The sequence below is a fragment of the Bos mutus genome, chromosome 26 (assembly GCF_027580195.1).
Source record: "Bos mutus isolate GX-2022 chromosome 26, NWIPB_WYAK_1.1, whole genome shotgun sequence".
Classification (NCBI taxonomy): Eukaryota; Metazoa; Chordata; class Mammalia; order Artiodactyla; family Bovidae; genus Bos; species Bos mutus.
The window spans coordinates 8,251,148-8,393,114 of NC_091642.1; the positions used below are offsets into that span (position 1 = coordinate 8,251,148).

Genomic DNA, 141,967 nt, shown 5'->3' on the forward strand with positions numbered 1-141,967 from the left:
CCTGCGGCAGACGGAGAAGTGGCTGGTCCCGTGCTCCAGAAGGGACCCTGGGTGCCCGAGCTGGCTACGATGCTCATCCCGACCAGGGCTCCGAGGAGACAGGCTCCATGCAGGGATCCGGGAGGCCAAGGAGGACCGGCCCTGCCCTGGGGGCTGCGCTGCTGCTGGCACACGGCTTCTCCTCTCTCCCTGCCCCGCCTCCTCGCCCCCTCCCGACCCCAGCCGCACCCACCCCCTTCCCTTCAGGCAAAGTGGGTGGGGTGCCCTGTGAGGCTGCGTCCCTCTGTGTCTGGGACAAGCTGAGATGGGAATCTGTTTCCTCAGGAGCAGAAAATTGCTGATTTTACAATGCAGCATCGAGAAAGTCACCTTTCTCCATTTTGCAGGGCCCCGTCTTGATCATACTCTCCCCTGGGGAAGGGAGATGGCTCTATGCTGCCCTTGGAGCAGCTGTACGCCAGGGTGGTCTCGCCCCACTGATGGGAAAGGATGAGGACACAGGAGGACAGGACCCCCATCTTGAGCCGCAGCTCAGTCACCAGGAGGCAGGATGTCAACCCTCTCCGGGCACTGCACGCTGGTCCCTGCGTCTGAGGCCACCAGCCCGGCATCAAAGCCTGCCTGGTCCCGTGCAGCCTGGGGAGCTGTGCTTCAGCTCAGACTCTGAGATGAACCCTCAGTGTGCCCTGGACCAATTGCTCTGCTCCCTCCTCCTGACCTCGGTGTCTCTATCTGTTCAGCGGGGCTGGGGGACAAGACAGCAACCAAACATTACCCCTGACCTGGGATCGAAACTACCCCCTTGGCGGAGAGCGCGCGGAGTCCTAACCACTGTATGCCAGGGAATTCCCTACCAGATCAGATCAGATCAGTCGCTCAGTAATGTCCGACTCTTTGCGACCCCATGAATTGCAGCACGCCAGGCCTCCCTGTCCATCAACCAACTCCCGGAGTTCACTCAGACTCACGTCCATCGAGTCAGTGATGCCATCCAGCCATCTCATCCTCTGTCATCCCCTTCTCGTCTTGCCCCCAATCCCTCCCAGCATCAGAGTCTTTTCCAATGAGTCAACTCTTCCCATGAGGTAGCCAAAGTACTGGAGTTTCAGCTTTAGCATCATTCCTTCCAAAGAAATCCCAGGGCTGATCTCCTTCAGAATGGACTGGTTGGATCTCCTTGCAGTCCAAGGGACTCTCAAGAGTCTTCTCCAACACCACAGTTCAAAAGCATCAATTCTTCGGCGCTCAGCCTTCTTCACAGTCCAACTCTCACATCCAAGGCCCAGCCCCAGGCCCTGAGATTCTGATGTAATTTGTTTGAATGACTCGATTATTCCTGCCTTGAAAAATCTCTGCCAGCGAATCTGAAGTCACAAGCGAGCTGGATAACCGAGACCTAGCTGAGTGCGGGGGTTCTCTTCTGGGTTTCCCCTGGGGGTCGGGGCTTGGCCTTAGGAAGGAGAAACAAGGTATTTGAAAGCCAGAACTGTTTTCACCTCAGATTCTCCTATTTATTTGTCCTTCAAATCAACGAATTTATAGGTAACTTTATTGAGGTACCGGCTGAAGCTTTCATAAAATTACAGATGAGAGTAAGAGCAGTGAGAATTATGCTACCCCACACAGCAGCCCCTAGACACACGTGGTGATTTAAATGGTTAAAAATGAAATAAAATCAAAATTTCACTTCTTCAGCGTTCAATACCCCCGTGAAACCAGTGACAACAGGGGGTGGGGCGGTGGGGGGACGGCCCGGGTACAGGCCGAATCTCTCATCACAGAGAATTCTGCTGGATGGGCTGACCTAGCAGAGACCAGACCATAGTTGGGCCTTGCCATCCTACAGAGGGGGAAACTGAGGCCAGGGCCTGCTGCGGTGACGTGTCTTGCCGAGGGCCTCGGGGCCGAGTGAGGCTCAGGGCCTGGGATGCTAACATCCTGTCCCGTATCCTCCACTCGAGGAGGACTGAGGAAAGAGTTCAGACTTTGGAGACTGGAACTTTCCTGAGTCACATGTTTTCTTTCTCACTATTTGCCTTTCCACCCCAGCCCCACCCCCTCCACCAACTCCCTGAAAATGCCATGCTGGTGTTGGGTCTCCTCTGCCAGTGCATGGCACACACCAGGTGCCCAGATAATTACTGTCTGCATAAAAGAAGATCAGGAAGGTGGCTGGAACCCTGCAGAGAGCAAAGAAGGGGCTGCAGGAGAAATCTTTTAAGAAGCAGGTTGGGGGCGGGCAGGATGATGGGGAAGGGCCGGGGCTGTTGGGGGAGGACCAGGCCAAGAGGGGGACAGCCAACCCCTCAGGAGGAAGGTGACCACGGGCTCCTAATGCCGCTGAAAGGCCAAAATAGGGACAAAGGGTAGGGGGATATCGGGGCACATGCAGTGGCCGGGAGCTGGTGGGGTCAAGGCTATTGGCTGCCTCCTTGCAGCCATGTTTGCTTGGACCTTGGTCAGCGCCTAGCTGCATCCTGTCTTCCAGGACCTTCTGTGTCCAGAGGACTTCCGAGTTCACAGATGCTGGCACAGGCCGGCTGCTGAAGGACCCTCATCCCCACCATGCAGGTTACTGGACGAGGTGCCTCCACTGCAGCCTCTTTCTCTGCAGGCCTGGGTCTGAGACAGGCGAGGGCGAGGCCTTGTTCCCAAGCCGGAGCCTCGCCAGTCAGTGCCCCCCGGCTGATGTTACATCCCAGGGGTTCCTTCTGAAGCCGCCAGTGCAGAGCAGAGTGGAAAAATGGATCTTCCTCTTTCCCATCCCCCAGCTCTCAGTCCTGAAGCATCTTTACAGAAGAGTGTTGATTTTATCAAGCGTGGATGGGAACCAAGTCTGTTAACCGAAGGCAAGCCTGAACTGGGCTTTCAGGAACCAGAGGCCCCTCCATCCCGCTTCCCGAAGCCTCCACATCCTAGACTTCAGGCTGAAAGGAAATTCAAATGCAAGGTGTCTTTAGGATAACATCGAGCGGTTTTTAAAAAATGCTATTTCATTTTCTATTCTTTTTTCAAATTCTCTGTGGAACATATGACTAATAAGTTTTTTTCTTTCTTTCTTTTTTTTTTTAGCATTCAGGGGGCCGAGCTAAGGGCAATTAAAGCAGTCACTTAAAATACTTCACCCCAGTACTCTGAAAGTGATGTGCTAATGGTGATCAAATTAGCGATGGGAGCAGGGTTCCCACCAGAAGGAGAGAGAAAGGTGCAGCCTCTGCCTCGCTGTGCTCCAGTCTGTGAGTTGGGGTTCAAGGAACAATGTGGGCAGGAAGGTGCCCCTCCCTGCAACACGGCTGAGGTGTTGCAAAACATGCGGTATCTTTTACATCCCTAGGGTAGCTGGGGGAGAAGGAAATAGCAACCCACTCCAGTGTTCTTGCCTGGTGCATCCCAGGGACGGGGGAGCCTGGTGGGCTGCCGTCTCTGGGGTCGCACAGAGTCAGACACGACTGGAGCGACTTAGCAGCAGCAGCAGCAGCAGCAGCAGGGTAGCTGGGAAGGGAGGCAGGATCGCTGTCTGAGAGGCACACCCTTTCCACCCCTAGGAAAATCACGGAGGTGCTCAGCGCATGGACTGGGGGACAGACCGCCACCCCATCGCCTGTCTCCGTGGACGGCCTTGCACCTGCTTCAAGCAGAGAATCGGAGCAACCCAGGAGGCTGTCCACAAGCTCCCCGCCCACCTGCCTGTTTGCTGTCACAGTCTTCATCTTCTCTCCTCGCACGCTGGACCGACCACCCACATCCAGCCCTTGGGTACCGGATCCCGTCTCATCTCCTGCTCTGAAGACTCTACTCTAGCAAGTTCCCATCCTCCTCGCCCACGTCAGGTCTTCCTTTCTCTATGGGTTCACCCCCATCCACATTCTTCCATGCTCTGCTTCTCTCTCCTCTTGTGACCCCACTTTCCCTCCACCTGCCACCCCCTTCTCCTCCTTCCTTTCATAGCCTAGGTCCTGGAGAACACCGCCTACTCGCACTGTCTCCAACTTCTCTCTGCCAAACCCCTCCTTTTCCCCTCCCTGCCTTATTTTTTCTCCTTATACCTGTCTTGCTACAGAACCTTACTCGTTTCTCTGGTGCCGGCTTCCTCCCTGGAATTAATCTCCCTGAAGGTAGGGATTGGGTCTACTTTATTCATGGGTGTCACCTGACCATCTAGAGCAGTGCTGGTCTAGAGCAGGGGCTAGATAAATATTTTTTAAAATAAATGAATGGAGGAATTCACAGATGACAAAGCATGTCCATATACATTGGTGAGTTATCGTCATGGATTTTCATAAATCCCCTGAGGCTGGTCTCGGTCTGCCTCATTTTGCAGAAGAGGAGACAGAAACGTAAGTGTTGGCTAGCTATCCCCAGGATGTGGGGTCAGGACGGAGCTGAGTCCAGCTCAGGTCTCCAACACCTAGTTAAGTGCTCTCTGCTCTACCCCATGGGGTTTCCACAGTGGCTCAGTGGTAAAGAATCTACCTGCAGTGCACAGGAGTTGCAGGAGATGCAGGTTCGATCCCTGGGTTGGGAAGATCACCTAGAGGAGGGCATGGCAACTCACTCCAGGCAAGAGCCTGGAGAATCCCATGGACAGAGGAGCCTGGTGGGCTACAGCCCGTAGGGTTGCAAAGAATCGGACATGACTGAAGCAACTTAACACTCACACATGCGTGCTTTACCCAACAGCTGCCTCTGGCAAAGGGCCCCCCTTCTGTGTCTCTAGGGCCCTGATGAGAGCCACAAGCTCTGCAGATGGAAGCCAAGCTGCAGAGGACCTGCATTAACCCCATTGCCTCCTGCCTCAGAGCTTCCCTCCCTTTGTCTAGGACTGACCTCCCACTGCCTCCCAAACCTCCTTAGTTAAGCAAAACATTGACTGCGTTATGCATTGGTTAAGATATTACATTTGGGGGTGTAATTATTTCAAAGGCAATTAGGTACTCGATATTTCTTATTCTGGCTGCCAGGAGGAATTAATAGGAAACCTTTCAATCAGGAACAACTGCAAAATAATTTCTGGCCCCAAAGATAATCAATATTACCCAGCAGAACATTCTTCGAGCTTCAAAGGAGGCTATTCATTTCTGGTACTTTCAAAACCGGAGGGCAAAGTGTTATTTCCATCTTCATCAGAAGGCTCCTTCATGTAGAGTGTTTAAGAAGACACTGACATCTATATGGCTTTTTCTGACCATCCATCTCCACGTCACCCTCCAGGGTACAGGCATAAAACCCTCTGCGGCGGACGGTGAATGATGTTCACGTTATTAGGAACACGAGTTGCTATCTTGCCCTGAGCCTTCCCACCAAACTTTCTAGGGTGTGTAATGGGATATGAGACTCTCAACCATCCGCCAGGTGGTATGTCCTAGAAGCCCCCCTGAGCCCATGGACCTGGCATCTTCCCAGAAGCGCCTCTGGAGGGGCCGATGGCATCTTCCCTCCCCATGCTGCGATGCAGGCAATTCCAGGGCTGCCCTCTCTCTCAGTCTCCCTGCTGTCACAAGGGATGGTGTCCTGCCTGCTTGGCGAGGTCCCTGACGTTCTGTCCAGCTCAGGCCTGGCCTTCTCCAGGGTGGAGGGTCTATGCGTGTGGAGGAGGGGAGACGTGGAATAAAGGTTTATAGTTGGTTCTTGCTCTCTATTCCCCTGCTCCTTTTTCTGGATTCACTTCAAGTTCTGCTCTGAAGTCTGCAGGACTTCAGGTGGGAGGGAGGTCACCAACAGGGACGATCAATGGAATGGGAAGAGTTTTCCTACACTAACAGAAAAAGTGATCTCAGAGCACCATTCATGTGCAGTAGGGAAGGAAAACTATAGGGCAATCAAGTCAGAGGGAGAAAGGTAGAGAATGTTCTAGAACAAAGACATCTGTTGCATTGACTTCTTGGATAGGAGGATTCTGTTTCCACTGGAACCGATGTAATTTCTGCAGTTGTAGGCTTTCCCATCCATGAGCATGGGAAAGTCCTGCTCCTTGGATTCATCTATAGTCTGTAATGCTGGCCTCACAGGCTGAGGTCTTGAAGATGCTGTGGGAGATTTGAAAGATGATGGGAAAATGACCACATGGGGCCTTTTCTAGAAAGGAGAAGAGGGAACTATGAGCCTTAAAGGATTGAAGTCAGAGGTAAACCGCCAGGCTGTCTCTGTGGCCAGCGGAGCATGACGATGCTGGAGATATCCAGGAAGCCTGGGTTCCACTGGAGCACTCCTGTTTCCCAGTGGTGATAATGTGGAATCAAGAGGGCCAACATGGAAAGCACCTTCCAGGCAATTGACTTAAGCTCAGCTCAAAGGTGTAAGAGTGAATATACGTGGGGTGCTGTGCTTAGTCACTCAGTCATGTCCGACTCTTTGTGATCCCATGGACTGTAGCCCACCAGGCTCCTCTGTCCATGGGGATTCTCCAGGCCAGAATACTGGAGTGGGTTGCCATGCCCTCCTCCAGGGGATCTTCCCAACCCAGGGATCGAACCCAGGTCTCCGGCATTGCAGGCGGATTCTTTACCATCTGAGCTACCCATGGAAGAGAATAAAACTGTAGGTGGTTGAAGATGGGAAAAAGTTTACTTCTGATTAGAAGCCATAGAATCCCCTTCCTCCAGCCTTGCTCCTCCCCTTGTTCCCCCTCCCTCCACTCCCCCTTAATTCTCTGCCTTCAATCTCCGCTGAAGAAGATCTAACACACACACACACACACACACACACACACACGAAGTTTGGGGAAACTGAGGCGCAGAGATGTGAAAGGGCAGCTCTGTGGCCACCCTGTCAAGAAATGGCAGAGTTGAGATGTCATCCCAGGCGTGTGTGATCGCACGTGCCTCCCAACCGAGACTCCTAGGAGAGATTGGGGGTGAACTCCGCGCAAACATCTGGTGAGTGCTTGAGCATCCTGTGGTCCACTTATCAAACACTGAATGAATACCAGGATCCAGCAGGTGACGGTCTCAGGCTGCGTGACTCATGGGAGTAGCACATCATGCAAGATAAATATCCTAATCTGATCCCTTCTGCTCTCTGAAGACCATACACTGGCATTTCCTGGGCTTCTGACCTGAAATTTCTCCCACTGTTTACTGGTAAAGGGAATCAGGAGGTGACGGCAGGATTACATGGTTGTGTTTTCGATTGACGGTGCCCTCCAATGACCGTGGGTTGACAAGTCAGGCACAGAGCTGTCTCCGAGGGTGGAGAGGTGATGGGCACTGCCCCTCTGGTGGGCACCCTGTCACACTGGAGGTCTGATGTCCTTCTAGGCTGTAGCTTATTCCCAGTGGCGGGATGGGTGAACTCCCCATGCCTGGTGATGGACCAGTGGCTCTCCTGCCCCTACCGGATGCCAATCTTTTCTGCTCTAAACTCCCAAAGACACCCTCTGGAAGATCTGGTCTTCTTTATGGCAGACTCATGCTTTTAGACCAGGCAGGGCTATCTGCCCATCTGTTAACACATCTCTCTACCCACCCACCCACCCATCCGTCCATCCACCACCACATTTTCCATCTGATCTCCGTTGCCTCCAGGATAAGGCCCAGACTCTTGGTGCATCGATTTAGGATGATTTTGCTCTAAGGAATAAGAGGCCTCGATTCAAAGTGGTTTCGACTGTCACCCAGACATCTCATAACCAGAAGACCAGAGCAGGGCAGGCTCCAGATGGGGTGTCAAGGTTCTGACCTTGTTCTCACGATCTCATTGGTTCTGCAAGACGGCTTTGTCCTCCGGCTCAAGACCATACGGCCATGGCTGCTCTGGGCATCTACACGGTCCCGGGGAAGAAGAGAGACCCTCTCTTCTTCTGTCTCTCTTAATAGCCTTTCGTTATGGATTTTCTCGTCTCCTGAAGAGGCCACAAACCAATCCGGAGAGTGAATTCACACCTGGTCTCAGACAAAAGGCCAAGAAGCGATTGGGGCAGGGAGGTAGTGAATTCAAACCCAACTGACTGTCTCAGTGGGTCTCAAATAAGGCCTAACTGGTGGAAAAAAATCAAACAATGACCTTCTGCTCGTCCCTGGAGGCCAAGCGACTGGGCAGCTGAGCAGAGTGGTTGCAAGGTGGCACGGCCCGCTGGGCAGCACTGAGTCTCTCTCTTGTCCCAGAGCCTGGCATCTCACAGCCAGCCAGGAAAACACAACATCCAGACTGTCTGCTCACCTGGCAACTCTCCTCCACGCCCCTTCCCGGAAGGGGTCTCCCCAAGGTCTTTCAAACAGTCTTCTCACTTGTTACCTTGGGTTCGGTTTTCTTTTTGCCCAGGAAGGAAGACAATCAGCATAATGGCTCTGTTGTGCTAAATGTGACACCAGAGACAAGCTCCTCTTGCTCCCTCCCCACAGTGCTCACGGGCAGCGGGTCTCAGGGCCCAGCCCAGGGAGAATCTTCTACTTGCCCCCCCGGCCCCTCCCACCCCAGAGCAGAGGCAACATGAGGCCGGGAGGTCACGTGACCTCTGATACCCAGAGGACCTGGGCTCACGCCACAGCCGAGCTTCTCGGGAGCTGGCTGAGTAGGGGTGACTGCCCACCATCTCTGGGCCTCAGTGTTCTCATCTAGGAAATGGGGGTAATAACTTCACAATTGAGAATCAAACAAGATAAGATGCTTAAAAAGTGCTCTGCACACAGCAGAGCACTATGCAAATTTGGGGGCTATTCTAGAACTGGGGGGCCAAGGCCTCTGAATCTCAGTGTCAAGGTAGAAGCACATGACGAGGATCATGTCCATCCTGTTCCTTTCAGAGTTTCCTTTCAAAAACAAAACAAAACAAAACCCCAGGCTCCATCACACACACATGAGTCTCCTGCAAACTGAGTTGAGAGAAAATGTCTGGCGTGAGCTGCCCTGGAGAGAGGGCGTAATAGAGATTTTTCTGGGCAACACTCGCCACTTTGCCCCAGCACCCGGAGCAGCCCCACCTGCCCCTGAAAGGAGAGGAAAGGAAAGTGAAGTCGCTCAGTAGTGTCCGACTCTTTGAGACCCCATGGACTGTATTTTCCAAACAAGAGTACTGGAGTGGGTTGCCATTTCCTTCTCCAGAGGATCTTCCCGACCCAGAGATCGAACCCAGGTCTCCCTCGTTGCAGGCAGACACTTTACTGTCTGAGCCACCAGGGAAGCTCCTGTCCCCTGAGGTCTCCTACAATAAAATGAAGGCCAGAAAGTCAGCATCATTTAGGGATTCAGTCGACAGACTTCACCGAGGATCCACTGTGTGCTGGGTGTGGGGATAGAGACGTGGATACGGAAGGGATCCAGCAGCGCTGGGGCACATCAGCTGTGGGCTTGGATGGACCATCCCTTGGAACCTGGGCAACTGAACAAGCCACATAACCTCTCAGAGCCTCAGTTTCCTGGTCTGAAAAATGGGAGGAAGAAACAGTATATACCTGATCATGAGGGTTGGATGAGATGGGGTATGTGTGTAAAGCATTCAGACAGTCAGCATGATGATAGTGACAGGGACCGCAAGGATGGTGATGACCAAGTTCCTTCCCTTCTAGACGGGTGGCTCTTCAATGGGTGGAAGAGAGAAGGGAGTTCCCCAGGCCATCAGTCTGGGTGGGTGCGGCCTCTGCTACAGTCACTGCAAGGCTCACATCTTAGGGGGTTGACACGTGATTTTGTGTTCACACAGGCCATGTATGTTGAAAGACTGGCCATGAGGTGTCCGCCTTGCGGTGACTCAGTGCTGAAGTCTGCTTTGGCCTGGGGTGGGGGGGTCCACCCCTCCCCAGACAGCACAGGGAAAGCGCCCATCTCCTCTTCTGTGCTTCAGCCAGAAATGACACGCACCATCCTACTGGCAATCCCCTGACCAGTATCTGCCACATGGTCCCATTGAACCACAGAGAGGGCTGGGAAATGCAGAGGGCAGAGGTGGGGAGAGCCTCCCAGGTGAAGGGAGGGCCCAGGCGTGTTGAAACCTCAAGCAGATAACTGCTCTCCCTGCAGTTAGGAGAGCAAGGAAGGTGCGGGCTGGGGGCTGGGTGGTGGCGAGGCTGAGATTGTGGGTCACACTGGAGGGTTTTGGTTACTACAGATTGTGTGGCTGGTGGCAAAGAGACTCATTGGGAGGCAGGAATCTGGGCAACAGGAGTGGATGCCTGAGTTGGGGCCACAGCAATGGGGTGGGAGGAGAGGGCAAGCCTCAAGCTGTCAACAAACAGAATCAAGAGACCATTTGGAAGTTGGACAGAAGGGAGGAGAGCAAAGCAATTCCCAGACTCCTCACTGGGTCCTCTGGTCTGAGATGGGATCAGGGAGGTTGGGGTAGCTTTGAGGGAAAATGAACTTCCCTGCCTCTGCCCTGGCCATGGAATGTAACAGGGCTTGGGAGAGAGGCCTGGGCCAAAGAGTCATCAGTCCACAGAGCCCAGACCTCCTGTCTGCCTCCCCTGTCCCACGCCGGGCACCGTTTGTCAGTCACCCTCCATGTGCAGACCCCTGCTGGGCACACTTGGGGAAGACAAGGAAACCAGCCAGTCCTGGATGAACAAAGGGGAGGTTGATGGATTAAAAGCACAAGCACCCACTCCCCAACTCCGTCATCTCAGCTGCAGAAGTTCTGAAGTGTGAAAGCGAAAGTGTTATTCACTCAGTCTCATCTGACTCTTTGTGACCCCATGGACTGTAGCCCACCAGGCTCCTCTGTCCAAGGGATTTCCAAGGGAAGAATACTGCAGTGGGTTGCCAGTCCCTTCTCCAGGAGATCTTCCCAACCCAGGGATGGAACCTGGGTCTCCCACATTGCAGGCAGATTCTTTACCATCTGAGCCACCAGTGAAGTTCTGAAGCTGGTGATCAATTCCCAGTCTGAACATATCCAATCCTGGGGCAAGCCAGGAGGGCTTAAGGGACAAGAATCAAGGTGCTAATTATGGCATGTGGAAGTACACCTCTTCCACAAAGCATCATGCTGACATCATACTTTGCAACCGTTGAGGTAATAGAAACATGATGAATCCCCCTGGTCTCTGGTCTCTGGGATTTGGAATCTAATATACTGTAAAGGACTCCTTTCTGAAACTAGCTCTCTCACCCCGTTCTTCGCAGACAGGAGTTGTTCCCATCAGATCAGATCAGATCAGTCGCTCAGTCATGTCCGACTCTTTGCGACCCCATGAATCGCAGCATGCCAGGCCTTACTGTCCATCACCAACTCCCGGAGTTCACTCAGACTCACGTCCATCGAGTCAGTGATGCCATCCAGCCATCTCATCCTCTGTCGTCCCCTTCTCCTCTTGCCCCCAATCCTTCCCAGCATCAGAGTCTTTTCCAATGAGTCATCTCTTCGCATGAGGTGGCCAAAGTACTGGAGTTTCAGCTTTAGCATCGTTCCTTCCAAAGAAATCCCAGGACTGGTCTCCTTCAGAATGGACTGGTTGGATCTCCTTGCAGTCCAAGAGACTCTCAAGAGTCTTCTCCAACACCACAGTTCAAAAGCATCAATTCTTCGCCGCTCAGCCTTCTTCACAGTCCAACTCTCACATCCATATATGACCACTGGAAAAACCATAGCCTTGACTAGATGGACCTTTGTTGGCAAAGTAATGTCTCTGCTTTTGAATATGCTATCTAGGTTGGTCATAACTTTCCTTCCAAGGAGTAAGCATCTTTTAATTTCATGGCTGCAGTCACCATCTGTAGTGATTTTGGAGCCCAGAAAAATAAAGTCTGACACTGTTTCCTCTGTTTCCCCATCTATTTCCCATGAAGTGATGAGACCAGATGCCATGGTCTTCGTTTTCTGAATGTTGAGCTTTAAGCCAACCTTTTCACTCTCCACTTTCACTTTCATCAAGAGGCTTTTTAGTTCCTCTTCACTTTCTGCCATAAGGGTGGTGTCATCTGCATATCTGAGGTTATTGAGATTTCTCCCGGCAATCTTCATTCCAGCTTGTGTTTCTTCCAGTCCAGCGTTTCTCATGATGTACTCTGCATATAAGTTAAATAAACAGGGTGACAATATACAGCCTTGACGAACTCCTTTTCCTATTTGGAACTAGTCTGTTGTTCCCTGTCCAGTTCTAACTGTTGCTTCCTGACCTGCATACAAATTTCTCAAGAGGCAGATCAGGTGGTCTGGTATTCCCATCTGTTGAAGAATTTTCCACAGTTTCTTGTGATCCACACAGTCAAAGGCTTTGGCATAGTCAATAAAGCAGAAATAGATGCTTTTCTGGAACTCTCTTGCTTTTTCCATGATCCAGCGGATGTTGGCAATTTGATCTCTGGTTCCTCTGCCTTTTCTAAAACCAGCTTGAACATCAGGAAGTTCACGGTTCACATATTGCTGAAGCCTGGCTTGGAGAATTTTGAGCATTACTTTACTAGCATGTGAGATGAGTGCAATTGTGCGGTAGTTTGAGCCTTCTTTGGCATTGCCTTTCTTTGGGATTGGAATGAAAGCTGACCTTTTCCAGTCCCGTGGCCACTGCTGAGTTTTCCAAATGTGCTGGCATATTGAGTGCAGCACTTTCACAGCATCATTTTCAGGATTTGAAATAGCTCCACTGGAATTCCATCACCTCCACTAACATCATTAGTTGTTCCCATAAGCATCATCAAAAGTCTCGCACACAACTGAACAGGAGAGGTGGTCTTCATGAGCCCCAGAGTCCTTTGCCGTTTTCTCTGCTACGCTCAGGCATTTCAAAAGCTCTTTTCGAGTCTACGGAGAGCCACGGTTTGGCCTCCAGGGAGGAGCACCCTGGTCCTGATCAGAAGCAGGCTCTTTACATGTCAGTCAACACCTGCATTGTATTCTAGCCATTTCACAGATGGGTACACAGAGGTGCCGAGGGGTCAAGACCTTGGCCAGGCTCATCGAGGAAAAGCGCCTCAGGGTGAAAACAGGAACCAGAAGTTCTGCTCCAGCCTTTGTAAATCGTGGCTGCACCCAGCCTCTGCAGAGAGAAGACGAAAGCCCTGCTAGACCCAGAGAGAAGGCAGCACTCCCCCGCCAAATCATCCGGCATGAAAGGGACAGGCTTGGGATGACAGCCACACTTGTGGGATCTTCTCTGCCCAGCAGAGAGGTCTGAGCGCATTTTATTAAACAGAGGACCATTCAACAATAAATATTTCTCTCACACGGCCGGAGAAGTTACCACAGTTGGCCCTTTCCCAGGCTGGCTGAGTCAGCAGGAAGTTAGCCAAGGTGCAGAAGACCTTGTGTTCTGTGGTGCCGGTGTGTTGATATTTTTGAACTACGGAGCTGGAAAGCAATGAGGACTGGAAAACACCCTCGAACACCACGATCCTCGTGTGCCCCTGATCCTGGAGAAATGAGTCAGGGTCCTAGGGTGCCAGGAGCCTCCCGAGGGTAGAAGGATGGGTGGGTGAATGTTACAGGGTGTTTGGGAAGAAGGGGCCCAGCTGTAGCCCTCTCAGCTACAGTTCCCTTATCTGTAAAACGCAGGTAGGAATGCATTTCCTCAGGGCTGCAATAAGGCTGAGATCTTCTGCCGAGTGAAGAGGGTTTAGTAGGGAAAGCACTGGCCTTGGACTGGATCCTTCCTTTACAGTTAGGACTGCTTAGCTGAGTCCTTGGGCAAGACCCTTTCTCTTTCTGAGCCTGTGTGTGCTCAGTCTTGTCTGACTCTTTGCGACCCCCTGGACTGCAGCCTGCTAGGCTCCTCTGTCCATGGAATTTTCCAGGCAAGAGTACTGAAGTGGGTTGTCATTCCCTCCTCTAGGGGATCTTCCTGACTCAGGGATCAAACTAGAGTCTTCTGTATTGGCAGACGAGTTCTTTACCACTGTGCCACCTGGGGAGCCCTTTTCTGAGCCTATTGCTTCTTCATATAAAGGTGTCTTAACACAGCCAATATGGACCTTTAAGAGGTAGGTGTGGCAACCCACTCCAGCAGTATTCTTGCCTGGAAAACCCCATGGATAGAGGAGCCTGGCAGGCTGTAATCCATAGGGTCGCACAGAGTCGGACATGACTGAAGTGACATAGCAACAACAATAGCAACAGCAGGGACCCAAGCGACTCATTGGAAAAGGCCCTGATACTGGGACACACTGAAAGCAGAAGACGACGGCAACGGAGGGTGCGATGGTTGGATGGAATCACCGATTCAAAGAACATGCACTTGGGCAAACTCTGGGCGATGGTGCGAGACAGGGAAGCCTGGTGTGCTGCAGTCCGTGGGATTGCCAAGAGTCAGACACGACTTGGCGACCGAACAACAACAGGAACCCAAAGGACTGAATGAATGTGGAAGTGTCTGTGAATTGTAAAGCCCTAGAGAGACCAGGTATAACCTTTTCTTAGGTCCAGTTGTTATCGTGGCCTCTGCCTGGGGCACATCCTCACTGAGGTCAGGCAGCCGCATGTGGGATCTTGTTTATTTGTGTTAGGCTTTTAGTAGTCTGGGGGACAGCTCCTTCATCAGGGCTTAATAGAAACAACAACAACAACAACAACTGATTCTGTTGTTCCCTTCCCATAATTAATATTCCAAATAAGAATTATGTATTCACTTTATGAATATTTTATACCTCCACTCTTCAAATATCAACTCAGCTCTCAGGCTGAATTGAAAGAAGAAGTAATTGTTTTTGCAAGAACTCCAATGGACCCTGATCACACCCTGAGAAGGGATGACTTAGTTTGGTTGACAAGACGTGTCATACAAACGTCTGAGTCATGGTCCCTGAAGCACCACTCAGCCCTTTTGAGGTGAACATTGAAGGGATGGACTTCCTGGTCCCGGGCCCTGTGAGGCAGGAGGGAAGCCCTGCATGAGGCTGGTTTCAGGGGAACCCCACGGCAGGGCATCCGGGACTCACAGAGACCCAGTCTCTGGAGGATATCAGTGGCAGTGGGTGAAGTGGGCGACTCATCTCCAACTCAGCCCCCGGTGGGCACCTGGGGAAAAATAGGTCCTCCTTCACCTTGGCACAAAGGCAGTGGATCCCCCAGGCTGAGGAAAGAGAGGACAGAAGGCTCCTTCTCCAGGGGATCTTCCTGACCCAGGGACTGAACCCTGGTCTCTTGCATTGCAAGCAGAGTCTTTATTGTCTGAGGAAACAGGGAAGGCCCAAAGGAAACTGTTACGTCTTCTTAAACCCATCTCAGTGAGAAAGCCCCTCTGGGTGCTAGTCCTTAAAACTCTGACACTTGCTAATTTTCCTAACAGGGAGTATTAACAGGGAGAAAACACCCATCAGTAACCTTGCTGAAATGTGACCACTTTGCTGTCTTTTAATTATATGTACTTTTGGACAAATTTTTATGAATGATAGTGGTTTTCCCATTTACGATGAAACACATGATCTTTTATAAATACATTTTCCCAATCTCTTTTTGCTGTTCAGTTCAGTTGCTCAGTTGTGTCTGACTCTTTGCGACCCCATGGACTGCAGCATGCCAGCCTTCCCTGTCCATCACCAATTCTCAGAGCCTACTCAAACTCATGTCCATCGAGTCAGTGATACCATCCAGCCATCTCATCCTCTGTCGTCCTCTTCTCCTCCTGCCTTCAATCTTCCCTAGCATCAGACTCTTTTCAAATGAGTCAGTTCTTCGTATCAGGTGGCCAAAGTATTGGAGTTGCAGCTTCAGGATCAGTCCTTCCAATGAATATTCAGGACTGATTTCCTTTAGGATGGACTGGTTGGATCTCCTTGCAGTCCAAGGGACTCTCAAGAGTCTTCCAACACCACAGTTCAAAAGCATCAGTTCTTCGGCACTCAGCTTTATTCTGTAGACACGTCCAAATGCAGCCCAGAAATAGAGATGGGTGCCTGACATCCCACTCTCTAGCTCCAACCATCATCAGCCCACTCTTCCCACACTCCATTATCGAAGCAACTTCCAGCCACCTTACACTTTATCTGGATATATTTCAGTATGTAAATTGCTTCTATGTAAGCATAGTGAAAGAACGTGGCAAATGAATCACTGTACAGAAGGTTCCAGATAAAACAAAACCTGCGAGCAGCCTGGATGACTGGGGGTTGGGGACCCTTGTGCAGACCAGCTTCTTACTGAGTGCATGAAAAGCCTGCCCCCGCCAGGCCCCTGCTCTAGCCCTGGCATAGGCTTGGCACTTGGTTCTCCCTGTCCATGTCCTTTCAGATGGTGTGCCTCTAGAGGGCAAGGCTGCTGTTCTGAGAGCTCTTGCATGGTATCTCTGGACCTGCTCAGGAAATGTTCCCTGAAGAACTGATGCGGGCAAGAGGAGCTAACCTTTCAGATTTCCTAACAATGAAGTGTGGTAGGCTGAATTTTAAATGAACCCCATCACCTTTGTCCCTGGGGTCACGTCTATGAATGTGTAGGTTACATGGCAAAAGGAACCTTTGAGATGCAGTGAAGGTTACTAATCGGTCAACCTTATCAAGATAAGGAGATTATCCTGCATTATTAAAATCTTGGACTCTCCTTGGTGGGCTCTGTGTCATCACAGGAGCCCAGAAAGAAAAAGCACAGGGGTCCCAAGCATAAGGAGGACTTGACATGCTGTTGCTGCTTGGCAAATAGAAGGAGCCATGTGAGGAGAGGTGTCGGTGGCCTCTGAGAGTAGAGACCAAACCCAAACCAGCACCCAATGAGGATGTGGAGTCTCAGTAACCTCAAAGAAATGAATCCTGCCAACAACCTGAAAGGGGCTTGGGAGGGCTTTCACCCCAGGACCTGCAGGTAAGAGCCCAGCCCTGCTGTCCCCTTGGTTTTATTCTTGTGAGACCTAGAGCAGAGAATCTACCAGACTTCTGACCCACATTACCGTGTGGTAGTTAGAAGATGCTGTTTGAAGTCACTGGGCTTGGGGTCATTTGTTACGCAGCTGCAGGAGACTAATACAGATAGAGAGTGAACCACCTTCCATCACTCCTTGTGATGGGTAATCAAGATGCTGATGACACCTTGGCTCAGTCCCAAGAGAGAATCCAGTTCCACCCTCATGTCATGGGCAGGGATGTGAATCCGGGGGAAAGGAAGGGGCCATACTCACACTGGATTGTAACGTCATTGAAGAAAATTGTAAGGAAGCGACTTTTCTCTAGTTAACCCTTCATCCGAGAGCAGATAGTCCCTGGGAACACCTGGTGATGCCACTGACCTAGAACTCATCTCAGCATGACCATGTCTGTTGTCCCTGGGCCACTTTGGGAGGCAGTGTGAGCAGCGCTGATGGGCACGTTGGAGCTGGGAAGGGAGACAGCACAGAGAGGGGCCTTGGACCCTACCTGGCACTGTGGGCTGACTCACCTTTGGGTGCAAGGGAGGCATTGTAGGTGTTTAGCTGTGGGGCCGACATGCTCAGATTTGTGTGCTGGAAAAGATGCTGACTGTGTGTGTAGAAAGAACCAGTTAGTGGAAGGCAAGGAAAGGAGGCAGAGAGTGTAGATAGTTAGAAGCTGCTGAAAGAGGCCCAAGGAAAGAGCGGGAAGAGGGTTGTTTAATATACAGATCCCCACACACCACTCCCAGAGTTTCAGATCCTCGAGTCTTACCCTAGACCTACTGAAGTGGAGTCTCTGGTTCTGGAGCCTAGGAATCTGCATTAAAAAAAAAAAAAAAAGCAACCCAGGCTTCTAAAATCAGCAGGCTTGAGAAGAAGATGATGTCTAATGGGAGATGGCGGGGCGGGGGGGGAGGGTAGTGGTATAAGGGCCAAGAGTTAAGGATGACACTGGGGTGCCTGCCTCAAGCCTCTGGGCAGGGGTGTGGTGGGGAATTCAGAGAACTGGGGTAGTGAGGGGTGAAGCAGGTCTGGTCTGGGTTGGACCCAGCAGCAAAGGTGGGCAGGGAAGGGGGTGCAAATTACCACGACCTGCTAGGAGCCTCTGAGTGTGGCTGTGTCACTCCCCTGCATTAAATGCTCAACCGGGAAAGTGGAATATATTTAGAAGGCTCAGGTATTTCACAACTAGGGCAGGCAGTGCTGCTCTAAATTTACCAAATCAACAGCTAATTTTTGTGTTGGGTGGGTTGGAGATCTTATGACAGAAACAAGTAAGTGAAAATGCTATCGGCTGTAAACTTTATTGGCTAAGTGTCTATTATGCAGCTAAAAACATCCAGTTAATAGGCGATGCCCGTCAACAGCTGGTAGCGACAGAGTCTTAGACAGTGATAACAATGACATTATGTCTCTCTCATCACCCGTAGGTTCTTCGTATCGCCAATTACTGGCCATACGCTGACTCGTGGAGGATAAAGAGGTGATGACATTGTCATCACTAAAACTGCTTGGAGTCCTCTTCCGATTTTCCTTCAGAGGTTTCTGCCTATGCTTGCAGGATCCCCAGGCTTCATTGGTGGGGAAAGCATTTGATTTTAGAAAATAGTTTGGTGGATAAGTTGCTAATCAAGCCAGGAAATTCCAACTGGGGCATTCACCGGAAATTGACTGAGCGTGTCCCCTGCCTCAGGCTCTGAGCTAGGGGTTGGGAGACTTACATGACCCTGTTCTCACCCTCAAAGGGCTTACGGTCTCTCAGATTTCCCTGGAGGGATCTCCAAAGTAGAGTTCTAAAGCCTTCAGCTATGGGAGCATCTTGAGAGCAAGTGAACTGACCCCCTGGGCCACCCCGTTAGAATAGGCAGCTCTTATGTAAATACACCTGTTCCGGTGTTTGTTTAAAACTGGCCTGTTGCTTTCTTCACTGAAGTTTTGAAACAGAGTTCAAGTCCACAGCTTTAAGGTATTTGCTATTATCCTAAATCTGGTTGAGGTTTTGGATCGAGTGTAGGAAATTTTCACAAGAACCTAAATTTCACGTCGATTTGTGATGGATTAGCATACCAAAATTGGCTTAAAGTGCACTTAATGGATGCATTACTGCAGAAGGGATCTGTCTAACCGGAGTATTTTTAAATTTATGAAATTGAAATGCACTTCAGGTTACCGAGCAGTCTAAATTCGTCAAAGTCAAAGGGCTGGAGGCAGGTCGTTGCCGGTGGCAGAAAGCTGAAGCCACGTCCACCGAAACAAATTTGAGAGCTGGTGCACTGAGGCCCAGGGACCCCCATCGTCCCCGGGGTGGCCCTCCCCAGCGCAGGAACTCTGACTCCAGTAGCTTTCCGCCCCACCCCCACTCTCCCCCACTCCAGGCTGTCCCTGTGGAAAGAGCCTCACATTTGGGAATAAAGTATCCCAGGCTCTGCTAAAGCGTTAACTGAAAATTAAGGGGTTAGGTGATAAGTAAGTCCTCTGACATGTAAAAGGGGACATTCCTGGGACTTCCCTGGTGGTCCAGTGGCTAAGACTCTGCGCTCCCAATGCAGGGGGCTGGGTTCGATCCCTGTTCAGGGAACCAGATCCCTTGTGCCAAGACTAAGATCCTCATGCTCCAGCGAAGAGCAAAGATCCCACATGCCGCAACTAAGACCCGCTGCAGCCAAATTTAAAATTGAATAAATATTTAAAAATAAAAGGAGCATTCCATTCTGATAGGAGGATCTGGGGAGACCCCAAACGCTCTGGTCTCAATGCTCCTATCGTGCAGTGACCGAAAGCAACGTTGTGGCTGTTGAGTTGGGGCTTGTAATGAGCAGTGCCCATGGCCTGACCTTGTCTCCCTTCCCCCCAGGTGGTCTGTTCTTTCCGTTTTCAAGTTGTTGGGCCAGTTCCTGGAACTGTGATTCCCATCTCTTCATTCCTTTAAAATGAACTTCCAACAGCCATGCCTCTTGTATCAGCAGCGTTATAAGATCCCAGAGCTGCAGCTTTCAAGGTCCTTCCTCCCTCCAGGTGGGGAAAGAGAGTGAGAGAGGGGCTCAAGGTCTTACAGACAGCTGATGGCAGAAGTAGAACCTGGGTCTCCGAGCCTCAGTATTTCCTGAGCAACTCACACGCACGAGGCCAGGAGACTGACACAGCTGTGTCCACCTCTTTCCTCTGCTCTCACTGCGCTTACATGATGGGTGTGCCCGCCGTGAGCTTGAATTCACGGACACTAGTGCACACTGAAGGTGTAGAGAGGCCTTTGGTCTTTGCCTGTGTGGCTTTGTTTCTGAGCCCCAGTCTCCTCACCTGAAAAATGGGGATTCAATAATAGTGGCTCACGAGGCTGTTGTGAAGGTCAAATGATATAGCACAGGGCCAGTGCTTCGTGGGGTATGTCACATGGTAGGGTGCTGTAGGTCCGCATTCTTAGGAGGGCGTGGAGACTTAACCGTCTTAGTAGCTCCCACCTTGACGCCAATGTGTGGCCCACAGCAAAGGTTCAGGGAATGTCTGCCAGATGAATGAATGAGTGAGTGAACGAATGTAACTTGGGGATCATGGCAGGTCCTCGGTCTTCCAGTTTTCTGATGTGCGTGCACTGTCTCATAGAATCTTTACTCAGTTCATGAATTTGTTCACGAATTCAATTAACCAATTGAATAACAGTTCTCATGTGACTGTTACATGCAAAGCCACTTTCCATAGCACTGATTACTGATAATAGCTAACGTCCCTGAGCTCTAACTAGGGTCTAAGAATTGTGTTTGGTGTTTCTCAGTCACTGAGTCATGAATCTTCACACCAGCCCACTGAGGGCATGCATCAGTCAGCTACTGCCACGATAAGGCTGTGTAACAAAACTCCAACATACACCTTGCAACACGCGTTTCCCCCTTGTTCATGTGTTTGTAGGTCAGCTGAGGCAGTGCAAATTCCAGCTGTGTGGGGGAATCACTTGGCTCCAGGCTGCAAGTTGAGCTGGGTCTGCTCCACGTGTGTTTAGTTTAGAGCCTTGCTGGAAGCAGTAGCGGCTTCTCAGGATGTGTTGGTGTTGTTCTCATTAAGGAGTCAAAGCACAAGAGAGACAGCCCAGGCCTGCAACACACGTCGAGCCTCTGATTCAGCCACATTCTTCACAATCTCATTGTCTAAAGCAAATCATGTGGCTAAGTCCAAGCTCAAGGGATAGGGAAGCATGTTCCATGAACTATGACGCTGTGACAGGATATCGAAGTGTAAGAACCTGCATGCGGTCAATAATTCAACTTACTGCATGTAGGGGCTATTATAGGCCCCAGACGGAGGCGAAGAAAGAGGTGACTTGTCCAGTGTCCCTCAGCTAGTCAGTGTCAGCAGTAGGGGTTGAACTCAGACAATTTAATTCCAGAATTATGGAGGCCTAAGTGTGCATCTGGGGAAGAGACATTTGTTTTCTTAAATTACATTTTTTTTTCATTCACTAGTTGCCAATGTGATGCACCAGCCTCTCGCACAGACACGTATCCGTCTGTCCATCCATCCACTCATGCACACCCATCTGGTATTTGGGTGTTCTCTCAGCTCTCCAGAGTAACAGACTCAAGGGCAATTCTTGATTGATTTTTTTTTTTTTTTGAAATTAAAGTTGAGAGGAAAAACTGCCCTCCAGTTAATCTCAGGCACGTGTATAAATACCTTTAGAAAGTCCCTGGTGGAATCTGTATCAAAGCAGCAGCATGACTATACTTAGAAACAATTTGCTCCATGTCAACTGTGATTTCTGACACCTGAATTTGAAAGTGACCTGGGTGGGCCCTGAGCCATCTACGCAACAGAGAGATGTGTTTAGTTGGAAGGAGGAGAGGAAAGACAGAGGTATGTGTGGCCGTGGAATAATGTTCCACACACCCTTACAGGAGGGGATTTCCTTCTGGGTGTTTCCACAGAACCTTCCCTGTGTTTGTTTAAACCCATTGCACACTCTGGTCTGACAGCTGCCTGGCCCAGGGCCTTCCTTGCAGACGCATGCACAACCAACCTTCTTTAACAGCACCCTGCTCTGTGTCCCCCCACCCCCTACAATTACTTGAGTATATAAACCTCACTGAAAGGCAGGCTTTTCTTGGGAGCTAATAAATAAGCCCCAAAGCCACAACGTGTGTAAGACCTTGAAAAATGGCATCATCATCTATTGGGAATTGTGAACCCTGCAAAAAGCAGCTCATTGTATTTTCAGAAAAAGCTTTTTGTTTAAAAAAATAATAATAATGAACAAAACCCACCAAGTGGAGTCTATATGGAAAAAGCAATCTAGTCTGAGATTCTAAGGCTGGTCTCTTTGCTGCATTAATCTCTCCGTAGATTTTATGTAAGAGGCATTATTTGCAGGAAAACAAGATACCGTTTTGAAGAATTCCCCTCTCATCCCAGCTTCACATCTGCAGTTATAATCCTCTGATTGTGACCCCCGCGTTAGTTGCCATGGATGCTGAGCAGAAGTTTATGACCTCAGGGTGGGCTACAGTTTCTGGGGGTGAGAGGAGCCTCAGGCAATAAAAATCATGTTTTTCCAGAAAGAGAGGAAAGGATGGGGGTGGGAGGTACCCTCAGGACGCATCCCTCAGCGGTGTGTCAGCACTTGACACGGAGAATTTTCAGCCCCACTTCTGGTCGCTCCTAGGACAAGATGCTGGACTGTGGTCAAGGGGACTCGGCCAGCAAAAGGCTATGTGACTGAAGACAAGGATTTTTTTTTTTTTTTCCTGCCCCTTAGACCTGTTTTCTGAGAGGCTGGGCTTGTGTCTTTCCGAATTCAAAGTGTTTTCTTCAACTGGTTTATCTTCGGTGGAGAGTCTCCAGGTCGACCGCGGCACTTCCTTGACCTCAGGCAGCCCGGTGGTTTCCTGGAGCAGCCGCGCCGGGGCCACTGCTGGGGGGGTGGGGGTGGGGGTGGGCTCGGGGTCCCGCTGAACCTTCCTTCTCCGTGAAAGCAAGCAGGCTGGGCCGAAGAGCCTGAGAGAGCCGTCTCCAGATGCAAAACCACAACAGAGGGCTTAGAACCCACCAGCGCCGTGGCCTTGAATATCAATGCACGGGCTGGCTCCAGACCACCAAGTTCGTTAAAAAAATGTCTCTGGCAGGGTGTCACTGGCAGACTTGAGGGGTTTCGGTTTGCTCTCTATTCGGAATCACCGCCGCGCACATGCCGTGTTGACTTGGAACGGGAGGGGGCGGGAACCAAACCCACCGCTCGGCGCGCACGCCTTGGTCTCACATTCCAGACCCAAGCTGATGTGTGTCCGCGCGACATGGGGCGGGGGGGCGGGTTCTCTTCGGATGTTTCATTCGCCATCTGCACGTCACTCCCAAAACTTTTCCTCCCTGCGCTCGGGGAGTCAGGTTGACGCGCCCCGCATGCCGGGCTCCGGGCGCGGGGCTAGGCGCGCTCCCGCGGAGCCGGAGCCGCAGAGGCTGGGCTGCCCCCGCCGCCCCCAGGCTGGATTCCTGCTTCTCAGGTACAAGTTGGGTGCCAGGCGCGGCGCGGGGGCGGCCACAGGCGGCGGGTGGGTGTCTGGCCCCGAGCTCCGGCGCCCCTCCGCGTTCCGGCCGGGCAGCGCCGGGGTCGGCCGGGGCTGGGCGTAGGGAGTCCGGGCCGGCCGAGGCTGCGCGCAGCCTCACTCCCCACGGCGCTCTCCGCGCGGTGGCGGCGGCGGCGGAGGCGGCGGCGGAGGCGACGACGGCCCAGGCAGACAATGAACTTGCGAGCGCGCGCAGAGCCCAGGCAGGTTTGGGCCCCGCGACCCTCGGCCCAGCCTCACCGAGGCAATCGGCGTCTCCAGCGGAGGGCGTCCCCTCGCCGCCGATCCCGGCCGCGCTCTGGGCGCCCCGCGCGCCGGGGACCCCGCGGGAAGGGATGCTCGGCGGCGGCGGCGGCGCCAATGGCTCGCACGCCCCCCTCTCCCGCTAGGGAGAATGCGATCGGAGCTCCGGGACCGGGGACTCGGCGGCGGGGTGGTGGCGCTGCGGACAGCTGCCTCTGGGCACGCACAGGCCGGCTGTCCAGGAGAACGGCCCCAGGAGTCGGAATGGGGGTGAGGGGGGCGCGCTCTGCAGGCGGAGGACCGACTGACCGACCGATCGGTGCTTTCTCCCTAGGAGCGCGCGTGGGGTGAAGGTGGGGGTAGGGATTCCCCAGCCAGGCGCTCCGCTCCGCGGCGCACTTCGGGGAAGTTTCCAGGCGCGGCCCGGGGCAGGTTGGTGTGTTTGCTATCCGCCACTCTCTCCCTGACACGGGTTCGGGGCCACCTTCCTGCCCAGGCTCCAATCCCGCGGCCGCCCCGGGCGGGGAGGCGTGGGGTGGGGGATCCCAGGCGCGGAAGCCCGTGGGACCGGGTTCCGGGAGGGGGACCGCGTGGGCGGGCCTGGGAGGAGACCCGGGCGCGGCGAGGCCCGGAGCGGCCTGAACTTTTGCTCCCCGCCTTCTTCCTCCGGGCCCTCCGCCCCCTGTCCCCTCCCAGCGCCCCGCCGCAGCTCCGGAGGCGGTGTGACTCGGGAGGAGCCGGCGCTTCCCGGCGGTGGCGGAGGCGGCGGCGGCGTCCCCAGCCGGCCTGGGCGCGGCGAGCCGAACGCTGCAGGTCTGAGCCGAGCGGCGCTGAGGGGCGGCGGGGGCTGCGGGGCGACGGAGCTGCGGGGAGCCGGGGTGGCATCAGCCCCTGCGAGGGGGCGACGCCGCCGATTGGGATGGAGCGCGAGTCTGTTGGGCTATAGGTGCGGGTGTAGAGGACTCGGCGGCCGTGGGCTGATGGGGGACGGGTCGTGGCGCAGGTGGCCCCCTTGGAATCCTCCTAAGATCACGGGATGGAGGCGCCCGGGAGAAGCGAACCTCGCCTTTGGGAGAATGAATGAAGCGCTGTGAAAGCGCCTTCCGACTCCTCCGGGCGAACGGATTGGCCGGCGTGCGCGCGTGTGTGTGCGTGTGTGTTTAGGATTCGGAGCCGCCAGGGTCCTGGGCGAGGCTGCTTGACCGCCCCGTCGCGGTCCTGGCCCCACGTTGCCCGTCCGCCCCGCAGCCCGGGTCGGCCCGCGGGGGCTGGAGCGGCGGGTACAGACTGAAGGCTGGGGCTCGGGGGCTGGCTGTTGGCAGCTGGAAGTCCGCGCCTGGAGTAGGGAGGTTCGAGAAGGAGGCGATAAAGCCTGGGGCTGAGCCCAGCTTCCCCGCCCCCGGTCCGTTTTCCCATTCCCCGAGGCCCTTGCTACATTCATGTTGGGTGAGTTGATGGCACGGAGTTTGGGGGAATGAAGTTACATCTCTAGGAAGCCCCAGGACGCCCCGCGAAGGGATGTGGCGCGCCGTCTTGTGAGGCTGAGCCAAGGGGTTTGCAGGGCCCCAGATCTTATCAGCTGCGGTTCTAGAAGGACATCCACCAGGTGACGGAGCAGAAAAGCAGTCGGGGGGGCGCACCTCCTGAGGCGCCCGGGGGGAAACTGAGGCCTGGAGATTTGCCCCAATTTCCTCTAGAACTGCCCCCCTCCCGTTCCTCCCCCACACAGCATTTTCCATGTCCAACTTTCCTACTCCCCTTCCCCCAGTGGCAAAATCAGGAGCCCTCCCTTCCAGAACATGGTTCTTGTTAATTTTACCAACAGCATGTTGAATCCGGATGTCTTAGCATACAAATCATATATGATTTTGTTTAAAATAGCATGGGAATAAAATGCCTTTTAACTGCTGCTGCTAGGTAGTTTTTAATCAAATAGGTTTTTCAAATGGGTTTAATCAAATAGGTTTTTGTCTCTAACGCTCCTGAAAGATTTCCAGGAGAATGTCCTGCCTCCTGCTGGCTGGGGGAACTGAGCCAGCAGGTGAAGCAGCTTGCCAGGCTCTCTCAGTGCATAGGTGCGCAAGTGAGCCAGAAGTGGAGCTGCAGGGGGCTCTTCTCCCCCTTCCAGGTCCAGCTCCCTGGCCCTCCGAAGGGAATTCAGCAGTGTTTTTGTGTTCTTTCTCGGGTGTTGCATGACTGCAGTGAGCAGCATTAATTCATCCAGGACCTTGTGTTTGGAGGCAGGATGGAGAGGCTGATTTGTCCAGAGTGGATCCCCTGCCTGCCTTGCTGTTCTTTGATGATCAGATGGCCAGAGGTTCCAGCACTGTCACGGTGGTTGCTGTGAGGCCTCTGTGTCTGCACCTTTCTTCTTTTCTGTTGCTGTTGCCTGTGGCCAGGAGAAGGGAGGTGTTTGGTTTTCCCACGGGCCCGAAGAAGAGAAGATTAATCCCAGTGTGTGGAAGACGCAGTGTTTGCAGGAAAGTTTGGGAGAGGTTGGGAAGTGGACTTTGCTTATTTGGTGTCTGGAGAAGGCGCAGAAGAGAAGCCCCAAGTTAACCATCTAGTCCACAGGAATCTCAGGCTCTTGGAACCTGCTCTAGTGGGTGCTTCAGGTTAGAGCTGGGCTGTGATTAGACCGTGGGTGTCCAAGGCCGCCTATGACCTGGCTGGAGGTTGCCTGGCGCACTGGCTTCCAGTTGAATCCCTGCTAGCTCCAGGGGATGGGGAGAGGTGGGGAGACTCCGGGGCTGCCCTGAGCAGGTGAGCACATGCCCTACCCAAGAGGGCAGCTTTGATTCAGCTTTACCCAGCTGGGAGAAAAGTTGACTTGACAAGTCTTGTTAATTTTCAAGGAAATTCTCAAGCCTGAACATTTAAGTGTGGGCTCAAATTCTACAGGGAAAGGAGACGGTTGGGAGTGGGTGCTCTGCCAAGAAGTCTGAAGCTTGACATCTGGTCCTGAGTTTGCATATTGGGAAGGGTGTCCCACCATCAGAGAGGTGTAACACATGATAAGGATATGGAGACCACAGCCCCAGGCCAAGGGACTAGAATGACGGACGCCTCTGTGCCTGTGGCCAAGTGCCAGCCTTCATGTGCTGTGTGTCACGCATCCATTCAGTAGCTGTCTGATGAACTCCTGTCTCAGTTGGTAAAGAATTTGCCTGCAATGTAGGAGACCCGGGTTTGATCCATGGGTCAGGAAGATGCCTTGGAAAATGAAATGGCAACCCACTCCAGTATTCTTGTGTGGAGAATTCCATGGACAGAGGAGCTTGGTGGACTACAGACCATGGGGTCACAAAGAGTTAGACACGACTGAGGGACTAACACTCTCACTTGCCATATGGAAAGAGGCACTCTGCATAAAACTTTTCATATTATTTCATTATTCAATAGTATACACCGATACCGGGAGAAGACAGAGTTCCTGCCTTTCTAGGAAGGGAGCAGGCAAAAATGTCTGTGCCAGGTAGATAGTTGAGCAGTGAGCTGCATTAACAGCTGGGAGAGTAAGGCCAGGAAAAAGGCCAGTGAGGGATGGGTGGCCTGGGAGGAGTCTTTTCTTACCATTGTGAGAATTGAGGCTTGGAGCAGTGAGTCTCAAGTCACAGAGCCCAGAAGTGAAACATCAGCCCAGATCTCCAATGCTCTGGCTTCTGGGCCGGCTCTTACATCCCACCCTGCCAGGCTGGAGCCTCTTGGAATCTCCCAGATGAGTGGACATCCCCTTTGCTGGGCAGCTCTTGCTTCCTGCCCCCCAGATCCAGACCCTGTCCTGATCCCCAGGCGTCAGCAGTTCCAGGATTACAGAGGTACTGTTTGGAACCTGTTCATATGGGAGACGAGTTTCCTTGATCTATGAGTAAAAGCAGAAAGTACTTAGAAACCTAGCTGGCCTGGGAGCGTTGTTGTGTGAGCATTCCCTCACCAGGCGTCTCTTGAGCGGCAAGTGATGTGGAAGTGATGCTTTCAGTCATCAGCTGGTGAGGATGGTGCACCACCTGAAAGCCGGGCTGCTCGGGACGGTGGCTGACTTCCACCCTAACTGTGCCGCTTCGCTGCGATTCAGAGCCTGTCTTCTCACTTAGCTGACAGCATATCGGGGGACTGTTCTGACTTGCACAGGGTGTTTCTTTATTGTTCTCAGGTGCTGGGGTCTGATTTCCTTCCTGAGAGGCTCCTCCGTTAAAACGAAGTGCTAGGATGGGAAGATTTGTGTGTAGACCTGGGTCTTCACGGCGTGAAATGAAGCGCAGAGGTGGTTGTTATCTAGTGTGTGTATCCAGTGTCCACATCTAGGAAGAAAAGTAAAGGGTCTGTGTTCATTCGGGCCAATACATAATATTTTTAAGTACGGGCATTGGGAGGAAGACATTTGGTCCTAACAGCTGTCCTTTGCTGGGTCCCTACGGGTTCCCAGCTTGCCCTATGCCAGCCTGGTCAGACAGGTCTCCCTTTGTCTCAATCAGAGGGCGGGGAGGCTGTTGGAGACCACAGGGCCCAATCATTTAGCCCTCCGGATGTGCAAGAGGTCGGATCACAGAATGGCAGTGGAGGAAGGAGGGACTCAGGGTGGGGGTGGGGAAAAGCAGTCATAGCTCTCAAAGGGGAAGGCGGTGATGAATCAGCAAGTGGGGTGGGGGGGGGTGGCAAAGGAAAGCAGGTTCTCGGTCTCTGTTGATTTCGAAAGGGATGTGGAGGAAATGCGAGCAGCCTGTTTCATCAGCACCAGCCAAACGCGGCATTTATGTCTTCCTCCAGGTGCAAGCCCAGGGCCAGGTGCATGGGGGCCACGAGGCAGAGCTTAGAGTAGTGGGCCAGGCAGAACTTGCACGAGTCAGACTACGTAACACTGCCCAGAGCGCAGCAGTTGCTAGGTTAGCGAGGCTCTGAGATTGGAGTGGCCTGAGAGCTGGGGCCTGAGAGCTGAGCCAGGTGTTATTCGCTCTGTTGTGTCCTGCTCTTTGCAACCCCATGGACTGTAGCCCGCCAGGCTCCCCTGTCCAAGAGATTCTCCGGGCGAGAATCTGGAGTGGGTTGCCATTCCCTTCTCCAGGGGATCCTCCCCACCCAGGGATCGAACCCAGGTCTCCTGAGTCTTCTGCATTGCAGGTGGATTCTTTACCATCTGAGCCGCCAGGGAAGTCCTACATAGGACACTTAATACCTGCTTGGAGTGGTGCCTAGCATACAGTAAGTGCTTAATATACATCAGCTCTAGAGCTCATTACTGGGGATGGGAGAATGTTTCTGAGCTCCCTGAAATTGCTTGCCCAGCTTTCTTTTTTTTTAAATGTAGCTGTGTATATTTCATGGTGGAGGAGGGGAGCATGACTTTTAGCATATTCTACCTCAGAGAGCTTCTCTGACACCCCAGGACGCCTTAGCTTCTAGTCAGGCTGATTGCTTCATCTCTCCCGGCAAAGAGAGGGCTACATCCACAGCCGCCCTCTGAGATGTTTCCAGCGGACGCCGTGGACAGGTGGCCGGGCGGTTTGGCTGTGCTCCTGTGTAGTGGTGATTAAGCCGGGGGCAGATCAGGGGATGTTCTGGGGAGGCCAGCTTTCGAATGTTGCATTCCTGAGCCCCACTCCAAGCTTCAAAGAGTTCTGAGCGGGTGTGCCGGGGCGTTCTTGCCCGGGCAGGCTCATCCTAACACCTATGCTATGTTTCTAGAATTTGTCCGGGTCCAGGCCTTCTGGGTCTCTGAAGCAAGAAAGGCTGGCAGATCCTCAAAAGCAGAGAGTGTCATTATAATGGAAACCTGGACCCTTTCCAGAACTGTGCTTGTGATAAAAATATTGAGACAGGCCGCCTCATCATCCAGGTGCCTGGAAAATACCCCAACATGGGCACATAATTAGATTACAGGGCTGTGCTATGCTCAATCACCTCGGTTGTGTCTGACTCTTTGCGACCCCACGGACTGTAGCCCATCAGGCTCCTCCGTCCACGGGGTTCTCCAGGCAAGAGTACTGGAGTGGGTTGCCATGCCCTCCTCCAGCGGATCTTCCTGACCCAGGGATTGAACCCACGTCTCTTACGTCTCCTGTGTTGGCAGGCTGGTTCTTTACCCACTAGCGCCACCTTTCTGTTCAGATGCTCAGTCGTGTCCCACTCTTTTCAACCCCATGGACTGCAGCACGCCAGGCTTCCCCGTCCTTCACCACCTGGGCAGGCACAGTTATTTTTTCCTATGACGGGTGGTTTCACATCTTCTCTTGAAATGGAATATGTGCCTGCTGACCCTTTTTGCTCCCTGTGATCGAGATGATATTGGTGTGACCTCAGAGGGGAAGAGGCCTCGGGAGATGGTGGGTCCCTTCCTCCAGGGTAGCCCTGGATCTCGGGGAAGTTCTGACCTGCTCTGCTTGCCCTTGTAGGGAGCTGCCCTGAGGGGGCCGGGGGCCCATAGCGCATTTGCTGTGAGGTTGGAAGGTGCATTTCAGAGTCTGAGAGGCCTGTAAAGCTGTGTTATTGTCTCACTCCTTGTTGAAAGGGGTCTGGACTGCTGTGTCTCCCCTTTGTGACATGCGTTAGCTGATTCGGGCTGAATGAGGCGGGTTTGACTAGCACCTTCATTTTCCAATCAACCAAAGGTTTGATGCCCATCACACGGATGTGGATTTAGCCTGAGTGTGGAATCCCTTGTCCCCTTGGAGAGGCAGCCTAGGTGGTGGGGTGAGCCTGGACGCCACGTGGACCTGGGCTTGAGTCGCTCCTGTGCTTCTGTGTTCCATTATCGTGACCCTGGGCCAGTGGTTACATCTGCTTGGTCATCAGTTTCCTTATCTGTAAAGTGGGGTTGATAATCTCTATCTTGTTTTTGTAGCATAGTTTGGGTACCAGGAGTACAAATGGGCTTCCCTGATAGCTCAATTGGTAAAGAATCCGCCTGCATTGTGGGAGACCCCGATCGATTCCTGGGTCGGGAAGATCTGCTAGAGAAGGGATAGGCTACCCACTCCAGTATTCTTGGGTTTCCCTTGTGGCTCAGCTGGTAAAGAATCCACCTGCAATGCGGGAGACCTGGGTTTGATTCCTGGGTTGGGAAGATCCCCTGGAGAAGGGAAAGGCTACCCACTCCCATATTCTGGTCTGGAGAATTCTCCATGGGGTCCCAAAGAGTGGGACACGACTGAGGGACTTTCACTTTCTTTTCACAGTACAAATTAGGGTCCAAGGGAGCCCCCCAAATTAAACCCCTCTTTCCTGGCCAAGTTCTGAACCAATGGAGAGAGGGGAGGAGAAAGATGCATGAAGAGAAATGCAGTATTTGGTCCCAACTGAAGTGGATCTTGGAGAATGTGATTGAACCAGTGGGCATGTGGGCATCGCATACCTGAAGTGAGAAGCGGGCAGTGAGGCCCACTGACCTCTCCTGAGTCGCAGGCCAGAGGGAAAGCAGCAGCCTCTTCCGGGGCGGCCGCCACTGCCCCCCTCAACCTGGTGCAGCCAGCAGGGGGCAGTGCCTACTCTGTGTGGGAAGAGATGAGGCCAGGCTCTTCCTTGCACGCTCCTGGGATGGTGTGGACCTCACCAGGTGGAGACACAGTGGTGGTACACAGGCAGCACTGTCTCCACGAGGCAGGAAACATCAGGAGTGGGCAAGAAGAGTCCCCCGCGGCCCCCCACCTCCCCTGACCCCTCCATCCACCCAGAGCAAATGATAGGCGCTGAGCCCGGGGCCTGACCCATGGAGGGGTCTCACACGTGGCACCTGTTAGGTGCAGAGTTGATAAGGACAGCATTAGATATGCAGTCAGTAAGGACATCAAGGTTAGGAGGTAAGCCTGTCGACTGTGTTGCTATCTGCAGAGCATGGCAGTGATGATTTAGATTGAGGTAATGATCAGCCTTTGACCTCAAGGCTGCATTCTAACTGTAACACAAGGGTAATTTACAAGGAGGGGCAGAACCACTGGCAGACTGACCGCCTGGTAGCCTGAGTGTGAGAGCCTTTCTGCCTTCTCTCGGTCCCCCACTCTTGATTCCCCCTCTCGGCCAGAATCTTCGTCCAGCCCCCTGCCCCCATCTCCTCATTGCCTTCTGGAAGTTTGGCGAGTAATTCTTAACCGTCTTTCCACATCCTTCCATCCAGATGTCACCGTTCTCCTCTGAGTGTCTGCAGGGATCCTCTACTGACCTTGACCTTGACCCCATCCTCCTTTTTACCATGATCTTTCTAGTATTCCTGGGTGTGGTCCACTCACCCCAGCCTGGTGAGCCTCTCAAGGGTGAGAGGCTGTCTGGGGGTCCGGTCAGTCGCTAGAGACTGTCGTTTGTTGAATTAACACATCAAGAACCAGCTTGTCCTGGAGAAAGGGCTGTGATGGATTTCGTGTGGGCCTCTGAATGTACACCCAAAGAAGACAGAAAAGTAACCCCAGTTTGGTAGCGTGGTGCAGGAGAGTTAGTGCTTATCAGTAAATTTCAGAAGGAGTCAAGAGCCTAATGTGCTGAACTTGGCTTTCCTGACATTAGGTTTTGGGCTATTACACAGTTTTTTTTGTGTGGCTGGAGAGTCTTGGGGAAAAATACTATGGAAATTTGTATTTCAGGAATAGAAGCAGGAGCCATTAACTCAGGCAAGAAATGTGGGAGCTGTTAGTGTTTCTTATAGCCGGTATAAATAGCTTGTCATTAAGTTCCATGCTCCTTTGTTTGGAATGTAAATATTTGCATTAAAAATATAAAGTATGTCCTGGAGTGTATTTATAGAGACCATAATTTCCAAACCGAAAATCAGACTATTGGTCTACAGAGGATTGTTCCCTCTGATTCGTGAACCTGTTTATATAAAGAGCCTTCCAAATGTACACACGCAAGCTGCATTTGCTTTGTGCACGTCAGGGATCTCCAGGATTACAAGAAAGCGGTGGCCCCGGGGAACTGGGCCAACCAGTGGGGTTTCCCAGTAGACACTTGTGATCTTGCCATCTGTTAAGCTGCAGCCACCCTGGGCAGGGCGAAGTTTTGGCCCAGGTCCCGTGGGACCAGCCGGCTTCCCTGCCTTCAGTTTCCTGGACATCCAGGTGGGAGTTGGCTGCAGCTGGCTAGTCTCTGGGTCGTGTAACCAGACACTCGATTTCAGAATCGCTGTTGCTTTAAGAAGATGTGGAGAAGAATTCAGGATCAGTGGTGCTCTTTCCATGGTCTCGTTTCTGGTTCAAGGTTGAGGACCTCCGTCGGATGTCATCCTCCGGCAGATTCTTGGGGCCGTTTAGCTTTTTCATTTTCCATGATGAACAGCGCAGACTTGTCAGACGTTTGCCGGAGACAGGATGTCAGCACGTATTTGCTCTTCTTTGGAATGAGAGACTGGGGGCTACAGTCCGGCTGGGCCGGGGCCTCTGCTCCTGGCATTATGTGTGTGTGTGTGTGTGTGTGTGTGTCTGTGTTGGGACGGAGCGGGTTTATTCTCGAGGGGGCAGCCCTCGCTGGAAAGCCTCTCTCCAGTGTCTCAACAAATACAGAGTGAAGGTCGTCTGGTTGGTGGGAGCGGGCCGACCTGGTCCACAAGTGAGCTCTGAATCCAGGCTGTCCCCCACCTGGAAACCCCCTATCATCACAAGGTGATGAAGGACAAATGAGAGGGGATCCAGGGGGATCTTGGCAGGACTGGGGGTCCCCCCACTGCAGCCTCTGGTTGGCTGGTAGCAGCACCTCCTTTGCCTGGCATCCCAGGCAGCCCAGGACCCTTCTGTGGGGTGGGGGCCAGCTCCATCTCTCCCCCCATGCGCTGTTGCTTTAGGACCAAGACTCGGTTGAAATGGCAGGAATCCTTCTCGGTCTCGTACGGGGCATCGTGTCCTGGCTGTAGGAGCTTCGGGCATCTCTCTGCTCGGGATCCCAGGATGCCAAGCCACACTCAGGGGAGCAAGTAAAACAGGGTGGTGATCTGAGGGGAGGGGCGAGGCGAGCCGAGTCATCAACCTGACCATGCCCCGTGCACCATCCAGGGTTAAGCACTCAACTTCCCCTGGTTGCCTCTTACTTTGACCCATCAGTATTTCTTATCTGAAAGAAATACCCTCTGGGCTTAGAAATGGTGAGTCCTTAGAGAGGACCATCTTCCTGTTTACCTGGATGTTCTTGAACTGTGGGACACTCAGAATTGCCCTTTCTGTGGTCATCTGTAGCCGGACCCACATGTTGTGACCTTCCCTTATTCTCTCACAATTCTCGATCAAGGTAATAGTTCCAGGAGGCCCCAGCCAACCCCATATCAGACCAGTAATCCAGCCGCGCTGTTTTGAAAGTCAGAGGAAATAGCTGCTTTTAGGACATGTTGAATTTGCTGAAGAAAGTTGTCAGGAGCGCTAAATGAGAGGATGAAAGAACGCTCAGAATAATGGAATTGGGATCAGCCTGACATCTGTGTCGCCCTAACTTTGAAAGCTATTTATACTTGTTCCGTAGCAGTTTCTGTGAGAAATTAGAAAGATACACAAAAGGGAAGAGGGAGCTTAGCAAATGTGGCCTCTTCATTGGAAATAGCTTCCAGGCAAAAAGAAAGAAAATCCTTTGCTCACCGGCTGGCTGTTGAAAATCCACGCATCTTTTGCATTCTTCACAATTTGTTTCTGAGAATAAAAATGATGTATTAAAGAGTAGATGAAACCTCAGTTGCCATTTTGATGGTAGAAAATAAATTTGCTTTTGGCTGTTAAAACTGAAATAAATCAATAGAAAAAGGCAAGCCTGCCCACTTTCAAGTCAGCAGTTTTTTTTTTTTTTTTTTTTTGTGGTTTATGTACCTTTGGATCAGTTATGAAGCTGTGGAACTGTTTAGGGAGAATGTGTGTGTGTGTGTGTATGTGTATTTATGTTATGTATATTTACTTTACAATGTTCTCATCTGATTTATTTTTAAAAATCATGCAACAGTTTTTTTTTTTTATTCAACCTATCCTTTTTATAAAACAGCTTTCAGTTCAGTTCAGTCGCTCAGTCGTGTCTGACTCTTTGTGACCCCATGAATCGCAGCACGCCAGGCCTCTCTGTCCATTACCAACTCCCGGAGTTCACTCAGACTCATGTCCATCGAGTCGGTGACGCCATCCAGCCATCTCATCCTCTGTCGTCCCCTTCTCCTCCTGCCCCCAATCCCTCCCAGCATCAGAGTCTTTTCCAATGAGTCAAGTCTTCGCATGAGGTGGCCAAAGTACTGGAGCTTCAGCTTTAGCATCATTCCTTCCAAATAAATCCCAGGGCTGACCTCCTTCAGAATGGACTGGCTGGATAATGAGATGTAATTCACATGACATAAAATTCACCATTTAAAGCATACAGTTCAGTAGTTTTTAGTAGGTTCACAGATGTGTGCAACCAGAATCGTGTTTTCTTTTAGAGCATGTCCTCATATTAAAAGGAAACCATATACCTCTTAGCTGTTAGCCCCCTATCTCCCCATTCACCACCCCCACCCTAAGCAACCAAGAATCTACTTTATCTCTATTGATTTCTTTATTCTGGACCTAAGATGAATGGAATCACATAGGATATGTTTTTTGTGTGTGTCTGGTTTCTTTCACTTAACACCATGTTTCATGGTTCATCTATATGGTAGCTTATATCAGTACTTCATTCCTTTATATGGCCACATGATATCCCATTGTATGAATAGGCTGCGTTACATTTATCCATTCATCTGTTGATAGGGTGGTTCCACTTTTTGGCTCTTAGGGATAATGCTGCTATAAACATTCATTTATGAGTCTTTGTGTGGACATGTTTCCATTTCTAGGATTAATTTTTTTGAGCTATCTTTACTTGCTTTCCATAATTCATTTACTTTTTTGTATGCTCTTCTCCTGGCCCTAAAGGAGGACTGATTCTCAGATGAGGTTCTGATTCCCTTGGCTTGTCTGAATGTTAGAGCTTGCAAAGGCCTTCAGGGGAACATAGTCCTGCCCCATTTTGCAGATGGAGAAACTGAGGCCCAGAGAGGCCACACAGAGTCAGGATTGAATCTGGGTTTTCAGAGTCGACTCAGTTACACTCAACACTCTCCCTGAGCCCTTTTACTAAGCGGCAGGTCACCCTCTTGATTGGCTGGGGATGGTAAACGCAGGCTGGTTGGGCGGACAGGCGGTGACCGCCTGGCCCTCGCCTGCTGTCCTAACACCCTCTGACCTGCAGAGGCCCCGCAACAGCTCATCCTCCACCAGCTGCCAAGCGAGAGCTGCAGCTCGTGGCTTGTGGCGCCAGTGCCTCCCGAGTTCTTTCCCTGCAGCAGCGGGAGGCCAGCGCTTATCCGGGGAGTAATTAAATTAGGAACCAATTCAGAGAATGAAATTTTATCTGATCTGGCTGAGCCCATAAACACGGGGCTGTGCTTGTGACTCCAGGGTACATTATGAAGTTGATTTTTAAAGAGGCTGGGCCATAACAAGGAAGGAAATGCACAGGGCCAGCCGGCAGCTCTCCCGGGCAGGGGTGCTGCAGTGGCTGGGGGTGCATTCCCGGGTGTTGAGCCGAGTCCCCAGGCCAGCTTCTGTATTGTGACTGGAATGTTCTCGGCGCTTAGGAAGGCTCACCTGTTGAGATCCTCCTGGATCCATTTCACGCTCTTATTGTTGACACCGCAAGGCACCTCTATAACTACAATCAGAGGGAACTTTGCCGGAAGCTGGTTGGTTCTAAATGCAGGTTCTAAATCTAAAGCCCTCTGGGGCTTTTTGAAAGAAAACGCATATTCCACTTCTGTGTGAGCTCTTCAGGGGTGGGCCCCTGGCGTCTGTGTACCTGTGCGCTCCCGTGTGCACGCGTGTGGTCATGTTTGTACGTGGGTGCGAGCGTTAAGCTCTTTAAGATGGAACATAGCAGTGATCACAGCTGTTCTTCTGAGAAGGATTTCCAGTTCTTCCATGGCAAAGATGGGGGCCGGTAATCTGCAGAGATCTCAGGAGTGAGCCTCTTTTATCCTCAGTCTGTCCTTGACTGTGACTTTCTTTGGGATTTTTGGTCAGATTCCCTGGATGTAACTAGCATACATGTTCCATCACTGCAGCTTCCGTGGGATTTTAGCTCTAAAGGAGTCGCCTTTGGCCTTTAGCATGTCACTGCAGGAATTACCTCCATTCCGTCTCTGCCTTCAGAAGGTTATTTGTCCCTTTAGGATAGGAGGTGTGTCTTATTCAAGGTTACATCCCCAGGACGCGGGCCATGGGAAAGAATGGTTGGCTGGACGGACAAGTGGCTGAAAGGAGGAAAGGCAAGAATACATTGAATTGCCCCTTGATCCTGAAACTTCACTCATGAAAACCATTTGGGAGCCTGATCCTTCATCTTCAACTCTTCTGACTCAGGCTCTACACCCCCTTTAAGAATCACCCTTCAGTGATGGAGGACCTACTGTGTGCCCAGCGCTAAGAGCTGAGACTGTAGCAGTGACTTGACGAACAGGGTCCATCTTAGACAAGTTCATAAACATCAGAGAACAGACAATAATAAGTGCTATATGTTAGGGGGTGACTGTCTGGGTGATTGGAGAAGGCCTTTCCAGAAAGGTGACATTTAAGCTGATTCTCGAACGACAGGAAGGCACCACGGAATGTAGCTCAGAAAGAGCATCCCAGAAGGAGGGAACAGCCATTGCCAAGATCCCAGGAGGGGACCAGTTGATGGGATGGGATTGGGTCGGTCTGGGAGAGCAGGTCAGAGAACTTGGTTTATAGTACACTTGGGTTGAATGAACCCAAGTGTACTATTTGAAAGTACATTTTTCCTTTGAAAGTGATAGTCGTTCAGTCATGTCTGACTCTTTACAACCCTATGGACTGTAGCTCCCCAGGATCTTCTGTCCATGGGATTTTCCGGGCAAGAACTGGAGTGGGTAGCCATTCCCTTCTCCAGGGGATCTTTCCGACTCAGGAATCAAACACGAGTCTCCCACGTTGCAGGCAGATTCTTTACCGTTTGAGTCACCAGGGAAGCCCACCAGGGAAGCTCCTTTACAGCTTCGCTTTCTCACTGTCTCATCTCTGGGTGAAGAACCCTTGCCCCGTGCTGGGCTGGCCTGCAGCTGCTGTGGTTTCAAAAGGTAGGGCTAGTGAGAAGCAAAACCCCCATCCTTTTTGTCTTCTCACTGAGGGTTTGGCTTGTGAGCAAGTTATTTTTATATAAGCACATGCTTGATGGGAGAAGTCTTGGGTGGGCAGCTGAAACCACACTCATGAAAACAGGACTGAAATAGTCCGTGAAATCCCAAAGGTGAGCATGTGGCTGTTCACTTGAGTTTGGTGTTGACTCCAGACAGCCTGGTTCAGGGAGAGGGCACCCTTTGGAGAGGGACCGGGGCATAGCAGTCTCCCCAGCTGGTGCGGCCCCTGCCTTGAGCCTTGCTTTCTAACCCTGACCTTGACCAAGTCCTGTCCGTCCCTCAGGACTTGACGTCCTCTGTGCCCTCATGGGGAGGTTCTTCCCCCACCCCACCCATGGCTCCCCACACCTGGCCCTGATGTCTTGACATGTTGACAACTTGCCAGGAGTCCCCTTAATCTTTTGGCACTCCTGGATTCTGCCCATAATTTTATTTTAGTTTTTTAATTTGAAGTAATTTTAGACTCATAAGAAGTTGCAAAAATAGCACAGAGTTCCTGTGTACTCTTCAACCAGCTTCCCACAATGATAACATCTTACATAACCACAGAACATTATCAAAACCAGGAAACTGACACAGATACAATTCCATCACTATGCTACAGGCCTTGTCTTGCTGCCATCTAATTTCATTAAACCTAGGGAGCCTCAACGCTTTGGAAGCACCTTAGAGTTTCATGAACTTCAGTGTTGTCATTTATCTTTTAGATTGTTTTTGGATCCCTCCCAATTGGCCATCAATTAAATTAGTTTTTATCAGATTAACAAATTCTGAAAGACCCATGGTTTATGCATTTCATGCCTCTGTGTGCCCACTGGGAGCTTTGTAGGTGCCTCATCCCTGGGTATGTGCACAGCCTTCTTCTCTAGATCTGAAAAATTCTCAGAGACAGTTCAGTTCAGTTCAGTCGCTCAGTCATGTCCGACCCTTTGCGACCCCATGAATCACAGCACACCAGGCCTCCCTGTCCATCACCAACTCCCGGAGTTCACCCAGACTCACATCCATCGAGTTGGTGATGCCATCCAGCCATCTCATCCTCTGTCGTCCCCTTCTCCTCCTGCCCCCAATCCCTCCCAGCATCAGAGTCTTTTCCAATGAGTCAACTCTTCGCATGAGGTGGCCAAAGTACTGGAGTTTCAGCTTTAGCATCATTCCTTCCAAAGAAATCCCAGGACTGATCTCCTTCAGAATGGACTGGTTGGATCTCCTTGCAGTCCAAGGGACTCTCAAGAGTCTTCTTCAACACCACAATTCAAAAGCATCAATTCTTAGGTGCTCAGCCTTCTTCACAGTCCAACTCTCACATCCATACATGACCACAGGAAAAACCATAGCCTTGACTAGATGGACCTTTGTTGGCAAGGAACCTATAGTATATAGAGAATAGTTTGGTGAGATGGAGAAGGCAATGGCACCCTACTCCAGTACTCTTGCCTGGAAAATCCCATGGACAGAGGAGCCTGGTGGGCTGCCGTCTGTGGGGTCGCACAGAGTCCGACACGACTGAAGCGACTTAGCAGCAGCAGCAGTTTGGTGACATGGGCTTCACTGGTAGCACAGTTGGCAAAGAATCCACCTGCAATATGGGGGACCTGGGTTCAATCCCTGGGTCAGGAAGATCTGCTAGAGAAGGGATAGGCTACCCACTCCAGTGTTCTTGGGCTTCCCTTGTGGTTCAGCTGGTAAAGAATCTGCCTGCAATGTGAGGGACCTGGGTTTGATCCCTGGGTTGGGAAGATCTCCTGGATAAGGGAAAGGCTACCCACTCCAGTATTCTGGCCTGGAGATTTCCATGGACTGTGTAGTCTATGGGGTTGCAAACAGTCAGACATTACTGAGCAACTTTCACTTCACTTTGATGAAATAGAACCCAGGACAGGGAATTGAGAAACTTGAGTTCTGATAATAGTAACCTACATTTGGGTACTTAGTATGTGCTCGATTTTGCATTATTCCATTTACTCTCAGCAACCTTGCAACAGACATGATTAACATCCCCATTTTACAGATGTGAAAACTGAGGTTAGAGAGGGTCACCTTACCTAAATTTTGGTAACTTATGAATGATAAGAGTTGGGACTTGAACCCAGGCAGTCTGACTTCAGAGGTTGCTGACTCTTACCTTGTGGGGCTGCCCTCACTTTTTCAGGCCTTTACACGTCTAGTTCCTGTTCTCACTGACTGCTCTGTGTCCTCAGGCTGCTTCCTTACTTCTTTGAGCCTCTTTCCTTATCTGCAACATGAGGGACTTGACTGAGAAGATGTTGTGTCCCTTCCATCTTTGAATGGTGAACACAGGTATATCAGTAGAGGAGGAAACACTCCAAAGATCTGAAGGAAATTTCTACCCTGTCCCTCGTAGGTCATTTTAAGGTTGGGAAGATCTCTGCAGCCTCATGTGGTTTGATGGGGAAACTCCATTCCAATTGAATTATGCTCTAGTGCCTTATATTTTGTTGTTTTTCACTGCACTGCATGGCATGCAGGATCTCAGTTCCCCAATGAGGGATTAAGCCTAAGCCCCTTGCAGTGGAAGTACAGAGTCCTAACCACTGGACTGCTGGGGAAGTCCCTTGCCCTGGTGTATTTTAATTACACCGCATACAAACGGATTTCTTCAAGATGCAAAATCCCCATGCAGCCTGCTATGTCTGAAGCCCCTACATTCAGCTCTGGGTCAGAGTGATGCTTGTAATAACCAGAAGGTGCTGTGTGAAGCTGCTCCCGGTCAGCCTCACGGGCAGCATTAGTTACCAGATGCCACCAGCACGGGATGTGCAGATGTTATCAGCTGATACGTAATTGATTCGGCATCCTCTGTAAAGGCAGGTTAAAATTAAGCTTGTTGGTAAATGGTGTTTAAACCTTGGTGTCTGGGGACGAGTGGCAAAAACTAACGGAGCAGGGCACTTGTGGAAGGGCTTGATTTTTTTTTTTTCCCCCAGATTGTGGAATGAGCTCATCCCTCAACTACGGTAAAGATTTTCCTATTTAAAGGGGCTGGAAGCGTGTAAGCTTCCGATCATAAATTTCATAGGAGGGGCCTCCACTTGAGTGCCTATGAGATGGCTAGACTGTGGGATGGCTGTGTAATCACATTAGCTTGATAAATTAAAGGTCCCCGTATTGTTTAAATCATCAGGCCCAGCTGTGTTAGAGAAGATACTGCGATGATTCAGAGCTATGATAAATGGGCTTGTGGAAACTCCTGGTATAGAATGGAAGGTACTAAGTCTGCAGTGATCCTGGAAAGGTCCCTGCTGAAACCAATGATGGGATTAAACCCCAGGCATCTTGCCATTTTCTAAGTATCCATTTGTATTGATATTTAATACTTTGGACTTCCCTGGTGGTTCAGCTGGTAAAGAATTCACCTGCAATGTGGGAGACCTGGGTTTGATCCCTGGGTTGGGAAGATCCCCTGGAGATGGGAATGCAAACCTACTCCAATATTCTTGCCTGGAGAATTCCATGGACAGGAGTCTGGCAGGTTACAGTCCACAGGGTTGCAGAGTCTTAGCTGTTACGTGTACCAGGAATCAGAGAAGCTCTTTGGATGTGATTTCTTTCCCCATTGTATTACTCTTTCATTAACTCCAGAACTGGCGCTATAATTTGTAGACCTCAGTACAACATAAAAATGCAAGCCCCTAAAGGATCTGCCTGCAATGCAGAAGACTTAGGTTCAATCCCTGGTCAGGAAGATCCCCTGGAGAAGGGAATGGCTACCCACTCCAGTATTCTTGCCTGGAGAATTCCATAGACAGAGGAGCTTCAGTTCAGTTCAGTTCAGTTGCTCAGTTGTGTCTGACTCTTTGCAACCCCATGAACTGCAGCAGGCCAGGCCTCTCTGTCCATCACCAACTCCCGGAGTTCACTCAAACTCATGTCCATCGAGTCAGTGATGCCATCTAGCCATCTCATCCTCTGTCGTCCCCTTCTCCTCCTGCCCCCAATCCCTCCCAGCATCAGAGTCTTTTCCAATGAGTCATCTCTTCGCATGAGGTGGCCAAAGTACTGGAGTTTCAGCTTTAGCATCATTCCTTCCAAAGAAATCCCAGGGCTGATCTCCTTCAGAATGGACTGGTTGGATCTCCTTGCAGTCCAAGGGACTCTCAAGAGTCTTCTCCAACACCACAGTTCCAAAGCATCAATTCTTCGGCGCTCAGCTTTCTTCACAGTCCAACTCTCACATCCATACATGACCACTGGAAAAACCATAGCCTTGACTAGACAGACCTTTGTTGGCAAAGTAATGTCTCTGCTTTTTAATATGCTATCTAGGTTGGTCATAACTTTCCTTCCAAGAAGTAAGCATCTTTTAATTTCATGGCTGCAATCACCATCTGCAGTGATTTTGAAGCCCCCCAAAATAAAGTCTGACAGTTTCCACTGTTTCCCCATCTATCTGCCGTGAACTGATGGGACCAGATGCCATGATCTTAGTTTTCTGAATGTTGAGCTTTAAGCCAACTTTTTCACTCTCCTCTTTCACTTTCATCAAGAGGCTTTTTAGTTCCTCTTCACTTTCTGCCATAAGGGTGGTGTCATCTGCATATCTGAAGTTATTGATATTTCTCCTGCCAATCTTGATTCCAGCTTGTGCTTCATCCAGTCCAGCGTTTCTCATGATGTACTCCGCATATAAGTTAAATAAGCAGGGTGACAATATACAGCCTTGACGCACTCTTTTTCCTATTTGGAACCAGTCTGTTGTTCCATGTCCAGTTCTAACTGTTGCTTCCTGACCTGCATATAGGTCTCTCAAGAGGCAGGTCAGGTGGTCTGGTATTCCCATCTCTTTCAGAATTTCCCACAGGAGCCTAGCAGGCTATAAATCAATGGGGTCACAAAGAGTCGGACATGACTGAGCAACTAACACTTTATGAAAAAATTATTAAGAACTTCAAACTGGGCTTCCTTTGTGGCTCAGCTGGTAAACAATCTGCCTGCAATGCGGGAGACCTGGGTTAAACCCCTGGGTTGGGAATATCCCCTGGAGAAAAGAAAGGCTACCCACTCCAGTATTCTGGCCTGGAGAATTCCATGGACTATACAGTCCATGGGGTCGCAAAGAGTCGGACATAACTGAACGACTTTCACTTTCTCAAACCAGGGAGAGCAGAGCATTAACCAAGTGCCCCTCTGGGCACCAGGCCCCGTGTGACTGCACAGGTGGTGGCCCATGGAGCTGGCGTGAGACCACCCACGTGTGTCATGCCCTAGGGTGTGTCATGCCCACCCTAGGCCACCTTGACCTACAGCAGCTTGTGTGCACCGTAGCTTGTGAGCACCAGGAGGGCCGGGCTGCGGCTGCATCACCTTGGTTTGCTCTGCGGGCTCTGGCGGGGTTCCTGACCCCCGTTCATGCTGAGGAAAGACTTGCTGAGATGAATCAGGACACAGAAGGATTGTCCTCATCTGCTAGTGGGATTACATGTGGCTTTCTCAGATTCCGTGCATCAGAAATCTGGAAAAATCCACCTTTGGGCTCTTCAGAATGGATGGCATGAGGACCAAAACTCCTACCATCTGCAGCTCAACTTGGAGGAGAATGCAAAGCGCTATTGGACATCTCACAGTGGTTTATGTGTGTTTCTATTTGCAGCACTGGGGCCTCGGTCCTTAGAGAACCAGCCCCATCCCTCTGGACTTTCATCTCTGGTTGTCCCTGACTTGGGCTCTGCCCTGCCAGCTGAGTGGAAGACCCCTGGAGAGAGTCCAGGATTCCAAGGCCTCCATAGGTCAGCCTCGTCATTTCCTAGCCCTGGAGTGAAGCCGTGGAGATGGGAGGGGGTGGACGGGGCATCTGGGCGAGGAAGCGGACCCCGGCTGCCGAAGCATCTCTCTTCAGGAGCCAGTGGCTGCAGGGCTTGGAAAAGCCCACTTCTTCTTTGTGTGAAGTCTTTGTTCTCTCCGGCATGTTGAGCTGGGGCTTGTACGGGCTCAGTGGGTGCCTGTTTCCTCTTAGAAGCCAGTGGAGAAGCGGAAGGTAGCATCCCCGGGCTGGCTGCCAAAGGGAGGGGAGGTTCCAGCGGAGGAGAGCTGGGACTTGCTGGGTTTACATTGGAACCGGAGATCTTGAATGAGGATTAAAGTTATTTTATATTGAGGGAGGAGGCTGGGGGTTGCTCCACTCAGAATCCCTAAGGACAGCTCTTTAGAGCTGTGTCTCGGGGCGGGAGTTGGGGGAGGGTGTGTGGGGAGCTACTGTGGATTCCCCCCTCTTTTGTTCTCAGTTTGTACAGAGGTCACCAGGGGTGTGAGCTCAAAGGGAGCCAGGATGCCGTGCTTGCCTTTCATTGTCACAAGCCGCTGGGTCTGAATGGGGCTGCGACGCTCCAAGAAAGAAGCCGTCTTTACTGCCAGTCCTGGCTGGGGTTTCAGAAAGAGCTGCTCAGCAATCGGAGTGGTTCTGGAGGCCACATCTACTCTTGCTGAGCCCGAGACAGTCTGCGGTACCTGGGTGTCCAGAATCACATCCTCCCATTCAAGGTTGTGCTCAGCCAGGACTTAACTCACTCAGGAAATGACACGTTATCGCACCTTGGTCTGCAAACAAAAGCTGGCTTTACTTATTTTCCTTGTGAAGACATCCGCAGTCATTGTTTTTACTTTGAAAAGAAAAATAACAGGAAGAAAAGCCCACAATATTTTTATTAGCTGGTGTGGGAGATTTAGATACCTTTAATGATAATGTTGGGTTTAAAACTATTGGGGAAAAAAATCTTGATGCATAAACCAAAAAAGAGAGAGAGAGAGAGAAACACGAAAGATGAACATGCAAAACCTCACAAATACCTCTTACCTCTGCAAAACCTCACAAACACTGAAGTGGCCAGGATCTTGTCTGTGGGGTCCACCTACTGTGTCCATGCCTCACCCAGCCACACTGCGTGGGTCCTGCTGACGAATGAATGAATCGCAGTCCAGATCCCTGTTTTGGGCTGTGAATTGGCTTTCTTGGGCGATGACCTCAAATGGAAGGAAACTGTAAAGATTGTGGTCAGTGCTTAACATAAGTCAGTCTCCCCTCCAGCCCTGAGAGGTAGATGACTGATCCTTGTTTATAGAGAGGCTGATAAAACTCAGACAGGTTTGGGCAACTTGCCCAGGGTCAACCAGCTGGCTGTGGCTGGGCTGAGATTTGGTTCTAGGACTTGCCCCATGGCTGCACGCCACTCTTTCTACAGAAGATGTCAGGGAGAGGAGGAAATGACACTGACGGACAGCCAGGTGTTGGAAATGCCTCGGTGTCCCCATTCTGAGCCTTAACCCACAGATGGACACAGACAAGGAAATAGACAATTGGCTACCAGGGAGCTGGTGGTGGCTAAGACATGCTTGGTTCCTGCCTGCATGGAGCTCAGTTTCTAGTGGGTGGACGAGATACAAACACTGAGTCAAGTGACTTATTTCAACAGTGATGAGTGCCCAAAGGGAGATGAAGGGCAGGGGTGGTGTGTGCATGCGCCCGTCAGTACGCTGAGCAAGCGTGGCCAAGGGTCCATGGAGGTGTCAGAGAGTTCCAGGGAGTGATGGAGGAAGCTGGGAGAAGAGTAAGGCACAGGAAGCTCTGAGCTCAGAGAGGAGGGAGGGATGGCCTAGCAGGCATCCTGGACGGGCAGAGTCTGTGATGTTGGGACAGTGACAGGGGTGGTCATGGTGACCTTGAGTGACATACCAGGACCTGGGGTCTCTCTCTTTAAGGTTCAGAATGTGGTGGGCTTCTTGTCCCCTGGGCACCAGATGGGATTCCATAGTGACCAACCCTCTCTAGGATCAAAGAGCGTGTTCCCTTCTCACTTTAAAACTCAAGGGCTTCCCTGGTGGCTCTCTCCACCTGCAATGCGGGAGACCTGGGTTTGATCCCTGGGTCAGAAAGATCCTCTTGGAGAAGAGAATGGCCACCCACTCCAGTGTTCTTGCCTGAAGAATTCCATGGACAATGGAGCCTGGTGAACTACAGTCCGTGGGGTCGCAAAGAGTCAGACACGACTGAGCAACTAACAGACACTTAGACCTCATGGCTGCCTGGCCTGCAGGTGGCTGCAGGGCCCCACGACACGGCCCAAGAGGACTGGGGCTTGCAGCCTCCTTGCCTCCCCGAGAAGAACCCTTTAAGACCTTGGAAACCCTTAGAATCTGGGAACTGGAGGTCATTAGCCTCCAGACTGAGACATGGGTTGTAAAACCAGCCCTGAGTGGTTATGAGCAGAGGTGACTTTGGTTTGGTGCCTCTGAAAGGAAGTGGGCATCTCTCTGAGAACATTGTCCTTCAGGGTCAAAGCAAGAGAGCTGAATTGTATGGGCGCATTCATGCCCGAGTCAAATTCCTGTGTGCCCTCTGCTTCTCTCTTAGTTTCTTAGGGGACAGAAGACCTACCACCACCCCTTCTTTCTTCTTTTTATGAACTTTTCCCTCCCGTGGAGGATAGCAGACCTAGCTGGTGAGCATCTGCAAAGGCTTACAGCTTGATGGACTTGCATAAACAGAACTCACCTGTGTACCCAGCATCTCGGTCAAGTGTGGAAACCATACCCCAGAATCGCCCAGTTCCATTCTACTCACTGACCACCCGCACCAGCCCCCAGTCAGGCAAGATCACCATCCTCATCTCCACTGCCTCTGCCTGTTCTTTATACTCAATATAAATGGAACTATGCGGAATGTTCTCTTTTGTGTCTACTTTCTTGCGCTCAGTACTGCATTTGTGAGAGTCTTCCCTGGTGTTGCAGTGTTACTTTGGCCTTACAGCTGGGGCTCTGAGCATCCTAATTCTAGTACATGGCCTTGAGCAGCGTGAGGATGCGTTTCTGCTGGGCATGGACCTGCGAGTAGAATCGCTGGTCTTTGGGAAATAATGTTCTCAGTATCCGTACGTGTGGCTAGTCTTCCAAGCTTTTGTCCTGAGTATGGTTCCCACCAGCAGCATATGAGTCTCCTGAAAGATGAAATAAGAGCCTGGAACAAACATACTGTGAGACTGACGCCCCTTTGGTCCTCTCCCCACAAAGGACCCTGAGGGATAACTGCTGACTGTCCTGCAGGTTTGCGTTGAATGAATAAACTGTGATCTGCATAGAGAGAGTCCCTGTGATGCCCCAGAGAGTTGTCCCAACCTCCTGGGATTCTGTACCCCATGGTCACATTTCACTGGGAGCCAATTTTTGTGCCTGAACTTGGGAATGGGGAAGAGCCCAGCATTTAGTCACTGCCCTTTGGGGCGTCTTCACTGTAGTAGAGCCTCTAGGCTGATCCTTGAGATGGAAGTGGCTGGCCTGGGGTTCCTTCCTCCTGGAGCAGGGACAAGAAGGGAGAGCTGCCACCACTTAGATTTTATTTGCAAATGGGTTCAGTCCCAGAACCAACCGGTTCTGCCCACTCTCTCCTTTTGTGTAGCCTGACCAGCCAGACTTTCCCCCACTGTGTTCAAGGCAGAGAAGGAACTTTTTCTTCCCCCAAGGCTGATGTTCAGGGTGACTGGGGGGTCTAAAGCAGTGAGAAGAGGCAGCTGGCATTTCCTAGGCCATGTTGACACCATGGACATGTTGTTGTCCTGTGTTGACACCATGGGCATGTTGTTGTCCATGGTATGGACAGGAAACAAGGAGAAAGGATTCTAGAAGTCCTTGAATGCAGAGTCCTATGGGGCCAGCCCAGGCTGAGTGCCAAGGTGTGAGTGCTGCCCTCATTCCATCAAATTCCTAATTCACAGCAGTGGCCGTGGCTGCATAAGGGAGGCTTGGAAGGAAGGAATATCCGTGGCCATTGGCTTGAGGCTTGAAAGTGAGTAGGAGAGAGTGCCTACCTGCCTTGCCCTGCCTGCAGTGGATTCTGCAGATCTAGGGCTGGGGTGAAAGCTGTTTTATCTTGTGCCCTACAGAGTCTTACATCCATTTTGGGAAACAGTGATTTCCCAGTGCTTTTTGTTGGGAGGCCAGGTAGGGAGAGGAATGAAGGAGGTAAGAAACAGACCTCCCCTCGGAGGTCCCTGGTTAGGCAGGGATGAGCTGGTGGGCTCAGGAGGGGCTAAGCTGGGCTCTGTGCTCAGGTATCCCTTGGCAGGAGCTCCTGAGGGGACACTGGTGTAATTGGTGGTCTTCTCTGCCTTGCCTGTTCAAAGTCGGTCACCCAGATTTCTACAATCTGAAACCATACACTCAGGAGTTCTGCGGTCTTGGTGGTCTCTGGGGAAACACCTGGCTCCCCCGCCCTCTGAACCCAGGCCTCAGCCCTGTGCTATGCTTGTCAGGGTTTCCCCTTCTGTCACGGGGTGTGGAGGAGTCACCCTTCAGCCCCCCAGAACCGCTGGGCTCCCCCGCCCAACCCCGTGGGACCAGCCCTCCTGACTCCTGTAGGGTCACACCCTTCACACCCACAGATGGTGTCTGAAAACTGCAAGGGTGAACCTGAACTTCACAAGACTCTTGTGTCTCCTGGCTGTCTGTATGGTCTGTGGGGCCTTGACTGGTGCTAGAGCTAAACTTGCAGAATTCAGATGAACCCGATTCTCTCTGTGTTTGGGAGTCTTACGGGATGTGGGGAAGCAAGCGAGATGTTGGTTTGGGAGTGTGCACCTTTGCCTGGTGGAGCCCAAATTTCAGATCACTGCCTCCGAGGCGGGGGCCTGTGGGGCGCGATACACAGCTGAATGTCTGTGTAGTGACATGGGACGTTTCGGCTCTGAGAGGCAGAGTCCCCACCCTGACTGGTCGTTTCCCACTCATGTCTGCTGGTGGCTTAGCCCAGAGAGGGGCGTGCTCAGACCTGTGCATACACTTTCTTCCCAGCTTGCATTTCTCCTTGCTCTGCCATCTTTGTGGGCTTGGGGCCCCAAATACCATCAGATCTAAGGCTGAAAATAAAAAAATGATCCTTTTTTTATCGTTTGAATTTATGTTTCTTATTACAATGGAATGCTCTGCAGTTATTTGCAAGATAAGGTCTCTTTAAAAGAATAATTATTTCCTCTGCCTCTCTGACTTTTTTTTTGTAAGAGTAGGGCTATCAAGACAGGAGATATGAAAGCAGAATTTTTAATAAGAGCATAGTGATTCTTTTTCAACCAGCTTAGAAGACATTAAAATAAATGTAGGTGCTTTGATCTTCTCTTTCTGTACTAGAATATGAAGGATCAGTTGTTGCAACAGACAGCGAAGTAATTCATTTCTGATGCATTTCAGAGAGCTGGCTTTCCAGAAGAGGCCAGAATGAAACATGGAATGCCATGACACAGACCAGACCAGAGACATACTGACATGTTTACTAAACACAAGTCCTAAGAGCAAGTGGTAATAGGAATAATAGTAATGATGATGATAAATATAATAAAGGTAGTGACCAACCAGTCAAGCACCTGGGGATACCAGGCTTCTTGCTCAGAGCGTTCGATGGGCCATCTCAGTCCTTTGTGCAATTCTTAGACTAGACGTCATGATCATCACCCTCTCTTTTCAGCTGGGGAACTGGAGTGGGCTTGGGGTCAGGCTGTGGGGCCAGGACAAGGACCCTCGTCGACTGGTTGCCCTCTGTGCTGGTAGCCACCACCCTGCTCCCCAGGAACTGCTCCTAAGTGGTGACTAGTCTCCACCACTGTTGGCTCTGCCTCTGACCCCCACCTCCCCGCCACCGGGGGGGTGAAAACTGGAGGCAGCTATTCCTGGAATGAGCCATATGCTCATTTTTTGCCTCAGTTATTTCAGTAATTGAGGCAAAGGTTCTGGGAGTTTGGACATTAAGTATCTGGATAATTGCCTCAGTACATCATTTTCATTTTACATGTTTAGACCCAACCTTTAATGAAATTTGAAAACCCAGCTGTACCTGAAGCAGTATTACTTTCTATTTCTAACTTTGTTTGCCCAAAGTAGCTGATGGCTTTGGCTTCTAGTTATCAGCTTCATTGCCAACATATGACCTCCTCCAAATGCCCTGTTTGTCAGACTTAAAAATCAACCTAGATTTGGGGGCAGATTCCCTGACTTTTCCTTTCCTGGGAAATGAAGACTCTGAAAAGAAGGTCTCTCGGGTGCCTGGGGTTGGTTCTGAGGCTCTGTTCTGGTGACTTCTGTCCCTAACTGGATCACGGACGTATCTCAGGAGGGCGGGATGGAAGTCTGCCTTTTCCTTCATCCCTCCTCAAGGCCCAGCACTGATGATTGAACAGATGGGTCAGGACCAGCGTGAAAGTGCCCGTGTTTCCCTGAATGATGTGAATGCAAATTACCGGCCAGAAAATATCCAAGGAAGATAAATGTCTAAGAGCTTCCTGCTACCTTTGAACATTTTTTCCCCTAATTTCTTCTTTGAGATCTCAAAGAGAATTTTAAAGAGACTTCAAATATGCTGCTTGTGAGTCCTGGCACATTATCGTAGTGTCGTCATATCACTAGGGGTCGGGGTCTGCATGCCCGGTGATATTTGAGAAGCCCAGCTAGTGACTCTGGGGCATGCAAACAACTCCTCTGCTCCTGCTGCAAAGCCCCTTTTGGGTCAGATCTCAGTGGGAGTGGGGGTGACCGGGGCAAGAGGAGGAGGTCAAAGCTCTGGGAGGTGCTCACACAATCCTACCCGAAGGCTCTGCCTGTTCTCAGCAAGCTGTGAGGGGACCAGGAGGGGCCTCGGCACTGGACCCCACCCCTCTGGGAGCGAGGTGACTGGCAGTCCAGGTAGGGGTCTCCGTCCTCCCCAAGCTGAAACGCCTCCATCTCTTTTTTCCATTGTAAAGTGAATGCTATTGGCCATTCATAGGGAGAAGCTTCTTTGGGGTTTGTTCACGATCATTCGTTTCTGCTCAGGGTTTTTCCAACTGCAGAAAACGGTGTGAAAACCTCAGAAACACTGAGTTAACTAACCAAAGACGGCCCAGCAATGTTGTAAACTGTGTTTTGTCATCTGAAAGTGAAAAATAATCCCAGGGTATGAACAGTCAGGGAAAAAAAAAGTCAACCCATATTGCTTTGTGACAACGTCAGCTTTTCTTGTGGCCAATTTTAGAGGAGGAGGTGTGGGTGCGGCTGGAGAAAGGGAGAAGTAGTGACAGGCCTGCGGAGGGGTCATTAAAGAGGCTCCAGGCTCCCCCTGGTCCCAACCTGCTGGCACAGACTGGTTGGCACTTAAACCCATCCAGCCCTGGCACTCTGGAATGCCATGAAGAATTACTTTAACCTAAAAATCTGGTTTCTCCCGCCCATAAAAACCAGTAAATCCTTCAAACTGATTGAATGAAGGAGCTCATTTATTTACATAGCAATTGGTATTTTGTCTCTTTTAAGTATAGAAGAAGGGAAAGTGTCTGAGGAGAACACACTCCCCCCCTTCAAAAAAAAGAAGAAAGAAAGAAAGAAAAAGAGAAAGACAGAAAGGAGAAAGCTAATTTGGATTTTCAGTTGACTCTGAATACTTGATGTTTTTGAAACATTTCCAGATTTCCTTTACAGGAAAGGAATGAAAAGGATCCAACAGGAGGAAGAATTTTCTTTTTTCCCTCTTTTGTCCTGAACTCAGTCCTGGGGTTTTGTGGCTTGTGCTGAGAAACCGGGTAGGCTGAGTGCATTCAGAAAAATTTGCCTGAAGGGGTTGTAAGAACTGAAAATGAGTGAAAAGCAAAACAAAATGGAAAAAACAAAACTTCCGGCCACAGCTAAGAATCATGTAATTTGCTAAGACATATCATTTGGTGTTTTCTTGAGGACGAAAGCTAATTTGGAGCAGCGGGGAGGTACACTGGAGGTTAGGGGAGTAAGATACAGCCTCGGCCCCTGGAGACCCTTGTTTCTGCTCCAGCAGAACTGAGGACGGGTGGGGCAGCCCCCTGGGTGCCCAAGCCTGGGGCCAGCCCACTGGACAGTCTCGCCCTTGAAACCAGCGTCAGCTGCAGGCCAGAGAGATACCAAGAAATGGCTTTTCAGTGCCATAGGGTCTAATCCTAGAGAAGCAGATTCTGAAAACCTGCAAAATTTAAAATCCTATGTTAAACATCAGCTCTCTCCCCTTCCCATCGTTGGGAATTCTCTGTTTGTGACTGTACTCTATTTCTGTATATGTTGACTGCTTCCTGCCTGCCTTTCCAATTTCCTTCTTTAGGAAATATTTTAAAAGTGAGCAGAAGAGACTCTTTTGTCTTGGAGCTTATAGTCCACTGGTCAAGGAAAATGCCAGCCCAGCAAGCATATAGGGGCTGACTTGGTCTGGGGGCTGGGTTGAGGGAGCTTGGCTGATACTGGAAGGGGGAGCAGGAGCCCATGGGTCAATGTAGAAGGAGATCGTAGCCATCCAGGGAGGCTGGGGGAGTCAGATGGAGACAGAAACAGAGGTGGCACCCGCCTGGGGCAGAGTCCTGCCCTTTCCTTGACTGGAGACTGTCCCCATTCACAGTGTGGCTGCTGACCATGGCTCAGAGGTTAGGGGGCCTGCCCAAGGTCACCTAGTCAGGGGGTTGTTGCAGGGCCTTGTGGTATAAGAGCCATCGAATCGGGCATGCTCCTGGTTAGCTCACCATGTGTCCCCGGGGACACCAAGTCCAGTGCCCGTTTGGTGCTCCAAGGTCTCTGCTGGGCTTTGCACGGGTGGACAAATCATCGCATAGGCCGTTGGATTGTGTCAGGAGAAGTTGTTACTGACTTTGAGCTGATTCAAGGTCTGAATATCTATGTGCTTTGACCAGATATTTTTCTGAACCGACCCAGAACAGTTCTTGATAGAAAGTCAGCAACAAGGATTTTTTTTGGTCAACTTTTTAAACGTTTGAGATTTTTTTAAGCTCAGGAAGAAGTCTGCTGTCTGCAAACAAGTGCCAACCTTCATCATGACGCCTGAACACTTTCCAGATCGTTATGGAAAAATTCCAGTCTTCCACGGTTAATTCCAAGATGTTACATGTTTACGTAGAACTGAGTTCCCAGGGCGGCTCTTGCTGCACAGCTGTCTGCTTTTATACCTGTATCACTTCCTCTCCTATCCCCTCTCTGCTTTGTGTACATGTTCAGTCCCTGAGTTGTGCCCAACTCTTTGCAACCCCATGGACTGTAGCTCCCCAGGCTCCTCTGTCCATGGGATTCTCCAGGCAAGAATACTGGAGTGGGTTGTCATTTCCTTCTCCAAGGATCTTCCTGAATCAGGGATCGAACCCATGTCTCCTGCATTGGCAGGCAGGGCCTTTACCACTGAGCCACCAGAGAAGCTCCCCTCTCTGCTTTAACTCGTTGCAAAAGGAGACTAGTCCTCTCCATCAGCAGGGTGGGCGTGGAGGATCCCACTGAAACAGCATCTTCCCAAGCTGTGCTGGGAGGACACGTCTTTGTTGTGATGGTTATTGAAGGTCTACCTCTCCAGCGTCAAGAATCAAAACTTGGAAAGATTTTTTTCAAAAGAAGTCATACCCCACCAAACACTTTCAGAATGTCTTTACTTAATGGAGAAGAGAAAAGAATTCTTTTCCTTTTCGATAGGCTGATCTGTGTTCAGCGTCTGGGGTCATATGTCTATAAATAAATACTTACTTGACCTATTTATCTTACAGAGGTTGGGAATCTAGATTTCAGATTTGAGTGGGTATTAGAAACTGGGTCTCTTTTCTAAAAGTGTCAGGATGTTAGAAGGAGAGTTTGAGACTACCACTTAAAATTATGTATTTATTGAATACTAAGGAATTTTGTTTTGCGATTATTTTAACTGGTACAACTACATGTATTTTGGTTGCCATTTACTTTTTTTTTTTAAAGGTTATATTCCATTTATAGTTATAAAATATTGGCTTACACTACCATGTTTAAAATTAGTTTCTTCTCTGGGTCTCTCCTTCCATCCAAAATCTAGGTCTTGGCTCCACGTGCCCTGGTGGGACCAGCATCTCTGTTGCCGTGTCAGCGAAGGAGAGGGCCTGTGTCAGTCAGTTTTGTTCAGATGTTGCTGACACGCAGCCTTCGCGACTTTCTTTCTTCCTGTCTTGCATCCAGGCCTGGCTGGGTCTTCGTACCCTAGGCGAGAGTCCATCCTGCTCAGCTGAGATCCTGTCTGCAGAGGTGGGAGGGAGAGAAGGACATGGGGGAGGTGGTGGGGATCTGGTTGCTGTTTGCAGAGCACTTGGAGTTGGCGGCCCTGTGGAGGCATTGTGCACGAGTCGTCTTGATCCTCAGCATTTTCTGGTGGGTGCGTAGCGCCACTGTCTCCCTTTGATAGATGAGCAAACTGAGGCACAGAAATGTAAAGCGGTCTGCCCAACGGCACACGGAGCTTCGCAGGTGGCGCTGGTGGTAAAGAACCTGCCTGCCAGTGCAGGAAATGTAAGACATGCGGGTTCGATCCCTGGGTTGGGACACTCCCCTGAAGAAGGAAATGGCAACCCACTCCAGTATTCTTGCCTGGAGAATCCCATGGACAGAAGAGCCTGGTGGGGTATAGTCCATGGGGTCACACAGAGTCGGACACAACTGAAGCAACTTAGCATGCCAAGGGCACATAGTAACCTGATGGGTATGCGTGCACGTGTGTGTGTGTGTTCACATACTTCTAGGGCGTGGACTTCATCTTTAGTCCCAGCCACCATGCTTTGCCTTCCACGGGGGCAATGTGCCTGTTCCCATGCCATGCAGCTGTGTGAAGCAGGATCGGGGTCAAAGGAGTCAGAGGCTGATTTGGCCTCTGCACACCGTCAGTCACGCGACATCATCCTCTGGGGTCTCACTGCCCTTTCTGCTTGTGGTCCCTTGGCACTCTTCTGGATTGTGCATGTGGATGCCCACTCTAGGGACTTCTGTGGTCGGCTCAGGGATTCCCATGGCTGTGGCAGGGAGGGCAAGGGACATGTCCCTCCCAGGCTCACTCCCAGGCATGTCATTCTTGCTTAAATGGCAATCGGATTTGTTTTTTGTTTTTGTTTTTTCTTTTTTTTAAAGCAGTTGAGCATTATACCATGTCTGTTGGAGAGAAAAGATAACTTGAAAAGTGAGGGGATAAAGTGGAGCTTGACTGTAACTTCCCACTTGGCACTTTGCATAAACCCCTTGTGTGCCATGATACCTTGCCTCGTACAGCCCTGAAGTCTCTTTGCTGTTGCACCTGATCTGGGGAGAAGGACAAGAGTGACCCATTTTCAACAGATGAGGAAACTGAGGCTCAGAGATGGGACCTCATGTCCCAGGGACCTTGGCCCAGCCCACTTTCTATTTACCACTCCCGTTTCCTCAACATGAATTGTCATTGTTGTTTCATCTTCCCCATCTTTGTGATTGTAAAAGTAATACTCTATGTGAGTAAAATTGCAAGCTGTTGATTGGAATCCATAATGTATGTGTGGGTCCTGCCCCCACGCCCCCTGTGAGAGGGACAGTTTGGACTTCAGCTCATGTTTAATTCCAGCTCTACCACTTACCTGCTGTGTGATTTAGGACAAGCCACTTCACTGCCCAGAGCCTCGGTTTTCTTACCTGCAAAATGGAGTGATTGCATCTATTGCTATCGTTTCAAAGGCAGGGTGCGTGAGAAGCACCTCAGTGCCTTCCATAATAGGTGTTCAGCTCCCGCTAGTTCTCCTCTCAGGCCCTGTATCAGTGCTCCTCAAGCTCGCCTCTAGGGGACCCTGAAGGCAGAAGATAATAAATTCTCACTGGAGTGCCAGGGGCTGTCCCCAGGCAGCTTGCAGAAGGCAAGACAAGCTGCAACTCTGCAGATTTGGTATCACTTAGCGATGTATCTGAGTATAACTTAATTTATAAACAATGTTTTCAGTGTTTAAACATGTAAAACCCAGAAGCTTCCAGTTGTGGCTTCCTGCAGCTCCTGGCATACCTTAGCACACTCCTGGGAGGTTGGCCCACACATCCCCACGGCTCTGGGGTCTACACATCCCACCTGGGAGCAGTGCAGGAGTTGCTCTCCTTGTCTCTTGCCACCCCTAGTAAGGGCTAGACCTGTCTTCGAGCAGACAGTGGATGTTCTGAAGAAATCCCGTTTCACCCTCATCTTGTTCCAGAACCCTCCAGAGGATATTGCATTTCAGTCTGATTGCTCACTCTTTCCATCCAAAAGAAATCCCAAGAACTGTTGTCAGGCAGTTCTTCTTGTTCAAGGGTTAACCAGATTCTTATTTCGCTTATCTTTGGAAATAAAACAATGTTTAAAACTATTCAGATCAGCAAGGCCATCTGGTGGGGAGTACACAGCTGCTCCACATTCAATGGTTGCCACCTCTAATGTATTCATTGCAGAGCGCTGCCACGCATCTGCAGGGTCATTATTCGCCGTTGGTTTTGAATATGTGAGCTCTGTCTGGGCAAGACCTCTTTCCTCCGCCTTCCTGAAGGACATCTGAGTTGGGTATCTCCTGACGCTTGGCAGTCTTTTTACTCTTCCTGAAACTGCTTCAAAGCAGGTGAGAGGGTTCCAGACACCCAAGTGAGGGGGGACAGAGCCACCCTGCTCCTTGGGGCCCGAATACCTAGTCTCTACATTATACTTGGGGCCACTTCTCTTTTTCATTCCTTTTCCTCTTTGTGGTAAAGAAACATTGTTGGAAGCTAGAATCTACCTCTCATCTTTGTGGTCTAGGTGATTAAGAGCCAAAAGGATCCCCTTCCTGAAAACGTGCACTCCCCGCTCTGCACTCACCCCCCCGGTAGTTAAGGTTTGTTGTTAAAGATGTTTGAATCCTTGAAAGCATGCAAAAACATACCTCAGTTATCAGGTACCTGTGTTCCTGAAATCACGATGCATCATACTTTGAGAAGAAGAGACTGAGGGTCTAAGTGGTGCTGGGGTTTGCTTACAGTCCCGTGGCTGGTTGAGAGGGGTCCCAGGTCTTTGGATCCCTAAGCCCTCTCTCTCCTGTTTTCTAAGTCATGTGGAGGGTGGAGTGTATAGCATTAAATTTGTCTATAAATTGGACAACCACATGATGTTTTCCTCTTAGATTACCATGACGTGTAAACAGGATTATCCATATAAATCTCAGCCTGCTGTCTGGACACCAGAAAGCCTTCACTAGATGTTAGCTCATGTCACTTTTATTATTGTCACTAAGTGGCCAGAGCCTTGCTCTGGATTTCTGCCAAAAGCTTGCTCCTTCACTCATTCAAAAACTCTTCAGAAGATGCCCGCCCCTGTGCCAGGCATGGTTGATGTACAAGGAACTCCACTACCTAAGCTGATTTGATTTCAGGATTGAGCATCGCTGACCCTACCTTTGTGGAGCTGACAGTACAATGGCTCAGACAGTCACTGGACCGTAGCCACGCCTCTTTGCCTGGGAGCCAGGGTGGCTGGTGCGGCTGGGTGAAAGCTGACCTTGCCACTCCTTGAGCCTCGAGTTCTGGGCAGGTTTCCCCTAGCGTTACTCCCTTATGTGATGGTGAGGTGCAGAGAGAGGTCATAGGCTTTGCAGCCAACACACCTATGGTTGGATTGTGGTCCTGCCAGTGGCTACACGTGGGGCTCCGGGAATGTTTTTAACCCCGCTGTGCCTCAGTTTCTTGTATATAACTTGGGGGTCACAGTGCAGACCTCAGAGAGTTGCCATTAGGAAGGGAGCTTGCAGGCTTCGCTGGTGGCTCAGTGGTAAAGAATGTGCCTGCCAATGCAGGCAGTGTGGGTTCAATCCCTGACCTGGGAAGATCCCACATGCCTTGGGGCAACTAAGCCGGTGTACTGCAGCTACTGAGCCTGAGCTCTAGAGCCTGGGAGCTGCAGCTCCTGAGCCTGAGCACCACAGCTGGAGAGTACTCCCCACTCACCACAACTAGAGAAAAGCCCACGCAGCAACAGAGACCCAGCACAGTCAACAAGAAATAAATAAAATTAAAAAAAAAAAAAGAAAGGACCTCGCGTGGCAGGGGTTGGACCAATGTTTGTTACCTTCTCTTTTCATCATCCCTGGAGCCACTTAAAACCCTAAACTGGGCCGATGCTTTGAAGCATGCATCTCAGTCTGCACAAGGAGTGGTATTTCATTTCTAACGTCAAGTGTCTACAAACAGACTCCACTCGGCTTCCTTGACATGCTGTGCGTTGTAGGATTGTCCTTGCTTTCTCGCCAAGAACCGTGGAGGTGGGTGGGTCCCACAGCACCCTGCTAAGCTTGTCTCCAGTAGGTTCTGCCCTAATAGAAGACCGTCGCCATAGATGTGCAGCGTTGAGTGGAAAATCAAGCACCTAAATCTAGCACTGATTGGGATTACTACTGGAAATAATAAATTGAGCATTTAGGAACAGTTTCTCCCCAAGTTTGGTTTCAGAACAAGAAAATCGTGGGTTGTGTCACGAAGACCTTTAGCATCTCAAGCCTGTTGAGAGTCTCAGGCGATGGTGCAGTGTGAACATCTCGCAGCCTCTTGTCTACCCTGCCCCTGGCTGTCCTGTGCTTTGCAGAGAGACGGGGCCATCTGGCCAGTATCGTCCGTACATCTGGCTGTTGCATGAAGGAGCCGGAGCAGGTTACCCTCTGGGAGAGTGAGCAGTCCTGGAGGATGTTAGAAAGATCTCGTTTGATCTCCTGCCTTCAGCTGTTGGAGATCCCGTGGGTCAGCGGGGCAGCCCTGTTGTGGGTGCTTTTTCAGCCCCCTGAAGTAATGCTGGTTCTCCCGGCTCTGCAGACACTCAGGGGCTGGTGAGCTTTGCGGCTGCCCTCGAAAGGGGATCTGTCATTCTGAGTGTGGGAGTTTTTCTGGAACCTCTGTCCTGGGGTTCATTGGGATGTTCCAGAGGGGTGGATTGGCCATTTTTCATACTTGTAGCCTCAACAAACAGCGGTCTGCACACCATGGATGCTTGATAAACATGTGCTGCCCACTGGGAACTACTAATAAGGAGAGAATACTTCGTGTGTTTGGGAATTAATTGTCCAGCTTTTTTGCCTGGCGTAAGGCAAGTATTGCACCAGGTTTTCAGTCCTTGCTGCAAAATGGTTGGCTTCTTAGTGGCCTGAAAACATAATAGATGATTATGATATGAGTATAATGATAATGGGCTTTTACTAGGGAGGAGTTCATTGCAAATCATCCATTCAGGAGTGTCAGGGCTGAAAGAGGTATTCCTGACTCCATATTTTCTGTACAAGATACAGGCTCAGAGATGCAGGGACTTGTCCGGGGTTATTGGCCAGGTGAGTGTCAGGTCTGAATGGTGACCCCTTGGGAAATCTCAGCTTTCAGGGGCCACACCCTGTGGCTCGCTGCCTTGTTGGAGACAGATGCTCACTCCAAGGGGCCTCATCTTTCCCCAGGGTGGACGTCCGGTCATCCCAGGCTCTCCAGGGCTCCTCACCCAGGTTATGGAAGCATCTGAATGATCCCAGTCAGCTCTGCTTTTTAATATCCTGTTTCGGCTGTAAAACTTGGCTGTTATTCTGTCGTCTGTGTGCCTGCCTCTAGCTGCCACCTGCCTCTTCTCACTCATTACTTCATATTAGTTGCAGATGGGAAAATTGGACACCCGTACCTAGAACTACATATACACTGAAAGCAAGTAGCCTGGAATGAAGAAGGCCTAAGGGTCTCTCCTGTAATAACTCAAAGAATACGTATCATTTATTGAGGCTTGCTGTGTGCCAGTTGCTAGGCTAAGCATTTTATATAGATTATCTCATTTCCTCTTCACATCCATGCTGGGTGGAGATCGTTTTATTTCCATTTTACAGATGAGGAAATAAAGTCACAGGACAGTGAAGTTAGTTACCCGAGATCATTAAGCTGGCTCAGACTTGAGTCAGATTGAAACGCAAGTCTGCCTCACTCCAAAGCCTGCGAAGCTTTGTTCTGACTTCTCAAAAAACATTTTTGCTCCCTCCCAACTTTCTACCAAGTTGCACATCATTTGGTTCCCTGGGCAGAGGAGGAGCTGGCTGTATATTTGCAGAAATTTGATCTCAGAGAAAATGTCTCTTTCATATAGATATATTTTATGTAATGAAGGAATAGTTTAGAATGTGTTTTCTATACTGTAAAGCATGTGCAGTGGTCATTATTAACAAATAAAAATTTGATGATGAGCTTAATACAGAGTCAAGTACGCTTTAAAAATAACTTTTAAAAAACTACCTGTGTGGATGTGACATACATTTTGAGTGAGCCAGGGAGATTCTGCAGGTCAGTTTGAGAATCCTGTCTCAAACAAAACACAGATGAGATTTCTCGGTCACCGGGAAAGGTGAAATCTGGCAAGGAAACCAGAAGAACAGGATGCAGGAAGAGCTTGCTCAAGGAGAGAAGCAAGGAAGAAGTTATAGTGACTGTAAAATAGGCAAGGGGGAAGTTTCTTCATCAGGGAGTAGGGAGAATGGGGTCAGTCGTTTGATTACCAGAACATAGTAGCTGTGGTTGTCATAAATACACATTTTGCCAGAAAATAACCTGGTATGTGACATTTGGGTAGTTTTGTCTTGATTTGGGACCAAGTGCCATCTGGGTTTTCAGCATTATTTTGGCATATCTACTTTTGGTGTTAGCCGAAGAATTCTCCAGGGCAAAAGCATTGATTCAGTTGATTCACTGGGTCTTCTTTGGATGAATTCAGTTCAGTTCCGTTCAGTAGCTCAGTCATGTCCGACTCTTTGCGACCCCATGAACCGTAGCACGCCAGGCCTCCCTGTCCATCACCAACTCCCGGAGTTTACCCAAACTCATGTCCATTGAGTCGGTGATTGATTACTTTGGCCTGAATTGCTCACTGAGATAAACATACTTTTTGAAACTCTTCAATGCAGAATCATATCAGCTTAACTTAGTAAAGTCTATTGTTTGTAACCTGTAGAGGGGTGTATTGGATAGCTTTTATCACACAGCAAGATACCCTTAAACTCAGTGACTTAAAACAGCAGCCACTTATTATTTTTCATGTGTCTGTAGACATTGGCTGGGGGTCAGCAGGGTATTGGCTACTCCAGGTGGGACTCAGCCAGGTGGCTCTGCTCCACGTGTCTCTTGCCCTCCTCTTGGCCACGCTGCTGTGTTCTTCCCACAGCGCCCGTAAAGGCAGAAAGGGCAGGTGGACACACTCGGCCCGTCTGAGGCTTGGGCTTGGGACTGGCCTGCTGTCACTGCGGCCACATTCTGTTGGCCAAAGCAGTTTCCAAACCCAAGTCAAAGGGTGGAGAAAAGTATTCCACTAATTTGATTAGAAGAACTGCAGAGTCCTTTATGTGGTGAAGGGGGTGAACAGAGAGAGGAATAATAAGCTGGAACCAAAGGTCAAACTGCCATAACCAGTAGTAAACTGCTACTTTCCAATTACTTCCTGTGGGCCAGGGCTGTGTGTGTTTAATAATAGCTAAGATGTATTTGGCACTTACTGTGCGCCAGAAATTCTTCTACACGCTGGACACACATGGGTTCTATGAGTGTTACGAGATTATCTCCAATTCACACCCAAAGAAACAGGAGAGAGGTTCAGTGGCTTGCTCAAGGTCAAGGTAGGGGAACCCCGCTCCAGCACCCAGTCTTCAGGGGACTATGTGATCTATGTGTCAAGGACTGCTGAGAATACAGAGGCCCAGGTCACTTAAGGGACCTGTCCGAGGTCACCAGGTGGACACAGCTAAAGCCTGCTGGCCCACATGACTGCTGACCGTATTCTTCCCACTGTGCTATTGACCAACGACGTGAATTGAGGAATGTAGCTTTCTTTATTCTATTTACTGATTGTGATGTGGCCAAAGGCATGAGATCCAGGTATGAGACTGAGACTGAGCATCTGTTGTTTGTACAGAATTCTCCCCTCTCCTTGAGCTAAATGTGAAAAATATTCCTTTTGCCACTTGTTGATTAATATTCCTTGGGAAAAAAAATGTATTTTCATATACATAGCCCGAAGAGAAATGTCAGCAGTTAGACAAAGTAGTCAGCAGAAGGCTTTGTGTTTTAGTAAAGGTTAATTAAGATCCATCAATTTTTTTTTCTTTAAAACCTTGAAGTAAAAGAATGTAATTAGCTATTTTTTTCCCCTCTCTATTCCCAGAGGGCAGATGTAAATGTTCTACCTAAATGAAGCCATTTATTTAAATTCATCCCGATTTCTTTGGAAGTTTTGTTCATCTTTCTTCTGCTATATCAGCTTATAGCTACAATTATTTAATAAGGTTTTCCTAGGGTGCAATTGGATGCCCTTTATCGATCTTAACGCTGAGGGGGCATTCAATTACTTAATCTGAAGTGCTATATCTGGGTCTCTCGATTACAATTTTGTTATAAATGGCTTGCTAATGATGCTTGGGGTGCATAGGTTAATAGGGGCCATCTTAGCCAAGGCTGGGTAATTGAACGCTTTCTATTTTGGGACCGGTTATCTGATCTCTTACAGTGGTACTGGGTTCCCACAATTCCAGCCTGCACCCACAGGGCACAGCATTGAGCCCTGGCTGGAGGGCGATCTCACTGAAATGCATGCCTGCGGACTCTGGTTTAATACCCGAATGGGAGAGCCAGGGGTCCTGGCTAATCGGAGTCCACTGGCACCAAAACAGGGACATTCCAGACAGGTGAAGTGGATATCCATTGCTTATTTCTTAAGAAAGAATAACCTGAGTGTTAGGTTTCGGAATGACTGTTCTTGGTGTATAGAAAATCTCAACACAGGGAAAAAAAAACAGCAATCCATTTTCCTTTCAGTCTAGCTGCATGAGTTCCCAGCTATATGTATTTTAAAGATCCTTTTGAAAGAATCCAGAGTGTGCCTCCCTCTTTGTGTGTGGACGAATCCCAGCCTTCCAGGCCTTCCAGAGTCTGGTCCCTGCCTTTTCTCCCATCTGTTTCCCACCCGATTCCTGCCCCATAATCCAGAGATCTGCTCTCCTGATGGTCCCCATGGTTTTGCTCTTCAGCTTCCCTTCTTTGCGGGATCTTTACTTCCCTGGTCCCTACATGACTGGCTTCCTTCTCATCAGTCAGATGAATCCACCTGAAATAGGTCTTCCCTGGCCATTCTCTCCACTTTACTTCCCCTTCTTCTAAGGCAGCAGTTCTCCCTGGGGATGAAAGTCAGGGATGCTGCTAAACATCTACAATGCATGGAACAGGCCCCCACAACAAACCATCATCCGGCCCTGGTGCGGCACGGGGAGCCCCTGTTCTAAGGGTGTCATTGTTTTCTCCCTTTGTGTTTTCTTCCAGCATCTGAGACGATGTTACTCATTTGTGACTTTTTTAATTGTCTATTGTCCTGCTATTCCCCTAACTCCAGGTGGAATATAAGTTCCAGGTGAGGCAAAGGTCTCCCTATTATGGTTACTGCTGTACCAGTCCCATCCACTTGGACGAGGGTGGTCTGGAAACCTCAAAGCTCCAGGCCCTGTTCACAGCAATGCACTCACTACTCATATGGTCGTTGTTTTTAATCAAGTATTTTACATACTATATGCTGGTCAGATGTTTCGATAAAACATGTAAATGTAACATTTTTTTTTTCTCAAACAGAGTCTCCCGGGGGGATTTTGCCACACTGGCAAAATCTCCAACTCTCTAGACACCAGCTGGGTGTCCTGCAATTCAGTTGAATTCTTCTAGTAACTCCCTGGAATTAGCACAACTTTCACGGGTTAAGGGCTCAGTCCTCTGAGACTGGAGCTTCCCTGGTGGCTCAGCGGTAAAGAATCCTCTTGCACTGCTGGAGACTCGGGTTCGATCTCTGGGTCGGGAAGATTCCCTGGGGAAGGAAATGGCAAGCCACTCCAGTATTCTTGCCTGGGAAATCCCATGGACAGAGGAGGCTGGTGGGCCACAGTTTGTGGAGTCGCAAGAATCGGATGCAACCTAGTGACTAAACCACCACTACCACCTCTGAGACAGCCCCTGCTTCAGACCTGAGTCACAAGTCTCGGGTCCCCAGGCTACCCACACTTCTGTTTTAACGGCTGCAGGGTCAGAGGTTCCTACAGTCCTTTCTCAAGTTCCTTAAGTTGAATGATGCACGGTACTCAGAAAAGCACCTTCCTTACTATTATGGGTTCGTTACAAAGGAGACAATACAAGAACAGCCAAATGGAGGAGATGCACAGAGTGAGCCTCGGGGAGGGTCATGGACCTTCCAGGCCCTCTCTGCATACACCACCCTCCCAGCACCTCCACGGGCTCTCCAACCAGAAAGCTCTTGGAATCCTGTCATTTAGAGGGTTTTTATGGAGGGCCTGCAGCTCATGGGGTCGCAAAGAGATCCCCTGGAGAAAGAAATGGCAGCCCACTCCGTATTCTTGCCTGGAGAATCCCATGGACAGAGGAGCCTGGCGGGCTAGTCCACGGGGTCGCAAGGAGCCGAACACAACCGGGCGACTGACACTTTCAGACCTGGACGTGCACCTCGGGCAGCGCCCAGTGCAGGGTCCTCCTTCAGGAGGGATCTGGAGAATTAAAGGGGGAAGGGATGAAGGAGTGAATTATAGGAGATAACATTGGATCTGAGTGTTTAGGCTCTGCAGGCCTCTGGAATTGTGTCACCAGTTTTCTGCTCCCATTTTACAAAGTGAGACTTGGAGTGGGAGGTCTGGCTGGAGGATGCAGCCGGCCCAGGGGACAAATCCTCTGGGCTACTGTGTCCCAGGCCTCTCTGTTGAGACTGTCAGCTTCTCTGACTACTCAGGTCTATTTATTTATTGTGCTTGTCTTAGAAAACCTTTGTTCTTGTTGAGGAATGTTTTGCCCATTCTGGTGGGTCCAGATTTTGTACATTTTTGTCTTGGAGCTTCAGAGACCATGTTTTGGAAAAGATCTAATTAGGCCTCCTACAGCCAGAGAGACAGAAGGGTGCAAACTGACTCCCCCCTGCGATGCTGGCTGGAATCTCATTTTAACCCCATTTGGCCTTGTCTTCGCTGTGTGAAAAATGTTTTCTTGGCTTAGTGACGGGGTTTCTGAGTAGGGGAGCTTGCCCTTTTGTTTCTTTGGTTTGGGAGAATTGTTTGTAGCAAGTGATGGTTCAGGGCTGGTTGAGCAAGTTGGAGGCAGAGGCCTGAGCCTTGAGGTTTCTGCCGAGTCCCTCCAAAAACTCTCAGGGATGAGGGGGTGGTGGAGCTTGAGATGTTGGCCTGGTTCCGGGCTGTTTGCTCCCACGACTCCCTCTCCTCTGTGCTTCTCAGAACTGCTCTGACCCCATCTCAGCCTTTACTCACTAGCATTCCTCAAACTGCTTCCTTGAGACATCAGTTAGAATTCCATGGTCAATTATGTTTTGGAAATGTTGTGTATTATAGTCCTCTCTTATGGCTTCACAGTGAAAAGGTGAAGTCTGCTCTAAAGAAGTCTGTGTCACCTGGGCCATTCTACCATTCCTCCAGGTAATTCAAGCCCTGAAGACCTATCGAACATGCAGAACATTTTGTGGAGGACGTTTTAGGAATACTGCATGGTTATTTCATGGTTATCATGTTTTGATAAAACATATGCCTTTCTGTCCAAGGGAAGGGGATGTTGCTGCTGCCAAGTTGATTGCTTGGCCTCTCCGCCAAAACGAGGGGGGCTTTATGCAGGGTTAGTTAGCACCACCTTCCCTGGGGACAGTAAGGATTGTTGGAGGGTGTGTGTGTGTGTAGAAGTGAGTCTACCACCTGTAGCTGATTCTCAGGTGCTAAGGAAAGACACTGTGATGGGATTGCCCATCTTTGATTCCACTTCAGACGTTCTTGGTATTTACTGACAATGAAAAACATAATAGTAAGAGTCATCGATGATGCTATCATTATTCATGTTATCTCTCCTTTATGGGATCTTAAACACCTGACCTGCCTCTTGAGAAATCTGTACGCAGGTCAGGAAGCAACAGTTAGAACCGGACATGAAACAACAGACTTGTTCCAAATAGGAAAAGGAGTACGTCAAGGCTGTATGTTGTCACCCTGCTTATTTAACTTCTATGCAGAGAACATCATGAGAAACGCTGGGCTGGAAGAAGCACAAGCTGGAATCAAGATTGCCGGGAGAAATATCAGTAACCTCAGATATGCAGATGACACCACCCTTACGGCAGAAAGTGAAGAAGAACTAAAAAGCCTCTTGATGAAGGTGAAAGAGGAGAGTGAAAAAGTTGGCTTAAAATTCAACATTCAGAAAACTAGGATCATGGCATCTGGTCCCATAACTTCATGGGAAATAGATGGGGGAACAGTGGAAACAGTGTCAGACTTTATTTTTTGGGCTCCAAAATCACTGCAGATGGTGACTGCAGCCATGAAATTGAAATACGCTTACTCCTTGGAAGGAAAGTTATGACCAACCTAGATAGCATATTGAAAAGCAGAGACATTACTTTGCCAACAAATGTCCGTCTAGTCAAGGCTATGGTTTTTCCAGTGGTCATGTATGGATGTGAGAGTTGGACTGTGAAGAAAGCTGAGTGCCGAAGAATTGATGCCTTTGAACTGTGGTGTTGGAGAAGACTCTTGAGAGTCCCTTGGATTGCAAGGAGATCCAACCAGTCCATTCTGAAGGCAATCAGCCCTGGGATTTCTTTGGAAGGAATGATGCTAAAGCTGAAACTCCAGTACTTTGGCCACCTCATGCAAAGAGTTGACTCATTGGAAAGGACTCTGATGCTGGAAGGGATTGGGGGCAGGAGGAGAAGGGGACGACAGGGGATGAGATGGCTGGATGGCATCACTGACTCGATGGACATGGGTCTGAGTGAACTCCGGGAGTTGGTGATGGACAGGGAGGCCTGGCATGCTATTCATGGGGTCGCAAAGAGTCGGACACAACTGAGCGACTGAACTGAACTGAACTGAAACATGTGTAGGCATTCTGCAAAGTTTTCACATGCATTAGCTGACTTAGTACTGTTACACACTTGAAAGGGACATACTTTCATCCTAATTTTTCTGGTGAGGAAACCAGAGCTTAGAAAGGTTATGCTGCTGGCTCGAGGTCACACGGTTAGCTCATTAGCAATGTTCTACCACTGCTAAAAACCATATAGTTCTCTTTTTTTTTTTGCTGTTTTTACAATGTCTACAAAGAAGTGTCACTTGGGCAACAATACATTTTATAACTGCAGACTTCTATTAATGGATTTTTAAGAATCATGTTTTCCCAAGCATGATGAAAGTGAAAAATTGTTTCAGGGTCTGAAGTTTTCTGTTACTTGGGGGAGTACTACATGTTGGATTTAATTGCTTAATAACTTAAAGTCAAATTTTTTTTAATATGATACATTCTACTGAAGGAGAGAATCATTTCAGTGTTTCTAAATTTTCATTAACTTTTGCATCCTACACTGATAATGTTAGCTCTAGGTTAAAAGACTATTAGTGCTGTTGGGAGGGGACAAAATATTTTCTCTGCCTGCTCCCATCTTAACTATTCTCTTTAGATTTTTTTTGTTGATTTAAAAGAGTTGTTATTTCAATTCATCCCTCAAATTTAGAATGACTAACTGTGCATGAATCTAAGAATGATTCCAAGTTGGGAGCAAGGGTTCTAGTCACTTAGCTATGTCCAGGCACAGACATTATGGAATATGTGGGTTGTGTGAAATAAGAGGTGTTTAATAAGGTGCTGGTGGAGCTGGTGTTGGGGTCACATTTGGTGGCAGAGACTGAACTCCAAAGCCAAACACCAAGGACCCGACACTTCTCCCTTCATCCTATATGATTTTCGGTAACTTGCTTGTGACCTAGCCAACGTGGCTGAAACTTAGAAGTGGAAAAGAAGCGGGAACTTCTCTCCTTAGAAGATGTTCCCAGGGTGATTGCTGTCATCATCTAATGTAATAAAACCTCTTTTCTTTGTTGTTTAGGTAATCTGACATCTTGAGGATTTTGTTCCCCATGAAGAGGAAACATTTCAAAGGAACTTTAGGATGTGAAAGAAGAAATCTCCATGGACTCTGCGTGGATGGTGCGTCTGTCCATCTCTCATTGAGGCCATGAGATCTTCTAATCCCTTGGGTGTTTCCATGTTCTCCAGCAAGAACACTTCCACTTCATTTGGTGCCATGGGAAAAACCTGAAGGTCAGGAAGAATTGCTCCTGACCTTGTGGCTTTTTCCAGGATTACAGAACATGACAGTTGGACATCATTCGTGTTATCTTTCAGAGGCAAACCAAAGAACGTGATCCCTCATTCTCTGGTGTTTTGGCACCTGCTCATTTTTACTCTTGTTTCTGTTGCTTGTGCCTTCTGATCATCTTATGTGATCACTGAGCCATCCTTCAAGTTTCACAGCACGACTTGCAGGCATCTGGACTCCTCAGAGGCTTGCTCATGGCTCAGTGGGCCAGCATCCAGGGGCATTATCATGAGGCACTGCATTAATTGCTGCATCCAACTGTCACCTGACGACGTACAGACACAGCAGGTCAGCTGCCGAGGAGGCTCACATCACGGTCGCCAGGAGTGCCCAGTGTGCAAAGCAGAAAACAAAATTGTGTTTCGAGTGGACGGTAAGCAAATGAACTTGCTGGCTGTTCTCGAAGTGAGGGCTGAAGGGAATGAGAGCTGGGGTGGGTTCTTGCGCTTCAAGAAGGGGAAGCGATGCAGCCTCATTTTTGGATTGATAATAATGACATTGGTGATGGCTTCTTACATCCTTTCTGGGGTCCACCAAGAACTTCTGATCTCATCGCCTTTCCATTACGGAGCCTTCCCCAGCAATCCCAGCTTGATGGAGGGCGAAAATCCGAGTGACGCGAAAGAGCATCATCACCAATCCTCTGTAAATAATATTTCATACGTGAAGGACTATCCAAGCATTAAGTTAATTATCAACAGCATCACATCCAGGATTGAGTTCACCACCAGACAGCTCCCAGACGTAGAAGATCTCAAGAAGCAGGAATTGCACGTGAGTAGCCCGATGCGCATCTCCGTTGACTGATTTTCCTATCATCACCTTTGGCAGGAAAGTGACCAAAAATTTCCCAAGTGTAATAGTGGTAATTTGACAGCCTTATGGATGAGGGTTCACTGAGAGGGCTGTGTCCATGCTGTTAATGCCAACAAGGGAACTCTGTATTAAATGGCACAGCTAAAACGGTTGAAGGAACCCCCCTTTCTAATAATTCCTTTCTGGGATGTTTTGCTTGAAAGGTGGTCCTGGCAGTTAAAATTACTTTTGTAGATCACTCTCTAGTCTGTCCTAAATCACAGTGTTTGTCTCTAACGGCCACTTAAATATACAACTATATAGTCGTGTGTGTGAGTAAAATAAATCATGGTAGAATGGATTTTGATGGAACTTGTATTTTCATTCTCTTCATATTTTATTTTTATTGGGGTTTTAGGAAAAGCATGGTCATTGTTTACCAAGTTTACTTTTAGTATTTAGTCATCATCCAATAATACTTCCCATGCGAACGTTGTAATAAGCCTCAGTGTAGGATCATATTGAGGACAGAGTGTGTTTTCCCCTCTCAGTGTGTCTCTCCGTTTTGGTCTCTTTCTGTTGCAGATGTTTTCCGTCATCCCACACAAATTTCTTCCCAACAGTAAGAGCCCCTGTTGGTACGAGGAATTCACAGGCAGGAACACCACCGACCCCTACCTGACCAACTCCTACGTACTCTACTCCAAGCGTTTCCGCTCCACCTTTGACACGCTGCGCAAGGCTTTCTGGGGCCACCTGTCCCACGCACACGGCAAGCACTTCCGCCTCCGCTGCCTGCCGCACTTCTACATCATTGGGCAGCCCAAGTGCGGCACCACCGACCTCTACGACCGCCTGCGGCTGCACCCGGAAGTCAAGTTCTCTGCCATCAAGGAACCGCATTGGTGGACCCGGAAGCGCTTCGGTGCGTGCCGCCATGTCCCCACGGCAAGGGTGCTTCAGGCGCCTTCACTCTGTCACTCCTTCCGGGGTCAGGGGAGTGGGAGCCCTGAGACTGACCTGAGCGGGGCATTCTGGGAGGTTCCAGGAGGAAGGCAGGTGGGGAAATGAGAAAACACGCTGAGAGGCGGAGATCAGAGAGCTCTGTGGTTTAGAGATCCCCAGGCAGACACCCAGCAGGACTGAGTACCCAGCTTCTGATCACCTGGTGAGCATTTATACGGTGCCGGCAGTGTGCAAGGCCAGCGAAAGGGTGCCGGATGGGCACTCTTCTTGTCCTGAAGGGCCTTGGGACATGCGTCATCCAGGTGGACGTTTGTTGGGGCCTGTCCGCTCCCAGCTCCCAGCTCAGTGCTGTTCCTGCTGGAGCCTCCGCACCCACACCCCTGCACTAGGAGGAGGCAGGAGAAAGAAAGGCGGCTGTGTCTGGCCAGGTTTCAGCTTCCTGCTGGAGCATCCCAGGACCTGAGCCTGTCACTGAGCTGCTTCCCACCTCTTCTCTGACGTGCCTGCCCCTTGGGCCTCAGAGGGTCAGAATGAAAGCCCCATGAAGGTAATTCTGGGCCCCCCTGCTCACAGCACCCCTTTCCCAGGAGGTTGACAGTAGCCACCACCCCATGACTCCTGCAGGCTGGTTTCTGCTCCACCCAGCCCTGAGCCAGCCTGAGCCACCCCCTCGGCCCCCAGGGTCACTGTTTCCTCTCCTCAGCCTTTTCCCTTCTTCCAGGAGACGTTTGGTCACTGGAGCTAAGGGATGACAAATGCAAAAGTCTGGGTGAGCCTGGAGGGCGGTTTCCATGGAAAGGACCTAGGTTGCTTGGAAAGAAATTTTGAAAGCTTTTCTTAGTACAACCTAAGTTGAGATCAACTCTTAGTGTGTTTCTGACAGACATTTGACTTAATCCTTTTGATGTTCGTCCCAAAGTGAACAGAAGTGTAAATATGTCTTTTGTGGTTTGGCAGCGGTAGCTGTGGAAGCCAGAGTTTCTGTGCTCATCTTTAGGGGGCCCTCCCCTGCAGAACTCACTGTCTTTCCCTGTGAAAACCAGGTTCCTGCTGGTCAAGGGGAGAGTCATGGGGGCATGCAGCCTCTGGAGTCTGGTGTCTGGTATCACCTTGAACCTCTTGCTGTTTTGCCTGTGGATACTCTCTCTCCACTTTACATTAACCTTGGTGGCTGTGGTTTGGGGCAGTGTGTTGTCAATACATTTTCAAGGAAAATTTACCCACCTCTCAGGCAAGGGACAATTTAGGCTGCTTGTGGCTGATGCCAGAATCACTCAGGTGTCCATCTAGGGACCATCAGTTCTCCTTATTGTTTGGAGAAATGGATAGACTTCCTGATGGAAAAGAACCTCTGGAAGGTGCTGGGGAGCCCTGACAAAAAAAAGATGCATCTGAGCTTCAGAGGATATGGCTCCTCTGATAGAAGGTGTTTTCTTGTGATTCGTCGTGTGTATTCTGATGCCATTGCTGCCCCGCCCCTGGGGGACCTCACGTGGTGCCCGTGTTAACCAGCCCCGACCTCTCTGGTCCTCTAAGTAGACCCGATTATAGTTCTTTGAACAGGTGTGCCATCCTTTCAGGGGCTACTGTGCACCCGAGTGGTGGTGTGTTCCATCTCTCAAATTACACATGGCTCAAAAGAGGGTGGCCGGTTCGCAGACATCCCTCCATCTCTTGTAGCTCATGGGGTCAAGCCTTGGCTGCTGCAATGGGGCCCTCAGACCTTTCCATCCATCTGTGGTCACTCCCTGGAGGCCACCAGCCCAGCGTGGTAGCTTTGTCCTCAGTAACCCCTGCTTCCTGGTTCTTGTAGGAATCGTCCGCCTGAGGGATGGGCTGCGGGACCGCTATCCCGTGGAAGACTACCTGGACCTCTTTGACCTGGCCGCACACCAGATTCATCAAGGACTGCAGGCCAGCGCTGCGAAGGAGCCGAGCAAGATGAATAGAATCATTATCGGTATGGCTTCCGTGGAGCTCCTGCCATGGGCCAGGCCGGGCTTCACTGCACCTGCAAGCATTTGCATGACATTTGCCCTCAGCTGCTGAGTGCCTATTTCCCCAGTGACTCCCCCCACGTCTCTCCCCCTGTGTAAAATGTTCATATTGTTTGTGCAATTTTCCATAAAGCAAAAGCGTTTAGTAGACTCTCTAGTTCGTGGAGACTCAAGTGCACCTGAAACGGCTTTTTTAAAACGTTGCCGTTTCTTGCTTTTATTAAAGTTAAGCTTGCATGCTGGATTTCTTTTCATGATACGCCCATCTGAGTAAGTTTGGACAGGGGATCATGAATGCAAAATGAACCAGTTAGTCATCGGTTTAATTCTTGTGGCCTCTTCTGGCCTCTGGGACCCTGTGAAGATGGAGGTGGCCTCTCCTGAAATAGACACATCTCTCGTGCATCATAGGTGACTGATTGCTGTAGGAAAAGCTTCAGTCTTGTCAGCCTAATGCCTTTAGACATTCAAAATGAGGTGGTTTGATTAGCAATCATTTTTTTTTTTTAATTCACAAGGATGTTTTATAAAAAACACATCTGTTCACGCTCTCTATTGGCTTCAGCTTAAAAGACATTTATCCACTTACACCTCTGAGAGAGAGAAATCAAATCACATATTTTTCTTAAATTGGTTACCTGAGGCAGCGATCTATTTTTTCGTTTTAAATCTATTATATTTTGATTCTCTGAATTCGGTTACACTATCAGTGACTAAGAAGAATTGTAATCAACCATCTGAAAGACGGCTGTTTACTTATATGTCCCATGTCCAAGGGGACAGACTTACATGCTGAAGCTCTGATTTATTTATTTTTAACTCGAAGAACTCGAGTCCTAGAAGCCAGATGAGAGCATACCCTCTTACTCAGTCCAAACTGGGTACTAGCTGTTTTCTTGCAGCCATGAGTTAACACCCAAATTACAAATTGTAACTAATATTTGACTGCGGCTCAAACACACTGTGGGCTTCGCTGGTGGCTCAGTTGGTAAAGAATCTGCCTGCAGTGCGGGAGACCTTGGTTTGATCCCTGGGTCAGGAAGATCCCCTGGAGAAGGAAATGGCAACCCACTTCAGTATGCTTGCCTGGAAAATCCTATGGACAGAGGAGTCTGGCAGGCTACAGTCCATGGGGTCACAAGAGTTGGACACGACTTAGTGACTAAGCCACCACCACCCTTACCATATACCTCTGGGAAAATCTCATGTTCTTGTGAAAGAGCTAAAAGTCTATACATCCTAAGGTTGGGAAATAGAGCCTAAGCTAATGAATAAAAAAAGGAAGGCTTTAGTTTGGTTTTCTCATTTTATTTACTTCTAGATTTAGAAATGAAAACTAAAGAATATATCCATGCTCTGATGTTTACCTGAAGCAGAGTTTGTTGAGTTTTATGGTAGATGGAAAGCTGGCATCTAGCCCGGGCTGTGCCACCAGCGAGCTCTGTGCCATGAGACAAGTTGGTCTTTGTGTTCCTGAACTCAGTCTACTCATCTGTAAATGGGTTTGTTGGACCAGATCAGTTCTGGGTTCCTCCAAACCCTGAAACTCTGCTTCAGCTTCTTCTGGTTAGATCCCTGGAAGAAGCTTACTGGTCTTTCTTCATCTTGGCCAATGGATCATAGAGAGCCTTTTCTCGGTTGTCTGGGCTAATGGCTGGAGTCAGGAAGGACTCCAGTGGCTGGGTTCTCTGGGCTGGGGATCAATAGATGTGGAAAGGCTGCTGCCCTCTCTCAGGGCTCTCAAGGTCCCCTGCTCTGCCCTGTCAAAGTGCTGAAGTGAAGCTCTGATGGTTTATTGAATTATTGATCTTCTCCTAGGTTGTAAGGTTTGAGATTAAAGGGGATTGTCTGTCTTGTTTCTGTCATCTATCTATAGTGCCAAGCACAGTGCTGGGCACATTTTAGACACCAAATCAGAGCTTTCTGCATGGATGGATGAAGGATGGGTGAATGATGGATGGAGGATGAATGAAAGATGGATGGGTAGATGGACAGACAGGTAAATGGACAAGCATAGAACCAGTTCATATATGAAATTGACAAAATTTGTGCCAACTTAGTTCTAGGTACTTTCCTTGACCTAATATTCTCTTATTCATTGTGAGTAGAATTTTCAAAGGACTTCAGATTGGCTTGTTTTTTTCTGTGTTCTACGGTATTACCTCTTAAAAAAAATAGAAAGAAAGAAAGATCAGAATAGAAATACTCACCTGGACATGATTGCACATCCAGCAGAATAAATAGGAGCCTGCTAACTCTCCGCATAACTGTGATGTGCTCATCAGTGATCAAAGAGACTCAGTCTTCAAGCTCAGATTTTCCCTGAATAAATGACTTTGAGACGTGTCATACAGTCCCGGGTACGATGTCGGGAAATCAAATGTATAATGAATTGATTGATTTGCCTTTCTTTCTGAATCTCTGAAGACTATTCTTTAAAAAAAAAAAAAAGAAAGGAACCAGTTCAAGTCTATGAGATAGAAATGCTGAAAGGTCTGTGTGTTGGCCTCACCCCTGGCCTAGAATGTGCTTAACTGACCTCATCATGCTTCAGTCATGCAGACCGTGATCAAACAGGCTAGAACCAGCTTCCCGTTCACCCAGCCAGCACCGAGTGAATCCCAGCTGTGTGCCAGGCCATGGGGTGGGTGGGCACGGAGGACCAAGGTCCCATGAGCCTTCCCGCAAAGCCTCCCTCTTCGAGTGTGCTTGGGGACTGACCCTTGTGATTTCAAGGGAAGATTGATGTGGATTGCCTGCAGTTTCCTAATGAGAGTCAGCTTGCCCGAACTCCTCCTTCACCCCTGATGCCTTTTGAAGGAAACCATCTAATATATTCTCAGCGGGCCCTTAAAATGCCATGGAGCTGTGCGCCGTAGGCAAAGTTAAACATCGTGAAATTGGGAGGCCAGATGCTCATAGAGGTTTTTCTGTCACATCCTGGAGAGAGGAGCTGGGAGGAAGAGGGATGCTCAGTGTGGCTCAGATCACCTTTCATCTCCAGATGGAGGTCCTTGCGGGGAGGGGGTGACGGTGTGGCACAGGGCGGTCATCAGCCTCCTCTTCCCAGAGTCTGGTCTGCCCGCTTCCTGGACCAGCTCACCCGTGCACAGCTGTTTTAGACGGCATCACAGCCGGGTGTGGCCCCTAGTTTAGGCCGCTCTGCGGGAGCCCGTAATTCAGCCCCACTCACTTGCAGCGTTTTCTGTTTCTAGGCGAGGCCAGCGCCTCCACCATGTGGGACAACAACGCCTGGACGCTCTTCTATGACAACGGCACAGACGGCGAGCCCCCCTTTCTGACCCAGGACTTCATCCACGCCTTCCAGCCAGACGCAAAGCTGATTGTCATGCTCAGGGACCCTGTGGAGAGGTGAGCAGTGTATTCGTGGGTTTTTTTTTTTTGGGAAAAGAAAAGGCAGTTTTGAAGGCCAGTCTTCCTTCTCATCGCAGGCAAGATTTTCCTGCTTCTTCTTTAAATAAACAGGCTTAACATGTGATGTTACTGCTATTTCTTATGTAAACGTTATTCTTGGGGCAATCTTCACTGCTTCTAAACAAACTGTGGATTGTTTCCTTAGCCATTCTGACCCTAGCCTGCGGGCCTTCAGCCTCTGCCGGTCTGGCCTGGGGATGTGGGACTGCCCCTTGAGTGATGTCCAGGCGTGAGGAATGCCCTTGGAATCAGGGGTGTCGGATTTCTCTGTAGGGTTTAACTCCTATAGTTCTTTGTCCTCTGCCTTGATTGATGCCTTTATCCTGTCGGCTCTGAAAGTGCCAGCTGCACCTTTCCGAGAGGAAGAACACGACAGAGCTGCTCTGTTGTGCAGTGTGGCAGCTGCTCAGTGTGGATGAGGCCAGGCTAGCGTGGTCCCGAACAGACTGGGTGAGGCTGGCGGGCCAGCGCTAGGCCATGCTGATGTCATTGACAATGGCTGTGTGCGTGGCAGAATCTTAGGGCTGCCAGGACTTAAAATCATTTAGTCCATCACGTCCCCTCTGGCCTGACCAGTACCCCTGCCCCAGAGACAAGAGGCTCCATTCTGGTCCAGGAGTTCCCATCCAGGACAACCCAGTTCCGCTTAGACAGCCCAGTGAGAGCATCCTTCCTACATTGACCCCAAGGCTATCTTTTGGGAGTGTCTACACTTTGGACCCATTTTTTCCCCATAGAGCTACATAGATCAGGTCTAATCCTTCAAATGGGAAAGCGTGCAAGATATAGAAGATGTTGTCAGGGCCCTGTGTCTTCTTTCCTTTGGACTAAATGCCTCTTGTTATGGGTTATTATAGGGGCTTCCCAGCTGGCACTAGTGGTAAAGAACACGCCTGCCAATGCAGGAGACATGAGATGTGGGTTCGATCCCTGGGTCAGGAAGATCTCCTGGAGGAGGGCATGGCAACCCACTCCAGTATTCTTGCCTGGAGAATCTCATGGACAGAGGAGCCTGGAGGGCTGCATTCCATGGGGTCACAAATAGTTGGACAGGACTGAAGTGACTTAGCACACAGCACAAGAGTTATTATGCCCCACGCCCCCACACATGCCAAAGATGTGTGTGAACTTGACCCTGTTGGGAAATAGAATCTTTGCTGATGGACTCAGGTTAAGATAAGGTCACACTGGAGGAGGGTGGGCCCTAACCCAGGAGCTGGTGTCCTTTTGGGGAGAGGAACTGTGGGGCCCGGGATCCACAGACACGGAGAAAGTTGCGTGAGAATGAGGCAGAAGTGTGATGCTCCCAAACCCCCGAGGACCGCCAGGGATGGCCGGGACTGAGGCCCGGAACAGACTCTCCTCGGAAGCCCCAGAGTGAACCAGCCCTGCTGACACCTGGACTTCAGACTTCGGGCTTTCAGAACCGTGAGAGAATAAATTCCTGCTGGAATAAGCACCAAGTCGGCGGTAATTCATTATTAGCAGTCCTAGGACACTAACCGGAGAAGGCAATGGCACCCCACTCCAGTACTCTTGCCTGGAAAATCCCACGGATGGAGGAGCCTGGTGGGCTGCAGTCCCTGGGGTCGCTAAGAGTCGGACACGACTGAGCAACTTCACTTTCACGCATTGGAGAAGGAAATGGCAACCCACTCCAGTGTTCTTGTCTGGAGAGTCCCAGGGACGGGGGAGTCTGGTGGGCTGCCGTCTATGGGGTCGCGCAGAGTCGGACACGACTGAAGCGACTTAGCAGCAGCAGCAGGACACTAACACACCCCTGGTTCCTTCCTCGGATGGCAGACATTGCTGGCCCTGTAGCCTTGTGAATGATAATCGTTTTAAAAACACGTATAATCTCCCACCCAGATAATCGATATTTTTATTTTGGTTTGTTTTCTTCCAAGCTAATACTTATCTATGCAGAGAAGTGTTTTGTGTGTGTGTGTGTGTGTGTGTGTGTACAGCTGTGTGAATATACAGTCTCACATCTTGCTTCTTTCGTTTCGAACTCTCGGCTTACCTCTGTGGGCCCCATGTGGGTCTTGGAGTGAACGCCGTGCCCTGCAGTGATCTGGTCAGAGAGCTGGATGGCCCTGCCCCGTCCCCACCCCTGCAGACCCCTGTGGCGGCCGTCTGGATGCTGCAGATGGCTCCACTCTGCCGCTGCACCTCCTCCGCCTCGGGAGTCCCTCCATGCCGGTCCCGAGGCTGCCCTGACCTCGGGGCAGCTCGCCATGTCCTGCCTGCCGCTTCCCACACATCGGGAGACAGGAATTCGGCCCTTCTGCTCAGGGAGTGGGCTGGCACCCCCCCCAGCTTGAGAACAGTTGACCCAAACCAGCGGTGCTCTCGTGTGTACGTGATTACATAACCGTCAGCCTTGAAAGGCCCAGTGACTAAGTGACCCCGCACTGCCCGCAGAGGTGTTTCCACAGCTGCTCCCCCAGGCCACCCCCACTGCGGCTCACGAGCCTGGAACATTCTCTCAGAAAGAGGGGGGTAGCACACTGCTTGGCCAGTGTCTTCCCGTCACATCTCCCTGTTCCTCATTCTGAAGAAGGTCACCTGCCTCGACTATAGAGGGCCGAGAAGGTGAGACTCGGCTCTGTCGCCCCCTGGGCACAGAAACAGGAGCCTGGGGGACAGGCTGCTCATGCCAGCTGCAGGCAGACAGGTGTGGGTGTTGCGGTCTGCAGTTCAGCCAGGGCTAAGGGGTAAGTGTGGCACCCAAGAGGGAAGGAGCAGCTAGTGCAGAGTGCAGAGAAAGGCCTTTCTGGAAGAGCTGAGGCCAGGCGGGGTTTTGAGGGCTGAGTAAAAGTTTGCCAAGGAAGGAGCGAGGGACATAGTCAAGGGGAAGGGGCAGGGAGGATGGAGAGCGCAAAGGAAAGGACTGCATGTTCTCTCAGAGAGAGAAGCCAGCTTCCGTGGGCGCGTCCCTCTCCCCACAGCTCTCATTCCACCTCTGGGGACATGGGAACCGTGAAGACAATCTTTGGACAGCAAGGGCCGTCATGCTGCCTGGGTTCAGACACAGAACCAGGGGCCAGGCCTGCCCGACTCACCTCTCAGACCTCAGCCCATAGTTCCTCTTTTAGTAGGTGGCCATCCCAAGGAGTCTTGTCTTTTTTTTTTTTTTAAAGAACAATGCTCTGTTTATACTGGAAACTGAAAGTTCTTGCCTTCCTGCCACTCACTTAACAGAAGGAGTTCATCAGTTACAATGTTCACTGATTGCCAGTCACATGCTGGGCACTCCTCTTGGTGCTGAGCAGGCGCACATAGACGCCTGCCCTCCAGGAGCTGCACTTTGTCAGGAATGCGAGGCACTGATCCTCACGCATGTGTGATGGTGCGGAGGAGGGCAGGATGCCATGGCAACACACAGCCTCCTCAGGAAGCTGACCCTGCCGAGGGGCTGCTGACTGTATTTCTCATCAACTGCTGTGTCACAGATCACCCAGCAACCTGGCAGCTGAAGACAGCACACTTAACTATCTCACACTGTCTTCCATGGGGCAGAACCCAGCACAGCTTTGCTCTCCCAACGCTGTCGTCAAGGTGTCACCAGGGCAGGGTCTCATCCGAAGGCTCAGTAGGGGAAGGATCTGCTTTCGAGCTCATGAAGTTGTTGGCAGAATTCAGTTCCCCAAGAAGTGTGGGAAGAGGGCCACAGTTCTTTGCTGGCCATTGGCTAGAGACTGCCCTCAGTACCTTGCCACTGGGCCACCCCATCATCAGAAGCTGCTTGCCCCATCAGAGCCTGCAAAGGAACAAGCTGCTGCCAAGTTGGGAGCCTCCATGTTTTGTCATCTGAGCACAAGAGTGACAGACAGCCCATCTCCTTTGCCACATTCTCAATGAGAAACAAGTCACGTGGTCCAGGACACAGGCAAGGGGAGGGGACTGCAGGGAAGAATCCCAGGGTGAGGAGAGGATCTTCGGGACCATCTTAGAAGTTACCTACTTCTCTGTGCGGCTCTCTCGCTCCTCTGGGAAACCACGCCCTTACAGCCGGAAAGAGAGGTGGCGCCGGCGAGCCACGTGCGCAGGGCAGTGTGTGTGCGTGTCCATCTTCTGTGGGGGTTACTGACAGCGGCAGCTGTTCCATTGCTTATTAAACGTTGATAAAGGATGGAACAATAGGAATTTCTTCTCTTTTGAGCCCCGTGACTCACGGCCTGTCCGAAATGGCTGGCTCATTTCCCATCGCCACCAGAAAGGATGATAAATACTGGGTGTTTAGGTCACTCTTGAAGAAACAAACAGTTGGAGCCATGAGTCTTAACTGGGTCCCGGGCTATCAGCCACTTAAGCCGTTCTGTGACCTTGTACTTCTGCAAGTGGGAGATTCCCTGAGTTTCTCCCTGCCCGTGGGATTGGACCGAATTTTCTTTCCTTGTACAAATAGGCTCGGAGAGGAGTGGGGAAAACCTTCATTTCTAGTTTAAATTCACATTTAGTCTTTATGTCTGTAATTGATCAAAGGCAGAGAGTTTGAAAATGTTGGAATTGTAAGCAAAATCAAATCAACCACTTTAAAGCTTCCAGAGAAGCAAGCCCATTTATCTTTCTGGCGAGGAAGAGAGAATACTGGAATGTGGATGGGATGGTTCTTTAGGGCCAAAGGGCCAACCGAGAATTCCTGTTGCAAGTTTCTCTATGTAAGAGATAATGACAATTTAAAATACAAGTTTCTCGGCTAAATCGTCCCAGTTAATTAAAAAGAAGCCAACAATTACAAGCAGGGTTTTCCTTCATTTAGTTCAATTCTTAAGTAAGATTTCTTTTCAACACTGCCCACATTGGCCGCCTGCCTGTTCATTTGTGAGACAGTTGATGGAGTTTGACTCAGTGCAGAGGTGGTTACAGTTCGCAAGAAATGCAGAAAATGGCTGGGAGGTGCCCACCCCTTCAACAGACTTTGTTCCAGGGATGCTTGGAGAGTGGTCCTGCACCATTATTCATGGACTTTACCATCCCTGTATCTTGGGCTTGATTTTTCGGGTGGTCTTCCCACAGTGCATGGTAACAACCACCTCAGGAGTCTTTGGTTTTCACGTTTTATGGAGAGAGGTCAAGGCAGAAGGAGAAGTCAGCTCCATAAAGGGTAGAACTTGATTTTGACCCCAGTGCCTTGAGACCCAATGTCTTGTCCCCAGAGCCGTGGAACCTGGGGAGTTATTTTCTTCATCTGCTTTTATGAACTGATTTTCTTAACAACCCACTGGGCTGGTTAAATAAATTACTCTCTTCATGGCGATCAGCTAGGAATGGAAGGAATGAGGCTGCTAATGAAATGAATCCATTTATGTGCAGTTTTTCATTCGGACAGAGAGTGATGAGCAGGAGGGAACCTTTCGACTGGAACCTTGAACCTTTCATGAATGTCATTCCATCTCCAGAGTGGCCGTTGGGGTGTGTGGGTGGTGAACAGGGATCCAGGATCATTGTGATAGGGACGCAGCCTCAGGGACCAGAGGGTCTGTATTTGAACCCCATCTCTGCGGTTCTCTGGCTATGTGACCTTCAGCAGGTTATTCAACCTCTCTATGCCTTCTTTCTTCCTCATTGATGGAGTGAGGGGAAATAGTCCTATATCTGGGGCTTCTATGGTGGCTCAGACGGTAAAGAATCTGCCTGCAAAAAAAAAAAAAAAAAAGAATCTGCCTGCAATGCAGGAGACCCAGGTTCTGTCCCTGGGTCGAGAAGATGCCCTGGAGAAGGAAATGGCTACCAAGTCTGGTATTCCTGCCTGGAGAATTACATGGACTAGAGGAGTCGGGTGGATTACAGTCCATGGGTTTGCCTAGAGTCGCACATGACTGAGCAAGTAACACTTTCATTTTCAGTCGTGGATCTTGGGTTGTGAGGATGAAGTGACTTAATATGTGTAGTGTGTTTAAAAGTGCTGGGCAAATGGTCACTATTATATATGTATTAGTTACTATTATCAAGCCACAATAGTAGCAGGTAATAATAACAATATCCAGACCAAGCGCTCAAATACTCAAGGAAATGTTTATCCAGCCCTCTTGATATGCTAGATGCACTGCATACACTGGAGAGCCAAGTCCTTCCCGTCTGCCCTCCTGGAGTCTTCTCCAGTGGGGAGGTGGCAACCTAGCACTCACTGATCACTTTCTTTAGCCTGGTTCAGTGCTAAGTCCTTTTCAGTCTTTGCCTCCTGTGAACTTTGCAAGCAGGTGAGAGGGCTGTCTTGACATGTCACAGCTAATGTGTGTGGGCTCAGTGGGGTTAAGTCACTTATCAGCTGTCACCTGGTTAATAAGTGGCTGGACTGGGATTTGATCCCATGTCACTTGGCCTGAGGGGCCAAGCTTTTCATCTCTGTCATAGGTCAGTTATTGGGAGGCCGACTGTACGGCAGAGGGTACAGGAGGTTTATCAGTTTATCAGACACGCTCAGTTGTGTCTGACTCTTTGTGACCCCATGGACTGCAGCACACCAGGCTGCCCTGTCCTTAACCATCTCCCAGAGCTTGCTTAAACTCATGTCCATTGAGTCAGTGATGCCATCCAACCATCTCATCCTCTGTTGTCCCCTTCTCCTCCCGCTTTCAATCTTTCCCAGCATCAGGGTCTTTTCAAATGAGCCAGCTCTTGGCATCAGATGGCCAAAGTATTGGAGTTTCAGCTTCAGCATCAGTCCTTCCAATGAATATTCGGGACTGATTTCCTTTAGGATGGACTGGTTGGATCTCCTTGCAGTCCAAGGGACTCTCAAGAGTCTTATCCAACACCATAGTTCAAAAGCATCAATTCTTCGGCGCTCAGCTCTCTTTAGAGTCCAACTCTGACGTCCATACATGACCACTGAAAAAACTATAGCCTTGACTAGACAGAATTTTGTTGGCAAAGTAATGTCTCTGCTTTTTAATATGCTGTCTAGATTGGTCATAACTTTTCTTCCAAGGAACAAGTGTCTTTTTATTTCATGGCTGCAGTCACCATCTGCAGTGATTTTGGAGCACCCCCCCTCCCCCCGGCAAAATGAAGTTTACAGGGCTTGCTTTTGGGCCAGCCCCTGTGAGGGGCGACAGGGCAGGACCGACAGAGGGAGAGGTCACAACAGGGGTCTCAGCCAACCACTTCCTTGAAGCATCTCCCATCCACCGGCCATTGGCTGTGTCTGCCCTGGGGAGGTGTAACCTTGGGTGGGGCAGGTCTTTCGGTGAAGGGACTGAACCTGTGAGCCATGAGCAGGATGGAGGCTCCCCACTTGGGCAGAGTTCTGTGATCAGTAAGGATGCCAGTCCGCGTAGATGCCTAAGCCTGGACTCGGCTCCTTCACTTGTGTCCACACGGGTGAGAGCAGGATCCTGACCCAGGGCGTGGACCAGCTTGTGGAGCAGGGAGATGAGCCGGATTGACGCTTCTGAAATTGTCGTGCGCCCATACTACTGATGAGCGTCTCTCTGGCAACTCAGCCGCTGCTGAAAACCTCGCACCAGCCCAGCTTCTCCAGGTCACTGGAAGCATTGACTGGTGTGCGGTAGACGTGTTCTCAGGCAGAACAGGAGCTCTAGCATTCCAAGGCTGAGGGATGTTTTCTCTATAGCAGATTTTGCATGAAGACTGAAAAGCAGGCCGTTCCCTAGCACTGACAGATTAATTTTTAATGTAAACGAGCTCAAAGGGAAATTAGGAGAACTCCCTTGTGGGCAAGAGATGGAATCCGGTGGAGGTGGGCGTGGCGCTGAAATGTACAGGTCATGACACCCGCAGCATCGCGCACCCCCGCCACCTAAGGCCTCGCCCTCCTCCCTTTTCCCTCTTTAAGACCTTGGAGGTTTTGGAATCCCAGGCAGCAGTCTTGAGAAAGACTGTAGCGGAGTGTCCTAAGCCGCGGGTTAATTTCCTGGTGAATTTGGGCGTTCTGCTTCTCAGAAGCTGCCTGTCTGGGTGTCACCGACATACCTTGGTATGGGTCCTAACGGTGACACCAGGTCCCTTTGATCAGGCTGCACTGTGAGCTGCCAGGGAAGGGAGAGGGAGCTGGCCGGCTCTGGGTCAGGGCCACAGGCCCCATCCTCTGAAGGCCGTTTGGGAGTGTCCGTCCGGGGAGGGATCTTACCTTGTTACTGGTGGGAGAAAAGCCATCGTGCTGAAAACCCCCATGTGTTTAACACTGTTTATTTTTTTGGGAAGTTTTTACAAAGTCATTGGCAGTCCTCAGTATTCCCACATGGACTGTTTGCAGAAGGAGGCTCTGTGTGCCGGGGAGCATGGGGAAGAAGAGCCTGCTGTGTGTCTGTCTGCAGAGATTGGAAGCTGGTGGGGGCGTGGGGTGCCGACGCTAGGCTGCCAGGAGGAGTTGGGGGCCTCTCCGACCCAGGGTGTGGGGGCTGACGAGTGAGGGTGGCCCATGTCCCGGACCGGCCAGCCTGGGTGGGGATGGTGGCCATTGCTCCGCGGTGGGGTCTCCCACCTGGGGGTCCCAGCCTGGCCTTGCTGCTGCTGTAACCTGGGGGTAGCCCAACCATTCTTGGCGCCTGCCTTTTCTCTTTTCCCCTGGTCTCAGGGTCTCGGGCACATTTCCTGTGAAAGTGCTTTGTGAGCCACATGGGACTCGTGGGTGGAGGGCTGCTGGCATGGCCTCCACCCACAGAGGTTCACCGAGGCCCCGCGACTGGATGCACAGAGAGAATCAGAGCTGGGTCCAGAACGCTGCTCATGTTCAAGGGGAAGAGAAGGCCCAGCCCGGGCAGCCCTGCTTCCCTGTGGACCCTTTTTAGGCCCCAACCTAGTATGTTTTTCTCTGGCAGAAAGTGAGCTTCACCAGCATCGCACAACCTGGGTGACTCAGAGGTTTTCTCCGAATAAGCTGGTCTGGCCAGTCCCACTTCACCGTTCCTCACGATGAGGTGTTCATGGTGCGTGAGTCAGCGGACAAAGGGCCTCCGTCCCAGCGATATTAAATGGCTGTTTTTTTTCTCATAGGAAAAGTACATATCATCGTTATTGATGACACCGTGTCAAAGGTCGGGAAGTTATCGATCAGGAATTTGGGTCTGGGTGCCAGCAAATGGACAGTAATGACAGGCTGCTCTGGCTGGCACTGTGGTCACCACGTGCACGAGACCCTCCAGGAGCCACAGAACCCTGTGCTCTTATGGGGAGGCGGATTGGAAGACATGAGTGTGCCCACTCTTGGGGGCTGCCAGGGATGAACTGTGACTCTTCACATGTGTGTTGCTGGCTGGCACGCACTTCAGGGGCACAGAAGGGCTGGGGAGTGCTTGGCCCAAGGTAGGCCTGTCCAGGAGCTGTTGGTCAGCTGTCCGCAGCTTTGGCATCTGCCTGGGGTCTTTCCACCAAGCATGGCTCTCTGTGATGGCTGAGGGGTGAGCAGTAGTAAGCTGGAAAGAAGAGGAGCTCCAGGCCTCTGACGGTCTGCACTTGGCTGGACGGACCTGACACCGAGGCTCCAGCTTCTGTGGGCCTTTCAGGCTTGGGGATCTGAGTGATTTGGGACCTGGGTCCCTCTGAGGACTGACCGGTGAAAACCAGCTCTCCCTTTGGGTGTTGAAAATGTAGAATTAGATGGTGCTGGTATTTGCACAAATTTGTGCGTTTACCAAAAACTACAACATTGTTTGCTTGTTTAAAAGGGTGCATTTTATGGGGTGTGGATCATCTCTCAATTTAAAACATAGTATGAAAAAAATTCACAAAAGGAGGAGAAGCCAGCCACAGGGGGTGGTCTCACTGTAGTAGCGACGTTTGAGCTGGAACCTGAGGAGTCTGCACCTAGAGGAAGGCCATGTCATGGTCTCGGAGCTAAGTGGTAAACTGAAATGAGCTGTTTGCCGTGGCCAGTGAGTATCAGCTCATCCACGGGATGAGAGATCGGGAAGTAGGGACGGGAGCCGTGAGGTACCTGGGCCTCTGCTGTGCTGGGATTTCCAGTTGCCGAGCACGTTTTCTCTTCCCGGTCATCAGGTTTCACCCTGGGTGTCTGCTGCTGTGTTACAGGTGTGATTGCGTTTCAGTCTCCTGTAACTTATTAAGTAGTTCTGTGACAGAACTGACTTTTGCTTGCAAATCACTCTGCACCTAAAACAGCAGACTTCAAAACCAAAACCCCCAAACCATCACATGGCTAGTCCCCAACTCGGGCCAGCTGCCGATTTGCAGCTCCGTCCCTAAAGTATGAGCCTGGGGCCAGGTCCTGTCGGGTCACTGGGCTTTGGAGTTGAGCAGGTCTGGGTTGTTTTGGACCCAGCCCTGGGGCCTCCTGGGCCCCGTGACCTTGGGACGCTTTGCACGATTGGAGAGGACAGAACACATCCCAAAGGCTGGTTGTGAACAGGGAGGGAGATTGCACGTGTAGTGCTGAGCACAGGGCAGGCCTCAGTAGCCAGGTGCAGCCACCTAGCAGGTGGACACCAAGAGGATTCTGGGAGGCCAACCTATACAGCTCTGGAGTGAGCCTGGCTGGAGGAGAGGCCCAAGAGGTAGTGGCCACCCTTGTTTTCCTGACTATCAATACACCCAACTCTGCTCACCTGGGCTCAGAGGAGTGCCCTGCTGTTGTTGGATGAATTCAGCTGTGACCTTGGGGTAACCATCCAGATTTTGCATGCTGAGACCTGTGAGCTCACTGCTGGCCACTCCTTTGTCCCCCCTGGAAAGAGATGTGGTTCTTTCCAGAGGTACCAGGTTCAGGGAGCCCCTGCCACCTCCACTCCTATGCCCCTCTCCAGGAGTGCTGGGGTCCCGGGACCCCTGTCCTGCCCAGGAAAGACACCTCACACCCATGAGGAAGCCTGTTGTCCCAGGGCCGCCCCAGCAGCCTTCTAAAATAACCGCAGCACAGAAGGCACGAAATGTCTTATATTTGGAATAGCTGTTGGAAACAGTTCTGGCCAAATGTAACACCCATCTGTTTGGGAGGGTCTAGAGTCAGAAAATGAGGTGGTTCAGCAGGAGGGGGCTTGGCAGCACCAAAACTCAGGGCTGGGGGCAGGGATCAGGGTCAGCTGGCCCTCACTCGGCGTGGGAAGCCCTTACCCCTGCAGCCTGGACCACACCCGTTGTGCCAGACGGCCCCAGATGGAGAAAGGTTCCCCCGTATCAAACCCGGCTTTCTTCCTGAACCTTCTACCCAGGGGTCAGTCCTTCAGGAGTCTGGGACCTGTCCCCTCCCAGCTCTGAATAGCCTTTTAGCCGTTGAAGCTGGCGTCCTTCCTGCTGAGTCTCGCTTCTCCAGATGAAGTGACTCCTTCCCCTTCGCTGTCTGGCACCCGGCCCTGAAGGCGAGTGGCCTCTGGGGCTCTCACCTGGCCGGGTGGCACAGAGCAACACCCAACGTTCTCAGTGCCATGCCTTTATTAAGGCAGCCTGAGGTGCTTGCGTCCCTGCCGTTCTGTGATGATTCATTATGCACTTATGTCAGCTAAACCCCTCGTGCAGTTTCCAGGCTGGCCTCTTTCCCCTACATCATCATTGCACAGTTGGTTTTTAAAGAGTAAAATATGAATATTTAGGTTTATTTTGTTATGCTTCCACTTGTTATTTGAGTGTGCCTGTAACCCAAAGGGGGCTCTGGCTGCTCGCTGCTCAAAAGCCAATAAAGAGGCAAGATTAGTGGAAAGGAAAGTTTATTTTGGATGCCGGCATCTGGGGTGGGGGGAGTGGGTGCTTCTCCAAAGGCTCACTCCCCACCCCCTACTCCCTCCAATCAAGGGGTAAGAGCTTTTATAGACGGAGGGAGGGAGGTACGAGCAGAAACAGCACAGTCATCTCTGACAGTCATCTTGAAGTTGGCCATCAGTGATCTCACCAGCGTCATCTTGAATGTTTTAGGTACAGTTAATCTTCAGTTCCAGGGTCAGTTTGTCTCCATTTTCTTGAGGCCAGTGTTCAGAATTCCAGCAGCTTACGTCATGGTGATGGTCTGGTCATCATGTAGTTAAATTCTTCCACCTGGTGGGGGTTTCAGTATCTACATGACAGCTAACAGGGTACGGCTCAGAATATTATCTACAGCCCTTGAGGAGGAACTGAAGGTCCTTGACTTAACGATTACATTACTATTATCTAGTCTTGTTGAACTAGTTTCCTTTGTCTCTGCATTTTCTCACTTCTCTGATTAAACTTATTCTTTGGCTAACGTTGTCCCACAGACAAAGGCAGGTGGAAGACATGATCCATAGTGTCCTGCTCCGGTGTTTTGAGGTGTGTTTGGAGCCTTATTCTTGATATATCGGCTCTCCTTCTCAACGTTTTTTGAATGGTCTTAATGCATCCAAGTGACTGGCACTCTTCCAAAATCATTATCTGACTTTCTCCCCAGAGAGTAGTTGTGGGGAATCACGCACTCGTGTAAGTCACTTCAGTCGTGCCCGACTCTGTGCGACCCCGTGGACTGCAGCCCGCCAGGCTCTTCTGTCAGTGGGATTCTCCGGGCAACTGGAGTGGGTTGCCACACCCTCCTCCAGGAGATCTTCCGACCCAAGGATGGACCCAAGGTCTGACTCCTGTGTCTCCTTCATTGGCAGGCAGATTCTTGACCCACTAGCACCACCTAGGAAGCCCACCTGGGAAAATCATAGTATTGTTTATCCAAGACAGTCTTACCCCTGATTCTTCATGGGTACTCAGATAGTGCCCTCTGGGGAAGTAAGGGTCTTGTGTTGCTCGTCCTCCTTCTTATTTCTTTGTGGAGGAGCTGGCCACATGGCCATCATCCTCCTGCACACGCAGGTTACTCTTCGAGGGTCTCAGGGTGAGAGAGGTCCTGGCAGAAATGACTCCTCAGGAATTTGGTTTCGGGACTGTGTTAGTTTCTTGGGGGGCTCTCGTAACAAATCATCACAAATGCGCTGGCTTGAAAAAACAGACATTTATTCTCATTGTTCTGGAGGCTAGAGGTCGAAGTTAAGGTGGTGGTGGCGAGTTTAGCTCCTCCTGGAGGTTCTGAGGGAGGGTTCGTTCCACTGGTCTTCCAGCTTCCAGTGTCTTCCGCAGTCCTGGCATCCTTATCTTGTAGGTAACACTTCGGTTTCTGCCTCTGTCTTCATGTGGCCTCCTCCCCATGTGTCTGTGTCCTTGCCCCTTACAGGGATGCCAGTCCTTGGATTTCGGGCCCACCATAAGGCCAAGGCATTCTCACCTGGAGGTCTTCACCATAATGACATCTGCAGAGACCTTATTCCTGAAATAAGATCCCATTCGCAGATACTGGTGGTCAGGAGTTGGGCATCTTTCAGGACATCTGTAGACTCCAAACGGGCGCAGGGAGGTTCTCGGCTCAAATAGCGTGTGAAGGACTTGGTACAGACACGCATCTTGGCACGTGTGTGGGCTCCAGGGAAGCCCGCTGCCCACCCTGTGAGCAGATCCAGGGTCCCTGGGGGACTGAGGGGAAGGAGAAGTCTCCCCTCACCCTGCCGAGGAAGTGGGCCTGGCCTGGTGCTCAGGGCCATGAACCCACCTGATTCACAGCAGGTGGGGCCCTGAGCTCATTTCACTGCACCCCAGGCAGATGGAAATCAGTCTTCTCACTTGGGCGGGGCTGGACTGGCGCGGCTGGACCTGAGGACATGTCCCAGTTTGTCCGCTGGAGTTACTTCTGGATCTCTAAAGAATTGTATGGAGTCAGCAGATTTTTCATGAAGTTACTTTGTGTTTAAAACTAAGCCAGGTTTTAGAGACTCTTGTTTTATTTATGAGCCACCCGTCTACAAGAAACGTCATCACCACAAAATAAACTCACTGTGGAAAGCCTGAGCCCAAGGTTGGGATTTTAGGTGGCAGTCGATGTGATAGCATTCCAGCTCTACCAGCCGATTTAGATGGTTGTGTGGGAGGCCTTACTAACGACTCTAAACTTGAGCTCCCTATTAGAGTCCAGATTCTGATGACAGTCTCAGAGGCATCGGTCACTTCCCCCCCGGCATCTTTCCTGGGCAAAGCTGTAAATTGGCAGCACTCACAGGAAACGGCATGAGCCTGGAGGGGCCTCCAACAGACTCGCTGCTACAAGGTGCCCAGGTGTGTGCCGCCCAACTGCACTTTGAGCTGCACGCAAATCTGATTTCGGGCATTTATCCATCAGCTCTTCGATTATGCTGTGACTGAGCCTGCGGTGACAGGTGCCACGTCTCAGTCTTGATGGAGGGCCCGTGTTTGAAGAGGGAAAGCCGCACAGCTGATGTGGGGGCCTCTTGTAATCGACAAGCACAGTGTCATGGGGTCGTGTACGTGGCTGGACATGGATCTGGGGGAAGATCTACTTGCCAGTGCTTGAGCATCTCTCAGGACTAGTCTTGAAGCAAGTCCTTTTGGAGGTGTGGCTGACCAGGCTGAGACATACAAGCACTCTCCTTCCAGTGTGTGTGCATGGATTCTAGGCAATCTGTGGGCAGATTCCAGACACCTCACTACTTCTCCAAGGTGTTCTCTCTGGACATTGGCAGTGGGTAATTTCTAAAGGGCCATGCAGAAGGCACTGTACCAAATGCCAGAGGAGAAGACGATCAGTCCCTGAGAAACTGCTCTAGTTGTCAGGAAATCTTTGGATTCCCTGGTGGCTCAGATGGTAAAGTATCTGCCTACAATGCGGGAGACCCAGGTTCAATCCCTGGGTTGGGAAGATCCCCTGGAGAAGGAAATGGCTACCCACTCCAGCGGACGGAGGAACCTGGTGGGCTACAGTCCATGGGGTCGCAGAGTTGGACACAACTGAACGACTTCACCTTCTTTTCTTTTCACTAGTGAGTGGGGAGGGGTGCCGGAGAAGGGGTGTGTGCAGCCCACCTGTGCCCCCAGGGCACTGCCGTCTCTGTAGGGGGGTGAGGGTGGCCAACAGCCAGAAGGAAGCCCTGGGTGCAATCAGCGGTGCACAGCTACAGTCCCCAGACCTGTGGGACCCTAGTAAGATCTGCTGTTTCCTTCACTGGAAAGAGGGAAGCCGGGTTGGAGATGCTGGGAGGATAGAAAGTATGGAGCCGAGAGGGACAGAGGCATGCCACTGCCTAGCAGGGAGCCAGTCTGCATCTGCTTGGTTTCCAGGCAGCCCCGGGCTGAGTGTGTGTGAAGGGTGTTGGGCATGGGGCGGGGGCGGGGAGGGGGGCAGGAGGTGTGTGTTGAAAAAGGCATGAGACAGAAACAAAAGGGGAAGTGTTGAAAAACTAAAAAAAAAAAGTGGGGGGGAGGGGGGGAAGACTTAAGCTCTCTGCCAGCAGAAAAAGCAGAAGAGGTGAAAAGAGGTGTAGAAAACTCTCAACTTGGAAATTCTATTAAAGTAAAAAATTGCTGGGGCATTTCCCAGTGACCTAGTGGTTAGGTTTCTGGGCTTTCACTGTCGTGGCCCAGGCTCAAACCCTGGGTGAGGAACTGAGCTGCATGGAACTGCAAAAAAAAAAAAAAAAAGAAAAAAAAAAGACAACAGCGGAATCTGTTTGTGTCTGGCTGCAGTGTGTGTATTATCTTACCTACTTTTATGAATGTCCAAAATTCTCCCTAATTAAATAATTAGAGAAGTGCCATAAGAACAGATATATTATCTGATCCCATCCAATATAACCTGATACGTCTGTGTTTTTAAAAAATATAAGATATGCAGATATATATTTGAGGGTGCACTGAAAATTTCTGGACAGATGTATGAGAAACTGATAACGAGGCTCACCCTTGAGGTTTATATGGCTTACCTTGTCATGAGGAAAGCACAAGGAGTTTTCCTGTTTTACAGATGAATTTAATGCTATACCCATCCTTCCCACCATGACTTAGAGTATAGGAGCTGGGGATCAAAAGTTAAGGCCACAAGGGAAATTGGGGCTGAGGACTTTAAAACAAAGGTGTGCTCATTATAGTGTTATAATTTGTTTTGTTTTACTTTTATTATTTATTTTTGGCTGTGCTGGGTCTTCATTGCCGCTCAGACTTTTCTCTGATCACATCGGGTGGGGGTTACTCTCCAGCTGGGGTGTTCGGGCTTCTCACTGCAGTGGCTTCTCTCCCTGTGGAGCTTGGGCTCCAGGTGTGCAGGCTTCTCTAGCTGCAACACGTGGGCTCAGTAGATGTGGCTCTCAGGCTCTGGAGCACAGGCTCAGTAGCTGTGGCGCATGGTCCAGTTGCTCCGGGGCATGATGGGATCTTCCCGAACCAGGAATTGAACCTGTGTCTCCTGCATTGGCAGGCGGATTCTTTACCACTGAGCCATCAGGGAAGCCCATTCTTTTGTTTATTTGATAGAAGAAAAGAATTATCCCATCATCAAAGGAAATATCTATCTGTAGTGTTAAAGTACAATACAATATATTTGGAGAAAGTGAAAGCATAGTCACTCAGTCATGTCCGACTCTCTGCGACCCCATGGACTGTAGCCTGCCAGACTTCCTTGTTCATGGGATTCTCCAGGCAAGAATACTGGAGTTGGTTGCTGTGTCCTCCTCCAGGGGATCTTCCCAACCCAGAGATCGAACCCAGATCTCCCACATTGCAAGCAGATTCTTTACCATCTGAGCCACCAGAGGACTCCCTGGTGCAAAGGATTTGTGGGAAAAGAAAGAAAGAATCGTTATTCTGACTCCTGTTAAAGAATGATAAGGCGACTATTGAGGGCTATAGGTGTAGGGACCACTGAGGTGGGATCTTGCAGTAGGGGAAGGAGACTGGGGTCAACTCCAGATAGAGCAAGAAAAGGTGGGAATTTGTAGCCCAGGAGGATGTGGGTTGGCGGATGGGAAGCTAACTAAGAGGAAACAGCAGGGTTAAGGGGAGAGTCTGGCTAAATGGCTAAATTGAGCTGGCAGGATTCTTGTTAAAACTGGGGGATGCAGAGACAGACAAGGAAAGTCTAAGAGTCAAGGCTGAGCTGGGAAGAAGGCCCAGAGGAACCTGAGAACAGTTTGGTTACACAGAGACACTGTCAGGTCCTGTGTGCATGCCGTGGGATCTGGGTGAACAGCTCCCATGTGCGTGGACACGTGTGGAGGTCTACTGGTGTCTGCATGCCGTTAGACCTGGGGTGGAGATGTTTCTACATTGTGTTAAAAATAGATTCCTATTAACCTAGAAGGATGCATTTCATAATTTTGCTTTAACTTTCCGAGTCTGGAATGGGCTAGGAATCTCACACAGAATTGTAATACTGGCAGAGCGACAGCTGTTCTGTTATTGTTGCCACGAACAGGGGAGATAGGAACCTGAAGGGGCATAAAATTTTCATGGCCTCTCTGCTCTTGTACAGTCTTTGTAATCTGGTGTTGTTTCAAAGTTCACTCATCGTGAAAACCGCCTTGGCCCAAGGTGCCTAGAAAGGACCAAAAGAGAGGAAAGCACAGAAAAAATGAATGGGGGCTTGCCTGGGGCCAGTGTAGACCGTGCCTGCGTCCAGGAGAGCGTGGGTGGACCTGTGAAGGGTGGGGAGATTGTCCGGGGCAGGGGCGGTTGGAAGCAGCTCGTGGGCTAGGGAAGAAGAGAGCTGTGGTGTCTCAATGAACTGAACGAAGTAACATAATTGCTTGCTGATTTCCATTGTCACGCAGATAGCGCGATTTCACATTCCTGGGGGTAAAAAGATCCATCTGTTTTATTCACAGGTTGTACTCCGACTATCTCTACTTTGCAAGTTCGAATAAATCTGCAGATGACTTCCATGAAAAAGTGACAGAAGCTCTGCAGCTGTTTGAAAATTGCATGCTGGATTATTCATTGCGTGCCTGCGTCTACAACAACACCCTCAACAACGCCATGCCTGTGCGTATGCGGAAGGGCTGCTCCTCCGTTATTGTGCCAGGGCATTGTGGATGGGGATTTTAGCATTTAAACAGAGAAGCGTTTTAATGTGCAAATGCCTCTCCCCATGCCTTTGAGCGGTGGCTAATGCCAAAGAAATATTCATGGATGTAAAATCTATAAAAGCTGATGGGCCCTTTCAGCTGGCACCCTGCTTTCTTCCTCGCTGATGGCTCAGTTGCAATGCTCACTCCTCCCCCCCTGCGAAAGAAAGAGGGTGCATTTAGGAAGATTATTATTTAGCAAGGCTCGGAAACACACCCTGCAATTAGGACTGGCAGACGTGAGGACCCAACTCTCTGATTGTCTTAAGAGTGTTCTCTCTAATGCTGGATTGTTTTGTTGGTTTAAAAAATTACCCACCAGTGACTTTCAGTGCTTCTCCGACTGAGTCTTAATGCAAAATTTTTTTCCATCGATCCCTCTTTTTTTGCTCTCCTTTGCCTTCAGGAATATAGCTGTATGTTTCTTGTGGTTGCTGCTGTTGTTCAGTCGCCCAGTCGTGTCCAACTCTGCTACCCCATGGACAGCAGCACATCAGGCCTCCCTATCCTTCACCATCTCCTGAAGTTTGTCCAAGTTCATGTCCATTGCATCAGTGATGCCATCCAACCATCTCATCCTCTGATGCCCTCTTCTCTTCCTGCCTTCAGTCTTTCCCAGCATCAGGGTCTTTTCCAATGAGTCAGCTCGCTGCATCAGGTGGCCAAAGTATTGGCACCTCAGTTTCAGCATCAGTTCTTCTAATGAGTATTCAGGGTTGATTTCCCTCCAGGTTGACTGGTTTGATCTCCTTATCCCCTCTTTTTTTCCCATGTAAAAGAAGCTGTTACTGGTGACTTCAGCATGGTGTAGCTAAGGGATGGTTTCGCACTGCACAGCACCCTGGGTTGTCCCAAGTGCCTTCTCAGCAGGCTTGCCACAGTGGTAAGTCTCCTTCAGCCCCCGAGTGTGGTCCACAGGCTTGTTCCACGTGGTAGATCTGCTTGAGGTGGGGGCCGGGGAACCCCCAGGTGTGATGGGGTTCGAAGTCAAGAGGGTTCCCTCCCTTTTCTTTGTTGTCTAGACTATTTTATCTGACAGCGTTGCAGGAAGGGGGCTCTTGTCTAACACTTGGAAATGAATTGTCCAAGGAGACACACATGCAGATAAAGCAAGAGACTTTATTGGGAAGGGGTGCCCCTGTGGACGGAGAAGGCAATGGCACCCCACTCCAGCACTCTTGCCTGGAAAGTCCCATGGATGGAGGAGCCTGGTGGGCTGCAGTCCATGGGGTCGCTAGGAGTCGGACATGACTGATCGACTTCACTTTCACTTTTCACTTTCATGCATTGGAGAAGGAAATGGCAACCCACTCCAGTGTTCTTGCCTAGAGAATCCCAGGGACGGGGAAGCCTGGTGGGCTGCCATCTCTAGGGTCGCACAGAGTCGGACAGGACTGAAGCGACTTAGCAGCAGCAGCAGCAGCCCCTGTGGAGAGCAGGAGGGTAAGGGAACCCAGGAGAACCGCTCCACCAGGTGGCTCAAAGTTTTAGGTTTCGTGGTAAAGGGGTTAGTTTCCAAGTTGTCTCTGGCCAATCACTCTGACTCCATCCTAGCTGGTGGTGGGTGCATGGCTCAGCCAAGATGGATTTCAGCGAGGAGGATTCTGGCAGGTTGGTAGAACATATGGATTGGCATCTCCTCTTTTCTTGACCCTTCCTGAATTATTCTGGTTTGTGGTAGCTTGTTAGTTCCATATTCCTTACCACGTGTTCCTGACCTGTTGTTAAGATAGCTCATGCAAGTGGCTCCTACCTTGCATGGCCGGGGTAGGCGGTTCAGTCAGTGTCTCCCCTAAGAGCAGGCTGCACAGAGGAGCAGGTAGGATCCCAGGCCGCCCTGCTGGCGTGTATAGTTTTGCAGGGAAGACGCACACAAAGGATCAACACAGAATCTGGCCCCTGAGCCCGGGAGCCGGTCCCGCCTGCCTGCCCGCCCTCCTGCTCCCCACGTCCCATCTCCCTCTCCATCACTGCTCTACAGCCGCACCCTCCCCTGCTGGGTCCTCTTGCCTCAGAGCAGGGATTCACAGGTGTGGTCCGAGACCAAGGGTATCGGCATCCCTGGGGACTTGTCGGGAACGCATACTCTCAGGTTGAGTCCCAGACTCCAGAATCAGGAGCTTTGGGGGGGGTGGGGGGCGGTCCATCTGCCTGTGCAGCAGCCCTCCAGGGGTTGTTTTGGGCGCTCGTCTTGGGGACACCTGGTTCCAGAGCCTACCCCACGCCCCTGCCTGATACGTGCTCCTCATCCTTCGGGTCTTGCTTTAATCTTGACTTCAGTTCACTTTCTTTCCACACCTTTCATTTCCCCACAGCCTGGATCACAGTTGGCCATTACAGATAATTGTTCTTCACCAGTTTAGCTCCACCTCCACCAGATTGCAAGCTCCACGTGGCCAGGGGCCATGTCTGTTACATAGCAGCACATCCCCGTTGCTTAGCATGTAACCTGGCATGCAGGATGCACTAGAATATTTGCAGAATGAATGAGTGAATGGGTAGTCTGTGAAACTAGTGGAGAAGCCAGGTGGAGAGTTCCAACTGATTCCCTAATGAGGAGCAGAGGGGTTCGTGTGCTCTTGTCAGGGGAGACCCTGCACCGCACTCCTCAGCTCTTTCCCGGCCTGGGATGGGGGAACAGGTCCCCAGGGCGAGGGCCCAGCTTCGGGACCAGGCTCTGGTGGGTGTTCTCCAACCGACCCTGGCAGGCTCCTTGCCTTTCCTGGGCCTCTTGTGTTTCCACCCAGAGCTGGCTGAAGCAGATAAACTCAAAGGCTTCTCTCAGCTCTAATGTTTTTAAATTTTAAACATACTGGGCACTTCTCCTAAAGACTCTTTTTTATCCCCATTCCACTTTGATTCTCTGATCGGTACTGGGGAAAGATGAGGGGAGGGGTGGTGTGAGCCTGTCTTGGGTTGTTGGCAGTGATGCTCCGTGAACCAGAAACTGTCATTCGAGGTGAGCAGCACTTCCTTTGACTGGTAAGGGGGTGGGGGTGGGGGCTGAGGGGTTGGAGTGAAACAGGAGTGTCCAGGAGACCGGGAGGGCTTGCCCACCCCTCTGCCCCTGCAGAGCCCTCTCAGGTTTGTTTCCTGCTTGCCCCAGACGGTCCCTCTGCTGCTGACCAGCCCTCCTGGGAAGACAGACTCAGTTGCAGGAGGCCTGCCTGGCCAGTGCGGGGGGGTTCCGTCCATGAAGGCACAGACGCACTTCCAGGGAAATGCTGTCCCCTGTGGCCGGGTCTAGGGACCACTGCAGCTACTTTAAAACACCCCCATCCTGCCACAAAGGCAGGAGCTTCTAGAACCTTCTAGAAGGTTCTCAGGAGCGAAGGCAGGTTCTCTGGAAGAGATAAACTTGGTCAGGCTGGTCCTCCTTGGAGGGACAGACAGGCTGAGAACAGAAAGCTCTCAATGATTTAGCAAGAAGCCGTGCTCACAGTGGTTGTCTGTGTTGGAGGCGACACATGTGTTTATTTCTGAGGCTGGCACGTTCCTGTTTTCTCTTTATTTCTGGCCCAGCTTGAGGTCTTTTTACGAGCTGGTGTCTGAGGTAGCTGCAACCTGAGGGCTGCAGGCAGCTAATGAATTCTGAAGACAGCTTTCCTCCCTCCAGTTGTTTTTCTTCCTCCACCACCTCCCACACAATTAGAAGAACAATGAAATGGAAAAAAAGAATAGCGAGAGATGAAGCCACTTAGCGTCTGTACGTATTTTGTCAAGGTTTCACCGTCTTATGGTCGTCAAGGTGTTCAGCGTGGGAGTGCCAGGGGGCTTGGCCTCATGCAGGATGAGGGGATGACGACTGGGATCCTGGTCCCCACCCTGGAGGAAGGACGTCAAGGTCGAGCTGGGAGGGAGCGGAAGTAGGAGGTGAAAGTCTGCGTCAGGAACCAGGATTGCGCACTGAGAGGTGCTCCATGTGGGAGGGGGTGGGTTGGGGGTCCAGCCAGGCCAAGGACTTTGCACACAAGGAGAGCCAGGTGAGGCCAGGCATCAGTGTGGGGAGCTTACCCTCAGAGACTCGAGGTGGGAGCACCAGGCAGGGGGCTGGGACCGTGCCTGAACAAAGAGACGAGGCACAACCAGAGGCCGGACACAGAGCAGGGTCCCTGAGTCGGGGGCACGGATGGGAGTGCTGGAGAAAGGGGGGGACCTCTTTCTCCAGAAGGGGAAGGGTTCACTGTTTTTCCGGAGCTTTGTAAAGCCAACTGTGAAGTCAGAGGGAGCAGTCCCCAAGACCACTCTCCCTTCTGACACTGTTTGCAAACTGGGGGACCATCATGTTCAGTAATTCACTGGAAGGAATCCCAGAGCACACGGTTGGCTGTTACACTCGTGGTTACGGTTTACAGCAGGGAAGGGACACGGATTAAAGTCAGCCAGGAGAAGCACGTGTGACGGTACACGCAGCATACTGCCGGCTGGGGACGCCCACCCAAGCCTTTGGCGTCTGCAGCGTTTCTCGAGGCTCCATCACGTACTGCCCGCCTGGCTGACCTTTACCCGTCCAGTCCCTCTTGGAGGTCAGACTGGTCCTGCGAGGCCCAAAGCCCCCATCCTAAGTCATGCTGTTAGACTGTCCAGTGGCCAGACCCACCCCCCCGCCCCCCTGGCAAGCGAGATACTCTCATCAGGCAGGACTTCCCAGGTGGCTTTAGGTGGCCTCCCAGGAGTCAAGGACCAAGGCCAGACATCTCTGTGGGTCAGGTTAACGCTTCACCACAAACGCTTGCAGTTTGGCATGGGAGAAGGCACAGGAGAAGGACAAGGACCCCGAAGTGCAGGTGGACAGGAAGGGCTTCACACAACGCTGCTCAGACTGGGATGTGCACACACATTGAAGGTCATAGACCTCCATGTGGTGCCTGGCATTTGGCGGCTCCTCTTGTGGCTGGTTGCTGGGCATTTGCAGGTGTTTCTCACGGCTGTTGTGTGCTGGGTATAGAAGCAAAGGCAGCTGGGTCCTGTGTAAAGGAATTCCATGCCACTGGTGGGCGTAACCTTGGCCTCTCCCTTCACCCAGGTCCTCTCTATGTCGTGAAGATACCTACAGGGTGGTTCTAAGGATGAAACGAGACCCTGAGTGTGGGAATCCTTTGTGCATGGAACACAAAGGCCTGCACAGGGCAGCAAGCGCGAGTGGTGTTGAAAATCCGGCTTCTGGGGACGTCCCTGGTGGTCTGGTGATTGAGACTTCGCCTTCCAATGCAGAGGGTGGAGGTTCAGTCCCTGGTCACAGAGCTAAGATCCCACATGTCTCTTGGCCAAAATGTAAAAACAGAAGCGGTATTGTAACAAATTCAATAAAGACTTAAAAAAACAGTTCAGTTCAGTCACTCAGTCATGTCCGACTCTTTGCAATCCCATGGTCTTCAACACGCCAGGCTTCCCTGTCCATCGCCAACTCCTGGAGCTTACTCAAACTCACGTCCACTGAGTCGGTGATGCCATCCAACCTCTTGTCCTCTGTCGTCCCCTTCTCCTCTTGCTTTCAATCTTTCCCAGAAGCAGGGTCTTTTCAAATGAGTCAGTTCTTTACATCAGATGTCCAAAGTATTGGAGTTTTAGCTTCAGCATCAGTCCTTCCAGTGAACACTCAGGACTGATCTTTAGGATGGACTGGTTGGATCTCTTTGCAGTCCAAGGGACTCTCAAGAGTCTTCTCCAACACCACAGTTCAAAAGCATCAATTCTTCGACACTCAGCTTTCTTTATAGTCCAACTCTCACATCCATACATGACCACTGGAAAAACCATAGCCTTGACTAGACGGAACTTTGTTGGTAAAGTAATGTCTCTGCTTTTTAATATGCTGTCTAGATTGGTCATAGCTTTTTTCCAAGGAGTAAGCATCTTTTTATTTCATGGCTGCAGTCACCATCGGCAGTGATTTTGGAGCCCCCCAAAATAAAGTCTCTCACTGTTTCCATTGTTTCCCCATCTATTTCCCATGAAGTGATGGGACCAGATGCCACGATCTTAGTTTTCTGAATGTTGAGCTTTAATCCAACTTTTTCACTCTCCTCTTTCACTTTCATCAAGAGTCTCTTTAGTTCTTCACTTTCTGCCGTAAGGGTGGTGTCATCTGCATATCTGAGGTTATTGATATTTCTCCCAACAATCTTGATTCCAGCTATGCTTCATCCAGTCCAGCATTTCGGTCCACATAAAATTTCCAGCTTCTGAAGGTACTTGTTTGCTGGGATTCCTCCCGCTGTTGGTTTATAATGTGTAGTGCATATAGAAAAGCATCTACAGTTTTGGAGGAATTACCCCTGAACTAACGCCCGCCTTCTTGCTCGGTCCTAGGTGAGGCTCCAGGTTGGGCTGTACGCCGTGTACCTTCTAGACTGGCTCACCGTCTTTAACAAGGAGCAGTTCCTCATCCTCCGCCTGGAAGACCACGCCTCCAACGTCAAGGACACCATGCACAGGGTCTTCCAGTTCCTCAGCCTTGGTATGAATCTTGAGCGGGACACCCACAGAGCAGGGCGGGAGTTCCATGGACACCGACCTGCCGGGTCCCAGGCAGAGTCCGTGAGCCTGGGCAGGGTGGGCCTGGGCGGGGAGAGCCACAGATTAGCGCCTGTTGGTGAAGCACCAGCTCCAGATGGGGCCTTGTACGCAGTGTGGGGAGGGGGTCTCCGGGGAGGAAGAGACAGCCACTCATCTGGGAGCTTATGGTCCAGTGGAAGGAGAGGAGGAAGCAAGGCTTGAATCACCGAGTGACTGATGGTGACGTGGGCGAGGAGTGATTTAGTGTCCTCATACACGTGAAACCCTTACATGTGACTTGGGGGTCCCAGCTGCTGAAGGGGTCTTGGAAGGAGTGGTGTGAGCTGCGCCATGAGAATGGACAGGGTGTCCTGACTGCTGGAACTGTCTTTCAGAGGCCACAGGGCCTGGAGGAGGGGATGGGCAGGTCATCGGTTGTCCCTGCTTTGCTGGGACCCCTGGAGGCAGAGCCACGTGGCCAGGTTTGGGCTCCTGGGCCTCCAGGGTGAAGGACCCTGTCCCCACCCAGAGGAGACCGTCCCCTCGAGTCCCTGGTGGCACTTTGTGGTGGCAGGCTAATTCGCTGGCCCCAGTGATGGCTGGTAGAGGCGTGTACACAGGTGCAGAGGGTCCCCGGTGGGCAGCACCCAGGACCCCTCGAGAGGCTGGGCCGGCCTGCACGTTCCTCCCCCACAGCCACCCAGACGCCCCCGCAGCCCTGTCTGATGAGCTTGCCTGGGAGTTTTGTCAGTTGAATATTTCCTGAGATCCATTTGCCCGCCGCTGGGACTCAGGGCCCTTTTGTCATTTGATTCCTGTCTCCTTCTCGCGGAGACCTGGTAATGCAGTCGAGTGTGATTACCTTTTCCTTTTAAGGCCTGGAACCGTTTTTCCTTTGACTGGGCCACCTGCAGACTCTGGCACATTTCAGTGACTCGTCTTTGGTCCCTAAGATGGACGCTGGCAAAGGCCAGTCCGTTCCTTCCCTGTCACGTAACCCAGGGACACTGGGGTGTAGTTTCTGTGCATGGACTCAGGACTTCAGCCTGACCCTGAGAGCCCTGGGGCGCAGAGGCCGAGTGGAGATCCTGGAGGATGAGCCAGTGAGAGGCTTCAGGTCCTGCGGGCTGGGGGTGGAGGCCGCACTCTTGGGAGGCAGCACCTGCTGGTTTGTTCTTGGGCCTCCCCCCACGGACACCCCTGCTGTAGCTGGAGGTTCAGCCAGTGGGGGGTTCCTGGGCACGGGTGGCCCCCACCCCTCCCCCCGTGGTGACTGCACAGCAGGACACACGGGGAGAAATACGGCTCCACCACGAGGCCCTCTGCAGCGGCCTGGAGTGGAAATGGTGGAGGCAGAATTCGAGTGGCCGGTTGCAGAGCATCTCCATGCGGAGGCCGCGTGTGGCAGGCCACAGCTCTCCAGGCACGGGCCGGCTCCTCTTTACGGGGCTTTGGAAGTGAAACCAGGAGGCGAGGCTGCACCCAGAGACCCAGCTGTGCTTCCAGGGTGGCAAACACACCAGACCACGTAGAAGGCATCTGCTTACAACGCAGGAGACTTGGGTTCGATCCCTGGGTCAGGAAGATCCCCTGGAGAAGGCAATGGCAACCCACTCCAGTACCCTTGCCTGGAAAATCCAATGGACAGACGAGCCTGGTAGGCTACAGTCCACGGGGTCACAAAGAGTCGGACACGACTGAGCGACTTCACTTTCACTTTTCACTTTCCCTCAGCAACTCCGAAATGAATCCAGCCAAAGAATCTGAATCTCCATACACATTCTTACAGGAACCTCCTGTCTTCCCAGGAAGCATGGCCTGGATTCTCTCATTAGGGTTTCTTATGCCCCTCACTGGCCTCACAGGCTCTTTCCTTTGCGTTCTAGGACCCTTAAGTGAGAAGCAAGAGGCCTTGATGACCAAGAGCCCAGCATCCAACACACGGCGTCCTGAGGACCGGGATCTGGGGCCCATGTGGCCGGTCACCCAGAGGCTTCTGCGGGACTTCTACGGGCCTTTCAACGCCCGGCTGGCGCAGGTCCTCGCCGACGAGGCCTTCCTGTGGAGGAAGACGTGAAACCGGCTTCCCGGCGCCGGCAGGGCCGCGGTTTCTGTGACTTCCATGGTCTGAAGGTCTCTCTTGGGGAACCCTTGCACTCAGAGCTTGGAGGAGACCCCCCCTCCCTGGGCCCATGTTTGTGGAACCCGGTTCCGAATCCTTTGTGATGTCACGCAGCCCAGCAAGGACCCATCGCCAAGCCTTGGATGGAGGCTGTTGGAGATTCCACTTGGAAAGGGGTCCCCTTCTGCTCTGAGAGTGTCCAGGCTCCGGGACGAGGCAGGCGGGCGCTGGGTGGGGTGCAGGAGGGTGCTGGGTGTGGAGTCTGGGCTTTGACGATTCCGAGATCCACTGGAGGCCCCACCCCAGGGAGGGCCAGGATACACACTACACATTCAGTTTCACAATCCTCTGTTCAGGTCACTAAACCTCAGGATGGCGGAGAATGGAGGCTCTTTCATTTTTTTTTTTTCACCTTTTACCCCAAAGTCAGCCCTTCTGTCTCTTCAGATATAAACCCCATCAATTTCACTATTTACGAGAGAAAAGACACAAGTCAATTTTGGGTAGCATGTTCCTGTCTCGGACCTCCTCCCCTTCTGTCCTCGTGGACTTGACTTATGTTTAAAAAGAAAGTGAATGTATTTAAAACAAACCACTTTCTGCATTCACTGGCTGGAGCTCTCTTTTTCTGTCCACGTAGATGTTTTCTCAAGAGTTTTTTTTTTTTTCAATTTCTAACTGGAGATATAAATTCAGTTTAAAATCAGAAGGGAAATGGTCACTGTTAATGCCAGACTGAACACCTTAAAGGAATCGATGGAAAAATCTGTGCACCTTGGCTCCAGCTGTGCCCCCGAGGGCCTCAGAGAGCTGCCCGTGCTGGGAGGTTTTAGTTCTGGGGGCGACAGGCTGCACTGCTCTGCCTTCCTCTGTGGTGAGCTTGTTACCACCTTCTCCTCCGTACGTGGCCAGAGGGGCTTCCTCACCCAGAGAACTGCAGAATGCCCGTTTCGGATCCAGAAATAGACATGTGAGCTCTGCCTGGGCCGGACAAGCTGTGCTGGGATTCCATACGAGAAAGCCGGGAGCAGATCCTTGACAGAACTTTCTGGGCCACTTGGCAGCTCGGTTTGCTGTCAGATGCGCTGACGGTCTTGCTGTTTCTTGGAGGTGATGGGAAAGATTGAACACCATCCTTGCACACAAGCCCCCAGGCGGGACCCCCAGCTAAACTCTGCGCATGGTTGTCAGTGGAAGCTTCTGCGAGTCAGAGGTCTCCAGGTCGAGGTGCCAGGCACACCACCAGTCAGAAAGTGCAAACGCCTCCACGGGCAGCCGCCACTCATGGGGCTGAGGATTCACTCAGCTGTCCCATCCCTACTGCCGTTGGAGGTGGGATTCTCTGTCCACACGGCGGGCTCACCCGGGCACGGCCGGGCTGTTTCTTCTGTGGAGGAGCCCGGGTCCCGAGCACCCACTTTCAGGGACAGGCCCCCTCTTCCTCTCTCCCCGTGGCACTTGGAGCAGCAGCGCACAGGAGACCTGGCCTGAGCGTGAGGTCCTGTAGGAAGATATCACTGGCGCATACGTGTGTATTTCTTTGCAGTACAGGGGTGCGTGTGTGGGTGCGTGCATGTGTTTCTCAGCGGGTTCCCTTCAGTTCTGTTGCCTGTCAGCCCCCTCTGCTCTGGACTCAACCCCCATTCATGGGTTCATTTCTCTGCCAGTTCTTCAACAGCTCGTCAGTTTCAGCCCACGTTTTGCTCCTCGGCCCCAACCGTGGTCACCAGGACTTTGCTCACGCACCCCCTGCATGTGAGCAACATGCAGCGTAATTCTACTTCTTACAGAAGTGTTAACCGAAAGTCTGACTTCCAATATTATTTGGTTTATTATACGAATCTTTCTACAGACACAGGCCCATCCATCCGCGCGGACCCGGTTTCTCCAGGGGCCTTTCTCCAAAGGGCTGGCTGGCTGTCGCCTTTGCTTTCCTCTGCTCTCTCGCGTGCAAGGCCCCTCTCCTGGTGACAGCAGAGCTGCCATTTCGAGCGGTGGTCCTTGAGCCCATCATCCCAAACCAAAGCGAATCAGAGCCTCTCTCACTACCCAGGTTACTGTGTGTCCCCAAAGCTGTGCATCCGATTGTATTAAACTATGCCCCCTTCGTTGCATTAAGGTGTGTTCATGAACCATCATTGTGCTGTCCTTTTGTTAATACTGATCGTAATTAAACGTGGACCCCAGAGGGCACGCCCTTCCTCCTTAGCCGTCACAGCACCCATGGGAGTGTGTCTGCCGAGCGCAGGCGTGTGAAGGAGCCACAGGAGGAGCTCAGCGTCTCGCCTGCTGCACTATGAACCCTGTACTCAGGGGACCTGCCACGCGTGGCGATGGTGAGAGAGAGGACGTGGACGTCCCCAGGGACTCCGGCGGATGGTGTGAGTAAGGGCGGCGAGGTGCAGCCCTGTCCAAGACGGGCCTAATGTCATCTTCAGACATTCAGGTTTCAAGCTTGGGTGATCAAAGGTCCTGCTGCTCCCAACAGGCTGCTTTCCTCATGTCTCAGGCCTGCCTGGCCCCTGGGGGCTGTGACTTTGAGGTTCCTGGTGTCACTGTGTGCATGTCATTGTCCCTGGACACCCCAAGGCCCCTAGGTGCAGCCAGGGCAAGCCTGAGGGAGATGAGGTCACCTCAGGTCTGGGGCTGCGGGAGCCTGGGTCATCCTGGAGGCAGTGGGAAGCTGGGTCGGTTCCCGAATTCTGGAAGGACTCTCTCTGGGTTCTCCTCTCCCCAGCACAGCCCCCGATACTGGTGTGTCAGAGGGGAGAGGTGGTAGCAAGGCCGGGCCTGCCAACGAGGAAACCCCCAGCTCTTGATGGCAAAGCCAGGAACAGCTTCACTCAGCAAGGAAGGTGCTGGGCCCGTGAGAAGAAGGGGCGGTGGGAGACGGGGATGGGGGCAGATGGGTGTGTCTGGAAGGTGGATCCCAGGACCCCCTCCCCCGGGGCCTGTCCAAAACCCCTGCTGCTGTGAGGCCACTCCCACCCCCACTCGGGACCCAGCTCTCAGGGAACATTCTGATGAGGACCATCTATATCTGAGTGCTCAGTCTCTTCAGTCGTGTCCAACTCTTTGTGACCCTGTAGACTGTAGTCCACCAGGTTTCTCTATCCATGTGGACTCTCCAGGCAAGAATACTGGAGTGGGTCACCATGCCCTCCTCCAGGGGATCTTCCCCACCTAGGGATCGAACCCGGATCTCTTAAGTCTCCTGCATTGGCATGCTGGTTCTTTACCACTAGCGCCACCTGGACTCTGGGCTACAGGATGCTAAAGCTGGATCAGCTTTCCTTCCCGTCTACAGGTCACACCTGCAAAGCCCATTTCCCAGGTAACATGACATATCTCTCGGTTCCAGGAATTAGGATGTAGGCATCTTTGGGAACCTTTATCCAGTCAGCAACAGGGGGTGGTCCCCTGAGCAGATTGGCAGTCAGAGGATGCAGGGGGTGCCCACTGGCCTGCCCCTTTCGGACAAGCAGGTCTGAGTGGGCAGCGTCTGCCTAGCAGAGGGAGGCCCAGCTTCCCAATGTTCTGTTCTGAGACGGCGCCTGTGAGAGGAGGGAGGAGACAGGGCGAATGGCGAGTGGTTCCTTCATATGTTTCTTCCAAGTGAGCCTTGCTGTGGTCCCAGGGGGACCTGCAGAAGCCACACGGGCACTTCTGAGTTTCTGAAGTTCAGCTGCTCTGAAGTGAGTCATGCTTCCACGGGAGTCGCTTTTGAAAACCACACAAACGGTTAGAATGTTTTCTGGCCCCCGAGGGGCTCTTGGGGACCCACCGGCCTCCAAGAGGGAAGCCTTTGGAAAGCAACCACCAACCTCGCTGTCAGCGCCTGGGCCTCGTGGCCCCAGGCTGACCTCCACTCTGTGACCTTGGCTCCGTCCTTGCTGCTGAAGCCCTGTCCTGTCAGCATGGCCTTGCCCCCCTCGTGTTGCCTGCCCCTGCCCCTCGTGGTGCCTGGCCCCACCCCCTCGTGGTGCCCATCCTTTGCAGAACGGCTCTTGCAGGTCCCAGTGGGCAGGGCAGAGGCTGGGCGGTCCTGGGCCTCTTTGACCTGCAGGTGGCTGTCCCTGAGAGCCTGCAGGTGACAAGGACACCACAGAGACGGAAGTGGTGGCACCTCAGCATCTGCAGAGGCCCCCCCGGAGGAATAATAGTCATTGCCCCTTGTCTGCCACTTGGAGTGGCTGGGTCCTCCCGCCAGGGGTCGGGACCAATCGGTTGCACCTGCGTTCATCACCCGCGCACTTGGGCAGAGCAAGAAGTAGGGCTGTCCATCCTGTGTGAGTACCCTGCCCTGTGGGTGCCCGGCTTCAAGTCTGGGGCACAGAGGAGAGTAGAAGGGGGCCTCAGCCCCCACAGTGGAGAACCCCAGCTGGGGGTAGCAGGGCAGTGAGCATGGGGGGCTGCCAGGGCTCCCAGGGCTTTCTGTCCACCTCCAGCTCTGAGCGGGCCCTTTAAGGTCAGGCCCAGGTCAGATCTAGAAGCAGGTTGTCTGGACCCTGGGCCTCCCAGGTCTCAGGACTTTCCCAAGACCTCCGTGAGGTAGTGGGGGACCCCGCCCTTCACTTCCCTGAGAAATTCCCTTCTCCCAGAGCAGAGAAAGCCCGGGTCCTGGGAATAAGGCTGGAAGGCTTCCAGCCTCTTCTCTTGGAGTCATGGGCCATCTTTCTTCACCATTCTTCCCCTGAAAGGCACAGTCTGACTTGCACCCACCAAATTTGGCCCCCGAAGAGGACAGTGTGGGGAGGGGGTGTGGGGCCAGCCCCGGGCCTGGAGCCAGATGAGCTGGGTTCAAGGCCGGGGCTGTGTCCACCCCATCTCCTTGAGGACACCACAGGCCCCGGTAATGGTACATGAAAGTATAAAGTGAGGATCCAAGAGCTACCCGTCTACCTGAGGTCCCACAGTTCCGATCTCTGGAAAGAACGAGCAGATTGTCAATTCAGAAGTTTTCCTTTATATCTTCCAAGTCAGAGCTCTTAACCATGCCACAGCGTACATTCCCCACCCCTCATCAGCCTCCCCCTCCCCAGCTGCCTGTCTGTATTTCACGTGTCAGCCCCATCTCTGATACCCTTAGGCATAGGGCAGCAGTTTCTGGGTCTTCTGGGCAGAGGTTTCTGCAGACCTGCCCACCTAGGGGTCTAGGTGGTGACCAGAGCTTCTAGGGGAAAACAAAGGGAAGCAGACAGGGCTTTGTTCGGCCAGAAGGGTTTTGCTGTTGAGACTCCTGCCGGCAGAGGAATCCTCCAAGTCCTGGGTCGGCGAAGCCTCCCACTCACAGGACCAAGAAGACTTTAGGGGGCTGGCTGTGGGGGCTTTGGAGTCACAACATAAACGGACAGGCTGTCCCTGGACTCAGCCCTGCCCGGTGGCCTCAAAGGCACCAAGGGGACACCCAGCTAGAAAGTCTGCAGAGTCCGCATTTAACTTCTTAGCAAGGGTTTTCTGAGCATCTACTTTGCACAAGGCTCTGGGCCGAGCATTAGGGTGGAGGGGAGGCTGCTCGTCTGTTCATTCAGTGATTGCTTCACTGGTTCTTTCACCACGTATTTATGGGGCCTTGACTGTGTGAAGTGGGGGTGGGGGAGGGCAAAGGTCAGAGGTCAGAGGCCCGGATGAGGCCCTGAGCTGTGTCCACGGTAGGCGGGATGGGCTGGGTGAGGTCAGAATTCTCGGAGCATCCGTAAATCCTTCTTAACCACATACACGTTCTTAAACATTTGATTTTTACTTAAAGTATTTAAAGTACATTCATGTATCTGTTTTCTGATATAAGGGCCAAGGCCTTTTGCCCCAACATGAGTCTGCAGATTGGAGTTTCGGTCGTCTTTGCGGCCGAAACCACATCGTTCTGAATCAGCGCTGGTTTCTGGTTTTCGTTCTCTAAAGGCGCACGAGAACTGAAAGGCCCTTGTGAAGTGTCGGAAGGCAGAGTCCTTCGTCATATGTGTAGTTACTCCCCTTGTGTATGCTGGGACTTACCAACCCTTCCGACCTGGTTTTCAGAAAGTGACTCATATTTTCCACTCGTATTTCATTTGTTTACATCAGCGGTTCTCAAGCTGTGGTCCGAGGATGCTGGCGACCCTCAAGACCCTTTCAAGAGACCCACCAGGCAAAACTAAGACTCTTCATGACCATACCAAGACGTCGTTCACCCTTTACCCTCTCATTTCCTCTCGAAAGTACAAATGATGAATTCTAGAGGCTGAAGCTTTCTCTGATAGCTGATGGACTACACGCTTGTGCATTCATGGGCTTTGAAAATCTTTCAACCTCAATTTCTCCTGTAGGGAAGCCTGGTGTTCTGCAGGCCATGGGCTTGCAGAGTTGGACACAACTGAGCGACTGAACAACAACAAATACTGATAGATGTGAACCATATAAACAAAAGCTCTTTGGGAATCTTCAATAATTTTTAAGAGTGCAAAGGAGTCTGGCTACCAAACAGTTTGAGAACTGCTAGTTTCTATATTTATTAAATCATACATTTCTGATATCAAGCACAATTGGCATAAGAAAGACTTGGGAATAAGCGTAACTGACTTGCAATAAACACAGAGTTGACTGGAGGGAATTTTGCAGAAAGGCCAAGAGCACTAAGCCTGCCCTGAGCATTGGCTAGGATGCTGCGGAATGAGGAGATGGGCATCTGTCTGCGCGGAGGCAGACGAGAGGCATCCACGGTACCCGAGGCGACGGAGTGACAGCGATGATGCTGTTACGGAACACGTGCTGCGCGCCAGGGCCTGTGCTCAGTGTCTCCGTGGAGCCTCACCACCACCCTGAGAGAGGGCTTCTGCTTATACAGATGGGGCAGCTGAGGCTGAGAGGGGCCGACACTAATAAGCCCAAGACCAGCCCCCCGCCGCCCAGCTCCTGAGGAGCAGAGTTAGGCCTGGATCTCAGGTCTGCTGATCTCCAGGACCTGCCTCTTAACCAGCTGTCCTCACCCCGAGTCCCTGAAGTCTCCCCAGTTTCTAAGGAGTCAGGTGGGGCGGGCAGTGAAGTCAGGTGGGTGCCCGTACCTTCCGCACAGTCTGGGCCGGGAAGCCGACATGGGCAGTGGGGACTGAGGTCAGGACCAGGTGGCCTCTTCAAGTCATTTCCTTGTGGAAGCAGCGGAATGGACATGAACGGTGCCCCACCCCCTCTTCCGTGCACCCCATCAGTCGGTGCCAGCCTTGTAGGGGCCTTTGGGCAGAGCCTTGATCCTGGCCTCTGCCCCCTCTTTCTGCCTCCCCTCTGTGTCCCGCACCCATCTGGAAGGGAGGAAGCTGAGCTCTGTGTGTGCTGAGCCCCTGACTTTTTAGGGGTTCGAACAGGAGGGACCGGCTGCTCCAGGGGCCCTTCCATCTCATGGTCTGAAGCTTCCTCAGAGCCCAGGAATCCTGGGTTGCCCCCATCCTGCCAGTTCTGAGGTTAGTGAGAGGCCCTCTGTGTTCCCTGTGGGCAACAGCTCCTGCGGCCCTGTGGTCTGGAGTCACGGGTGAGGAATGGGGAGTGGCCGCTTCCCTCCTCGGGGCTGGCCTCCCCACGGTCACCATGGAGATCATTCGTTTACTCCCACCTCCACATGAGATAATCTGGAGAAACTGCCATTTTTCTATACTTTCAACATGATGTGGAATTCAGGCAAATTCCAAAGCCAGGCCAGCCTCCAGTTCCAAAGGCAGCCTACACGGACCTTAGGGTGCCGGCCAACTTCCCCTAAGAGAGCACGCACCTCACCTCTGCTCCACATTGTCTGTCTCCCTGCCTTTGCTCAAGCCATTGTGCCATCAGGAGTGCCCACCCTCCCCATTGTTCAACTGAGTCAACTTCATCCCCAAGGCCAAGTGCAAACATTACCTCCTCCTCCATGACGGCCTCCTGGGTTCCACCCTGTCTCCCACCTCCTGACCTGCTTGAGGACTCTTCCCCTCCTTGTCTCACCTCTGTCTAGCTTGGCCCTGATTGCTTTCTACGTGACTCGGTAGTCACTCATGTGTTTTTGTCTCCCGTCCAGACAGTGGATCCTGGGGACACACAGGCTGTTCCTTCCTCCACCCTCAGATACCCAGCCGTGGAGTGATGTTCCCGAGAGGGAGGCCGAGAGTGCCTGGAGAGAGAACTGAACTGGGAGCTTGGTGATCTGGACGAACCTGAGCAAGTGGTTTGACTTCTCCGAACCCCGTTTTCCCCAACTTCTGAACAGTGTGAGGGACCTGGAGGATTGCAAGGGGCCTTTTCAGATCTGCGTTTCTCTTTGTTGCCTTTTGAGAACTCGCCACATTCCCCAAGCTGCTTCCATGCCCAATGTGTTTTGCAGAGAAAGTGTCTGGAGAAGGGATTGGGGCGGGTGTGGCAACCCCCTCCCCATTCTTCAGGGATTCCAGGAAACCGGACCTGGGAGTAGGAGGCTCCCACTGACATGCAGCCCTGTGCTGCCCCCGTGTGACCTATGTGGGCACTGCACCAGGAAAGCCTTTCTCACCAACCTCTCTGAGGGCTATCCTGACAGATGCCTGTCACCAACCTGGCTGGCCCACTCGACCTCCCGCTGTCTTCCTGCTCACCTCTCACCTGGGCCAGGGAGCTCCTGGCGACCAAGGATCACCTTAGGATGAGGACGCCCCAGGGTGGAAGGACTAAGATCTCCGATCAGCCAACCAGGCGAGTTGTTCTGTGTGGCAGAGAAGGGATTACAGGGGCCTCCAGAGGTGCTCACACGTGCTTCTTGGTCTCCAGGCCCTTCCCAACCCCTGTCTCAGCTAAGAGGCCTGCAGGCCATGTAGGATCATGCCTGTCATGCCTTTAGAGAAAGGGAGGCTGGGAAAGGGTCAGACTGACTCCCAGTCCAGTGGTCCATCTGCTCCATCTAGGGCCACCAGGACACAGTGCCTGATACACTGAGCTGAGACCCTTCTGTCCTTTGGGACTGGTGGTGGTCAGACACACACACTCCCCCACCAGCCCCTCCCCATCTCAATCCTTCCCACGTGGATGCCTCCCCTTCTCAACCTTGACCGCCCACCTACCCTTCCAAGTACCCTGTCCTGAGCGGACCTGAACTTGGGTCTCATGCACCCTCCCAGGCTCAGGAGAGCCTGGGGGAGCCCTGACCCCCCCAGGGGGCCCTCAGAGGTGGGAGTGTAGGTGATGAGGACCAGGCTAGAGCTCCTTCCTCACCCATCGTTGTTCTGCCGTCTCCACTCCCCACAGCATCCTTCCTGGGCTCTCCTGTCTCCTTGCAAAATGGACCTTGAGGCTCCCGGCTCCAGGGCCATCTCCATAAGCCAGGCTTTGTGGCCTCTAGCCCCACCCAGGCAGGCTCGGCTACCCTTGTCCTTCCTAGATGTGAGGGGACAGAGCTCAGGGGTCCAGGGGGACCCCCTTTCCCCAGGCGGTCCTTTGCTGACACTTGTCCTGCCTTAGTGTAGGCACACTGAGGTGTTGGGCTTCCACGTGGCAGCGGGTACTCCTCCTGCTTGACCTGACCTTCTTTCCCTGCTGCTTGCTCTCTCTCCTGCAGTGAGGCATGTGCTGAATGGAGCAAAGCTGGCTGGGCTGGACTTGGGTTCCAATAGGCAGGTCTGGAGACATGGCCACAAGGCAGCTCTGGGAGTGTCTAGGGTGTCAATGACAAGCCAAGCTTGGCACAATCCAGAAGAATCGCTGTGCCCACGCTGCCAGGACATTCAAAGACACACTGCCTAACGAGCAAAGAAAATGACCGCGCTTTACCAGCAGCTGCTGCAAGACACGTTTGAAGGGTCCAGTTTGTTATCTTCCCTCCACTTCCTCACAGCTGTCACCCTCGGGCTCCTTAAGCTCCTGCTCATCTGTCCCAGTTGCTTCAGGAGGCTTCTCCCCCGCCACCTGGAGACTGCCCCTTCCAGAGCGTGTGACTTTCTCAGCACCCCCATCAGCTGAGAGGTGATCTGGTCCAGGCTGCTCGCATTTCAGTGGCCAGAACTCATCACGTGCCCCCTCCAGCCATGGGACAGGCAGTCTGCCAGGAGCTGGAAGGAGAATTGATGTCAAGGGTCATCTCTAGTGCTCCCAGCTCCCTCAGAACCCCCACGGGTTCCAGTCTGGCCCTTCTTAGTCATTTTCCCACCTCTCAGTCACTTTCGGATTTTCTGCCTCTTTGTACCTGCACTGCATTCTGTGAAATTCCCTCCCGTTTATGTCTCAGTTCACCAAATCTTTCTACTTCTCTATATCACCAACCCTGGTCTCGAAATTATTAAGTTTTTCATTTTTAAATGACATTTTTGGGTCATTTTCAATTGTAGAATTTCAATTTGGTTCATTTTCAAGTCTGTATTTTTTTTCACAAAACTTTGTTTTTTAAATATGGGTTTTGTTCCTTCTTTATGTCTTTAATCATTCTAAACATGATTTATCATTTCATTTGAACTGTTCTGTTGTTATAAGTGCTTGGAGGATTAATCATTCTGTTTTTTTTTTTTAATTTGCTGGCTTCCCTTGTGAATTGTTTCCATGTGTAGTTTCTTATTTTAAAAAATCGTTATGAGTTTTTCTTGGGGTATGTCACCATTTTTTTCTCCTAGGAGATTCCCACGTGGCCTTGGATTGGAGATACTTGCAGAAAGGGCTTTCATTTTTGCTTTGGTCTGAAACCAAAGGTCACTTCTCTGGAAACAAAGTTTGCAATCACTTTTGGCCTTGGGATGCCCTTGCTTTATAGGAGGTATAAATTAAAGCTGTCTATGTGATTGGGAAGGGTTTCTTTTTGTTGTCATTGTTTGTTTATTTGCTGTTCGTTTTCTGTTTTATTCTCAAAAAAAAAAAAAAAGTTTTTTTCTGGAAAAATCCGACACAATTTATCCTGCTTCCTAGGCTAGGAATTAGGGGACATTTATTTAAATATTTTTAATAGCACCCAAGCAGTTTGATGTCCTTTGCAGCAGAAAACATGAAGCAGCGCTTGGGCAGCCAAGCTGGTCGCCCTTCCGCAGAGAATGGACCGCAGGGGCCTGGGAAGCGACCGCGAGGAGGGAGCCGGCGGCCGCGCGTCCTCCAGGGGGCGCTCCTGCCGCGAGCCCAGACCCGTGGGCGCTGTTCTCCCTGGTTAGCTGTGACTACAGGACGCTGAAATTCAGAACGAAAGGAAAAATCCTTACCACCCGTCACTCCCCAAATACATCTACGTACATTTGCATCTATTCGACTGTGTTTTTCAGCATTTGCAGTGTTTTCCTGACTATTTGAGAGATTTGCTGGACTGGCTGGGGAACCAGGACGGGACACACGTCCCACAAGCCCAGCTTGTGTCTTCTGCTGTGACCCTGCTCGGTGGTTCCACCGCTTAAAGCAGTGTCAGTGTCACTCTCCATCAGACTCATGACCAATACTTCGTATATTGCCTCGTGTTTAAAAAATGCTCACAGGCAGGCAGAGCTGGGTTTTCGGGCTTTCCAGTCTCCCCGTCTAAAACCCTCGGGCCAGGACTGAGAAAGAGAAGAGGAGGAGCAAAAAATGGTGAAAATCTTGTGAGTATGTGTGTGTGAGTGTCTATGTGTGTGAGACTGTGTGCGTGTGTGTGAGTGCGTGAGTGTATATGAGTGCATAAGCGAGTGTGTATGAGTGTGTATGAGTGCGTATGTGAGTGCACGTGTGTGTGTGAGTGCATGCATGTGTGTGTGAGTGTAAATGAGTGCATGAGTGAGTGTGTATGCGTGAGTGCATGTGTGTGTGTGTGTGTGTGTGAGTGTGTATGTGAGTGAGTGCATGCTTGTGTGAATGTGTGTGTGTATGTGTGAGTATGTGGTGATATCTTCTACCCTCAAGGCTCCTGGGCAGAGCATGCAGCCTTCAGGAAGGAGGCTCCTTTCTGTTAGGGTCCCCAAGAGCAGCAGTGACCACCTGGGTCCCTGGGCCCTGCAGTGGGACCTGCGTTCACCTCCGGGACACTCTGGCCGAGGAGTAGCACCTAGGGGAACAGGGCAGAGAGAGGCCTGTGGGCTGCGTTCAGCCACCGCAGGCCCACCAGGGCTGGGGATGTGGCGAGACCTGCCGTAGAGGAGGGGATGCTGTCCTTGGGATGGGACACCACTGTGTAAGCGGCAGCGGTCATGTCTAGGGCTGCTGGGTGCTACGGAAGCTGGGAGACGGGTGGCTCGGGGGAGGAGAGCTGGAGTAAGGGTGTTACCTGGACATTTGTGTTGATGAAGGAGGTGCGGGGGGCCAGACTGCGGGGGAGAGAGGACAGGATGGCACCTGGGCTGACTTTTAACCTCAGTTCACGTGTCCAGCACAGACTTCTCTGCAGAGCCCATCTGCCTCCTGACCGTCACCACAACCCAGCACCACAAACCGGCCTCAGGGGCCGACACCCCCATCCTCCCCACAGCCAGGGCCCCAGGCCAGGAGCTGTCCTCAGCTCTCTCCCACCCCATTCTCCTCTGGCCTGGGACCCCTCCGGCCCATCCCCTAACTAAGACCAGACTTAGTTAAGACCCCTTCTCATCATCTCCACGCTGCCCCCCAGTGGCTGGGCAGTGGTCTGCCTGCCCTCAGCATCCACGCTGGGTCTCTTTACAATCAATCAGCCAGAAGGAGGCTTGCAGGTGTGAGCTGGGGGCTGTCACTCTGCTGGAACCCTGTCAAGACACCCCCTCACCCGGACAACCACTGAGTCCTTCCTGTGGTCCCGCAGGCCCTGTGTGACCTGCTCTCGTCCTCTGCGACCTCAGTTCCTGCCATATCCCCTTCCTCCTTCCTCCAGGCCCATGAGCCCCTGGCCGGTCCTCGGTGCCCAGGGTCTCTGCACCGTTTATCACCCTGCCTGGCGCTCTCCGGTCACCTGGCAACAAGGCCACCCTGGAGGCTACATTCCAGTCCCTCTGCCTCTGTGTCACAGCACCTTTCATCTTCCGTGTGATCATCTCTCACTGATGAACTTGGCTTACTGTTTTCCCGTTTCCCACAGGGCTTCCCTGGTGGCTCAGACAGTAAAGAATCGGCCTGCAATGCAGGAGGCCCGGGTTTGATCCCTGTGTCAGGAAGATCCCCTGGAGAAGGAAATGGCAACCCACTCCAGTATTCTTGCCAAGATAATTGCATGGACAGAGGAGCCTGGCAGATAGCAGTCCATGGTATCTCAAAGAACCGGATGAGACTGAGCAAATAACACTTTCGCTAAGTAGCACCATGGAAGGAGGAGTTTTGACTGTAACTCCCTGCTATTTCCTGTCCCAAGCTCCCAGCTCAGTGCCCGGCACAGGCTGGGACCCAGTAGATGCTGTGAATGTTGGATGAACAGGGAGGCTGGCTGCTCACTAAAGGAACTGGAATTTTTTTCTGGTTACCAGAATAGATGATGAATGAATTTAAGCTAAGATGTGATGTGAGCTGGGAGGGATCAGGGGCCACAGAAGAAGAAACATCTCCAGAACTGGGACACGGCTCCTCCCTGACCTAAGCTTGAGGTGATGGATTTCTGCTTGCTGTTTTTAGGTAAATAGGGACTTGACTCTCCAGGTAAGTCCAGGTTTAGAAAACTAATAACCAGGGTGCTGGCCGAGGGGACGCCAAGCTAGACTTTCTTCCATAGCTACTCAGATAGTAGCAGCTGATTGGAAACCAGTCTGAGAGGCTGAGGTTTCATTGGTGATTAAGTCTGGGTCATGAAAAGATGCGAATGAGAGGCACTTCTGATCCTCTGTAACTGTCCTGTGAGATCAGAGAGGGTTTGTAGAGCTTGGGGAAGATGGAGCCAGACTTAAACAATGAAATTACCAGAGGGGGAAAACATCTCTCCACCAGCAATGTGATGTTTCCTTAACAGACTGTCACCCATCTTGGCTAAGCCCTGAGTCAAGAGTCTGGGCTCTCAGGTCTCGAGTGCCAATGGCCTTGGAACCTGGGCCACGTCTTGCATCACAAAGTCTCTTACTAAGAATCTGCCAGCAGGGGGTCAGGTGGCTCTAACTTTGAAACCAGAGCAATACTCTTCTTTCCATGGAAGCTTGAATGGACCCCGACACACTGGTGGCGGGGGTTACCTGGAGCTCAGATCTCTATCCCCTGCTCCTCAGCCCTCCCCTGCCCACCCCCAGCTGTGCCACTCACACATTGTATACAACTCAAGCAAAATGGTTTCGTTGACAATGGCAATCAACTGAAACTTCCAGCCCAAACAAGTGGTTAGTTAGAATGACGATGGACGCGTGAGCCGCACTGCTCTGCGCTTTTGTGCATCGTCGCTCAGTTTCCGAACCAGGGCCGAGGCCGGGGCTCTGAGAAGGCTCCCGAGGATGCAGACTGTTTCCTGGTCCCCCGACAGGCCCAGCAGAGGGCAGGCTGCAACTGGAGATGCGCTGGAGCCGCTGGGAGTGAGTGGCTGTGGCTTGCTTCTGGGCAAAGTCCATGGATGCAGGAATCTGACTCCCTCCAAAGGCCCGCTCCCAGCCCGCTGGCCCCTGCCTGGGCCCGGTTTGCTCTTCATCAAGGAGATAGTCTCTGAGGGTTCTCAGCCAGGTTCCCTCCCGTGTCCTACAGTGCCTGCCCGAGTCCACCCACTGGTCCGGGCTGGCTTGGCCCTTGGGGGCTGGGGTACTGGGCTGGGGGCTGGTGAGAGGGCTGTCCCCCTCCTCCCTGCTGTCCTTCTAGGCCAGCTCACCTAGTCACCACCGTGTCTGCGGCTCTTAGCCAGCTCCAGGCACTGAGTCCACTTGGCAGCCCTGAGCCAGCCCTGTTGCCCACCTCAGATCCAGCCCCGGGCTACATAGACAGCCAGGCACAAAGGGCAGAGGCTGGGCTCACCCCCTGGCTCCACCAGTAGCCGAGGGACCTCAGCTCCCCACACCTTGATTTTCTCATCTGTAAAGCAGGACTAAATCAGTTAATATTTGAGAGACGTTCAGGAGAGTACCTATTATGTCATGCGTGAGAGATGGACAGATAGTGTCAACCGAAAAGAAAACACACAGCCTAAAAGCTGGGAATTATGTTTCATTTGGCAGGACAAAACTGGGGACTTAATTGATGCAGCTTCTCAGATTGCTCAGATGGACTGCTTCAAAGAGGCGAGGGAGGAGCCGGGTTATACAGGGGCTTTTGCACGAGAGACCGAGTAGTCGGAACATCAGAAGATTACTGTTAATTAAAAGAAAACCAAACATCTCAAGCTAATGAATTTAACACTTTTCTGTGTATGTGAAGATGCAAGAGGCTGGGCTCGTTGACGTCATTCCTTGCATATGCGCTGTGGCCATCTGGGGCCACTATCCGGGGCTTTCTCATCCCGAGTCCTCTCGGGGCTCCTTGTTGGCGGGGGTGGCTTACTGTGGCTTGATGGCGGCAGTAATCCTTTGTTTACTGATGAGGGAGGCAACACTTTTCATTCACAATAGATATAAAATTTTCTTAAGCTGTAGAACACTGTCTTTCCACTTGACACTGTGAGCCAGGGCTGACCCACTCACCAACCAGCACCCTGCTTTGCCTGGGCTTTGCCAGCCCACGGCCAGAGCAGGTGACCCATGGCCCCTCCTGGATCTCTGGGCTTCTCGGTCCAGGGCAGCTGATGTGTTTCCTTTGAGGGGATTTTAAACTGCAAAGCTCTTGTCCTGGTATGCTGTGGAAGGAAAGGGGATGGAGCTTTCCTCTTATTGCTTTTCAGAGCTCAGAGGTTGAGTTTCCCTCCCAGATGCTGGAGAAGTAAGGAGACCCTGAAACTGTATACAGGTCTGGATCATTCCAGAAGGCCCCAGAGGTTTGCAAAGTTGCTTAGCGCTACCGGGAGCTGCCAGGCCTCCCCTCTGACCTCCCTGACATCCCGGGCACCCACAGAGGTGCTCTTCCGGGCTTGGTTGTGGCCAGAGGTGGGCAGGGCATGGATGAGGCAGAGGAGGCTGTGATATGGGCACCACCGCCCTCCATTTGGGTCACAGCACAGGAAACTGGACCCTGCATGAAGCCCCTTTAATCGCCTGGGCTGGTATTAATTCCTGGGACCCCGACCCACCCCATCTCGTCCTGGGCAGGCCAGTCTTTCCAACAAAGTTCCCTGGAAGCAGCTCCTGTTCCCTCTCTGCTTAAACAACAAAGACTGGCCTCTGCTCTGTCTGACCACGTTTCAACACGTTTTTATTGTGGAATAATCCCAGGATGTGTGCACCATGTGAGTTTCAGGACCAAACCTTTCTGGTTTCATCATCTTCATTCCGTTTGGTTTCCTCTGACTCATATAATCAGGTGAAATATTAATTACAAGGGGAAGGCTAGACGCAGAGAGGTGGACATGATTTGGCCTGGCTGTTCCATTTAACAAGGAGGAAACCCGCCTGGGGTAGGGGTGGGGAGTGACTTGGTTCATCCGGGGCCTCCTGGGCCCCATCTTGGTCCCTGGGGCTTCCTTCTTTTTCTCAGCTGACTTGGTCCGATCTGTGATACTGGTTTCCCAGCAAGTGGCAAAGCACCAAGATGACCTATGCCCGCAGGAAGCGTCTGGTTAATCTGGAAGCCTCGGCGGAGGCGGGGGGCGGGGGGAGCTGGACCCTCTTGGAGAGGAAGTCTGGGGTGGAGAGAGGCCACTGTTTGAAATGGCTGTGGGACAAGGGGGAGGCACAGATTCCCACCTTCCCTGCTTGAGTCATTCATTGCAGGGACACCCTGGGCTCATGGGTGACGTGGATGAGGTTCCCACGTCATGGGTGATGTGGGGATGTTAAAATGGCAGTTCTGCCCTCAGATTCCATAAGGGAACCCACGCTGGCGGCTGGGGCACATGATTGGGAGGCCAGCACGTACGCAGGGCCAATCACAGCATTCACAGCATGTAGGGGCAGGGGGTGGTGGTCCTTGGGCCAATTAGGACCCGCGTTTCCCATCCACAAACAGAAGAGGGGGGTCATGTTGCAACTTGTTCCACCCTGTTGTAAGGATAAGATCGCTGAGGTTTCTTCCCAGTTGTTTTAGCACAGCATCCACCCACAGGTCCAGCCCATTTGGGTGGTTAGAGTGAGAAATTAAAGGATTATGTCACTGATGTAAAAGTAATTAAACCAGGAGGCCATGGACTGAGTGGCTCTGATGCCTGGTAGCCCAGGTAAGCTGGCTGAAACCTCAGCCAGGTCAACGCACTAGAATCCAGGAAGATACACACATAGGAGCAAACAGCCAACTAACTGGTCCCCAGTAGCGCAACGGCCTAGGCCCCGATGTTTCTTTGTTTTGTGTCCACATCTTTTGTATGAAAACCTTTCCCCTTATTCCTGTTGGTGGCCAGCTCCTAACCATCTTTGATTTTAATCAATGTATACTCATATGGGGGCTTCTCAGCAGTGAAGAGTCTGCCTGCAGTGCAGGAGTTTCAGGAGACAGGGGTTGGATGCCTGGGTTGGGACGATCCCCTGGAGGAGGGCATGGCAACCCACTCCAGTAATCTTGCCTGGAGAATCCCATGGACAGAGGAGCCTGGTGGGCTACAGTCAATGTCACAAAGAGTTGGACATGACTTAACAACTAAAAAACAACGGCAACAATGCTCAAATAATCTTTTGAAATTTCTAAAGTGCCTCCATTTATCTCTTACCACTGAGCACCTTTGGGCACAACAGGACTCCCTGGGGAGACGAGGAGGGTCTGCCCAGGCTCAGAGCCCTAGAGGTTCTCAGCCCTGGACACACACTTCCAGGAAATTCTGTTGGTGCCTCGGAGTAGCCGCAGGTAAAGCTTCGTGGGTGCTTCCCACGCTAGGGTCCCTCAGGGCAGGAGGGTCTGTGGTTAAATGTCAGCATAGTGAAGGCTGGGAGATTGGCTGGCTGGTCCCTTCCTTCTGAAATCTGAGGATCAGGCAATGTTTTGTTATAGAGTTCTCCAGGGTTGTCCAGGAAGTGGACTCAAGTATCTGAGGGTGGAAGTTTCCAGGGTCGGGACAGGCTAGGAGCCATTTCTAAAATGCAGGGAGAATAGACCCAGAATTGGACTGAGGTTTCGTGTGGCGAGGACTTGAGTGCCAGGTGGGAGCATGCTGGCCTGCTCAGTTGCTCGGTCATGTCTGACTCTTTGTGACCCCATGGGCTGTAGCCTGCACCTCTGTCCATGGAATTTTCCAGGCAAGAATATTGGAGTGGGTTGCCATTTCCTTCTCCTGGGGATCTTCCCAACCCAGAGATCAACCCCCTCATCTCCTGGGTCTCCTGCATTGGCAGGCGAATTCTTTATCACTGAGCCACTTGGGAAGAAGGCAGATACACAGAAGAGCATGGACACCCAACAGAGACCCAAGAACCTCACCACGTGCACTGAGCATTCTTCCATCCGATCAAACCAAGCCACGGACAGTCAGCATCCTGAGCAGTGGGGCTGGCCTCCCTTAAATAGCCATGGCTCGAGTAGTGTGTGTGTGAGGGTTTTGGGGGGTGGTATCTCGGAGGTGGGGTTTGGAGCACATGGATTATTCCAGATTTAGAAAGCAGGTGTGTGGGAGGATGTCCAGAGCACTGAGAGAGGGCGTGGGCTGGTTCATCTCAGGGCCTCTTTTGAAGGAGAACGAGTTCTTCGTCTGAGCCCCACTGTCTCCAACCATGTGACCTTGGGAAAGTGTTCTCTCTTGAGGGTTTGGTTTCTCATCTGTGTTGTTAACCAACGTCGCTGCAGAATCTCTCCCAGGGCTGGGGTTTGGGGTGAGAGGGGCCTGCCGGGCTTCTTGGGGGCCAGGTGGTGGGTGGATGACATCAGAGGAGCCCTAGGGTCCCAGCTGGTCCTTAGTCTCCCAGGGCTGCAGAGTGGAGGCGAGGCGAGGTACAGGCTCGCATCCTCTGTCCAGTGGAGGTGCCCAGCCTCTCTCCTCAGTGTTCTTTTCGTAAGCTTTCATTTGTATAAGGACCTTGCACTTCTCTCTATCCTTTGGAAACCCTTGGAGCTCAGAAGGCTCTCCTGACTCTAACATTTGATGATTCTGCGACAAGCCTTTGCTCTAGGACACCAGATCTTCCTTGCTTTCTTCGTGACCCAGAGTTTCCTGGACGAGACTCTCAGTGCTGAGACTCGGGGTGTCCCAGGCAAGTAAGACGAGCCAGCCATCCTGTCACGTTCCCACGGTGCTGCTTATCTTTCGAGCCACGCTTGCTTTGGAAAGCCTCTTTGATGCCTGCATGCCAAGAAAAATGGGATTGGGAATCCGATCCAGTAGTAACACTGGATGAGAGGAGAGGGAGGCCCACCCCATCTCTGTCCGGAAAAAAGCAGCATTTACTTTAATTTGCAAATCACAGAGCGGAAGCCAACAGGGACCTTAGACTGGTGTGACTGATGGGAGCCCAGGGGAAGGGGAAACTTTAAAAGGGAGAAGAATTTCACACTGAATCTCTTAATGTGTTTTTACAAAGAGGCTCATAAAATCTTCAAATATAGACCCGGGGTCGTCATATTTATAGACACGGCATCAGCAGCAATGGCAGTGCTGGAGTGTGACCAGAGACTCTGCAGAAACACAGCAGGAGCGACGTGGATTAAAGTGACAGAACCACCTCCAAGCAGGGGAGGCGGGTCAACCAGAGTGTCTCAGTCTGGCCCCCTACTGTACGGAGGAGGCTGAGCGACAACCTAGTCTGAGGTTCAAGGTCACTGACTCTTTTAAGAGCTCGGTCATGACCATCTCTGCCAAGTTCACCTGGGGAGGGGAAGCAGCGTAGGTCTGAGTAAGGTCCTGCCCCCTGAGTGTTTATCTTCTAGAGGAAGATGAGTGATGTTGACATTTGCTCTAGACCAGCAGACACTCGTGTGATGGATGTGCGCTGGGATGAAGAGGCAGGGGAGGCTGGCTGTGTGGAGGGAGGTCCCTGAGGCTCCCTGGGGGGAGGACCTGAGCAGCGCCCCAAAACATCCGGGAAGGTGCAAAGGGGGGCATCGCAAGCAGGGGACAAGAAGAGCTTTTCGACCAGACTCGTCTGGGAGAGAGGAACTTGGGAAAGAAGGTGCAGGAGCGGTGCCTGCCCGGATCAGGGAGTGACCTAAGCCCACGGAGGCTGAGCAATCAACACACTCAAACAGAATTGGAACGAGTCAAGTCCAAGGGCAGACCTTTCAGACCTAGTTCTCCTCCACTCTTTCTATGTGTTCCCACCACTGCCCGAGGAATCTGGGCCTTGGCATGACTCTGTTAACATAGCGGCTTTTTAATTTTTTCCTGTTATGTGCATTAAAGAAGTGATTTCCAAACATTGAACTATGTGGAAAAAATGAAGAACCAAGTGTTCCCTGCTCTAAGGCGAAATGTGAAAAATAAAGAAAACATAATGAGTTTTTCATAAAGGTAAGCCGATTCAGCTTAAAGGGATCCCCTCCGCACTGAAAGAGCGCTGTTCCTCTTTTGTCGTTTGGCTGACACCCTTTGTTCTTTAATGGGGTCGCGGTGACGGGTGAAGGGTGAAGGGCTCTGTGGTTGTTGTTGCTCTGTTTTGTTTTTTGCTTGTTTTATGCTGTCAACCCAATGTCAGTCCCCAGTTTAACTTTAAATGAAAAGTACTGGTTCTGGAAATCCTAAAGGCTGGGAATGATTTATTAGACTGCCAGCTGTCTCCCTGGCTGGAGTATATGTTGATATAACATGGGATTTTGACATACAGGCTGTAGGCATCAAGGAAACAGCAGAGTCTGGATATGGGAGACCAGGATTAAGTAGCTGTGCTGAAGAACATGGGATGTTCAAATAGAAGGTGGGTCCCTAAAAGGCGAACCCCACAGCTTCCCTCCTGCCTCCTTGGTCCTGCCCCCTGGAAGGTGTGCGTTATCACCGTGATGGCAGATGGGGATGCATTGTGAGGGGTTTAGAGATACCGTAAGATGGTTGTTGTTGGAGCCATTCGTCGGACTGGCTGGGAAATCAGGTCAGGACACGCTCCACATGAGCCCAGCTTGTGTCCTCTGCTGTGTCCCTGCTTAAAGACGTGTGAGTGTCACTCCTCATCACACATCAGACTTGTGATCAGCACGTAACATGCTGCCTTGTTATTGTTCCGTCGCTCAGTCGTGTCCTGCTCTGTCAGCCCATGGACTGCAGCACGCCAGGCTTCCCTGGCCTTCATTATTTCCCAGAGTTTGCTCAAACTCATGTCCATTGAGTCAGTGATGCCATCCAATCATTTCATTCTCTGTCATCCCCTTCTCCCCCTGCCTTCAATCTTCCCCAGCATCAGGGTTTTTTCCAATGAGTTCACTCTTTGCATGAAGTAGCCAAAGTATTGGAGCTTCAGCTCCAGCATCAGTCCTTCCAATGAAGATTCAGAACTTTAAGATTGGCTGGTTGGATCTCCTTGCAGTCCAAGGGACTCTCAAGAGTCTTCTCCAACACCACAGTTCAAAAGCATCAGTTCTTCGGAGCTCAGCTTTCTTTATGGCCCAACTCTCACATCTGGACTTGACTACTGGGAAAACCATAGCTTTGACTAGACGGACCTTTGTTGGCAAAGTAATCTCTCTCTCTGCTTTTTAATATGCTGTCTAGGTTTGTCATAGCTTTGACAAACTGTGAGATTGGAACCAACAAAATCTTTGTGAAAGTTGGTTTATTCGAGCTGGGGATGGGGAAGAGTTTTCTCTCCCTTGTCCCAGACACAAGGCAGGTCAGACAGTGTCCTGAGAGGCTGAGAGCTGGCCTGCTCTGAGTCTTCTGTGTTACCCCTCCCTAGCCTTCCTCTGGCCATGTCCATTCCCAGAGGGCCAAAGAGTCCAAAAACCAAGTTGACATGCCCATCTGGAGCTTGTGCCCCCTTCCCTCTGGGTGAGACTCTATTTCTCAGAACCCTGGAATTCTCTGTCTAAATGGCTCACTTCCAGGGCTTGTACTGGCCTCCTTCCTGAGTCCATCTCCCCCAAGTGGGCCTTTGGTTGGATGAGCATTTCTAGATGCACAACATGGCCAAGGAAGGCTTTTTGCAGGATGGGGGACTGCTTAGAAGATGAAGAACTTAGTGGTGATCATGTGATGAGAGGTGGTCCAGGGTAAGCCAGGTGTGGGGAGTGAGAGAGAGATGAGAGTCTGGGGCAGCTGTGACCACACTGCACATCCCAAGGAGGACTCTTGGGGATTAAAAACATGCTAGAATACCTATGGCTGATTCATGTTGACAATTGACAGAAAACAACAAAGTTCTGTAAAGCAATTATCCATCAATTAAAAAAAATAGATTTAAAAAAATGGGAAAAATACAGGTACACAATCCATAGAAGAGTCCAAAGAAATTAGAAAAATGAAGGAAGAAAGGAAAATGGGGAAACAAAGGAAAAAAGAAAAGGAAATTAGCAGGTCAAATTAGAAAGTCTAATGTCTACAGAAGAAAACCAGAAAGAGAAAAGCAAAGAAAGTGGAGAGAAGAAAAGTGTCAAAGAAATAATTCTCAGATTTAGCTGTTAGTATGATGCCTGCATTTGGGTGAGAGGAAGCATGTCAAGACAGCAGCCAAAGCAGGGCTCTGAACCACCCCCATCCTGCTCCCATCGGTAATTCCCTCCAGCCCAGCGTGCGCCCCCTCTGATGTCTTGAGGCAAGATGGGCAGGCCCAGGAGATGGAGAAGGAAGGGGAAGCCATGCCTTCTTGCCGTTTTTTGGTCGTTGACCACCTTCCCAACTCAGAGAAGTGCTGCAGGTGGGCGGAGTGGACAGCCACTCTTCTCGGGCATGAGTCATCGGTAGAGTCACGGCTCCAGGAAAAGGCTGGACTTGATTAGATGCTTTTATGCCTTTTTTCCTACTCAAATCTATTTTTTCAGGAGATAGCTGAGCCCATCAAGCTGAGTGACAATCAGAAAGGAATCCACATAAAACTTATGCACAGATTCAGCAAGAATGCAAACAGCAGGAAAAGGATATGAGAAAAAGTCGGGTGAATAATATGCTTCTAAAGAGGGGTTTTTCTTCTCTTTCTTGGAAGGAAAGCTATGATAAAGCTAGATAGCACATTAAAAAACAGAGACATCACTTTGCCAACAAAGGTCCATGTAGTCCACTACGGTTTCTCCAGTGTCATGTTGGGATGTAAAGTTGGGCCATAAAGAAACCTGAGCGCTGAAGACTCGATGCCTTCAAATTGTAATTGTGGTGCTGGAGAAGAGGAGATCCAACCAGTCAATCGTAAAGGAAATCAATACTAAATATTCATTGGAAGGACTGATGCTGAAGGTGAAACTCCAATACTTTGGCCTCCTAATGCGGAGAGCTGACTCATTTGAAAAGACCCTGATCCTGGGAAAGGTTTGGGGCAGAAGGAGAAGGGGATGACAGAGGATGAGACGGTTGGATGGCGTCACCGACTCACTGGACATGAGTTTGAGCAAACTGCAGGAGACAGTGAAGGATGGGGAAGCCTTCAGTTCGCAGGGTCTGCAGTTCATAGTGTCGCAAAGAATCAGACACAACTTAGGGGCTGAACAACAACAAAGAGCAGTTGCTCAAAAAAGGATGGGGAGAGATCAAATGAATCCCACACAATCCAAAGCAACTACAGATACGATGAACTGAAAAACTGAGCTCCAAGGACATCTGTGAGCATTTCAAGGAAGAGATTCTATAATGACAGAAAGAGATGAGAGGCAAGTTGATGAAGCTTAGGAAACAAGTGGGGAAAAAAAAATAATAAAACACTACAGAGAAGGAAACTGCATTCGGGGCAACAAAAACCTGAAACACGTTTGACAAAATCATGCAAAACAAACCTGTGCAAAGATGCAAAAATAATAGTGGCAGTGATTTACATGGAAGGGAAAGGATTGTGGTGCTTCCAAAGAAGAGAACGAAATGAAAGGAAAATGAGACATAAACTCACCAGAAGGACTCGAATCTTCTATTCAACAAAGTCATTATATGCCAGTAAAAAATGCACAGTGATCAATTCTGAATCATAACCTTGTTTAGCTACTGAATACCACGACAAAGGCAGAATCCTATAAACAAAAAAGCCAAATGAGACAAAACAATACAAAAATCCCCCCACAGCATCCGGTGCCTGAGAACGGTGGCCGGGATCTAGGGTTTGGCAAGGAAAGGAAATGTGACCCAGGGCTCCCTGGGTTGTAAAGACAAAGGACATTTTAAAGTATGAGCACAGTGTTCCTAAAAGCCTTTTTTTCTTTTTGAGAGAACCCTGAGGAATCACCTGGTGGCTCATAGGTAAAAAAGTGCCTGCAATGCAGGAGATGTGGGTTTGATTCCTGGGTCAGAAAGATCTCCTGGAGTAGGAAATGTAACCAACTCCGGATTTCTTGCCTGAAAGTGTTAGTTACTCAGTTGTGTCTGACTTTTTGTGAGCCCATGGTCTGTAGCCTGCCTGGCTCCTCTGTTCATGAATTCTCCAAGCAAGAATACTTGGGGGATTCCCATGGACAGAGGAGCCTGGTAGGTTACAGTCCATGGGGTTGCAAAGAGTTGGACACAACTGAAGCGACTAAATGGCAACAACGACTGAGGAGTCAAGCTCCAGATCTCAGAAATAAGGCACCATCCTCAAAAGATTGGTGGCGAGCACAGGATTCATTCTACTCTGGAATTAAGACTCAACAATTCTTGGAATGATGTTGTAAAACAGAATGAAGGTGTTAGAGACCTGATCCATGTAAACAATGATGCATGGAAACATACTATCATATCAAAATATAAGAACCTCAAGCTCTTACCCATTTATACTCCTTCTTCTCTTAGAGATCTTTTCTTCTTTTATATATTGCCTAGATTTTGAAAAAAAATGATCATGTTTTAACAGCAGTAACAAAAAAGTCATTATTCCTAAAACATTTCAAGTTTTCTCTTTTCCATCTGGTTTGCTTCATTCAAGGAAAAAGAAGAAAGAATTTCCATGCCTTTGGAAGGCTCTGGGCCTAATTCAACATCCCCAGGGCAAGGGAGGAGCTGAGGGCTGCAGATCAGAGCCGGTGAAGGGTGGATGGGGGTCTCCTTGCTTCCTTCTGGCTGGGGCTCAGGGGCTGGGAGGCTCCGTGAGCACCTGGTCTGAAAAAGAGTCGATGGCCTGGGGGGCAGATTCCTGAGCTGGGATGGGGCCTGTTTAGTGGGGCAGGACCCGGGGAGGTGGGCAAGGAGAGGGCCGCCTGCAGGCCTTCTGGGGGAAGTTCTGGGCCCCTCCTCCTGCTCCTCCCTGATTTCTGTATCAGTGGGCCCTCTGCCACTCTGGACCAGGTGTGTGGCTTGGGCCTCAGACTTGCCCTGAGCAGCCATCCTGCCTGCTGGCCCCCTTTCCTTCCATTTCAACTGTGCCCCCCTTCACCTGCAAACTGGAGCTTGTGCAGAGAGAAGCTGGGGGTGTGTGGGAGGGAAGGGAAGAACCTTTCCTTTCTTCTTTCCTTCATTCCTGCGCTGAGCAGCCTCGTGTACAGCCCTTGCAGTCTCTGGGGACTGAGATGGCTCTGACACTCTCAGGCCTAATGGCACCCCTGCCCAGCATGAAGAGACCCTCAGGGAAGCCTTCCTGTGGGACTCAGGGCCCCGAGGGAGTTGGTGGGGGGTGGTGGTGGTGGTGGTGGTGTGCCGGGCACTGTTCTAAAAGTGAGCAAGATGGTGGCTCCAAGCTGGTGGAGGGTGGCTTCCCTGGAGGATGGATTTCTCTGCTGGATCCCAGAGGGTGACAGTGGAGTGGGTCACATTGGGTTTTTTCCTGGCTCTTCCCTGGCAGAAGTGCCCCTAGGGCCACTTCCAGGTTCCTGTGTCTCCCCACCTCCAGGCCATCCTGATTGGCCCAGTGCTGGGAGCACCTGGTCTGCTTGGCCCAATCAGACTGGAATGGCACCAGACTCTGGTTCAGATTCCAGCTCCCTGACGGATTGGTTGGTGAGCTTGGGTAGCTAGAACCTGCTCTGTGCCTCAGTTTCCCAGTATGAACATTGGCTTTCAGGAGGATTAGGTAAGATAAAGCATGTGGCACCACACTTGGTGCCTGGTAAATGATGGCACAGGTGCATTCGGAGAATTGGAGGTGTCCTGGGTCCCTAAGGGCGCACCTGGCCCTGGTTCTGATTCTTCCAGAAGCTCAACTTGTCTCTAGTTCCTGAAGTTCATAATCCAACCTGTATTTTTATGATCAGTTCCTCTCTTTGGCGATGGTGATGGTGGAGTTCTGTCACTTGCAGTGATGTCCTAGATCGGAGGGTGGGGGTGTGCAGGGGGTGTGGGCTGTGGGATGCTTTTTAGGGTTCAATGGGCAGGAACAAAGCTGAGCAAGTTTGGGCTCACACCATTTACCTGGAGCGCAGGGTACTGGAAAGGGCAGCGACATCAGGACCAGATTCTGAGTGTCGGGCTTGACACGCGGTAAATGCTCAGTAAGAACTGGCTTCCAGCCAGCTGCGGTCTGCGTTCTAGTGAGCCTCCACATCCCCAGATCAATCTCAAAGACAGATGATCTCCAGGACCATTTCCAGCCAAGAAACTGAGTTCTCGGGGGCAAGTGATATATTTAGTGTATGTGCTGTGCTACATTGGTTCAGTCGTGTCTGACTCTGCAGCCTCATGGACTGCAGCCCGCCAGGCTCCTCTGTCCATGGGATTCTCTAGGCAAGAACACTGGAGTGGGTTGCCATTTCCTTCCCCAATATTTAGTGTATACAAACTATAAAGATATAAGAGTGTATGAGCTGCTTATCTAGACATTCCTGCACAAGCATCATTGAGTTTCATCCTCATATTCTTATGCCCATTTTGTAGATGAGAAAACTGAAGCTCGAGAAGTGAAGTCACTTGCCCAGTAGTAGGTGGCAGAGACATTTGTACCTGGGCTTTCTAACTCCACATCCCTTGGATTTAATCAATATATTCATTTGCTCCTTTGTGACTTGTTTAAATAACAATTATTTTTTCCTTCCAACTGGTGAATAACAAGGTATCAAAGGGGAAGAACTGCTTCCCAGGTGGCTCAATGGTGAAGAATCTGCCTGCCAATGCGGGAGACACTTGTTCCATCCCTCGATTGGGGAAGATCCCCTGGAGAAGGAAATGGCAACCCACTCCAGTTTTCTTGCCCGGGCAATCCCACGGACAGAGAGGCCTGGTGGGCTGCAGTCCACGGTGCTGCAAAGAGTCAGACAGGACTGAGCACGGCACAGCAAAGCAAAGGGGAAGAACTAGTCAATTCATGCAGAAAGGAGAGCCGGCAGGGAGGAAAGGAGCTCGTAATGAAGGGCTGTGTCAGAGGGGAGCTCTGCCAGGGCCATTTCCCCTTAATTGAGAGCGTGTTTGGAAAATACTCCCCTCTCTGCATAATGAAAGACTGGAGAAACTGGCTTATTTTAAGGGACCATGAGCTAATGCATATGCATGCAAACCCTGCTTGTACAAGCTTGTGTTATGTCTCCTTTCCTTTTGTTTTCTCTGGATGTGCCTGCATTTAATATACATAACAAAATGCCTCCATTGTAATCTGTTTCTCATTTAAAGGAAAAAAAGAAAAAAACAACTTAGAAACCCAGTATAGAACCAAAAGCTTTTAACCCAGCAATTCCATAAAAAAAAAATAAAATAAAATTATTAAATAAGGCGGCTAGTCCCCTAAAGAAGAGGGTGTTATGATGGTCCTGGCCAGCTCCCTCTGTGTGCCGCCTTCCCCATACCTCCCCCCTCCCCTGGCTGTTATTACTTGTCGCACAGAGCCTTCTTGGCCTGAGCTCTCAAGTGGGTATTTGCTGTGTGGATACAGAAGAAACGAGCTCTCTCCTTAGAGAGATGCCAACGATCTGACCTTTTGTACCAGAGACCTATCTGGAGAACCATAATCATTCCAGCAGAATTGCTCTCGGGTGATCTCTATGACAGCTTTTTAATCTCCGTGATTACGCGGTTTGATTATCTCTCATAGGTGAACAAGGATGCCATCTCTGAGCTGTTCATTGCCAGTGTGGGAGCCAGTGCCCCGTGGTCCGAGGAGAGGATAGTGTGGCTCCAGCTGAGGCTGTTTCTGCATCTCACTTCAAAGGGATTGAACTGAACACTCAACTTTGATTCTTTCAGCTCTGTTCTTGTTGCTGAGTATTACCCTGACCTTGCTGGGTCCTCTTAAGCCTGCCCTCTTTCCCGCTGGCCAGTGGAGCAGCCAGCATCCACCTGCCCATATTAACCCTCCCCACCCTTGACCCCTCCCAGGGCACTTCTACAGGTGACCTGTAGGCCCTGGGTGAGCAGGGGATGGTGGGCATCGTTTAGGAAAGGCTTGGGCAGAGATGAGCGGTGTGGTGGGGAGGGAATGGGCAGTGGACACTTCCAACAAGAATCTGCCATCTTCCCCAGTGCTGACCTGCCTTTCAGTCTGCCTGATCCAGGGCCCTTGCCCTGACCTCAGTTTCCCTCTGGCTTCCCTCAGCAGTTCCCTCGTGGCCCTCCTGCTGGCTGAGGTGGAAGCATCTGTGACTCCACCTCTGGCTCCTCAAGGGACAGCCCCCACCCCACCTCAAATCTCTGGGCACAATGACTGTCCTCAGGGAGCTCATGGGACAGTCCCCAGGGGCCCCAAGGAGCACAGAGGACCGAATGAGGCAGACAGAGGCAGTCTTCTGGAGGACGAGATGCTGAATTGAGCTTTGAAGGGTAAACGGGAAACACCTGAGTGAGGAAGAAATGGTATGGACCTAACAGAAGCAGAAGATATTAAGAAGAGGTGGCAAGAATACACAGAAGAACAAGAACTGTACAATAAGATCTTCATGACCCAGACAATCACGATGGTGTGATCACTCACCTAGAGCCAGACATCCTGGGATGTGAAGTCAAGTGGGCCTTAGAAAGCATCACTATGAACAAAGCTAGTGGAAGTGATGGAATTCCAGTTGAGTTATTCCAAATCCTAAAAGATGATGCTGTGAAAGTGCTGCACTCAATACGCCATCAGATTTGGAAAACTCAGCAGTGGCCACAGGACTGGAAAAGGCCAGTTTTCATTCCAATACCAAAGAAAGGCAATGTCAAAGAATGCTCAAACTACCGCACGATTGCACTCATCTCACACACTATTGAAGTAATGCTCAAAATTCTCCAAGCCTGGCTACAACAATATGTGAACCGTGAACTTCCAGATATTCAAGCTGGTTTTAGAAAAGGCAGAGGAACCAGAGATCAAATTGCCAACATCCACTGGATCATCGAAAAAGCAAGAGAGTTCCAGAAAAACATCTATTTCTGCTTTGTTGACTATGCCAAAGCCTTTGACTGTTTGGATCACAATAAACTGGAAAATTCTGAAAGAGATGGGAATACCAGACCATCTGACCTGCCTCTTGAGAAACCTGTATGCAGGTAAGGAAGCAAAAGTTAGAACTGGACATGGAAAAACAGACTGGTTCCAAATAGGAAAAGGAGTACGTCAAGGCTGTATATTGTCACCCTGCTTATTTAACTTCTATGCAGAGTACATCATGAGAAATGCTGGGCTGGATGAAGCACAAGCTGGAATCAAGATTTCCAGGAGAAATATCAATAACCTCAGATATGCAGATGACACCACCCTTATGGAAGCAAGCAAAGAAGAACTGAAGAGCCTCTTGATGAAAGTGAAAGAGGAGAGTGAAAAAGTTGGTTTAAAGCTCAATATTCAGAAAACTAAGATCATGGCATCCAGTCCCATCATCTCATAGCAAATAAATGGGGAAACAGTGGAAACAGTGGCAAATTTTATTTTTCGGGGCTCCAAAATCACTGCAGATGGTGACTGCAGCCATGAAATTAAAAGACACTTACTCCTTGGAAGGAAAGTTATGACCAACCTAGACAGCATATTAAAAAGCAGAGACATTACTTTGCCAACAAAGGTCCATCTAGTCAAGGCTATGGTTTTTCCAGTAGTCATGTATGGATGTAAGAGTTGAACTATTAAAAAAATCTGAGGGCCGAAGAATTGATGCTTTTGAACTGTGGTGTGGGAGAAGACTATTTGAGAGTCCCTTGGACTGCAAGGAGATCCAACCAGTCCATTCTGAAGGAGATCAGTCCTGAATATTCATAGGAAGGACTGATGTTGAAGCTGAAACTCCAATACTTTGACCACCTGATGCAAAGAGCTGACTCATTGGAAAAGACCCAGATGCTGGGAAAGATTGAAGGCAGGAGGAGAAGGGGACGACAGAGGATGAGATGGCTGGATGGCATCACCGACTCAGTGGACATGAGTTTGAGTAAAGTCCGGGAGTTGGTGATGGACAGGGAGGCCTGGCGTGCTGCGGTTCATGGGGTCGCAAAGAGTCTGACATGACTGAGGGACTGAACTGCACTGAGTGAGGAAGGGAGGCGGGAGGAGTTCCAGGAGGAAGGGACAGAGCATGGAGAGGTCTAGAGACACACAATCAGAATTCCGAGCTGTTAGACAGAAGACTCCTGTCAAAGATGGCGACAGGTGAAGTCAGAGCGATTTGGGGCCCAAACGCCTTGAAGGTCTCTCTGTGTTAGCCCAGGACTGCAGGGACAGGTGTGTGGGCTGTGCACTGCACCACTGTGGCCACCTGAAGGGCTGTAAGCAGGAGAGAGACCTGGCGGTAAGTGTGGCTGTGGAGCGTGGGATGGGGGAGGCCTGCGAGGAGGCAGGGGCAGCAGGGTTGGGAGCCTTGGTAATTCAGGTGAGGCGTGCTCTCAGCAGCACTGGAGAAAGTGCGGGGGTGGATTCTGCTGTTGGAGCCTGACAGCATCAGTGCACCAAATAAAGAAAACACCCATCCCTTGTGAAAACCTTCAGTGAACAACAGGCCTGTAAAATTAGCTCCCGTTTGTCATTGCTTCTGCCCCAGGGACTTTCCAGGATTTTTCTCCTCCACAATTTCAATGATGCTTGAAAAAACTTATTTGGCTTATTGCAGATAAAATGCACACTTGGAGGCATTAAAAATTTTTTTTGTTGATGTATAACATGTAAATTACAGATTGTATCAATACGATATAATGATTCACAATATTTAAAGGTTATATTTCATTTATATTATTATAAAATATTGGCTATATTCCCTGTGTTATACAATATATCTTTGTAGCTTGGAGGCATTTCTTTGTTTCAATATCTCTTCCATGCTAAGATTCAATACCTTTTCTCTTTTGTGACTCAGGGTGTTTCATGATTCCTACTACCCTCATGCCATATTGATTCTGGAGCTGCAGGAAAATGTGGATGCTTGAGATGGAAAAAGGCAGCAGAGTTTGGTAGAGTCTGACACCATGAATCTTCCACCCTCCCCCCCCACCCCACACAGGGCTCAGTCCCCCACCTTCAGCACCCAATGGAATAATTTCCTCACCTCCTTTTCTCTCCCAAGGCTGCCCTGGAAACAATCTGCCATGCTTAGTCGTCTACGGACTCGGATGCTCTGCATGGCTGAGAAGTGTTGGGGGCCAGAGTGAGGTACTCCGCCCACGGCAAAGCTCATGAGGAAGGAGGCTCGACATACGCAAAGGCGGGATCGAGCCTCAGGAGTCCCCCTGGAAATCCTCAAGCATCTACCCCCATTAACCAGAGCCTGCCTACTTTACTACTTTGTGCTCTCACCTACACCCCTGACTTTACGGGGGGCTGTCCCCCACCACCTCTTTCGGAAAAGGAGTTAACTTAGAGCTCCAGTTAATAATAATTCCTGGGCGTGATAAGAGTGTTTTAACCTACAAACTCCTCTGAAGGTTCTCTAGCCTGCCTGACAGGCTTGTCCGGCCACATGTGATTGCTCACAGCCTCCCAACCGTGAGAGGCACGAGATGCTTTAAACCTTCTAAAAACAGGTTCCTTAGAAAAGTTAGAAAACCATTAGTATAGGTATAATGGGCTGATTAGAAATTGTATTGGTGAAGGGTTTTTCATTTGTTGAGCCAATGTTTGTTGCTAAGTCTCCACATCCCCTGCCCTTACACACATTAATGAATATATAGAAGAAATAAGTATTAACCTTTGATATTAATCACGTTAGACCTTAGGCTAAGTAAATTCTTTCCTTAACTAAAACCCACTACACCCTCACCCTATAGGAATGTAACTTTATTTGGGTAGTGTCTGTTTTAAGAATAATCACCCCTGGAGAAATAAGTGTCCTGGTTGACTGACCGTTGTCACAAGGAGAGGGTCATAAATTGTCAGCAGGCCCCCCTGGCCAGAAGATGATGTAACACCCCTAAGACCTCTGTATACATTTGTATGAAGCACCTGACTTTGATAAAACTCAAGACTGCTGACCCCACGTGACTTTTGTATAACATCTCAGTGTATAAAAACAGACTCTGGAAAATAAAGAATTGGGATCAGTTTCTCGAAATACTGGTCTCCCCATGTCGCTCTCTCTCACTCTGGTTGAGTCTCCATCTGGAGCGCGGAACCCGCCATGCTTACTAACTATGCCTGGGCTTCTAAGATCCGACCGGGGAGGCCTCAGTGTCTCCTCTCCTTTGGGAGAACGGAAGGACACCTGCGGCCTACGTAAGTGGTGCAAGCTTCTTGTCTTGAAGTTTTATTGGTCTCCCGCGTAAACCAAGCTACTCAGCCTCTTTTCTCCACTGAATTTTCCTACTGAGCTATCCTTATTCTATTACTCTTTATATCTTTAATTAATATCTAATTGAAGCTATTGTATCCTGACCCTCGCCGACGCCGTCCCCGCTTCGAATACCCTGGATCAGCCGGGGAGAAGGAGGGACTGGAGTTCCCAAGGGCGATTCAAGAGGTATCAGAGAAGGGAGGAGCGGAAGGGAGGACCCAGTGAGATGTGGGGAAATGAAGGGCTTCTGGCAAAGAAACACAGTTCCCGTGCTGGTGTGACCAAAGAACCAGAATGCCATTCAGATGGAAATACGTGTGGGTGCCTTGGGACTTTCTGTACAAATTTGTGTAAGCGAGTTACTGTCACAACAAAATCCAACAAGTAGTGGTTTAATACAGAGCAGTTCACTTCCTGCTCTCAGCTCAGCGTGGAGGTGGGGAGTGGCTGTCCTCCACGTGGTCACTCAGGGACTCAGACTCCTCGGTCCCAACCCCATCACTCTCCACATCCCCAAGGATGAAGAGGAAAGGTCTGGAGAGGAACACGTGGGCGGGTTTTACAGACAGTCCCGGAAATGGCATGCTCGATTCTTGTATTTATTTTTTCACGACTTCATTGAAGTATATTTTATTTATCATAAAATCTGCCCATTTCATTGCTTGTGTCATTGAATGTTTTTTAGTAACTTTAGAACATTTTCACAGCCCCATCCTTAACCCCACATTGGATTTCTTGTATCCATTTAATGTTTCTACCTCACTGTTGTTGTCTAGTCGCTAAGTCATGTCGGACTCTTTCGTGACCCCCATGGACGATCTAGCCCATCAGGCTCCTCTGTCCATGGGATTTCCCAGGCAAGAATACTGGACTGTGTTGCCATCTCCTTCTGCAGGGGATCTTTCCAATGCAGGGATTGAACCTGAGTCTCCTGTGTCTCCTGCGTTGCAGGTGCATACTCTACTACTGAGCTACCAGGGAAGCCCGTTCCCACCCCACACGTAATCACTAATACACTTGGCCTCTCTCTAAACCTGCCTACTCTGAACATTCCGTGTAAATAACATGATACAAGGTGTAGTCTCTGTGTCTGACTTCTCTCACTGAGCATAATGTTTTTCAGGTTCATCCTGACGTAGCTTGGGTAGGTAGTTTGTTCCTTTATAATGTCAAAGAGTAGTCTATTGTATGCCTAGACTGAACCAGGTTCACTTCTGCTCTCTTTCCATTGGTTAGAACTCAAGTCACGTGATCAAATCCCACTGCAAGAGCAGCTGGGAAATGTAGTCCATGTGCCCAGAGGCAGGGAGCCTATTATGGTGAACAGGTAGTAATCTCCACCCAAGCACTCCTTCCTTGACCCCAGTTACCTGATAAAAATCTATAAACACACAAATGCCATGCATGAGTGGTATGTGTGTGTGTTGTCGGGGGAGGGCAGAAACTGCAGAGTCCTGATCTGAACTGTTGCCAGTTCTGTTCCCTTCCACAAGCAACAGAGGGTGTGCTTGGGAGGAGATGGGAGGGGGCACAGACCGTAAATAGAGGTGACCTTGAGGACATTAACGTAACACCTTCCCTGCCTGCCCAGAGGCGTGGACTTCTGGAGGACGAGGGTAAGTGCAGATCTCACCCAGTTCCTGGGAGAAGCATGGGTTACAATTAACGAAATGCACTTGAAATAGCTCGTGAGAGGGACCTGGGGGCCGAGGGTAGGTAGTTCCAAGTCCATCGCTTTTGTGCTCTGGGATTTTCACATCAACAGCCTCTTGTAGGTTCTGCTTAACTGTTGATGCAGACACATCGACAGAGCTCCAAGTCTGGAGGCGTAATTTTTAGAAGAAAATATGAACTCTCCTTGCATTCTTAGAATAGTTGTCAAGGGGGAAATGTCTTCCAGAAAAAGTGTGGTCTTTGCAGGAGGGTGAAAGGAATTGCACTCCTGGGCCTTTCCTGAACGTGATGCTCCTACCAGAAGTCCAGGGTGCAGAGTGGTCGGAGGTGCAGCCCAGGAGTTATTTCAGGACATGTCTTGCCCTGGCTCCCTGCAATCCTCAGCAGTGCTTTTCACTTAATATTTTAATCATCTGGCAGAAATGTGGAGGCTGATTCTTTTCATGGAGACAGTGAGTTTCCAAGCCAGAGAATTCTATCACCTTGAATAATAGGCCCAGCCGCCTACGCAGACCCACAGTTGGCTGGCTTCTCCAGGACAGCTGAGTTCCAGCACCTGCTCTGGGAGCCCACAGTCTGGCCTGGGATGCCTGATAGTGGCCAGGCATCCGAATGAGGGAACGAAGTGCTGCCGCTTCCTCCGTTTGGAGGCAAAAGGCTGGAAATGCAGCCAGGACTCTGTTTTCCGGAGGTAAGCGGCAGCAGGGAGAGTTTAGAAAATTCTGCAGATAACTCTGAGGAGCCATCTTCAAATAAGCTCTGCCCTTCTCAGACATTTCTGTTGATCTGGGGGGCAGGGGTCAAGAGGGAAAGAGGGTCGGGACCAATTTTGTTGAAATCTTGCAGTCCTTCCCTAGAAAACAACTCAGCTTTCCCATGTCCTGAACAATGGCAAGGTGGGATGCTGGAATTCCATTCCTTGTTCAGGTCCCCATATTTTAAAAGTCCAGAGAGCAGACATGAGTGAGTTTGTGTCAGAGCCAGAAGTAAAATGTGGTAAAATCAAGTGCTTTGAGAGCCCACCTAAGACTTCCGTTTCCATTCTATGGAAGGAGCAGGCATCAAAGATCTAGGTAGAGTCTGCTGTGAACCAGGAAGATCTCCTATGTTCTCAGGTCATCCCACAACCTGCCAGGGGCACACAACTGTGATTCTGCTTTATCAACCAGGTAAGGTGGATTGATCAACCCCCTCGAGGTCACACCACAGGGAAGGGAGAGAATTACAGTTTGAGCCCAGGTCAGCCTCCCACCCAAGCCTGGCTCCACAGTGGCTCAGTGGGTAAAGAATCCACCTGCCATGCAGGAGACACAGGAGACTTGGTTCCATCCCTGGGCTGGGAAGGTCCCCTGGAGGAGGAAGTGGCAACCCACTCCAGTATTTTTGCCTGGAAAATCCCGTGGACAAAGGAGCCTACAAAGGACACTACAGTCCATGGGGGTCACAAGGAATCAGCCCTGACTGAGCGACTAACATCTTCACTTTCACAGCCCCCGGGCCCAGTCGTGGATGAAGTGAGTGATCGTGATGTTTGAACCTTGTGGTCCTGGCACGTGCTGTCATGAGCTCGGGAGCCTTGCAGGATGGCCTCAGGTCAAGCAGCAGCAAGTGACCAAGACCTTGGGTGTCTGTAATTAGACCTGCCCCCTCTTCAGTCCTAAGGCAGAAACGCCTTCTCAGTCATCAGTTGCTCAGACTCTTCTCTGTGGGCCAGCGGGGTCTCTGACTCCTCCATCTGAGCAGACGAGCAGGAGGGTGAAAGTCCTCCAGGCTCGAGGAAGGCTGTGCCTGTCTGGCCAGGTGGCTCTGTGGCACTGGACAGCCTCTCCAACGGCCTCATCCTGGATCTCCACCCACCGGGGCTGTCAGCAATGTCTGGCAACCTGGCTTCAGCCCATTGGCACACACAAAGCCCGACCATGCAGCCAGCCGGGATGTTCTCAAGAGCCTATTGGTTACTTTTCAGACCTAACCTCATCACTCTGCACTTCGGAGAGCTGAAGTGCTGCCCTTGGGGAGGTCCAAGGGGGCGTCTGGCTTTCCTGCAGCCTGTGGCCATCTGAAGATTTATCCCTTGCTGATCACTTAGCCTCAGCAGCTGACAAATCCTTCTGAGCAACGCTGGAGAAGACAGAGTTCCCTGGAGGTATCACTTCCTGATGGGGTCATTATGATGTGGCTGCTGTCATTTGGGACCACCCATTTCTCAGCTTGCCAGGAACTTGGGCATTCCATGCTTTACCCTGTGGCCCCCATAAAAAGATTACTTTTTGAAGGTTAAAGTCACAGATCTCAGAAAATAGGAAATGGACATGTCAAATTAATTTAATTCATCATTTAATGAGGAAATCAATAGTATGTTATAACCAGTTCAAAGAAAAATTAAAAGAGCACACCTAAAGAGGCCAACAAAGGTCCGTCTAGTCAAGGCTATGGTTTTTCCAGTGGTCATGTATGGATGTGAGAGTTGGACTGTGAAGAAAGCTGAGCGCCAAAGAATTGATGCTTTTGAACTGTGGTGTTGGAGAAGACTCTTGAGAGTCCCTTAGACTGCAAGGAGATCCAACCAGTCCATCCTAAAGGAGATCAGTCCTGGGTGTTCATTGGAAGGACTGATGCTGAAGCTGAAACTCCAATACTTTGGCCACCTCATGTAAAGAGCTGACTCATTGGAAAAGACCCAGATGCTGGGAAAGATTGAAGGCAGGAGGAGAAGGGGACGACAGAGGATGAGATGGCTGGATGGCATCACCGACTCAATGGACATGAGTTTGAGTGAACTCCGGGAGTTGGTGATGGACAGGGAGGCCTGGCGTGCTGCGATTCATGGGGTTGCATAGAGTCAGACACGACTGAGCAACTGAACTGAACTGAACTGAACTGAACTGAAAGGGGCCTTGAGGAGGCTAGACACAAATTTAGACATTGTTGCAAAACCGGTTGCAAAACCAGTTGATATTCACAGGGCAAGAGTCAGTGGTATTCCTCTGGACAAAATTCACTAGCCGGTGTACAGACAAATCATTTTCATTCTCTAAGTTTTCTACAACTTCCAGAGTTGTCAGTTAGCTCAAAGATGAGAAGAGCAGGCCCCTAGGAATCCGACAACCCAGAAAGGACACCCACTGTCTTGTCTGCCCTCAAATCCTCCCATGTGTGTGCTTATGAATCCTCATCCCAGCTGATGGCAGGTTCACATCTTGTCACTGCTTTCTGTCCAAGATAAGTGACCAAGCGAGGTCTTTGGACCCCAAACTCTGGCTTTTGAACTCTTTCGACCTAAGTGGTCCCCCAAGGCAGAGGAAGGTAAAGGATGTCTGAGGTCCCGCCTGCTGCGGGTGTGAGGGTCTTCAGCCTCTGTTCCAAGTCTCTTATTCTGATTCCACGACCACAAAGCCCCAAGCCTGGGCCCAGCCGGCCCTGCCTGTGGAAGGGAAGTGATGCCAGCCGGCTGATCCATCAGCTCCCCGTCTCTGAGCATTTCCCGCAGAGAGCCGGTCACATGGCTCCCAGTCCTGAGGCTGGCTTTCCGGGCAGCGTAGGTCATGTACACTGAGACCGTTTCTAGTCTCCGGCACAGGGATTCTCACGGCAGATTGAGAACATCCTCCGTGTTTACCTTCATCTCACTTTCCTGTCTGCCTGGGCTGGAGGGAAGCCGCAATGCCAGCCCCTCTGTGCCTGTGGCCTCTACAACCCTCCAGACGCTGGTCCTCTGCCAGTTTCCGCACCAGGTGCCCGGCTCAGCACGTCACATGCGCAGTCTTGTTTACATGCCAACAATCCTGCAAGTCGGGGTCTATGAGATTAATCCCTGGGTCAGGAAGATCCTTGGAGAAGGAAATGGCAACCCACTCCAGTATTCTTGCCTGGAAAAATCCCATGGACAGAGGAACCTGGTGGGTTACAGTTCACGGGGTTGCAAAGAGTCAGACATGACTGAAGCGACTCAGCACAATATTTCACTGGCAAGCACTCTGTCTCGTGGTCGCCTGGGCGACAGGGAGCCTGGGAGAGTGAGCACAGGCCCCTAGGAATGCCTTGCTTTTCTCCCCTTATCACTGAGATGAAGAAATCGAGGCCAAGGTAGTTCAAGGCCACCCACAGGTCAGGGGTCGGGGCAGAACTGAATCCAGGTCTGCCTGACTCCAAAGCTGGGCTCCTTCCACACGACACCTCTGAGAGCTGCTGTGTGACCCAGAAGGTCCAAACCCACCAGGACACCCACCCAGAGGAAAGACTTCAGAGCCCACCTGCCCTCTTCCCCCGGGCCCTGCTCTGTGTGCTTTAGTGGTTTGGCTAAACACCTGGGTCTTGTTTCCACCCTCACCCAAGGCAGGCGCAGGTAGAAAACATCACCATGGTAACCCTTGTTTCCAAGGGGCCTCATGTTACTTCTGGAAAAAATGATACCTTGGTTCCCAAGACTTAGCGCCCTGTGGGCCTGCGGGATGAGTTTACTGGGCACCACTGCTGGCAGCTGGCTCAGCGGACACACTTCACGGCTTTCTGTCCCCGTTGTGGTTTCCAGGGAAGCGTGACGTGTTTGCTCCCGGAAAGGAGGGAGCAGGGGAGCCCGGGTGTGTCATCTGCTGTCTGATGAGACGGCTGTCTGATGAGAGGGGCTGGGAGGGCTGGAGCTCTGTCTGGGAGGTGGGGGCACCTGGGCTATGTCCCACCTGTGTCCTCAGTGAGGGTCACCTGGGCTGTGTCCCATCTGCATCCCAGTGCTACTGCCTGTTCATGCTGAAGCCTGGCATGACCCCTCTCCCTTTGCACTGACCCCTGAGACAGAGAATATAGGAGTGGCCTGGAGCATTTGAAAGACGGCTCTGGTCAGCAGCGGCCCTTCCTGGTTCTCTCGTACTGAAGGCCTCTGCCGTGGTGACCTGTTTCCCCTCACCAGGTGCTCACTCTCCCAGGCTCCCTGTCGCCCAGGCGGCCGTGAGACAGAGTGCTTGCCAGTGAAATATTGTGCTAAGTCGTTTCAGTCGTGTCTGACTCTGCAACCCCATGAATTATAGCTGGCCAGGTTCCTCTGTCCATGGAATTTCCCAGGCATGAATACTGGAGTGGGTTGCCATTTCCTTCTCCAGGGGTCTTCCTGACCTAGGGATTGAACTTGTGTCTCTTGTATCTCCTGCATGGGCAGGCAGGTTCTTTTCCACTAGCGCCACCTGGGAAGCCCAGCAGGAAACTAGGGGATGTCTTCTGGAGGCTTCTGGGGGAAATTATTCCCTTTCTCAAGAGCCCCTTTCTGCCTCTTGTCAGGAGTCACTCCTGGAGGGTTTGCAGTCATCTCGAGACCAGGAGAATGGCAGGCATTGACCACGTGTGTAGACATGGTTGGGCTGGAGGCAGCCCCATATCTGTCACCCCCTGGCTTCTTGCTTTGTGACATAATGGAGTACCTTTCATGGTCTGAGCCTCTGCTACTCCAAGTGTGATCCCCAACCAGCACCTTCGGAACCACTTGGGAGCTTGTTAGACATGCAGACTCTCAGGCCCAGCCCTAGACGGACTGATCCAGAAGATACAGTGAAAAAAGATCTCTGAGTAACTAATGTGACACAGAAACCATGAGGAGGGAGAGAAGAGGGGATGGGGTGCGGACGGTGGAGAAACTATCTTTTGGAGATTTGTTTTCTTCGTATTTTGTGTTTATGCCTCTCTGAGCTACAAACGATGAAATCGTAACTCTATTTAAAAGGAAGACAAAGCTTCCTCCCTCCTCCCTGCCCTCCAGCCTTTCTCCCCATCCAGCTGCTGGGGCGGATCAATGGTGGGGTTCTTGCAGGCCGAGGATTTACAGGATTTGCAGGAGGAGGCATTTACACTTGGCTTACTGCTCTAAGCACTAAATCGTCCCTCATCCTCTCTGAGTTCCTTAGACTGCAAGGAGATCCAACCAGTCAATCCTAAAGGAAGTCCTGAATATTCATAGGAAGGACTGATGCTAAAGCTGAAGCTCCAATACTTTGGCCACTGGATGTGAAGAACCGATTCACTGGAAAAGACTCTGATGCTGGGAAAGATTGAGGGCAGGAAGAGAAGGGGGTGACAGAGGATGAGATGGCTGGATAGCATCACCGACTCAGTGTACATGAGTTTGAGTAAACTCTGGGAGACTGTGAAAGACAAAGAAGCCTGGTGTGCTGCAGTCCACGGGGTCGCAAAGAGTTGGACACGACTGAGGGACTGAATAGTAGCAACATCCTGTCTGAAGTCTGGGCTTTACATTTAGAAAGATTAAACCAGCTTGCTCAAAACAGGGGCGCCATGAAAAACAAAAAAAAATGCCTGGGGCACTTTCTTTCCAAAAGCTTGTTTCCCTCCTCAGACAAGCTGTGAAGATGCTCAGAGAAGAATAGGTTGTACATTTTTAGCTTCGAGCCTTTGTGGATGGGGAAGCGCTCTCTTAAAGGAGGGCATTTGGTTCTTGGAAGAACACAGAGAGCTCGGATTCCAGAGCAGCTTCTTTCCACAATGCCGGGATTCGAATGCTTCACTTTTTTTTTTTTTTTCTTTTTTACAGGGCTGAACACCGGAGAACCATGCTAGCTCATAGGACTTTGGGGGTGGAGGGACCTCAGAGTTGTAGACCGTGAGGAAGTTTT

General features: G+C 50.9%; 1 protein-coding gene across 3 annotated transcripts; it reads left to right on the top strand.

The window, feature by feature from the left end:
• Positions 1-22,960: 22,960 nt before the first annotated feature.
• Positions 22,961-103,333, top strand: CHST15 (carbohydrate sulfotransferase 15). Of its 3 annotated transcripts, none has more exons than XM_070363984.1 (8): positions 22,961-23,185; positions 67,315-68,361; positions 68,968-69,307; positions 71,162-71,308; positions 74,561-74,717; positions 92,360-92,516; positions 98,912-99,059; positions 100,984-103,333. In XM_070363984.1, exons 2-8 carry the CDS (start codon positions 67,816-67,818, stop codon positions 101,172-101,174), a joined length of 1,686 nt encoding a protein of 561 aa, XP_070220085.1. In that variant the 5' UTR covers positions 22,961-23,185; positions 67,315-67,815; the 3' UTR covers positions 101,175-103,333. The 3 variants fall into 3 exon arrangements, with proteins under 3 accessions (XP_070220085.1, XP_070220087.1, XP_070220086.1); XM_070363986.1 differs by lacking the exon at positions 22,961-23,185 and adding an exon at positions 23,314-23,451; XM_070363985.1 differs by lacking the exon at positions 22,961-23,185 and adding an exon at positions 24,171-24,304.
• The last annotated feature ends 38,634 nt before the right edge of the window (positions 103,334-141,967 follow it).

Excerpts from the sequence above, each read along its gene's own strand:
- CHST15 (XM_070363984.1), top strand. The coding sequence starts at position 67,816 with ATGAGGCACTGCATTAATTGCTGCATCCAACTGTCACCTGACGACGTA. Across the intron at positions 71,309-74,560 it reads GATGAATAGAATCATTATCG|GCGAGGCCAGCGCCTCCACC; the intron begins GTATGGCTTCCG and ends TTCTGTTTCTAG. Across the intron at positions 99,060-100,983 it reads CTTCCAGTTCCTCAGCCTTG|GACCCTTAAGTGAGAAGCAA; the intron begins GTATGAATCTTG and ends TTTGCGTTCTAG.